Source organism: Amblyraja radiata, chromosome 9, assembly GCF_010909765.2.
Source record: "Amblyraja radiata isolate CabotCenter1 chromosome 9, sAmbRad1.1.pri, whole genome shotgun sequence".
NCBI classification, from domain to species: Eukaryota; Metazoa; Chordata; class Chondrichthyes; order Rajiformes; family Rajidae; genus Amblyraja; species Amblyraja radiata.
In genome coordinates, this window is record NC_045964.1 from 37,732,616 (window position 1) to 37,876,794 (window position 144,179).

General features: G+C 44.0%; 1 long non-coding RNA gene across 1 annotated transcript in view; it reads right to left on the reverse strand.

Moving 5' to 3' along the window:
- LOC116977332 overlaps positions 1-754 on the reverse strand; it is a 9,172-nt gene extending 8,418 nt beyond the window's left edge. Inside the window, exon 1 of the long non-coding RNA XR_004413187.1 lies at positions 742-754. This is a non-coding gene — a long non-coding RNA (uncharacterized LOC116977332). The remainder of the gene's footprint in view (positions 1-741) is intronic.
- Between the last annotated feature and the right edge of the window lie 143,425 nt (positions 755-144,179).

Sequence of the window (144,179 nt, forward strand, 5' to 3'; positions counted from 1 at the left end):
TACATATGGACAAGGGGGGACTGTTGATTGCTGTTGAAAATGTGCTTTTCATTTTCTGAGATTCATTTCTAAAGTCCCTTTTTATCCTTTCTTCACATTGCCATCTGCTGTTTTGTCACTGACCTTTTCCAATCTCGCTCATCCGTTATCTAATGGCGTGAAGAGGCCTTCTTCACACTGTGGAAAGCTTTAGATTTAAGATCCCTCCTTCATTAGAGAGAAGCTGAACAGCCCAAGGTTCTGGGTGTTAATGAATGTAAAGAAAGATCTTTTCATGTGCTTCACACATTATATTCTTGACTCCTCGAGGTGCTGTAATGAATTGCAGTGCTTCATTTACAACTAGCAACAGTACTACAAAATGAGAATCTTGTGGTAAATTACTCTGCAGTTCATGCTAGGTCAGACTGTATGGCTAATGAGAACAGAATTTCAAACCTTGTGCGCTGCGCCATTCTCACATTAACGCTTCCTGGTGTAAATCACAAGTCAAGCAAACGTATATTGTGTAAAATAAGTACAATTCAGGAGTGTGGCAGTCACATGCCTGTTAGAGCATTCAGCGACATGTGTAATTGCGTTGAGAGCACTCTGTATTACAAAGTTGTGGGATCAGGGTGCAGAGATTTGAGAATAAATATTTGGGAGTACAAACTGTCAGCACTAGAGAATGCAGATGCAGGAATCTTGAGCAAAACACAAAGTGCTCGAGGAACTCAGCAGGTCAGGCTGAGAATGCACAGAGGCACAGGGACCCCAACCGCTGAGGAACTGTTGCACTACGGCAAGTGCCTTCCTTAGGCTGGGAAAGAAGAATTACACAGAAAAACCTATTGCACCTTAAAACCTGCTGTTATCCTTTCCTCAGCCTTCTTACCGAAGCCTCTTGAGCAATTGCAAATTTTGGACTCGTAGCTTGCTGCAGCCTTACAAGAAGAACCCTGCGGTTCGTCCTCTTGATGCAGGACAGGCCAGTCAACTGTTGCATGTTTGTTGCCAGTTCACAATCTCCCACTGCCTCAGCCCATTCATGCATGAAGACAATGGGGCAAGTGTTAGATTGAAAGATACAGCATGGAAACAGGCCCTTCGGCCCACTGGGTCCATGCTGTCCATCCCCATTCCCACTAGTTCGATGTTATCTCACTTTCTCATCCACTCCCTACATGTTAGGAACAATTTAAAGAGACCAATTAATCAACAAACCCACAGGTCTCTGGCATATTGGAGGTAACCGGAGCAGCCACACCCTCAACACAGCACTTCACCTCAAAACAGCCTCTCTACCAACACGGTTTGTCTCCATAGGTTAGGAGGATGACCCAAAGTGAAAATCTGCTATTTAATTTTCAAACTGGGATATATTCCTTGTTCGCTTTTCCCCACACTATGTGCTAGGATGTAGATTTGCTGCAGTGACTAAGCTGGTAGAGCTACTGCCTCACAGGGCCAGAGACGCAGGTTCAATCTGTCTTCGGTTGCTGTCTGTGTGGAGGTTGCACGTTCTCCACTTGGATTTCCTCCGGGTGCTCCGGTTTCTTCCCACATCCCAAAGACGTATGGGTTTGTAGGTTAATTGGCTTTCAAGAGAGAGTTAGATAGAGCTCTTAAAGATAGCGGAGTCAGGGAATATGGGGAGAAGGCAGAAACGGGGTACTGCTTGTGGATGATTAGCCATGATCATGTTGAATGGCGGTGCTGGCTCGAAGGGCCGAATGACCTACTCCTGCACCTATTGTCTATTGTCTACTGTCTATTGCCTCTGTAAAATTTCTCCAGTGTGTTGGGAGTGGATATGAAAGGGAGATAACATAGAACTAGCGTGAACGGCTGATCAATGGTCAGCATATACTCGGTGGGCCGAAGGGTCTGTTTCCATGCTGTAACTTTCAATAAATCAATTACCCTGGCAACTGCTGCTGTGACTTTATTCATGTTTGACCTTAGACAGTGGAAAACTGTGAATTGGGACAACCAAGTGGCAAATGACAGGTCTGCTTCAATAGGAATAATTTGTGTTGTTGTTCTTGTAAGGATGCAGCAGGCTATGAGTCCAAAATTTGCAAAATGCCCCAAGCCAATTGCAATATCAGGAAATACAAAGTGCAGGAGTAACTCAGTGGGACAGGCAGCATCTGGACAGGCGACAATTTGGGTCGGTGCCCTTCTTCGCACTGATTCACACTGTAGATGGAAGAAAATGGAGAAGAGAGCTGGGGGCGGCATAAATCCTGGTAGGTGATGTGAATGCAGAGCCCGGGGGGGGGGGGGGGTGATTGCCAAAGGGGTGGAGTAGGTGATAAAGACTAGAATTGAAAAGATGATAAAAGGACATCAGATAAGGAGAGGAGAGGAGATATGCATGTAAAGCCAAAGAGAAGGATAGAGGCGGAAGGGGAGGAGAAAGAATGGAGGCGAGGGATCAAAGTGAAATGAGGGATCAGTAAAGGGAGATGAATGTACAAAGGAGAGGAAAGGAGCTCGGTTGACTGGGATGGGACAGTGAGAGAATTAGGTGTGCATTGTGGTGGGAGGGGCAGAGGAAAAAGAGAGGGGGAGATTTGGGTGGGGGGTTCAATACCTCAGGATTCCAGCATCTGCAGTTTCTTGTGTCTGCAATATCAGGAAAGACAGATGTTGATCCAGCCAGTGGAAGGGAAGAGTGAAAGAAGGAACGTATCATTCCTCTGAAATTTGGAGTAGCTTGGACCATTATACTTTACTGAGCTGAGCATCCAAAGTCCAGGAGGAGTTATTGGCATTGGTTTAGTATTGTCACGTATACTTTGATTTCCATTTTATCTGGGAACACATGATAATAAGAAATCAATACCAATACTGACATCATAGCCTAGCCTTGCTGACCCCTGAAATTCCGATCCAGTGCTGTCGCCAGGACAACGGGCCTTTAAGGTCGAGTTAAGACTCAACATTTATCGAAGGATACAAGATAACACTGAAAACGTGTTGTCGTGTACTGCCGCAGTGTAATCTCCTATTCCTATAATCTTGGACTTCATTATGGTTGTGCTTATGTAGTGTAAGGATTTTACTAAATTGTATGATAGAAAGGAATTTCACTGGACCTGTGACGTGTGACAATAAAGTACTACTGACACCAAGAGCTGCTTTTGGACAACGTGCCGACTCTGGCTGCTCTGCTCGGTAAAATAAAACAGCCAAGAAGATGCTGGGGTGCCGTTCCAAGCCTCTGGTGAATGGTGGATTCAAAGGCACCATTCAGTCTCTTTGTCTCTCAAAATTGAATCACCATTGTGGGTGCCTAGAACACGCTGCCAGGGTTGGTGGTGGAGACGGATACGATAGTAGCATTTAAATAGGCACATGGGTGTGCAGGGACTGGAGGGATATGGTACCTGGAACACGTGCAGGTAGAGGAGCTTTAGTTTAAACTTGCCGTCATGTTCAGTACAGACACTGTGCCTGTTCCTGACATTTTTTCTATGTTCTATGCATAGATCAGTAATATTTTAGCCTGCATCTGGACCTGAGGAAACAAAAGGGCATTTTTTCCTCATATCAGTAGTTTCATGACAGGCTGCTGAAGTGATGAGCCATTCTATTTATAGAAATTGATTCATATTAGGTCAATAGTTATTACAAAGAGGCTCATTTACTCCAAAGAAGAGAGGTAACATGAAGACAGAAACAAATTGATTTTGTAATTCAAACACCGATACATTTTCCAGGACCATATGTAATTACGGTGTATTTTTAATTTGATTTTTCCAGCATTATAATTAAAACAAAAAATGTTGTTTACCTTTGCACAAAGATCTGACAGGATATTCACAGGAAATGTTTATGCTGTCTATCCAGATCAACATAAACCTGAACAATATCCTGAATTATTAAAGGAAAGTGAGTGTTTCTTATGGGTTGTTGTGAGTCGTATATTGTGGTTCTGACGTTACATTGGAGGAAAGACTGGCAAAGCTGTCGGGATTTCTAGAGTCTATAAATAGAGCCAATGCATTATGATTTTGTTGATCTAAATTGCTATATCTTAGGAAGACTAGGAGCATGAACAACATCTTACACTATATCAAAATATATTATCCTAGGTATTGCAGTCAACAGTGAAGCAACACCATGTGGTCTTGATCTCAAAGATTTCTTCCCACATCCAGGCTTTGTGGTGTGGATAGTGAACGCATTAAGTAGCATAGCACTGCAGCAGTTTAGAGATAGAGATACAACATGGAAACAGTCCCTCAGGTCCGCCCATCACCCGTTCACACTAGTTTTGTTATCCACTCTTACTTCCACTCCCTCCCTACACACTAGGGGCAATTTACAGAGGTCAATTAACCTACAAACCACACATCTTTGTAATGAGGGAGGAAACTGGAGCACCCGGAGGAAACCCATGTGGGCACAGGGAGAAGGTGCCAAGTCCACACAGACAGCACTCGAGGATTGAACCTGGGTCTCTGACGCTGTGCAGCAGCAGCTATACCAGCTGCATCACTGTAATGCCATTAGTGCTGTTACCCCACAGGTCCAAGGACATGGGTTGAATCGTAGCCTCAGGTGCTGTTGATGTGCAACTTACACAGTCTACCCATAACTGTCTAGGTTTCCACTGGGTACTCCAGAATCCGCCAATAGCCCAAAGATGTACTGAGGTTAATTAGCTGCTGTAAATTGCTCCTCGGTGCAGTTAAGTGGATTAAAAACAAAGTGTAGTTGCTGGTCATATGAGTGGGAGGAAGTTGCAGGGCTACAGTGAGCAAGCAGATCGAGCGCAGCCTGTGGCAGCTGCATAGAGCGGTGGTAGATGGAGCCGAGGGCTTCATGCTGGGCCTTGCTGACCCCAACTTTGTCAATGCAGTTCCGCCAGGCAACTAGGCCTGTGCAGAACTCATTGATTTAATCTAACCACTAATTTCAACCTTCCCCTCACGTTTACTCGGATTATCTCTGACACTAATTTCCTCATTCTTGATCTCTTTTTCTCCATCACTGTGGATAGACTATTGACTGACGTCTACCATAAACCCACTGACTCTTACACTTAACCACACATCCGCCTACCCTGCCTCTTGCAAAAACACCATCCCTTTTCCCAATTTCTCTGTCTCCGTTGCATTTTCTCCCAAGTTGAGGCTTTCCACTCAAGGACATCCGAGATGTCTTCCACCTCCCCCTACAATTATCACACATCTGATGAAGCATAGGAGTGAAAACAACACATATCAACAGCATTTCAACCTCTCATTTCTGCAAACTAAAGTTACTATCTACTTCAAAAAGCCATTGAGTGTATTAGTGCCCAAGAAGAGCACTTACATTCACTATAATGAAGTGCTTCTCGAGGTTGGTTAAGGCGTTCTCGGTGTTCAACTCCCAGTCAAGCTCCAAATCCTGGAACTCTGTGTCTCCATTTGCAACAGAATCTCTGACTTCCTTATCAACAACCTTAATCAATACAGATGGGTAAAAATATCTCCACCTCATTGAGCACCAATGTAGGTGCACCTCAATGTTATCTGCTCAGCCCCCAGCTCTAATCTCTTTGCATCAATGACAGTGTAGCTGATCACACCTCCAATACCATCCACAAAATTCGCTGACGACACTGTGGTTGGAAGAATACAGGAGAAAGATAGATCGCCTGGTTGAGTGGTGCCACATCAACAACCTCTCGCTCATGTTCAACTAAGCTAACAAAACCAAGGAAGTAATCACAGAAAAGGGAAGATGGGAGACCATGTGCCAGTTTTCATTGTTAGATTGGTGGGAAAGAGTGATAGCAGCTTCAAATTCCTGGGTATTAACATCTCAAATGACCTGCCGTGGGCCCAGCACAAAGAAGGATTTGTATTTACCTGTACCTTATCCAACTTGTGCATGTGGCAATAAACTCGATGACTTAACTATTCACAGTCAATGGCAAACTAATTTGGTACGTTAAGAAATGCTGGTATCTAATCAATTCAAAATACGTAAGAGAAGCTATGGTTTTAATGTATTATGAAAGCAAATAATTTATGTTTTGGATGTGAATAAATGCTTTTTTTAAATTAAAAATGGAGCAAATTTGCAGATGGTACCAAACTGTATAAGGTAATGGAATTGTAAAAGGCAAATGACATATAATGAATATGTAACTCAAAACATTCGAGAGTCAACATAATAGCAGGTCAAATTTAAAATTGATGTTTCATCTGTACACAGGAGAGGAAAGTGACCTATGTTATAGTATATGAATAGTATTGGATTAGCTATGATGAATTTGAAAATAAGATTGTGGAGCCTTGGGGTTTATTGTTTAATATCTCAATCCAGACATGCAGTACATCAGATAACTCAATATAATGTTGATGCACAAATTCAAAATGTGAAATGTGCCATAGTGCGTTGTTGCAGGTCAAATGTGAGGGTAAAATTACACACTAAATAGCAAGACCCTTAATGACATTGATCTAAGAGGATCTTGTGGTCCAGTCCACAGCTCTCTGAGAAAAGGTCAACTATCAACACTACCCCTGCATTTTCATCCAAAGTATCCACAAGAAACTCATTGGTGCCAAGTGAGATTGTCATGAGCATTACTTTCCTCATCATGCAAAAACATCATGGACTCTTTCACCATAGTTAAAACTATTTGATCAGTTGCTTCCACCACTTTCCTCCTTTCTCCTAGCCTAGTTAGGCAAACATTATTAAAGCATTAATGTACACAGGGATCATGGGGTACATGTCCATAGCTCGCTGAAGATGGCAACACAAGTAGATAGAGTGGTTCGAAAGCATATGGTATGCTTGCTTCGTCATTAGGGCATTGGGTATAAGAACCAAGAAGTCATATTGCAGCTTTTTGGGCTTTGATTAGGGCGCATCTGGAATATTGTGTGCAGTTCTGGTGTTCTATTACAGGAAGAATGTGGAGGCTTTAGAAAGGATGCAATAGGTGTTTACCAAAATGCTGTCTGGATTAGAGGGTTTTAGCTAAGAGAGGTTAAACAAATTATGAGAGGGTAGACATTCAGAATCATTTTTGTGCCCCAAACAGTTTGGGTTGTGGGGCAAGTTTTTTTACACAGGGCATGGTGGATTCCTGGAATGCACTGCAGAGGTGGTGGTGGAGGCAGATACGATAGTCGCATTTAAGAGGCACATAGATATGTAGGGAATGGAGGGATATGGATCACGTGCAGGCAGAGAAGATTAGTTGAACTTGGCAAAGACATTGCGGGCCAAAGAGCCTGTTCCTTTGCTGCACTGTTCAGTGTTCTATTCCCCATATATATATATTGGATGTAGCAGTGACTGAAGTATACAGTGCTGTTTCTAGAAAATAATGCTGATTTCCACATCTCAGAGGCACTGGAGAGAAGTCACAAGGGCGATTTGTAATAACAGGAGTCTGATCTATAAAGGCCAGAGGCATTCACGCACTTCAGTCTTCTGAGAAATCTGAGAGGTGATTTTATAGAGGAACATACAATTATAAAGGGAATAAAATAATTTCCCTGCAGAAGCTTCATGATAATGGAATACATTATTAAATTAAGGTATGAGAGTAGGGCAAGGAGGTCTAGATACAATTTCACACATTAATGATTCTATTCTGATTTAATTTGTTCTGAACAACTCTGGAGAAACATTTTATAATGAACACGGTCATGTGTTATGGCCCATTAAATTAGATTAGAGTCTCTGAACTAGAGACACTGAATTTCTTCAGCACGTAATAGCATTACATAGATAATGTATCCAGGCATTTGTGGAAACCACGGAATATTAATGCTGGAAATCAGAGAAATCTCTGTTGACAATGGTCGTTATGTCCAGGCATTTAACAGCTTTTATCTCTGACATTAACTACTGGTTCAGACTATTAATTGAAGTAAATGATCTGAAAGAACCCTTTTCTAAACAAAATTAAAATTTCATTATGAGGCAAATAAAACACAAATATAGTTAAATAGAATTAAAATAATTACAAAATGTAATTCCTGATGTTGGGGGAGTCCAGAACCAGGGGCCACAGTTTAAGAATAAGGGGTAGGGCATTTAGAACAGAGATGAGGAAAAATGTTTTCACCCAAAGAGTTGTGAATCTGTAGAATTCACTGCCTCAGAAGGCAGTGGAGGCCAATTCTCTGGATGCTTTCAAGAGATAGATAGAGCTCTTAAAGAGAGCAGAGTCAGGGATATGGTGAGAAGGCAGGAACGGGGTACTGAATGTGGATGATCAGCCATGGTCATAGCGAATGGCGGTGCTGGCTCGAAGGGCTGAATGGCCTACTCCTGCACCTATTGCCTATTGTTTATTGTCTCCTTGTCTCCTAATCGGCCAACTAGAATCACTGTTGACTTCAGTAAGGTCCCAGGTTCTATGGTAGGTTTCAGTCTGCAGCATCTTACAAAATTCTTAAGGGGTTGGACAGGCTAGATGCAGGAAGATTGTTCCCAATGTTGGGGAAGTCCAGGACAAGGGTCACAGTTTAAGGATAGAGGGGAAATCCTTTAGGACCGAGATGAGAAAACATTTTTCACACAGAGAGTGGTGAATCTCTGGAACTCTCTGCCATGGAAGGTAGTTGAGGCCAGTTCATTAGCTATATTTAAGAGGGAGTTAGATGTGGCCCTTGTGGCTAAAGGGATCAGGGGGTATGGAGAGAAGACAGGTACATGATACTGAGTTGGATGATCAGCCATGATCATATTGAATGGCGGTGCAGGCTCGAAGGGCCGAATGGCCTACTCCTGCACCTATTGTCTATGTTTCTATGTTTCTATCTGAGAGGCGATTACCCAGCAACATTTATTAAACCAACATTATTAAAACCTTCAACAATAGTTGAAATCTGACAGACAGAGACTTCGCCCTTACCAATGTTAATTTTCAGTGGTAGAAAATGTGTTCAATGTTAATTCCTGGAACATAGAAAAACACATGAACATCCGATCGCTAAGATAAACTAATCTCCTCTGCCTGCACATGATCCATATCCCTCCAGTCCCTGCATATCCATGTGTCTATCAAAAGGCCATCTCTACCGCCACCCCAGACGCCCATCACTCTCTGTGTAAATAAAATTGCCCCGCACATCCTTTAAACTTCGCCCCTCTCACCTTAATGCTATGCCCTCTAGTCTGACATTTTCATACTTGGAAAAAAGTACTTTAACCATTTGTGATTTTTTTCTATTACAAATCTCAAATTGTGGAGTACAGAGGCAAATAAATGATGACTCTTTGTCCCAAACATTATAGAGGGCACTGTATCATATCATCCATATCCTTTATAATTATAAAACTCTGATCTTGGATGTGTATTTATTTATTTGTTTGTGTGTGATCACATATTTTCGAAAAAAAGGACGCGGTAATGGTAAATTCTTTACATATTTCGACAGAGATTTAGCCCGTGGAGTCCAAAATTGCCTTATCTGAAAAATGCATGCATTATTTCTCAAGTTATTAATCAAAATGTTAAAAAATCTGAAATAACTTAGAAAATAAACGAGATGATCTCGCTGATGACGTCACAATGGCTCTGCTCCGCGCGGCCTGCTGCGCTGTGTTCCATGTGCTGCGAGTGACATCACCCCCCCCCGACTCGCAATCCTTCGGGCGCCGCCCGCCCGCCGTCCACCCCGCTCGGTCAGCCTTCCGCATCTCCCGCTCAGTGCCCGCCACGCCTGCGGAGTTCAAGTCCCCCTCCTCTCTCCCCCCCTCTCCCCCCTTCTCTCCCCCACTCTCCCTCCCCCCCTCTCTCCCCCTCTCTGAGACTCCCCCCTCTCACGCCCCTCTGCGACTCTCCCCCCTTTCCCCCCCTCTCTCCCCCTCTCTTCCACCCCCTTCTCTTCCACCCCCCACTTCTCCCCTCCCCTCTCCTCCCCTCTCTTCCACCCCCTCTCCCCCTCCCTCTCTACCCCATCTCCCCCCCTCCCTCCCTCTCTCTCCCCCCTCTCTCCCCCCCTCTCTCCCCCTCTCTCTCTGCCCCTCTCTCTCTGTCTCTGCCCCCTCTGTCTGTCTCTGCCCCTCTCTCTCTGTCTCTGCCTCTCTCTCTCTCTCTGTCACTGCCCCCTCTCTCTGCCCTCCCTCTCTACCCCCTCCCTCTCCAGACGCGCCTGTGAGTTGGGGGCTATGCGTGAGTGGATAGGGCAGGGATGGGGTAAAAGGAGCGAATGAATAATGTTAATATAATATCAAGGGGGGTGGTTGGTGATGTGTGTGTGGGCGGTGGTTAATGTGTGTGTGTGTGTGTGTGTGGGGGGGGGGGTGGTAAGTGTGTGTGTGTGATGTCGCAGGCCGCCCCTCCCCCCATTGCCACTGCACATTGGGGGGATGGGACCCAATGGTTCCCACTAGGTCTATCAATAAAATTTTTACATATTCCGGAAGACATTTTTCCCATCAAATCCAAAAAATTGACATCTGAAAATTTCAGGCTTTATTTCTCGACATATTACTGAAAATGTTTTAAAAATACTTTGAATTTTAAATGTTTTTTACAGTTAAAAATCATACCTCACAGCTTCCAACATACTTTGATACAAAGTTGCAAGACAGGAACATTGGCAGCAACACTCTGAACTTTTCAGCTCAATGGCATCTCACAGCAAGTGCATCTGACATTTGCAACAATGTTGCCATCATAGCTCCTGGCAGGACAGGAGGGAGAAGGTCTTGGAATTTGTTTTTCAACTCCAGTGCTGGGGAAGGTTCATGGGCTATGATCTTTGCTGATGAGTGCTCGAATCTTACCTTCGCCAACCGGTTAAGTTGGAGGACCAGGCCTCCTGTGGGGTCTATGGTTAGGGGATGGGTGCATAGAAACATAGAAAATAGGTGCAGGAGGATGCCATTCGGCCCTTTGAGCCAGCACCGCCATTCATTGTGATTATGGCTGATCATCCCCTATCAATAACCCCGTGCTTGCCTTCTCCCCATATCCCTTGACTCCACTAGGCCTTAGAGCTCTATCTAACTCTCTCTTAAATCCATCCAGTGACTTGGCCTCCACTGCCCTCTGTGGCAGGGAATTCCATAGTCTCACCTCAGTCTTAAATGACCTCCCCTTTATTCTAAGACTGTGGCCCCTGGTTCTGGACTCGCCCAACATTGGGAACATTTTTGCGTTGGGGGAGCAGACCCAACGGGTCTGCACTTGGTCTAGTACCTATTAAAAGTCTGATCCTGGATGTGTGTGTATTTGTTTGTTTGGTCGCGTGTGATTACATCTTCTCGAAAAAACGATGCGGTAACGGTAAAATTTTTATATATTCCGGTAGAGATTTCCCCATGGAGTCCAAAAGTGCCTTATCTGAAAATGTCATGCTTTATTTCTCGAGTTATTTATGAAAATCTCCAAAAATCTGAGAAAACTTTGTATTTAAAATGTATTTTCCTGTTAAAATCTTTCCTCCAAATTGTCGCTTACTATTATTTGTATACATGCTTCTAATAAAAACATATTTTTTAAAAACTCTTTCCTCCAACATACTGCAATACAAAGTTGCAAGACAGGAACACTGGCAGGAACATTCTGAACTATTTGCAACAATGTTGCCATCATAGCTCCTGGCATGACAGGAGGGGGAGGATCAATTGGTATTGCAATGAGAAGATGCAATTGCGATTTTTTTTTCACCTCTAGTGCTGGGGGATGCTAACGAGCTATGATCTTTGCTTAGGAGTGCTCGAGTCTTACCTTCGGCAACGGGTTGAGTTTGAGGACCACGCCTCCCGTGGGGGCTACGGGCAGGGGATGGGTGCATTGGGGGAACAGACCTTGGTTTGTTGGTCTAGTAACTTGGTCTAGTAACTATTAAAAGACTGATCTTGGGTGTGTGTGTATTTGTTTGTTCATGTGTGATCACATCTTCTTGAAAAAACGACTTGGTAACGGTAAAATGTTTACATATTCCAGTAGAGCTTTTTCCCATGGAGTCCAAAAGCACCTTATCTGAAAATGTCATGCTTTATTAATGACAATGTTCAAAAATCTGACAAGACTTTGAATTTAAAATGTTTTTTCCTATTAAAATAATTCCTCACAGTTTCCAACACACTTTGATACAAAGTTGCAAGACAGGAACACTGGCAGGAACACTCTGAACTTTTCAGCTCAACAGCATCTCACAGCAAGTGCACATTTGCAACAGCATTGCCATCGTAGCTTCTGGCAGGAGGGTTAATTGGTATTGCAATTGGGAAGATGCTATTGGGATCCTTTTTTCAGCTCCAGTGCTGGGAGAGGCTCACAAGCTATGATCTTTGCTGAGGAGTGCTCGAATCTTACCTTCGGCAACAGGTTGAGTTGGAGGACCACGTCTTCCGTGGGGGACGGGTGCGTTGGGGGAGCAGGTCTGCACTTGGTCTGGTGTTCTATAAAGCTGTGCCTATCCATGTTCTCCAGAGATGTTGCCTGACCCAGAGTTACTTCAGCATTTTTTTTTGTGCAAAATTCGAGCATCTGCAATTCCTTGTGTTTAACGAAACACAGTGTAATTCCTAATTAGTCAGACTTTTCAAGATAAGTGAATAACTATAATCACATATCCCATTGTTTCTCTGGAGATATTTCACTCCACTCTCTAATTATTTTATGGATAAATGGTAACAACCCAAAATGGGCAGCCTGATGCTAAGCATGTGGGGATGAAATATTGAATTTTAAGTATCTTTCTGTCATATATACTGCTGACTGGAGGCCAGGTAACAGGACCAAGCCGTTCTATTCCACTGGTGCTTAATTCAACTATTTTACCGTGATTTAGTGATCAGCATTGCAGTTGAAAGAGGCAAAGAATAGCAGTTAGCACAAAAGAACAACACCTGGGCTATTAAGCACAAAAAATCACAGTCAAACAGTTTAGTTTTGCCAGTACTGTTCTATTCACTCTAAAAAAAAATTGTTCATTTCAACAATGTGTTTTATTTTCCATTGTACAATTTATGCTTCATGAATATTTAAGAAGACAAAGGCTTGCTTGATGTTTGCTCTCAGATCATATTACATTTCTGGTGAGTTTTCAGTATTTGCTTTGTTATCAACCAAATTCCTTACTGAGATATAAACAGATCAAAATAGGCAAGCAAAGTACCAATTAGGGTAATCAGTTGTATTTGAGAGCCGCGCATCATGTGATCCATAGGGCTGTTTTAAACTATGTTTCTGGGTTTAATTACTTGTTTCTGTATATGCATTGTGCTTGATAGAAAATATGTTAGAAATCAACCTAGTTGTAAGAAAAGGGGATATTCTAAATTAACTTGTGATTGGTCCTCTCATCTGCTATCATTAAACTCTTGATTACACTTAATGAATAAATATGCTGTAATTACAAAATTTATTTTACTGTAAATAAGAATTAATTATACAAGGGAAGACTACATTTTCCTGACCACCTGGTGAGACACAACATCATGCATTTTGTATTTAATTTTCCATAGTACAGTATTTGTATTTATTGTTTAGTGTTTCTTTTCTGGTGATTTAACTTTTTTATAATTGATGTTCTGGTACAACTGATTGTATTCATGTATATTTCAATTACTTATCATGTACTTACCATATTTAATTTCATAAAACTAATTATGTGCAAAACCTGCTGTTGAGCTTCCTGTTGTCTTGGTTAACATTCACACTTATATTTCTTGGAGGAACAGTAGTCATATATTTGTGCTGACTGAGAGTAGTGCAAATAAGGTGCCATTCAAAAATCATCACAGGAAATGCCACAAAATAAAACTTGACAACATCATATCTGGTGCATCGAACTGCTTTTCATTTCTTGAAATATATTGTGACAAATCAGTGGATATAAAGTAAAACCCTCTGAATCCTGTTTGGAACAGTTTTAGATGCAATAGAAATGTGAATCACATAGGTCACTGAAAGGAACACAATTTCAATCCTTATCTGACAACTGACTGAATAAACAATTGTTTTGAGAAAGCTAAACCAAACAGAAGTTAGTTTTGTTATGTATTAAGTAAGGGATTCCTATTGGCGGCAACAGTTTGCAAAACTCATTGTTATATCCTTAGAATTTCCTCCCTCATACCTTTCCATATTAATTTGAATGCACAATCTCCATAGTTAGTAAGTAAGTAATTAAGTAAGTAAGTAAGTAATTTTTATTTATATAGTACTTTTAAATCAAATTACGTTGAAGCCAAAGTGCTTTACAGAGAAGAAATTAGATTTCCATACATCCATAAAAAATAAAAAATAAAAAAGACACATTACACTATAGGATTCAACATGAAACGTCCCCCCACAGCAGAATCCACTGTGAGGGAAGGCACCAAGAAGTCCAGTTCTCCTCCTCCTCATAGTCCACCCAAGGGCCTATTTGTGGCCTCCACAGCCAGTCCGATGTTTTCAGGCCCTCTTGCCGGGAAGCTGGAACTCCGCCATCGGGTGAACACTCCTCAGCGGCTTGGAATGTCTGAAGGGGCCGCTCCCTCTGCGGCACCCGAAGTCCTCAGGCCGCGCCGGTTGGAGAACCGACTCTGTCGATCTCGGATCCCAGGCTCCGCGGTGTTTTAAATCCAGTGCCGCCCGCCCGTGGCCGGATGCTCCACAGCCACAGCTCCGCGATGTTGGAGTTGGCGGTCACCGCACTCCGGAGCTCACTGCACGGCGACCCGGTAAGGCATCGCCCACTCCGTGTTGGTGGCCCAGCGCTGTGCCGCCGCCGAAGCTGTGGTCCTGGCAGGAAACGCCGCTCCAGTTCGATGGTAGGCCGAACGGAGAGGACGAAGATGAGATTCGGAGGAAAACCGCATCTCGGATTAATGCAGTTTCCCCCTTCCCCCCCCACCCTCCACATAAAAAGATTACACCTCCAAAATAAAAAGTTTTAGACAGTAAAAAGGGTGAAATGACGGACTGCAGGCAGGCAGCCATACACAATGGCGCCCCACTCCTGCACAGCCGCCATCATAGGATTAAAGTAAAAATATTGATGTTTAGTATTACAGTAAAACTGAAAATTAAAATAGTGTTTACATCTTCTAATATGTGCTATGAAACAAATAATGTTTTATCATTTTACCTATTAGAAATTAACTTTTAACTTTTCTGGATAATCCAACCACTTTTAAGAATCCAAGAATCAAATTTCAGAAATTGTTTTCATAAATCTAACAAGCATCTGATGTGGGGGGAGGGGTTTGTGGGGAAGGGAGGTGCGGGCAGTGAGGGTTGTGGGGGGGTGTGTGGGCGGGGGTAGGTGTGTTTAGACAGGGGAGGTGTGTGGGCGGGGGGAGGGGAGGGGTGTGGGGGGAGGGAGTGTGTGGGGGGAGGGGTGGATGGGCAGGGGGTGTGAGGGGGAGAGGTGTGGGCGTGGGGGATTGTGTGGGGAGGGGGGTGTGTGGGCATAGAGGGTTGTGGGGGGGAGGGGGTGTGTGAGCGGGGATGTGTGGGCGGGGCTGTGGGCAGGGTGTGGGTGGGGGGGATTGTAGGTGGGAGGGGTGTGTGCATGGGGGGTGTTGTGGGGGGAGGGAGGGGTGTGTGGGCAGGGGTGGGTGGGGGGTGTTGTGGGAGGATGGGTATATTGGCGGTTGGGAGGTTGTGGGGGGGGGTTGTGGGGGAGGGGGGTGTGTGGGCAGGGGGGGTTGTGGGGGGGAGAGGGGTGTGAAAGGGGCGTGAAAGGGGCAGGAGGGGAGGGAGGTAGGAGAGAGCTCAGAGAAAAGGCGGGGGAAGAGCCATGGGGGAGCGGGGGATATCACGGGGGAGGGGAGTAAGAGCCAGCGAGGGCGACCAGAGGGGAAGCGGCTGGAGCTGGCGGTGCGATAGGGACTCACAGTGGGCGCTGGTTGCTGTTCGCTGTTCGCTGGCCATTCTCCTGTTGTGCTGGCAGCTCACTCACTCACGGCCGGTGGGCTGGCAGTTGACACACGGCTATTCCTTGAAATTCCATTTCAAGCCGGGTGCAAGGCCACTAAAAACAGTGAGTCGTGACCTCTCCCTCCTCCGTCTTGCAGAGACTGAGCCATGCCCACACTTCTGGGTGTTATAGTCCCTCCCCCCCTCCCACAGAAGTGGTGTGGCCTTCAAGGCATGATTGACAGGAGAGAGAATCTCAACATTTTTTAAACACTAATAACTCTTTTATTTTTCATCGATGGGGAAAATCCTCTTGTCCTGCGCAACGGAGGGGGACTCTGCGTAAGATGGCCAAAAATCACAGCCGTAAGTGGCAGCATTTTTTCTAAAATCAATATACAGAACAGGAAGTGGTCAAGATCAGACTTTTAGTAATATACTAGACTAAGTGGGACCCGTTGGGTCCCAGCATCACAGGGGAGAGCTGGTCACCTGACGCAATATTCCAGCTCTCCACCAATTCCAGTATTGCTCGCCAGTGGGGGGGGGGGGGGGGGGGGTTCTGGTGCGCTAGTATGGGTGTTGTGGGCCAAAGATACTGGTTTCCTGAGGGCTAGTATAGACATTGTGGGCTGAATGGATTATTGGGCTGGCAGCTCAGTCACTGAGGCCTGGCAGTACAGTCACTCGTTCATTTTGTACAAATTCATTTTGTGAACACAGTCACTCGTACAAATTCATTTTGTGAACACGAACTTTTTAAAAGGCGAGGCAAACAATTTGGCAGCAGCCACCCAACAACCAAAATTCATTTTGTGAACACAAACTTTTTAAAAAGGCGAGCCAAGCAATTGGGCAGCAGCCACCTGACAACCAAAATTCAAGGGGACTCACCGTGGAGTAGACGTGCGTTCAGTGTTATTCGCAGCTCAGAGAGCATTGAACCTCTCGCTTCCTGGGTCTGGCAGAGACTGAGTGAGGGACTACACTTCCGGGTTTTATAGTCCCTCCAACCTCCCCCCTGCCGCCAGCGGGGGCAGCAGAGAGAATGGGGATTTTTTAAACACTAATAACTCTTTTATTTTTCATCGATGGGAAAAATCCTCTTGTCCTGCGCAACGGAGGGGTACTCTACGTAAGATGGCCAAAAATCACAGCCGTAAGTGGCAGCATTTTTTCGAAAATCAATATACAGAACAACAGGAAGTGGTCAAGATCAGACTTTTAGTAATATACTAGACTAAGTGGGACCCGTTGGGTCCCAGCATCACAGGGGAGGGCTGGTCACCTGACGCAATATTCCAGCTCTCCACCAATTCCAGTATTGCTCGCCAGTGGGGGGGGGGGGAGTTTCTGGTGCGCTAGTATGGGTGTTGTGGGCCAAAGATACTGGTTTCCTGAGGGCTAGTATAGACATTGTGGGCTGAATGGATTCTTGGGCTGGCAGCTCAGTCACTGAGGCCTGGCAGTACAGTCACTCGTTCATTTTGTACAAATTCATTTTGTGAACACAGTCACTCGTACAAATTCATTTTGTGAACACAAACTTTTTAAAAGGCGAGGCAAACAATTTGGCAGCAGCCACCCAACAACCAAAATTCATTTTGTGAACACAAACTTTTTAAAAAGGCGAGCCAAGCAATTGGGCAGCAGCCACCTGACAACGAAAATTCGAGGGGACTCACCGTGGAGTAGACGTGCGTTCAGTGTTATTCGCAGCTCAGAGAGCATTGACCCTCTCGCTTCCTGGGTCTGGCAGAGACTGAGTGAGGGACTACACTTCCGGGTTTTATAGTCCCTCCAACCTCCCCCCAGCCGCCAGCGGGGGCAGCAGAGAGAATGGGGATTTAAAAAAAACATTAATATCTCTCTTATTTTTCATCGATGGGAAAAATCCTCTGGTCCCGGAAGGCGGAGGGGGGCTCTGAGTGAGGTGGCCAAAAATGACGGCCGTAGGTGGCGGCGTTCTCTCGGAAATCGCAGCACAGTGGGCCAAAAGCGGTCAAGATCAGACTTTTAGTAATATAGAAGATAGATAGATTCTGTTATTTGGGTCGTATGTGACTTAATGATTTGGAGCCACATCTATGGCAGAGTTGATAAACAAGCACACAGGACAACATGGATGCACTTTGTTCAGTAATGCGGAAAATTTTCACAAATATAAATTTTATTTTTCTTCTTGGAAAGTCCTCCAAATAAATACAATCATGTCATAGTAACCCCAAAAATATATATTCATTAGCGAGATGAGTAGCCAGTGAGAATAGATGAAGGTGTTATCTTTTGACAAAAGCCTTGAATCATCAGATTGTTCGAACAGTACTTTGCACAACAGCAGCAGGTTACAACAATGTAGCAGCTGCATATTCAATCCTGCTTCTTGGTATCTAATATGTATATGAGAAGGGAAAGCATACGCACTCAAATATTCAATCACTTCCAACTTTTAAAGTTAATTAAATCTTTTTATGAACATCCAAAAGAAGAAAAGTCAGTTATGTTCATAATTTATAATAAAGGAACTGAGTTATTCTGGTGTAATCTAATATGAAATTCTTTTTAAATAGCAGAACGACATACCTCAAAATTAAAATAAATGAATAAATAAATAGATGGAAATAAAAATAAATTATTTAAAAAACATAAAATTATAAAAGGACTGGACAAGCTAGATGCAGGAAAAATGTTGCCAATGTTGGGCGAGTCCCAGAACCAGGGGCCACAGTCTTAGAATAAAGGGGAGGTCATTTAAGACTGTGGTGAGAAAAAAAATTTCACCCAGAGAGTTGCGAATTTATGGAATTCCCTGCCACAGAGGGCAGTGGAGGCCAAGTCACTGGATGGATTTAAGAGAGAGTTAGATAGAGCTCTAGGGGCTAGTGGGGTCAAGGGATATGGGGAGAAGGCAGGCACGGGTTATTGATAGGGGACGATTAGCCATGATCACAATGAATGGTGGTGCTGGCTCGAAGGGCCGAATGGCCTCCTCCTGCACCTATTTTCTATGTTTCTGTTTCTATGTTTCTAATACAAATGAGCAAAAGATTAAAGTAAAAGTCTGAAGAAGGGTCTTAAACAAAATGTTGTCTGTCCATTCCCTCCACAGATGCAGCCTGAACTGTTGAACCCCTCTTGCCTACTTTCTTCAAGGAATGCCTACTTTGAAGTTCTCCTTCTCTCCCCGACAGGACATCTGTGAGATCCTTTCTCACTACTCCCCCTCTGTAATTCCTGCTGCTCTCCTGCTATTCAACCATATTCTGATTTTTTTTTAGAGTTTGAAAAGGGCCCCGACCAGAAACGCCATCTGCCCATTCCCTCCACACATGCTGCCTGACCTGCTGAGCTTCATGTTTCTGTTTACTCAATATTCCACCATATGCAGTTCCTTCTGTCTCTAAATGAAAACCTTTGTTTAATGTCGAGATACAACATGGAAATAGGCCCTTTGGCCCACCAAGTCCACACCAAACATTGATCACGATTTACAGAGACCAATTAACTGACGAACCTGCAGGTCTATGCTCAAGATTCCAGCTCCGGTGACCAGGGTTCGATTCTGACCTTGGGTACTGTCTGTGTGGAGTTTGCATGTGACCCTGTGACCATGTGGCTTTCCTCTGGTTTCTCCAGCTTCCTCCCACATTGTAAAGACATGCAGGGTTGTAGGTTAATTGGCCTCTGTAAATTGCCCAATGCATGTAGAGAGTGGATGAGAATATGGGTTAACATAGAACTAATCGATGGTCGGCATGGATTCAGTGGGTCGAAGGGTCTGTTTCCATGCTGTATCTCAAAACTGAACTAAAACTTGCCTTCAGCATCTGATCAATAATTCAAGTGAAAAATTCTAAACCAGTTAAAATGTGGGTGAGTTAAAGAATCCCCGCTCTTTCCCAGAATCAGGTGGGTACAGAGCTCAACTAAAATGAAAAGATGAAAATGTTTAAACAGATAATTGCATATTATATTATGTCAAATTAGCAGTAATGAGTGGTGAATTAATAGGATGTAGTTCAAACTTATAACATCTTTAATAATCGACTCCAGCATCTTCCCCATTACCGATATAAGGTTAACTGATCTATAATTCCCCGTTTTCTCTCTCCCTCCTTTCTTAAAAAGTGGAGTTACACCCTCCAGTCCACAGGAACTGATCCAGTGTGGAGAGAACATTGGAAAATGATCTCCAATACATCCACGATTTCTAGGGCCATCTCCTTGAGTACTCTGGGATGCAGGCCATCAGACCCTGGGGATTTATCTGCCTTCAGTCCCAACAGTTTACCTAACACCATTTTCAGACTAATGTGGATTCCCTTCAGTTCCCCCCTCCCACCAGATCCTTGGTCATCCTAGTATTTCCGGGAGATTGTTTATATCTTCTTTCGTGAAGACAGAACCAAAGTACTTGTCTAACTGTTCTGCCATTTCCTTGTTTTCCAATATAAATTCACCTGTCTCTGATTGTAAGGGACTTGCAGTACATTCGTTTTCACTAACCTTTTCCTTTTTACATACCAAAAGAAACTTTTAGTCCGTTTTTATATTCCCCGCAAGCTTTCTTTCATGCTCTTTTCCCCCCCCTTAGTTAACCCCTTTGTCCCCCTCTGTTGAGTTCTAAATTTCTCCCAGTCCTCTGGTTTGCCGCTTCTTCTGGCCAATTTATATGCCTCTTCCTTGGCTTTAACACAATCATTGACTTCCCTCGTCAGCCACGGTTGAGCCGCCTTCCCCGTTTTATTTTTTCGCCAGACAGAGATGAACAATTTCAGGAGTTCAACCATGCGGTTGTTAAATCTTCCCCATTGCATCGCCACTGTCAATCCTTTAAGTATAATTTGCCTGTCCATCCTAGCCAATTCCCATTTCATACCTTCAGAGTCTCCTTTATTCAAGTTCGGGACCCAAGTCTCTAAATTAACTATGTCACTCTCCATCCTAATGCAGACCTTCTTCAGGCACCAAACTTAGCCATGATGCTCTATAGATCCTGCCACAGTTCAGTCATAAAGTCATATTTATCCCTCTAAACCTTTCATATCCATATACCTGTCAGAATCATACAACACAAAACCAGACACATTCGGCCCAACTTGTCAATACAGACCAAGATTCCCCATCTAAGCTAGTCCCATTTGCCTCCATTTGTCCCAAATCCCTCTAAACTTTTCTTATCCATGTACCTGTCCAAATAACTTTTTCATTATTGCATTTGTACCTACCTCTACCACTTCCACTGGCAGCTTGTTCTACATACACACCACCCTCTGTCTGAAAAGGTTGCACATCATATCCCTTAAAAAAAAATTCCATCTCAACTTAAAGCTATCCCCATTGGTTTTAGACTCCCTTACCCTAGGAAGAAGACTGTTATTATTCACCTTTTCTATGCCCCTAGTTTTATATACCTCTATTCGATCACCCCTCTGTCTCCCATGCTATTGAGGAAAAAGTCCTGGTGTATCCTTCCTCTCCATATAACTCTAGCCCTCCAGTCCTGGTAACATTCGTGACAATATTTTTTGCACCCTTTCCAGCATAATGACGTTCTTCCTACCAACAATAACTGCACACAAAACTCCACCGTGGTCTCACCAATGAATTGTACAACTTTAGCATGGCATCCCAACTCCTGTGATCAATACCCTGGGTAATGAAGACCATCATGCCAAATGCCTCTCTTCACCATGCTGTCTACCTGTGTTGTCACTGTCAGAGAATCATGTACCTGTACTCCTAGGTTTCTCTGTTGTACAACACTCCCCAGGGCATCTACCATTTACTATGTCAGTCCTGCCCTGTGTGGCAACATCTTGACTGCAACAAAATAGCTCCAACTGAAGTCACAAATAATGTCCTTTGTGACTGTAAGGAGGTTAATCTCTCCCTCCTCCTCCTCCTCCATCTCAATCTGTTATAAGAGATACATGAACATAAATAGGAGCAGGAGCAGGCCATTCAGCCAATTGAGGTTGCTCCACCACTAATCAAGATCAAGGCTGATATTCCAACTCAATATTATGTTGCTGCACTGTCCCCATATCATTTGATTCCCTTGCATCAATTGCATCAATCTCTGTTTTGAACTCTCAATAATTGAACCTCCACAATGAGCTCAGTGGCAGGAACTCTAAAAGTTTAACATTATCTGAGTAAAGAAATTTGTCCTCATTAAATTTAGAGATACAGTGTTGAAACCGGCCCACCGGCCCACCGTCTCTGCTGACCAAATGATCACCCATACACTAGTTCTATCCTACATGCTATGAACAATTTACAGAAGCCAATTAACCTATAAACCTGCACACCTTTGTAATGTGGAGGAAACTGGAGAAAGCCTACGCAGTCACAGGGAGAACATATAAACTCTGTAAAGACAGCACCTGTAATCAGGATCGAACCTGGGTCTCTCTGATGCTGCAAGCAGCAACTCTACTGCCGCACTACCCGCATCTCTGTCTTAAACCATCTACCTTTTATTGTCAAACTGGACCCTCTTGTCCTGGACTCCTGAACCAGGGGCTAAATCCTCCCTTTGTCTAGGCCACCAAACCTTATTATTATTTTGTACTTTTCGAAAGGATTTCCGCCCACTCTTTTGGAGGGAAGAACGCAGCCATGGTTTGCTCAATATTTCCTCATTTAACAAACCTTTCACAGTTTAGGACACTTCTCTGCACCCCATTGATGACAAGTCTATCCTTTTAGGGTAGAAGCGGTGGCGCAGTGGTAGAGTTGCTGCCTTACAGTGCTTGCAGCGCCAGAAACCCGGGTTTGATCCCGACTATGGGTGCTGTCTGTATGGAGTTTGTCCGTTCTCCCCGTGACCCGCGTGGGTTTTCTCTGAGATCTTTGGTTTCCTCCCACACTCCAAAGGCATACAGGTATGGAAGTAAATTGGCTTGGTATAAATGCAATTTGTTCCTACTGTGCGTAGGATAATGTTAATGTGCAGGGATCGCTGGTCGGCGTGGACCCGGTGGGCCGAAGGGCCTGTTTCCGCGCTATATCTCTTAACTAAACTAAACTAAACTGCAGATAAAGAGACTGAAACTGTACACAATACAGACACAAAAAGCTGGAGTAACTCAGGCAGCATTTCTGGCATTTCAGACTGAAGAAGGATCTCAACCCGAAACTTCACCATTCCTTCTCTCCAGAAATGCTGCCTGTCCCGCTGAGTTACTCCAGCTTTTTGTGTCTATCTTCGTTGTAAACCAGCATCTGCAGTTCCTTCCTACACTGTACACATTATTGCTGGTGCGCTCTCACAATCACTATACACAATTTTAAGAAGACTTTCTCACTCCTCTAATCATTGAGGCTGTGGAATCAGGGTTCAGTAGTGATCACACCAACACTCGCAGTAGGGTGAACTCAGGTGATATATGTTATTTGCAGAGACCAGGACCAGATGGGGTTGCTGTCGCTTGCCATCAGGGCATGTGTGCCATAGTGCTGGCAATCTTAGACTTGGCCTGAAGCTGAATCCTGGTTTCGAAGGAGGAGGCGTGGTGATCTCAGGCTTCTCCCTGTAGTTCACCCTTGACTTGACTGGAGGCACTGGCAGTCTCATGGTTATCCTGGCGGCTCAGTTTTGGGGCTAGAAGAGGCCCTGGTGGAGTTCTCTGGAATATCCTGGCAGTTCAGTCTTTGCCTCTCTGTGTGTGGGCGCAGTCCCTCATTGCCATTGGGCAGGAAATGACATTGGCATCTCAAACTTGCCCCGGCCACTCAGTCTTGGCCTCAGTAGGGAGGTGAATATCTAGGGCTTCTTCCCGGCAGCTCAGTCTTTACCACATGGTAGCACTGGTAGTGGGTTTGTATCAGTGGCTCAGTAGTCATTGCGCCTGCAACAGGGTATCACAGCTAGCAGGGATGTACAATCATTAAATTATGTCACATAATGAACATTCTATAGAGTTTCTAGGTCTTGGCGATTTCAACATTTATATTAATGACACCCAATATTTCCCCAACACAAACTTCACAAATGGCTTCCTATCGCTAAATTCTCGGACTCCTGATCTATTACCAAGCACTGAATGAGCAAACTCTACTCCAATAAATAGTTGGTGCATTGAAGGTACTGCCTTGGATCCCTGATCTCTGATCCCTGATCTTGTCATCTGCCCCAAACAACCTTCAGAGGATGAAACACATTGTTTTTGCAAGTTTGTTGTCATATTGTCTCAGGGGATATATTTCTGATCACATGTTCATTTCAATATCACTTAATGATAACGTAGGAAGAAAATACCTTAACACGTCAAAATTTCAAATTCAATTTGAGGATGAGAAGTATGTGAGAAGGAGACATCATTTGAATTTGACTATAAAAGTTAAGGATGGTACCAATTGAGGAAAAGGTAAACAATATGTCAAAGATTAGTCAGAGGATTAGGACATTTTTAGTAACCAGTAATGTGTGCTGGTGTGCCATAAAGGATGAGATTAAAGTAGTAAATAATATAAAAATATAAAACTGTACAGTCAGGATTAAAAATCGGCATTTTAAACAAAATAATCATTTTAATTAATCTGCATGGTAAAAAACGAGAACTAACAGATGAATCGAGATCAGGGATCAAGAAATATAGGTAAACAAGGCTTTATGGGGAGGGAGGAATTAAAAACAATTTCTATCGCTAGAAAAAAATATTCGGGAAACTGATGGGATAGGGTCTGCTGCACTGCATCTTAAGGGCCTGTCCCACGAGCATGCGACTCCATGCGGCAAGCGCGACCTAAAGGGCCTGTCCAACGAGCATGCGACTGCATGCGGCAAGCGCGACCAAACCAAAAGCGGGGGCCGCGCGGAAGTCAAGTGAGTGACATGAAGTTCGAGCGAAGGCCGCGGGAAGTTCGTGCGTGACGTATGGCGTTGAGGCGGTGGGTACGGCGTCGAAGCGGCTCCAGGCCGGCAGGCCGTTGCCGCACGGTCAGTTTTTCGGAGCCCCGCGCAATGTCGGGACCAGCTCCGCACAACTCCATATGGCTCCGGCGATCAAAGTGGGACCGACCCCGCGAGGCCGTATGGCTCAAGCGACCACGTTACGTCACGCTTGCCGCATGGAGTTGCATGCTCGTTTGACAGGCCCTTTAGGTCGCGCTTGCCGCATGGAGACGCATGCTCGTGGGACAGGCCCTTTACTGTGTTAATGGAAGTGGCTGTAGCGATACTGGTTGCGTTGGTTGTAATCTGCCAAAATTGGAGTTACATTACATTTGTAATTACATTGGAGTTTAATGCTGATAAGTGTGAGGTGCTACATCTTGGCAGGACAAATCAAAATAGGACGTACATGGTAAACGGTAGCGAATTGAGGAATGCAGTTGAACAGAGGGATCTAGGAATAACTGTGCATAGTTCCCTGAAGGTGGAATCTCATGTAGATAGGGTGGTAAAGAAAGCTTTTGGTGTGCTGGCCTTTATAAATCAGAGCATTGAGTATAGAAGTTGGGATGTAATGTTAAAATTGTACAAGGCATTGATGAGGCCAATTCTGGAGTATGGTGTACAATTTTGGTCGCCAAATTATAGGAAAGATGTCAACAAAATAGAGAGAGTACAAAGGAGATTTACTAGAATTTTGCCTTAGTTTCAGCAACTAAGTTACAGAGAAAGGTTGAACAAGTTAGGTCTTTATTCTTTGGAGCGCAGAAGGTTAAGGGGGACTTGATAAAGGTCTTTAAAATGATGAGAGGGATAGACAGAGTTGACTTGGATAAGCTTTTTCCATTGAGAGTAGGGGAAATTCATACAAGAGGACATGATTTGAGAATTAAGGGACAGAAGTTTAGGGGTAACATGAGGGGGAACTTCTTTACTCAGAGAGTGGTAGCTGTGTGGAATGAGCTTCCAGTGGAAGTGGTGGAGGCAGGTTCGATTTTATAATTTAAAAATAAATTGGATAGGTATATGGATGGGAAAGGAATGGAGGGTTATGGTCTGAGTGCGGGTAGATGGGACTAGGTGAGAATAAGTGTTCGGCATGGACTAGAAGGGCCGAGATGGCCTGTTTCCGTGCTGTAATTGTTATATGGTTATATGGTTATAAAATTCCTTGAGATACGGAGGGGACCCAGAGGGTTGGAAATTTTTAAATGTATTTAAGAAAGGAAGGAGACAGTAAGCAGGAAATTACAAGCCAGCTAACCTAACATCTGACAGGATTAAATTCTGGATTCCTTTATAAGGACCTAATATCAAAGCATTTAGAAAATTGAAGACAATCAAGCATGGTCAATATAGGTTAATGAAAGGGAAATTGTGTTTGACAAATTTGCTAGAATTTATTGAGGGTGTTATAAACAGAATGGATAAGGGGTAATCAGTATATATTGCACAATTGATTTCCAGATAAGGTGTATAAAAGATGACTGCACGGGATAAAAGTGCAGAGCTGGCAGTAATATATTGGCATAGATGGAAAAGTGATTTATTAACAGAAAACAGTAAGTCTGGATAAAGATTCTCTTTCAGAGTGACAAAGAGTAACTTGTGAGGTGCTATGGGATCTGTGCTGGGCCTTCAACTATTTAGAATAACCCAGTAGACTCGACTTTTATTTGTTAAAGCTTCTCATTTTTTTCACATTTATTTAAATCACTTGTAAACTTATATCGGAAACAGCATTTCCCCATGTACCTTTATTATTAAATAATATAAAATCTTACTTGTTTATTGTGTCAGAATGTAGCCCAATCAAAGTTATGTAAGCCTTAACCCGCCAGTCTAAAACAATGAGTTCCATTTTTGTGTTTGTTGATAAGCAGAAGAGAAAAATGATTAATTGTTAAACACTGAGCGTCGTTTATTCAGACAGTCAGGTGAAATAATGTACCTCAATCGATTAGCGAATGGTTTCAAATGCCACCTAGCATCTAACTCTCTTGTTTGAACTTAGCAACTTCCACCTCAATTATTTTTGGATTTTCATTCATTTTCTCACAACATAATTATTATTACAGATAGCCACACTCTATGGCCCATTATCAGAAATATGCATGGACATGCCAATAAAAATGGTTGATCAGGAAGCACTTGCTCTAGAATGTCTGGCAGTAGTGTTGTGTCAACATACTACAGTCCATTATTCAGCTCTGCCCTTTGGAGGATTTGGTGCTATATTAGAAAATAAATAGCATCAACTTAGTTTCTTTATATATTGAGTTCTTAAAAAGGTCATTGTCCAGCAACCTTATTCCACAAATATACATTTACTTGGAGTATCTTGATTTTGGATTGGTTAATCATGGGCATTGAAGATGAATTTGACTATTATAAATACTGCACATTATGATCAGAAAAATACTGAAAATTGGAATAGTTTTGTACAGAAATTGTATTTCTTACTTCTTCTACCTGCTGTCATTGAAACTTGTATGACTGCGCCATCTGCTGGCAGTGGTTAAAGCCTCTGGCGATAGTTCCTAAAAAACTGTCCTGTGGGAGAAAAATGAATAATCTTGAAGTCTGGGGTTTCATAAACTCAAATTAGATTTCTGTCTTGTGTTGTCTCTTGTTGCATTTTTTCGTTGTGAAGCTTATGCACTTTTATGAGGAGTATTTTCTCTTTGGACCCTTGTTGCCCATATGGATAAACTCTTCTCCATTCTCTACACATCAACGTGCCCAACATAAAGCCTCCTAAACGCCACAACACCCTTGAAAATCTCCATTCGGCTAATAGAACGGAATTTCTAATCCAGTAATCCATGTTAACTTTATCTATTCCCATTTATATTTTCTAAGTGTCATGTTATCATGGCCATTATGAACAATTCTAGCATTTTCCTTGCTATTGATTCCTCTATATATCTTGTTTCTATCTCCGTCCTTTTTTAAACATGGCACTATACTTTCTAACGATCATCAATAGATGACAAGAGACAGTTGAGAACAATCAACTTTGGATAGTTTTCCTGAATCACTGAGCGAATGTTTTGGGAATATTCTCTCTGTTTCATTCCCAGTCTGGGAAATTTTCTTTTCATTAACTGTATTGATTGAAAGATACAGCATAGAAACAAGCCCTTTGGCCCACTGAGACCACGCTGATGTTCCCGATGTTGGGGGAGTCCAGAACCAGGGGCCACAGTTTATGAATAAGGGGAAAGCCATTTAGAACGGAGACGAGGAAAAACTTTTTCACACAGAGGGTTGTGAATCTGTAGAATTCTCTGCCTCAGAAGGCTGTGGAGGCCAATTCTCTGGATGCTTTCAAGAAAGAGTTAGAGCTCTTAAAGATAACGGAGTCAGGGGATATGGTGAGAAGGCAGGAATGGGGTACTGATTGTGGTTCATCAGCCATGATCATATTGAATGGCGGTGCTGGCTCGAAGGGCCGAATGGCCTACTCCTGCACCTTCCACAGAGACATCACTCAAGATCTGGATCAAACCCAGGTCTCTGGCTCTGTGAGGCAGCAGCTCTACCAGTTGTGCCACTGTGCTACAACAACATTCAAAATGTATTCCCTTCTAATGCTTCATTTAGTTCTCAGATAATTATTGTTCCTGTATTGTACACTTGTTGAAAATTCTAGCTGGCTACAAATAAAATCTGCTATACATTCCTTTACCTCCAAAAAATATTCCCACAACAATGTTTCCGAAGATATAATCTCCAACTGAACTTTTAAGATACAATTTAAAAAGATCTCAAGAAGAATGTTCACGTATTGTTATCACATATTTTATTAAGGCAAATTGCACATGGAATTGTGGGTCTAATAACATCATAGCTGCAAAGTGGTGAGATGGGGAATGTAGTAACAACAAAGTCACTGGTCCATCTTGTATCAGTGCAAACATAGACCTTGTGGTCCTGATAATATCACAGTGGCACCAGTGAGGGGCTCTTTAACTCTTGTAACACCATTACAAGCTCGACTCAACACAAGAGTATTTCATTAAACACAAAAATATGAGAACTACACATAACAGGTTTCTCTTAATGAATTGTGTGAATTATGCCTTTATAATTTATAATGCCGTTATAAGTAATTTTATGCCTTTATAATTTATATGCGTTTACAATAATTTTATTACTTGAGAACTTGGCTTCACTGTGATTTATTTTTCCCTGTGATTTTGCTTTTAATTCTATCTTGCTTACTTTACACAAGTCAAATGTGACCACACATTTACAGACTGTATAGTTTTCTACTTTTCACAACAATGTAATTTGAGTCAACAAATCAAGAAAATTAAAACAAAACATTCAAAAACGTTTTGTTAAATAACTCCTATGAAATAATAGTCTTGAAATGAAAACTGAAAATGTTGGAAGCGCTCAGCAAGTCAGGCAGCGTCTGTGGAAAGAGAAACAGAGTTAATAACCTAAGATGTTAAGTCTGTTCTCTTTCCACGTATGCTTCCTGACCTGCTGAGTCTTTCCAACATTTTCTGTTTTAATTTCAGATTTTCAGAATCTTTAAATGTATTATTATAGTCATAGAGCTGTGCAGCATTTAGTAAATTCTTCAATTTTTAAAATTTATTTTAGAAATACTTTTCCTATTTTGACTTTCTAAAATTTGGATTTAATCTTTCCCTTTAATTGCTGCTCTGCTTGTGAATTAACTTTATTTCAACAACTTCTTTCCACTCTTCTACCCTGCTGTGTGTCCATTTATTTCTCAGTCCTTACATATCATTAATCATGAAAATATTCCTTCCCAGTGCCAAGGTCGAGGATGTCTGGTGAAGTTGTCAAGTGGGAGGGTGAGCAGCCAAAGGTCATTGTGAACATTAGTACCAATGACATAGGTTGGAAAAGGATTAGGTCCTGTGGAGTGAATATCTGGAGTCAGGAAAGTTATAAAGGGAACCAATCCCAGTGTCAGGTGGCAGTGAGGACAGAAATAGGAGGACTGGACGGATAAATGCGTGGCTGAGAAGTTGGTGCAGAGGGCAGGAATTCATGTTCTTGGATCTGGGGCAGAGGTCACTTGTGCAAGAGGGATGGGTACATCTGAACTGGAGGGAGAATCTCCTGGGAGTGAGATTTGTTATTGCTAATAAGAAGGTTTAAACTAGATTAGCACGAGGGTTGGTCCCAGAGCAGAAACAAGGCAGATGAGAACTTGGGGGCAAATACTGGAGTTAAAGAGAGCAAATTTATTAGATAGGAGCACAGAGAGAAAACACCAAGGGTTAAAAACTGCATTTATTTCAATGGAGGCATAACAAAACAAAGCTGATGACCCCATGGCATGGATTGGTTCGAGGACGGGTGAAGGGAAAGGCTGATAGGTTTATGGACAGGTTCATAGAGAGAATCATAGAGTCGTACAATCATAGAACAGTGCAGTGCAGAAACAGGACCTTTGGCCTAACTCATCCGTGCCAACCAATTTGTTCATGCAAGTGTCCCATTTGCCCCTAAATCATTCCTAGCTATGTAACTATTCACATACCTTTTAAACTTTGTAATTGTACCTAACTCTGCCTCTTCCTCTGGCAGCTCGTTCCGTATACCCATTACCCTCTGTGCAAAAAAGTTGTTACTCTGGTCTCATTTAAATCTTTTCCCTCTCACCTTACATCTATCCTCCCTAGCTTTAGACTCACCTACCCTGCGGAAAGACTGTGACCATTTACCTTATCTAATCCCCTCATGATTTTATATGTCCCTATAAGGTCAGCACTGGTCTTCCTATGCAACAGGAATAAAAGGCTCAGCCTTTCCTTAAAACACAATTCCCCCAGTCCTGGTAGCATTCTTGTAAAACATTTTTGCACCCTTTCCAGCTTAATGACTTCCTTCCTATTGCTGGACAACCAGCACTGTGCACAGTACACCTAATGTGGCCTCACTTATGGGCCTGTTCCACTTAGCAATTTTTTAGGCGACTGCCGGCGACTGTCATAGTCTTGTCAGGTCGCCAATAAACCGGTGACTGGACCCTCCCCGCGATAATGTCAACAACAAACTACAACCTAGTCAACGTCAAGCACGGCAAGCTCCCGACAACCGGCGACCCAATGGTCGCGACTTAGGACGTCCACCTACGACCACACCTATGACAACCTACAACGACACCTACGACAACCTACGACCACCCGTGACAAGCTACGACCCTGTCGGCGTCAACTGAAGCCAAATTACGTCATTTTCACCTCGAAAAGAATGGAATCATCCATTTTCCCTGCAAAAGGGTGCAGGGTGGGGTTTCCAATCATTCTGCGTCATGACTACCATGGAGAAACATCAGGGGGTATTGCTCTCACAAGAAGAGGAAGTCCTAATGCTTGCAGCAGCCCTTATGCTGAAAGATCAGCAAGACAGAAGGACAAGAATAATGGGGAAGAAGTAGCCCAAGAAGAGGTCTGTGTGGTTGAAGCCCTTTTCCAGAACAGACCCAGGTTGAGCCACTATGACAACCTGATCAGGGACTTTTCTGATGAGGGAAAGCTGAGGCTGCTTTCAGAAACTTCACTAGGCTTCTCCCCTGAACTGTTTCAGGAGCTGAAGACACGGGTGGGCCCTCTCCTGGAGAAAAAGGAGACCTTCATGACAAAGCCACTGGAACCAGGCCTGCGCCTAGCCATCACCCTCCGCTACCTGGCATCAGGAGACTCGTACAAGAGCCTCTCCTACAACTTTCTTGTGACCCACAACACCATTAGCAAGGTTGTCCGAGAGACCTGTGAGGCCATCATCAATGCTTATGAAGATGAAGTCATGGACTGCCCTAGTACATCAGATGAGTGGAAGAGAATGGTGCAGGGCTTTGATACTAGATGGAACTTCCAGCACACATGTAGGGCAGTGGACGGCAAGCATGTGGCCATCAGGTGTCCACCCAAGAGAGGTTCAATATACTTCAACTACAAGAAGTTCCATTCCATCATATTCATAGCTGTGGTGGATGCAAAGTACAACTTCCTGTTTGTGGATGTGGACACACCTGGCAGTGCCGCAGATGGTAGGATCTGGAGAGAGGACTCCCTTGGGCAAGCACTGGAAGAAGGAACAGCAGGCTTTCCTGATCCAGACCCTCTGCCAGGAGAAGACAACCCTGACATCCACTACACACTGGTTGTTGATGATGCCTTCCCACTCAGGTCATGGATGATGAAACCATACCCTCACAGGCAGATGTCAAGGGAGCAGAGGATCTTCAATTACAGGCTGTCCAGAGCTAAAAAATGTTCCCAATGTTGGGCGAGTCCAGAACCAGGGGCCAAAGTCTTAGAATAAAGGGGAGGCCATTTAAGACTGAGATGAGAAAACACTTTTTCACCCAGAGAGTTGTGAATTTGTGGAATTCCCTGCCACAGAGGGCAGTGGAGGCCAAATCACTGGATGGATTTAAGAGAGAGTTAGATAGAGCTCGAGGGGCTAGTGGAATCAAGGGATATGGGGAGAAGGCAGGCATGGGTTATTGATTGGGGACGATCAGCCATGATCACAATGAATGGCGGTGTTGGCTCGAAGGGCTGAATGGCCTCCTCCTGCACCTAGTTTCTATGTTTCTATGTTTCTATGTTTCTAGGAGGGTCGTGGAAAACGCCTTTGTCATACTCGCCAGCAGATTCAGATGCTTGCTGACTACGATGGAGCAGGTGTCCAATAATATGGAGACCATTATCTACGCAGCATGTGTCCTCCACAACCTGATCTGTACCAGAAGTGCTGCAGCAGCAGCCATGGTGGAGGGTGACAGAGTGGACAACCAGACAGGCAACATCACACCAGGCTCATGGAGAACTGGAGGACATGCTGCACCTATGGTGGCACTGGAGAGATTGCCAGGAAACACCTGCAACAAGAAAGCCAAGGACCATAGAGACCATCTCTGCAATTAGTACAACTCGGAACTAGGCAGTGTACCATGGCAGAACAACATGATCTGAAGCCCAGCAGCAAACAGCCCACACCACAAACAGAAGTCCACCACTCTAGTAAGAGAGCCCACAACAGACCACAAGAAAAGTCCCTTTTCAGTGCAACCAACATCCTCCCAAAATTCTTTAATTTTAAATGCAGTACAATGCTTGTGTTTGTGTTTGTTTTATTGATCAAAATATATGAAAAGATTTTGCTTTTCAATGCAGTGCAATGCTTGTGTTTGTGCTTTGTAGATCAAAATATATGAAATTTAAATATTTGAAAGTGATGCCATGAGACACTAGTTTGAAAAATAATATCTTCAAACATCAATTTGCCGTCAAAATGTCAAGCATTTCCTTTATTGATATTGAAACATACAAAAGTTTTAACAACAAAAAATGTTGATCAGAACATGCAACACTGCATACAAAAATATTATAACCACATAAAAATTGAAATTATCTATAATAAATCTGTAAAAAATCATCACTTTAACAAAAGAAAAGTTTGATTTATTATTAGATTATAAAGAGCATACAACTGTGCTTAAAAAAGTCATAATTGCATAAAATGTGCTGCTCCTTCCTTCTTCTTGGAGCAAGTTTGCACTATCCGATGTCCCCGAAACAAAATGTGCAATGTCCACGCACTATATTCGCCTTACCACGTGGAGCTGGGGACTTGGGTTTTTCCAATACACCAATGAATTTCACTGGTCAGCACCGGCGAGAACCTACGTCACCTGGCGAAAACCTACGTTAACCTGGCGACAACCTACCATAGCACCTACGTCAGGAGAAGTCAAGATACGCTCATATGTGTCAAACCCACTGAGCAGAAAGACGTTACGATTCTTTGCGCGACTGAGGAGACTACTCACAGGCGACACCCCGGTGAACATGTGGCGACAGCCAAGTCGCCTGTAGTCGCCTAAAAAATCGCCTAAGTGGGACAGGCCCATTACGTCTCTTACAGCTGTAACTGGGTATCGGCACCTATACGCCATACTTGACCAATGATGGCAAGCGTGCAAACCGGCTTCTTCACCATCCCTTATATCTGTGTCACCATTGTCATGGAACTGTTGGGGGAAAAAATGCATCACCATCTTTGATGTGTGGTATGGTGCAAGATCTTGCTGGAATATCCCAGATCCATCTGGAAAAGTCTTTGCCATCTCTGGCACCATGCTTCTCTGCAATACATTGATATATTGCAGCAATCTCATCATTCCGTCAACTGCGTGCAGTGGACCGACTCCAGTGTAGCTGAAGCAACTCCAGAACATCTTATCAGGATATTTAATGAACTGGTCAAGGTGGCATTCCCTCTGTTCTGAAATGTTGCTGGACAACTTATTAATTTTTTATACGCTACACTGGAGGCAGATTCACAGAAATCACTGAAAATGAATACCAGGAGAACACAACGGACCAGAATTAATTTTGGGGGTAGATTTATAGGGTTTAGAAACATATAAGAACAAATGGTGGATGTAGAAACTCACCATGTGAAAAAATAGCAAAATCAGCCGATGATTCAATTAATTTGCACACAGATGTATTCTCCCCCATCTTGGAAAAAAACCTCTGGCCCTTCATCGTCCAAATGTGGTGCAGCTGGTTGAACTGCTGCCTCGCAGCATCAGAGACCCGGGTTCAACAGTGATCTCGGGCTCTATCTGTGTAGACTGTACACATTCTCCCTGTGGCTGCTTGGGTTTCCTCCTGGTCCTCCAGGTGCTCCAGTTGCTTCCCACAGTCCGAAGACGTTCGTGTTTGTAGATTAATTAGCCGCTGTGAATTACCGCTAATGTGTAAGGAGTGGATGAGAAAATGGGGTAACATAGAACTACTGTGAACAACTTTTTGATGGTTGGCATAGACTCAGAGAGCCGATGGGCCTGGTACTAAGCTGTTTTTCTAAAAGTAAAATTGAAACTAAAATAAATCCTGGACCACTCTACCCAAAAGCACTGTGGAAGTATATTCATCAGTAAGGTTGCGGCATTCAAAACGTGGCTCACCACATTCTCATCAATGGCAAATGTGGATGGGAAATGCATGCAATGCCCAAAGAATTAATAAATATAAAGAACATGGAAATCCAGGTCAAAGCAACACTCAAAATCGGCTTACAAATATCACTGAAACACCAAATACTTAAATATAACTATCATATCTGTCTCCTCCACCACCCCTGGCAGCACGTTCCATGCACTCACCACTCTTTGTGTAAATTGTGCTCCACACATCTCCTCTTGACCTTCAGAGACTATCCCCAGACTCCTGGCACAATTAAATGATCTTCTGTTACCATTGCATATTTTTCTTGCACCAACCCACAACCGTCCAATTATCTCCCTTCATCCTCCAATGGTTTCCTGTGATGCCTCTACATTGTCCTATGTCCCTTCAGTGCAATCCTCTAATCGGCATCCTCTCACCACATCCAACATTATCCCATAACCTTCCAACCACCCTGCACCATCTCCTAACTCTCCAACGCCATCCTGTGACCCTCCAACGCCATTTTAAGACCTCCAGCAACATCCTGTGACCTTCAGACACCATCTCCTGACCTTCCCAAGGCATACCATGGCATTCTGACTCCACTCCCTCCCTGGTAACAGCATCTCTTGATTCTCCAACAATTTATTTTGTCTCTCCAGCTCCTTCTATTGACCGTCCAACTCCTCCATGACTTCCAATCTCCTTTCCCTTCCATTGCATTCCCTAACCCTCCAGCATCATGCTCTGATATTCTGAAACCATTCCATGAGCTACCAACGCCATCCCATCACCTTCCAATATCACTCTTGGCTCTCAGACACTGGGACACCATTCTTTGACCTTTCATCAATCTAACATGATTACCAAAATCATCTCCTGATGCTCCAACACCATTGTGTATATCTGACACCATCCCATGATGAAAATTCCATCTTTAATTCTTCCACCCCATCCTGTGACATTCAACTGCAACCTTAACATTATTCCACATTTCTTCAGCAGTACAATAGACAATAGACAATAGGTGCAAGAGTAGGTCATTCGGCCCATCGAGCCAGCACTGACATTCAATGTGATCATAGCTGATCATCCACAATCAGTACCCCGTTCCTGCCTTCTCCCCATTTCCCTTGACTCCGTTATCTTTATGACCTCTGTTTAGCTCTCTCTTGAAAGAATCCAGAGAACCAGCCTCCACCTCCCACTGACGCAGAGAACTCTGTGTGAAAAAGTATTTCCACATCTCCGTTCTAAATGGCTTACCCCTTATTCTTAAATTGTGGCCTCTAGTTCTGGACTCCCCCAACATCGGGAACATGATCACCTCTCGTCCTTCTAAATTCCAGAGTATACAAGCTCAGCCGCTCCATTCTATTAACATATGACAGCCCTGCCATCCCGGGAATTAACCTGGTAATTAACCTGCACTCCATCAATAGCATGAATGTCCTTCCTCAAATTAGGGGACCAAAACTGCACACAATACTCCTGGTGTAGTCTCACCTGCGCCCTGTACAATTGCAGTCAGACCTCTTTGCTCCTATATTCAACTCCTCTTGTTATGAAGGCCAACATTTAATTTGCTTTTTTCACTGCCTGCTGAACCTGCAAGCTTACTTTCATTGACTGATGAACAAGGACCCCCAGATCCCGTTGTACTTCCCTTTTTCCCAATTTGACCCCATTTAGATAATAATCTGCCTTCCTGTTTTTGCCACTGAAGTCTAGAACCTTACATTTTTATCCACATTAAACTGCATTTGCCATGCATCTGCCCACTCACCCAACCTGTCCAAGTCACCCTGCATCCTCATAGCATCCTCCTCACACTTCACACTAGCTTTGTGTCATCTGCAAATTTGCTAATGTTACTTTTAATCCCTTCATCCAAATCACTAATCTATATTGTAAATAGCTGCGGTCCCAGCACCTAGCTTTGCATGTACCCCACTAGTCACTGCCTGCCATTCTGAAAGGGATCCGTTAATCCCTACTCTTTGTTTCCTGTCTGCCAACCAATTTTTTGTCCATGTCAGCACCCTACCCCCAATACCATGCACTCTGATTTTGCCCACTAATCTCCTATTTGGGACCTTATCAAATGCTTTCTGAAAGTCCAGGTACACTACATCTACTGGCTCTCCCTTGTCCATTTTCCTAGTTACATCCTCAAAAAATTCCCGAAGATTAGTCAAGCATGATTTCTCCTTCGTAAATCCATGCTGACTCGGACCGATCCTGTTACTGCTATCCAAAAGTGCCACTATTTCATCTTTTATAATTGACTCCAGCATCTTCTCCACTACCGATGTCAGGCTAACTGGTCTATAATTTCCTGTTTTCTCTCTCCCACCTTTCTTAAAAAGTGGGATAACATTAGCTACCCTCCAATCCACAGGAACTGATCCTGAATCTATAGAACATTGGAAAATTATCACCAATGCGTCTACCACTTCCTTAAGTACCCTGGGATGCAGACCATCAGGCCCTGGGGATTTATCTGCCTGCAGTCCCATAATTTACCTAACACTATTTCATGTCCAATGTGAATTTTCTTCAGTTCCTCCATCACCCTTGATCCTCTGGCCACTAGTACATCAGGGAGATTGTTTGTATCCTCCTTAGTGAAGACAGATCCAAAGTACCTGTTCAACTCGTCTGCCCTTGTTCCCCATAATAAATTCACCTTATTCAGTCTTCAAGGGTCCAACTTTGGTCTTAACTAATTTTTTCCTCTTCACATTCCTAAAGAAGCTTTTATATCCTCCTTTATATTCTTGGCCAACTTACCTTCGTACCTCATCTTTTCTCCCCGTATTGCCTTTTAAGTTATCTTCTGTTGCTCTTTAAAAGTTGACCAATCCACTAGCTTCCCTTTGCTATGTTGTACATCTTCTCCTTTATTTTTATACTGTCCCTGACTTCCCTTGTCAGCCACGGTCACCCCTTACACCCCTTGGAATCTTTCTTCCTCTTTGGAATGAACTGATCCTGCACCTTCTGTATTATTCCCAGAAATACCTGCCATTGTTGTTCCACTGTCATCCCTGCTAGGATATCTTTCCAGTCAAATTTGGCCAGCTCCTCTCTCATGGCTCCATAGTTCCCTTTGTTCAATTGTAATACTGCCCCTCCGATTTACCCTTCTCCCTCTCAAATTGTAGATTAAAACTTATCATATTATAGTCACTACCTCCTAATGGCTCCTTTACCTCGAGTTCCCTTATCAAATCCGGTTCATTACACAACATTAAATCCAGAATTGCCTTCTCCCTGGTAGGCTCCAGTACAAGCTGTTCTAAGAATCCATCATGGAGGCAATCCACAAACTTACTTTCTTGGGGTCAAGTACCAACCTGATTTTCCCAGTCTACCTGCATGTTGAAAACTCCCATAACAACCGTAGCATTACCTTTACGACATGCCAATTTTAACTCTTGATTCAACTTGCACCCTATATCCTGGTTACTGTTTGGTGGCCTATAGATAAGTCCCATTAGGGTATTTTTACCTTTACAATTCCTTAGTTCTATCCATACTGACTCCACATCTCCTGTTTCAATGTTACTGAATTTCATTCCTCACCAACAGAGCTACCCCACACCCTCTGCCCACCTGTTTATCTTTTCGATACGACGTATACCCTTGAATATTCAGTTCCCAGCCCTAGTCCTGTTGCAGCCATATCTCTGTAATTCCCACACATCATACTTGCCAATTTCTAACTGAGCCTCAAGGTTGTCCACTTTATTTCTTATACTTCGGGCATTCATATACAGTACTTTGACTTTGGTATTCACTCTAGATGTTGGTGAGGCCGGATTTGGAACAATGTGTGCAATTTTGGTCACCTTGCTATGGGAAGAATGTTATTAAGTCAGAAAGGGTGCAGTGAAGAATTACAAGGATGTCAGCAGGCCTTGAAAGCCTGAGCTGTAGAGAGAGGTTGGGAGGGCTTGGACATTATTCCTTGGAGCATAGGAGGCTGAGGGGTGATCTTACAGAGTTGTACACAATCATAATAATAATAATAATAAATTTTATTTATGGGCGCCTTTCAAAAGTCTCAAGGACACCTTACAGAATTTAACAAGAGTAAAAAACATATAATCGGAGTAAAATAAATAATAAAGACATCACCAATACACAAATTAAAGACAGAATTCGATCCAAAGACAAAAAAATCAAAAACACAATGTGAAGAGAGAGCAGCGGCAGCTAAACCGCGCCAGCGTAAACTCTCCCTTCCGACAGCCATCTTGGACACAAACTAAAATAATCACACACACAAAAATCATCCCCCCACAATGGTTACCACAGTGGGGGAAGGCACAATGTCCAGTCCCCATCCCCAGTTCTCCCAAAGTCAGGCCTATTGAGGCCTCCGCTATTGCCTCTACGGAGGCCCGATGTTCCTGGCCGTTCTCGTCATGAGGGAATACCGAAGGTGAATGCACAGTCCTTTAATTAAGGGGAATTAAGAACCAGAGGACATTGGTTTATGGTGAGAGAGGAAAGATTTAATAGGAACCTGAGGGGGAACTATTTCATAGAGAGGGTGGTGGGTATATGGGAAGAGCAGCCAGAAGAAATAGTTGAGGCAGATCATGGAATAACATATAAAAGACACTTGGATAGGCACATGGATAGGAAAGTTTTAGTAAGATATGGGCCAAATGAGGGAAAATGGGCCTTCCTTAGATGGGGCACCTTGGTCGGCATGGATGAATTCCGCAGAAAGGGCGTGCTTGCGTGCTCATGGCTCTTTAACCTCCTTGGGGGAGGGGGGCGGGGGGGGCGGTTGGTCTCCCTCCCAGACAGTATTTAAAAATTAAAAACAATTCATATGACTAGGCCACAGCATCCACAGCTGGCATAAAGGTGATGGACTGATGCAAAGTGCAGCACATTCCTTGCAAAATCTCCCTGGACAACGGTGAGTCAGGATAGGAGCGAGAGCTTACCATGTCTCCAGCTCCTTCTACCACACTGTACTTCCCTATTTAAAATAACAAAATTTAAAATACACTTGAGCAGGTATATGGATAGAAGAGAGTTGTTTTTAAGATAGAGCATGGAAACAGGCCCTTCGACCCACCAAGTCCATGCTGACCATCGCTCATCGGTTAACACTAGTTCCGTTATCCCAGTTTCTCATCCACCCTCTACACATTTATTTTTATTTTTTACAGTGCTCAATTAACCTACAAACTGGCACATGTATGTGATATGGGAGAAAACCAGAGCATCCAGAGGAAACCCACAGGGTCAGAGGGAGAACGTCCAAATTCCACAGACAGCACCCAAGGTCAGGGTTGAATTATAGGGATCTGGGCCAAATGTGGGCAAATGGGACTAGATTAGATGAGTCATCTTAGTCGGCATGGATGTGTTGGGCTAAAGGGCCTGTTTCCGTGTTGTATGAATCTTTGACTCTATGACTCTAAATGCAGAGATTGTGAATGCATTCATACCAGGAACTATCAGCTAGCCAAATTTAACCTGAAAAGATTCTAATTGTTAAATCAATTGGTCCTAGCGTTGAATAATCCTCATCTTGAACAATTAACAGCAGGTAAATTAAATAGGAGCTTTACTGACATTGCTGACAAGCATTGATGTTGCAAATTTCAATAGAAACATTAAAAACAATGAATTAATTGCATATTTTTCCAATACCTTCTCAGAGAAAGCATTTTAAAATTAATTTAATTGCAAATATAGTCACGTTAATGTTCATTTTGGTCTTAAGCTTTCCATAAAACATGCAATGATATGCTAACATCTTTGATAATCAATCACATTATTTATTGGAGAACTCATGTACCTTTTATTCAGTGAGGAAAGAAACATTGAACGTAGCCTTTTGGGCTCCCTCAGAGAAAAGACAATTAATTCGAGAAGCATTTGCTCTGAGACGGTGAATGGCAACGGCTTTTATACCTTAAAGTTCAAACATGTGCAAGTGTCATAATGGGAGTTCTGAAAAGCACTGTCAACCTAAAAGGAAATGAGTGGAGGAGCTGAATTGGGAAGAAAACCTTTTATGTTTCATTAAGACGATTGATCTGAAGTTTCTGCTCGATAGTGTTGGTTTTTGAGGTATAATTCAACTAGTATCAAAGTAACCTGCCTAAAATGTTGTAGTTTTATACAAAACTTGCATATAACAAGTAAAATGTCCAAATTATTGCATTTTAAATGCATTGTATTTGGAGCAAGCCTGTAATACAAAACTAGGCAACCAATGGGGCAGCAAAACGACGCAGCTGGTAGAGCTGCTGCTGCTACTACACAGTGGCAGTGATCTGGGTTTGATTCTGACCTAACATGCTGTCTGTGTGGAATTTGCACATTGATAACTTTGGTTACTAAAAAAATGAAAATATCAATTTTCAGTTTTAAATCTCCAAGTGACGCTATGTCCCCCTTTACAGCTACTGTATGTTTTAATTAAGTTCAAGACTATGGGGCAGCACATTGGCCATAAAGTTGCTGCCTAAAAGTGCTAGAGACCAAGAATTGATCCTGAATATGGGTGCTGTCTGTATAGAGTTTGTTCCTTTTCCCTTTGATCGCATGGGTTTTCTCCGGGTGCTCTTGTTTCCTTCCACATTCCAAAGGTGTGCAGGAACATATTTCAGACCCAACCCAAAACGTAATATTTTCCTTTTGTCCAGAGATTCTGTCTGACATGTTGAGTTACTCCAGCTTTTTGTGTCTATCTTCAGTTTAAACCAGCATCTGCAGTTCCTTCCTACACACACGATACTATACGATAGAACTTTATTAATCCCAGGAGGGAAATTGTGTGTGTGTGTGTGTGAGTATATATATTATATATACACACACACACACATATATATATTTATATAATTATATATTCATATATAAATATACACCGTTTTGTTTTCTCGTTTATAACATTGTTTACAGATTCTGTTGTGCTGCTGCAAGTAAGGATTTCATTGTTCTAACTGGGACGTGAGAGAATAAAGCACTCTTGACCCTTGACTTACTCCACTAATGTGTGGGATAGAACTAGTGTACGGGTGATCGGTGGTCGGCGTGGATTAGGTGGGCCGAAGGGCCTGAATCCACGCTCTATCTTTAAATTAAACTAAAAACATTAAAAACCAGAGGGAGTCAAAAGAAGGGTCTCTACCCGAAACGTCACCCAATTTCTTCTATCCAGACTTGCTGGCTGCTTCATGGAGTTCCCCCGTACAATTAAAGCATGGAATAGTCTTCACCCTACCATAGTTACCCAACCAGTCGCAACTAAATTTAAGGTACCTCTTTTTTCCCCAAGAACCCTGTTTTGCTTAAGTCCAAGTCAAGAGTAAAGAGAGTTTTATTGTCATGTGTCCCAGATAGGACAATGAAATTCTTGCTTGCTGCAGCACAACAGAATATGTAAACATAATACAGAACAGGAGATAAAAGTTCAGTGTGTTTATATACCATAGACCATATATATACACAATAATTAAACAGATAAAATGCAATAGGCTGTTATTGTTCAGCCCTCCATCACCTCCAGTTTAAATTCCATTTAGAATATTTATGGAGGACCAGGAAACCAGAAGCAAGAGTTACTCCAGGGAGCTACTCCAGATCCAGGGTCAGGGAGTGATTCTGCGTTGGTTTTCAGCGGTCGCGGCGAGGTGGCGACCAGACAGCAATGGCGGCCATACCTTGGAGTGTCCTCACCCTTGTGAGTGTTATGCCTCTGTCCCACTTAGGAAACCTGAACGGAAACCTCTGGTGACCTTGCCCGCGACCCAAGGTTTCCATGAGGTCGCCGGAGGTTTTGGTCACTCTCCCTGATGGTCGAAAGTGGTTTCCGCGTGGTCGAGACTTCTTCTAGGTTGCTTTGATTATTTCAACATAATCAAAACCGGCTTCGACTAAAAATAGGTTGCTGTTTGGTCGAAGCCAGTGGAGTGGGATCGCTATTTACTTACAGGCAGTCGAAGGCCATCTCCTTCACTGACCGGCCATTTTGATTGGCTCATTGGAGTTTCACGACCTAGAAGACCCACCGGAAGGTAAAATGCCCGCTAAACTTTATTAAACTTCTTAAAACTGTCTCCACTCCTTCTCCCCCCACCTTCTCTCCCCTTCTCCCCACTTCTCTCCCCCCTTCTCTCTCCCCTTCTCTCTCCCCTTCTCTCTCCCCTTCTCTCTCCCCTTCTCTCTCCCCTTCTCTCCCATTCTCTCTTGGGAGAGGCACCACAATAGTTCTATTAAGTGTCTGAAGCTCCTATGTTATCAAAAAACAAAGTGCTGGACAAACTCAAATGGTGAGGCAGTATTAGTGGAGGTACCCTTAATCAGTCTGAAGAAGGGTTCTAATCCAAAACATCACCTATTTCCTTCCACAAATGCTGTCCTGCCGTGCTGATTTTTTTGCCAGCACTTTGTTTTTTGCTCAAGATTCCAGCATCTGCAGTAGCTTGCGTCTCCATGAGATTATCATTTGCTTGCTTTGAAATGAAGGATTGACCTGTCTTATGTCTACACTGAATTTCAACAAATGTACTTCCACATCTACAACCTTATTTTCTGTGCCTCACTTCGCTTGTGTTTCTCACATATATCATCTGTTCACTTCTGATTCTGCATGTTGAATGTGAAGAAAAGAGTGAATGGTGGGATGGTGATTTGTCAGCCGTATTGGCTAAGATAGAACCTCTGCAAATCTGGCTCCTTGGTGTGAAAGGCTCTTGCCTATAACTTTGACTCAATGAAAAATCGACATTGGTCAGTTTTGTGCACTGGAACAATACCAACCACCAGAGAGATCATTTGGAGTTTCATGTTAAAGAAAATATATCTCTACTGGAGAGTTGGACTGAACTTTTATAATCTTCTCTTGATATGTCCCTGAATACGTTTATTTCATTTATTGAGAATCATACACAAATAAAAACATGGGAACAATAAAATAAAACATGGACAACTAAAAAAGCTGGTAGGTCTGTGAAGTTGTGTGTCCTGCAATAGTGCTACTTCAGAATGATGAGGATTATGGTTATTGACTGGATAATATTGTTATCAGTGCATAAAATATTAACATGACAGATTAATATTGAGCTTTGAAAGTTTGGGAGCAGGAAATTTACCTTGCATCTTGTTGTCATGAACGTTTAATCTTCTAATTGCACAATTATTAAAGAAAACTAATTGACAATTGTAATTGATACACCCCTTGATCATTTTGTGAGATAATTTTAGCATAAGGTTGAGTATACATCATCACAATGGAATTCTGGATTTAAAAGTCTCCTATGAGTGGGATCAATGGATTTATTTATGACTAAGGGAATCCAAATCTTAAAAATTGAAGGCCATCAGGACGAGATGTGCTTTTCTGAACGTTAACTGTTTTTGTAGATCTTCATAATAGAGACAGAACTTAAGGAGGTGCTGAATGTCAATTCACTTAATGGAAACTGTTGTTTTTACGCATTCCCATCAGGCAGACACAATAATGGATGAACATTAAATCCTTTGCACATTTGAAACTGAATTCTGTAGCTTCAACCCCAGGTACGCTGTGATTAGTCCACGGTTGGATCGATGCTAAGAATAAATAGACAAAGCTAAAGTGTTGATCTTTGACGTTCATTGTAATTAATTTAGTTTAGTTTAAAGACACAACATGGAAACAGGCTCAACCTAACCGAATGGTATAAACAATGAATTCTCCAATTTTAGTTATCTGCATAACTTCCCCCCCCCCCCCCCCCCCCTCCCTCCCTTCCTCCATATGCCCCCTGCCTACCACCTCCCTCTACTGTGCCCCACCTGGACTTGCACCTATTCCCTCATCTTCCACCTACATTCCATCCTCTGGTTTCACAATTTGCAGCTCTTCAATCCTTTTGTCTTACACCTTCTGTCTTTTAATCTCTGGCATTTGTCCACCTATCTGCCTATCAAAAACCTTTCCTCAGCTACATTACCATATTACCTACCAGGCTTTGACCTGCGTCTTTTCTCTCCCAGCTTTCTATCCCCCAATTACAATCAGTCGGAAGAGGGGTCCAGACCCATCTCCTCTAGAGATGCTGCCGGACCCATTGAGTTACTCAGCAGTTTGTGTCTTCTTATTGAAGCAGGACCATTGGCCGACTGAGCCCACATGGCCAACGATCACCTGTTCATTCTAGTTCTACATTATCCTACTTTTGCAGCCACTCCCTACAAATCAGGGGCAATTTACAGCGGCCAATTAACCTAAAAACCGGCACATTTTTGCGAAGTGGGAGGAAACCAGAGCACCCGGGAAAAACCTATGCATTCACAGGGAGAACGTGCAAAGTCCACACAGACAGCTCCCGAGGTCAGGTTCAAAGCTGGATTTCCGGTGCCCTGAGGCAACAGCTTATCCAGCTTTGTCACTGCCTCACATATTTTTAGGTTTAGATATATTATAGAAACATAGAAAATAATTGCAGGAGTAGGCCATTCGGCCCTTCGAGCCTGCACTGCCGTTCAATATGATCATGGCTGATCATCCAACTCAGTATCCTGTACCTGCCTTCTCTCCATAACCCCTGATCCCTTTAGCCACAAGGGCCATATCTAACTCCCTCTTAAATATAGCCAATGAACTGGCCTCAACTACTTTCTATGGCAGAGAATTCCACAGATTCACCACTCTCTGTGTGAAAAAAAAAATTCTCATCTCGGTCCTAAAAAACATCCCCCTTATCCTTAAACTGTGACCCCTTGTTCTGGACTTCCCCAACATCGGGAACAATCTTCTTGCATCTTAAGAATTTTGTAAGTTTCTATAAGATCCCCCCTCAATCTTCTAAATTCCAGCGAGTACAAGTCGTGTCTATCCTGTCTTTCTTCATATGAAAGTCCTGCCATCCCAGGAATCAGTCTGATGAACCTTCTCTGTACTCCCTCTATGGCAAGAATTTCTTTCCTCAGATTGGGAGACCAAAACTGTACGCAATACTCCAGGTGTGGTCTCACCAAGGCCCTGTACAACTGCAGCAGAACCTCCCTGCTCCTATACTCAAATCCTTTTGCTATGAATGCTAACATACCATTCGCTTTCTTCCCTGCCTAATGCACCTGCGTGCCTACTTTCAATGACTGGTGTACCAATGTACACAGGTCTCGTTGCATCTCCCCTTTTCCTAATCGGCCGCCATTCAGATAATAGTCTACTTTCAAGTGCTTGCCACCAAATAACCTCACATTTATCCACATTATACTGCATCTGCCGTGCATTTGCCCACTCACCCAACCTATCCAAGTCACCTTGCAGCCTCCTAGCATCCTCCTCACAGCTAACACTGTCCCCCAGCTTTGTGTCAACCGCAAACTTGGAGATGTTGCATTCAATTTCCTCGTCCAAATCATTAATATATATTGTAAATAGCTGGGGTCCCAGCACTGAGCCTTGCGGTACCCCACTAGTCACTGCCTGCCATTCTGAAAAGGACCCATTTACTCCTACTCTTTGCTTCCTGTCTGCCAGCCAGTTCTCTAGCCACATCAATACTGAACCCCCAATACCGTGTGCTTTAAGTTTGCAAACTAATCTCTTATGTGGGACCTTGTCGAAAGCCTTCTGAAAGTCCAGATATAACACATCCACTGGTTCTCCCTTATCCACTCTACTAGTTACATCCTCGAAAAATTCTATAAGATTCGTCAGACATGATTTACCTTTCATAAATCCATGCTGACTTTGTTCAATGATTTCACCACTTTCCAAATGTGCAGCTATCCCATCTTTAATAACGGACTAGCATTTTCCCCACTACCGATGTTAGACTAACTGGTCTGTAATTCCCCGTTTTCTCTCTCCCTCCCTTTTTAAAAAGTGGGGTTACATTAGCTACCCTCCAATCCTCAGGAACTACTCCAGAATCTAAAGAGTTTTAAATCTAAAGAAAAATTATCACTAATGCATCCACTATTTCTGGGGATACTTCCTTAAGCACTCTGGGATGCAGCCTATCTGGCCCTGGGGATTTATCGGCCTTTAATCCATTCAATTTACCGAACACCACTTCCCGACTAACCTTGATTTCACTCAGTTCCTCCATCTCATTTGACCCCCGGTCCCCTGCTATTTCCGGCAGATTATTTATGTCTTCCTTAGTGAAGACAGAACCAAAGTAGTTATTCAATTGGTCTGCTATGTCCTTGTTCCACATGATCAATTCACCTGTTTCTGACTGCAAGGGACCTACATTTGTTTTAACTAATCTTTTTCTCTTCACATATCTATAAAAGCTTTTGCAGTCCGTTTTTATGTTCTCTGCCAGTTTTCTTTCATATTCTATTTTCCCTTTCCTAATTAAGCCCTTTATCCTCCTCTGCTGGAATCTGAATTTCTCCTAGTCCTCTGGTAGGCTGCTTTTTCTGGCTAATTTGTATGCTTCATCTTTTGTTTTGATACTATCCCTGATTTCCCTTGTTATCCATGGATGCACTACTTTCCCTGATTTATTCTTTTGCCAAACTGGGTTGAACAATTGTTGTAGTTCATCCATGCCTTTAAATGCCTTCCATTGCATATCCACCGTCAAACCTTTAAGAATCAATTGCCAGTCTATCTTGACCAATTCACGTCTCATACCCTCAAAGTTACCTTTCTTTAAGTTCAGAACCCTTGTTTCTGAATTAACTATGTCACTCTCCATCCTAATGAAGAACTCAACCATATTATGGTCACTCTTGCCCAAGGGGCCACGCACAAAAAGACTGCTAGCTAACCCTTCCTCATTACTCAATACCCAGTCGAGAATAGCCTGCTCTCTCATTGGTTCCACTACATGTTGGTTTAGAAAACTATCCCGCATACATTCCAAGAAATCCTCTTCCTCAGCACCCCTGCCAATTTGATTCACCCAATCTATATGTAGATTGAAGTCACCCATTATAACTGTTTTACCTTTGTTGCACGCATTTCTAATTTCCTGTTTGATGCCATCCCCAACTCCGCTACTGCTATTAGGTGGCCTGTACACAACTCCCACTAGTGTTTTCTGCCCCTTAGTGTTTTGCAGCTCTACCCATATCGATTCCACATCCTCCAAGCTAATGTCCTTCCTTTCTATTGAGTTAATCTCCTCACTGACCAGCAACACTGCCCCACCTCCTTTTCCTTTCTGTCTATTCCTCCTGAATATTGAATATCCCTGTATGTTCAGCACCCAGCCTTGGTCACCCTGGAGCCATGTCTCCGTGATCCCAACTATATCATATTCATTAATAACTATCTGCACATTCAACTCATCCACCTTATTACGAATGCTCCTTGCATTGAGACACAAAGCCTTCAGGCTTGTTTTTACAACACTCTTACCCCTTATACAATTATGTTGAAAAGTGGCCATTTTTGATTTTTGCCCTGGATTTGTCTGCCTGCCACGTTTACTTTTCACCTTGCTACCTATTGCTTCTACCCTCATTTTACACCCCTCTGTCTCTCTGCTTATGCTCCCATCCCCCTGCCACATTAGTTTAAATCCTCCCCGACAGCACTAGCAAACACTCCCCCAAGGACTTTGGTTCCATTCCAGCCCAGGTGCAGACTGTCCTATTTGTACTGGCCCACCTCCCCCAGAACTGGTTCCAATGCCCTAGAAATTTGAATCCCTCCTCCTTGCACCATTTTTCAAGCACGTATTCATCTGAAATATCTTCCAATTTCTACTCTGACTAGCCCGTGGCACTGGTAGTAATCCAGAGATTATTACCTTTGAGGTCCTACTTTTAAGTTTATGTCCTAGCTCCCTAAATTCACTTTGTAGGACCTCATCCTGTTTTTTACTTATATCGTTGGTGCCAATGTGCACCACGACAACTGGCTGTTCACCCTCCCCCTCCAGAATGTTCTGCAGCCGCTCAGAGACATCCCTGACCCTTGCACCAGGGAGGCATCATACCATCCTGGAGTATCATTGCGGCCGCAGAAACGCCTATCTATTCCCCTTACAATTGAATCCCCTATTACTATTGCCCTTCCACTCTTTTTCCTCCCCTCCTGTGCTGCAGAGCCACCCATGGTGCCATGAACTTGGCTGCTGCTGCCTTCCCCTGATGAGCCATCTCCCCCAACATTATCCAAAATGGTATATCTGTTTAGGAGGTAGATGACCATAGGGGACTCCTGCATTACCTGCCTACTGCTACGCTGGCTAATGGCCACCCGTTCCCTTACTGTCCGCTTAACTTTTACCTGCGGTGTGGCAACTCACTCTACGTGCTATTCACGACTTTCTCAGCATCGTGGACGCTCCAGTATGAATCCAACCGCAGCTCCAATCGTTCAATGCGTTCTGCCAGGAGCTGCAGCTGGACACACCTCCTGCACACGTAGTCACCAGGGACACGACAATATCCCTGATCTCCCTCATGTTGCAGGATGAGTAATCCACGGGGCCGATCTCAACTGACATGGCTTACCCCCAAATTAAATCAACTCACTCCCATTATAAAAATCTTAATCCTTTAAACTGTACCTTTACTAAAAAGCACTGTACCCTTAACTCACTGTACCCTTAACTCAATGTACCCTTAACTCACTGAATCCTTAACTAAAAAGTATGAACAGAAAGCAAAAATACAAACCTGGGGTTACTCCCAATCAGCTGCTTACTCTAGTCCGCTTCAACCGATCAGTGGCTTCCTCCAGACCATTTCTTTGAAGTGTGATGGCAACGCTGCACCAGCTGCTCCAACTGCTCCTGAGCCATTATTGGTCATATGTACCGAGATATAGAAAATATCTTTGTTTTGCATGCTATCCAATCCAATCAGATAATACCTTCCACAAATACTATCGTCAAACTCAAGTACAATAGGTAGAGCAAAAGGGAAATATACAGAGTGCAGAATATAGTTCTCAGCATTGTGGCTCATCAGTTCCATAGACAATTAAATACATATCGAATTGGCAATCGTGATTTTTTTCTGCAAGTCTAACACTTGGAGAGAAAGCAGCAACGGGGTACTGATTTTGGATGATCAGCCATGATCATATTGAATAGCGTGCTGGCTCAAAGGCATGAATGGCCTATTCCTGCACCTATTTTCTATGTTTCTAACACGTGACTTCAAAACTAGTGACCAGAATTAACTTCTTAGCAATTGCAATTTGACATTGTTTGAAATCTGTTCACAGCCTGTGCATGATTTCAATCTCAATGTTTTTTGCTCTATAATTCTCAAAGAGCGACGGCTTTCCATCTCACATCAGTTGCAATTTGCAGTTGTAGAAGTGGTTGGAGTGCACATCTAACATACAGGTGATAACTCAGCTTCCTCGATTTCCATTTCTAGTGCTCTGACAGGCCATTGTCTCCTAATAATCCTACCAATGTGAAAGGTGTAACACTTTGATTGCCTCATCATTCCAACTTGTCACTCATTCCCAAGGAGCAATATGAATAGAGCTGTGTCTGCTGTATGATGGAAATTGAAACACTAGAAGAAGCACTTAATGCATCGCTTCAAAAGGCTGGGAGCAGCTAATTTACCCTGCAACTTGTTGTCATGAACATGTAATCTTCTAATTGCACAATTATTAAAGAAAACTAATTAGCAATTATAGTTGATATACCTCTTGATCATTTTGTTTGATAATTTTGGCATAAGGTAGAGTATACATCATCACGATGGGATTCATTGGAGGAGGAGCCATCTTGGGCAGCGGCTGCTAACCAGCAGCCGTCCGTTTAATTCGCTTTTTAAAAAAGTTTTTAGTAAGTCCTGTGTTTCGCCCGTTGGAGAAATGGACTTTTTAATGTGGGGGGTAGGGGGCAATTTTACTTCTAGGTCCCTACCTGGTCTGTGAGGCAGCTTTTTCTCCGGGCTGCCCGTCGACCCATCCTCGTGGCCTACCAGCGGGCTTGGAGCGCCGTTTCCTGGCGGGGTCCGCCCAGCACCTCGGCCTCAGTGGCGGCACAGCGCTGGAGCGCTATCGTGGAGCGGAGCGGGCGATGCCTTGCCTGAGTCGCCGCGCTGGATCGACGCGCTGGAGCTCCGGTGAGCTGTGACCGCCGAGTTCAACACCTCCGGGCTGCGGGGCTGCGGAGCGGAGCGGGCGGCGCCGACTTCAACATCGGGAGCCTGGGAGCTCCAACCCGGCGCGGCCTTGTCGGCTTCGGAAGTCGCGGTCTCCAGCTAGGAAGCGGCCGTTCCAGGTGGCCCAGCCGCTGAGAGGACTCACCCGACGCCGGGGCAAGACCACCCGGTGAGAACGGCCAGGAACATCGGGCCTCCGTAGAGGCAATTGCGGTGGCCTCAATAGGGCTGACTTTGGGTGAACTTGGGGTTGGGGACTGGACATTGTGCCTTCCCCCACAGTGGTATCCATTGTGGGGGGATGATTTTTTTTTGTCTGTAAGTAATCCTGTTAGTCTTTGTCCAAGATGGCTGTCGGAAGGGAGAGTGGACCCTGGCGCGCGTTAGCTGCCGCTGCTCTCTCTTCACATTGTGTTTTTGATTTTTTGTTTTTGGACTGAATTCTGTTTTTAATTTGTGTTTCTGTGATGTCTTTATTATTTATTTTATTCTGATTATATGTTTTCTATTCCTGTTAATCTCTGTAAGGTGTCCTTGAGATTTCTGAAAGGCGCCCAAAATTTTCTTTAAATTATTGTTATCATTATTCTGGATTTGAAAGTCTCCTAGGAGCAGAATCAATGGATTTATTTATGACTAAGGGAATCTTAATGTATCCACCTTGCAGTCCAGCCAGGAAAGTAAATGCAGTAAATTCCAGTGGGCTGATGTGATTTCAGAAGTGATCGCCAAAAGTCCAGTTCGCAGCCAATCCCCTATTTCTTTAGGCCGGACAAATCCAGTCGGCCTGATCATTATGGACGTTTTTGCTCTGTTTTCTTTCCTCAACTTTTACATTTTAATTCAACAAACTGCCATTAAGCAAGTTAACAAAACATCCCTGTGATTCACAAAGGCATTTGGGGAATAGAGAATAGAAATTAGTCACACTAACTAGCTACTGGGCACACTAAATGCTACAATGCAGCATATTGTGTATCACAATAAACAATTAATCCCATAGTGATTATCTTTGACATGTTTCACTATAGAAGATTGCCCGAGGCTTCAAATGCTGTAATTTTCCTGTAAATATAATTTGCAGAAATGTAAAGCCAGTTAAATACGTGAAGCTGAAAAATGCAGAGTCTGATAACAAATCAATGGTTTTGCACTGGTAATGATGACAGAATTGTCAATTCCTTTTAATTCCCTATGCAAACGTTCTTTCTTTGTCACAAATAAAGGCACAGAGCCTGTTACTGTTCATCCTCCTTTGTGGAGTAAAGGACATGGTTCCTAGTTATGCCAATGAAATTTCCCTCACATGCAGCAAAAGCAAATTGAATTGCAAGGAATGCCCTTGTATTTTATTAATCCAAGAAAACACTTTAAGCTGTAATGAATTTTACCAAGGCATATTATAAAGAAAATGTATAATGCATCTGTCAAACTGGGGCTGAACATAAGAACAAATACTTCTCCTTCTAAGCACAATTATGGACTGGCACATTCACTTCATCATTGTCAGCAAATTCTCTGTGGTGATTGAACAAAACGTACTTGTCCGTTCTAACAGTTCAGATAACAATTTTGCTTCTATTATCCAACCAATTAACAAAGGGTACAACAGGGGCATAAAAATCTCAAGTTGGCATTCAGTCAAGAGTCCGGACAAAAAAAAGTGAAGATTTGACATGACAAATTCCTTTCAAGGATAGCCCCTCAAAACATATTTGTCGATGTTATTAAAATCAAGAGACTTTCACTGAGCTATTTAGTTTCAATATCTATTCGAAGAAATAGAAGATATGGAAGACAGATTACGCTGATGGCATGTAGGTTGCGACCAGAATTTTAAATCGATTTGATATTTTTTGTCAGGCTTGCTCATTTGGTTATTTGTCAGTCATTTTCATGCTGACAATGTTTCATATAGTAGACCCAAATGTACCATAAAATGAAAGGGCAGCAAAATGGCGCAGCTGGTACAGTGCCAGAGACCTGGATTCAATCCTGACCTCGGGAGCTGACATTGTGGAGTTTGCATGTTCTCCCTGTGACTGCGTGGGTTTCCTCAGGGTGTTCCGGTTTCCTCACGCATCCCAAAGACATGCAGGTTTGTAGGTTAATCTGCCTCTGTAAAATTGCCCCTAATGTGCAGGGAGTGGTTGTAAAAGTAGGATAACATCACTGGTTGAAGGGTGGCTCGGTGGGCCGAAGAGCCTGTTTCCATGCTGTATTTCTAAAAAATAACAAAATGTGGCTTAAAAAGATCAATAACCTGAATCGCATACATAAATTCAAAATGAGCCAATGGACTTGGATGTAGTACTGTGATAGGATGTTTATGGTCGGTTTGGGGAAGTGCTACATGGCACCTTCGGCACATGGAAGCGGTGGAGCAGCTGCAGGTGATGGCGAGGTTGCAGTGGCCACAGGTTGCGTTGTGGGAATGGGAGAAAGAGGCGGCTGCAGCAGCCGGGTGATCAAGCACAGTCTGCAGCAGTTGCACGGAGCTGTGGCCATAACATCATCCATCCAGGATGCCAGGCCTTAAAGTGAGAGAACAAGAAATTGCCTTCACTCCTCAGGCCAGGATCAGACCTTTCAGAGACTGGATATTTGAAAGTTGCAAGATGGGTGCCAGAACATTATGACTCTTACGTGTTGTCCCAGAAGAGGATCTTCTATGATCCACTATAATTGTTCGACTATCATTCTTGTGTATAATTTGACAGAGCATGTAAAGCGAAGCTTTTCACTGTATCTCAGTACCACGTGACAATATAAATTAAACTAAACTAAACCAAACAATGACATCAACAAATAATAAAATAGACACAGAATGAGGGGTTTATTTTAACAACTTCCCAGGTGAGAAATGGGTGAGTCTTGGTCAGTTGCCTATTCTACACCCTCCATCACTTTACTCTCAATAAAATCCACTGGTTGTATTTAACTTTTAGAGATTAAGTCCACACAATACAGAGATAAACAGAGAACAGTATAGCACAGGAATTGGCCCTTCGTCCAAAAATGCTGAACATGATGCCAAGACAAACTCATGCTTGCCTGCATATAATCCATATCAAGAGTCAAGAGCCAAAAGTGTTTTATTTTAGCCCTCCATTCCCTGCATATCCACGTGCATATCCAAAAGCCTTTTAAACAGCACTATTGTATCTGCCTCCACCATTATCCCTGGCAGCCACCATCCTCTGTGTAAAGAACTTGCCCTGCCTATTTCCATTAAACTTTGCCCCACTTAACTTAAATTAGGTATTTGATTTTTCCATTCTTGGGAAAAGGTTCTAACTCTCTACCCGTTCCATGCCTCTCATCTATATAATTAAAAGTCTAAACTTGACCACTTCCTGTTTGCACTGTATATTGATTTTTGAAAAAACACTACCACTTACGGCTGTGATTTTTGGCCATCTTACTCAGGGTCCCCCTCCAGCTGGGCAAGAGGATTTTTCCCATCGATTAAAAATAAAAGAGTTATTAGTGTTTAAAAAATGTTGAGATTCTCTTTCCTGTCAACCACACCATGAAGGCAACGCCCCTTCCGGTGGGAGGGGGAGAGACTATAAAACCCGGAAGTGTGGATGTGCCTCAGTCACTGCAAGATGGGGGAGCGAGAGGTCATGATTCTCAGTCTGAGCTGTGAATCAACTGAACCCTGAACACATGTCTACTAAACTCTGAGTGTGGTTTTACTGACCTGTGAGTGCCCTTAATGTGGTTTGAAAATGAAGTTTGAAAATGAAAATGTGGTTGGTTTGAATTGAAAAGAAACTGTGGTTGGTTTGAATTGAAGAAAAACTGTGGTTGGTTTGAATTAACCAACCACAGTCGAGGCTTCTTCTATGTTCCTGCGATTATTTCAAAAAAAACAAAACTGGCCTTGATTAAAAGTAGGTTGCCGTTTGGTCGAAGCCAGTGGAATGGGGTTGCTATTTACTTACAGGCAGTCGAAGGCAATCTCCTTCGCTGACCGGCCATTTTGATTGGCTCATTGGAGTTTTCAGCAAAGATCCTATCAGATCTTTGGTTTTCAGGACTGAGAAGATCCGCCAGAAGGTAAAATGCCCGCTAACTTTATTAAACTTCTTAAAACTGTCTCCACTCCTTCTCCCCCCTTCTCTCCCCTTCTCTCTCCCCTTCTCTCCCCTTCGCTTCCATTCTCCCCTTCTCTCTCCCCTTCTCTCCCCTTCTCGTCCTCTTCTCTCTCCCCTTCTCTGTCCTTCTCTCCCCTTCATTCCCCTTCTCTCCCTCTCTCCCGCGCTCTCTAAAGGACTTACCGTGCTCTGTGGCAGCCGTTTACCTTCCTCTTCATCGAGCAGACTGCGCTCCACTGCTGTCCCTGTTGTCACTGCGTCAGTGTTGCAGCTCACGCTTCGGTCGAGGCTTTCCAGGCAAGTGACCAAAACCTCTGGTGACTCATGGAAACCTTGGGTGGGGCGCAAGGTCACCAGATGTTTCCGTTCAGGTTTCCTAAGCGGGACAGGGGCTTAACAGGATTCAGTATGCTTACCACGTTCTGAAGTTACTTGCCATTTTAGTATTGGTGCTGTGTGTGAGTGTGTTTATAGGTGTGTGTGTCTGTGTGTGTGTGTCTGTGTGTGTCTGTGTCTCTGTGTGCCTGTGTGTGTGTGTGTGTGTGTGTGTGTGTGTGTGTGTGTGTGTGTGTGTGTGTGTGTGTGTGTGTGTGTGTGTGTGTGTGTGTGTGTGTGTGTGTGTCTGTCTGTGTGTGAGTTTCTTTGTGTGTGTGTGACTTTGTGTATGTCTTTGTGTGTGTGTGTGTGTGTGTGTCTTTGTGTGTGTGTGTGTGTGTCTTTGTGTGTGTGTGTCTTTGTGTGTGTGTGTCTTTGTGTGTGTCTTTGTGTGTGTGTCTATGTGTTTGTGTGTGTGTCTTTGTGTGTGTTTCTGTGGGTTTCTGTGTGTGTGTGTGTGTGTGTGTGTGTGTGTGTGTGTGTGTGTGTGTGTGTGTGTGTGTGTGTGTGTGTGTGTTCCTGTGTGTGTGCCTGTGTGTGTGTCTGTCTATGTGTCTGTGTGTCTGTGTGTGTGTGTCTGTGTGTGTGTGTGTGTGTCTGTGTGTGTGTGTCTGTGTGTGTGTATCTGTGTGCATGTGAATGTGTTTGTGTGTGTGTGTGTCTGTGTGTGTGCGTCTGTGCGTGTGCCTGTGTGTGTGTCTGTCTGTGTGTGTGTCTGTGTGTCTGTGTTTGTGTCTGTTGGAGTGCATGGAGTGCTGTGAGGTTGGACTTGTTGCCTGCACTCTGCTTGGAGAGCTGTGAGTTTGGACTTGCTACCTGCACTCTGCTTGGAGTGCTGTGAGTTTGGACTTACAATGTTTTAAGAGCCATTCACATTTTAAACTTTAATAAATCCTTTTTCCACTTGCCATGTCTGTGTGTTCTTCATCACAATGGGTACCTAATAGGAAGAAATGGCTGCGATGTCAGAGAGCCACTAAGAATGCATGGGGGGGAGGTTGAGGGGAGATGGACTGGAGGTGTGGGGGGGAGGGAAATGGCAAGGAGCAGAGTTGGGGGGTGAAGGGAGGAGGCGTAACTGAGTGAACTGCCACCACACCAGCTGGAAGTGACTGAAGTGCCAGCCCACCAGCCATGACTTAGTGAACTGCCAGCCCACCAGCCATGACACACTGAACTGCAAGTCCAAGAATCCATTCTGTCCACAATGCCCATATTAGCCCTCTGGAAACCAGTCTCTTCAGCCCACAGCACCCATACTAGCACTCCAGAGATCCACGCAAGGATAGACTTTCCTCATTCATTGCTGTGATGTTAAAAAAATGTTTAAAATTGATTGTCCATCCACTCCCCCTTCTCTCTCACAGTCTCACCTGTTTTCAGCAGAATTTCTGGCAGTTTCTGAGCTGCCAGCCCACCAGATCTGAGTTTCTGAGCTGCCAGCCTGCCAGGCCTGAGTGACTGAGCTGCCTCCTCTCAGTGACATAGCTGCCAACCCAAGAATCCATTTGGCCCACAATTTCCATACTAGCCCTCTGGAAACCAGTCCCTTCAGCCCACAAAACCCATGCTAGTGCTCCAGAACCCCCCCCCCCCCCCCCCCCCCCCCACTGGCCAGCAATATTGGAATTGGTGGAGAGGTGGAATATTGCGTTGGGGGTCCAGCCCTCCCGTGTGAAGCTGGGACCCAACGTGTCCCACTTAGTCTAGTAATTTTATATACTTCTGTCAGGTCTCTCCTTAACCTCGGGAATTCCAGAGAAAATAATCCAAGTCTGTCCAACCTCTCTCTGTAGGTAAAGCTCCAAACCAGACATCATTTGGCTGAAGGCTTCTAGAAGGTGTAGCGGCCTACTAGGGAAACTGTCAAGCTGGTGGACCGTGGCAGAACGCAAGACCCGGCGAAACACGGCTGACCCGGTCCATGCTCTGAGGACCCGGCGGATCACGGCCTGGAAATAGAGCCTGCCAATCCTTTGCCGCTTGTCCCCCGAGGACCAAAGACTGGGGGGATGGAGCCGGCGATGACGATTAACACAACAGGAGAGGAGTGGCCGGTAGGAGAGGATACTGGGGACTGTCCTACCGTATCTTCAAGGTCGGCTGCGGGAGGCCAGTCCCAGGGGACAAATGTGGACGGGCGAGGAGAGGTCATCGGTTACAGGTTGACCAAAGAAGGCGACCGCAGTTGCCTGGGGCTTGCCTGAATCAAACACCGCTCAAAACAACTGAAGCGTGGACTGGACTTGGAAAATGGCATCAAAAGATGACGCCTCTTGCATGCGGGATCAGTACACTATCTCTCTCAATTAGTCCTCTATATTCCTTGTCGGGAATATATTCCCTCTTAGGTGTATCAATTGCCTTTATCAAATGCCACATATCTGCAGTAGTTAGTGTTAGCACCGTTCAAACAAAAAGGGGCAGATGTTTATATATGGGATTATGGGTAGATTAAAAATTGGTCAAGTTATACAGCATCTCCATTAGCCCCTGCAGTGTATTTATCTTTTGAAATCACTGAGTGAATCTCCTTCCACCACCATTTTAGGTCATGACCTTAACAACCTGCTGTACTTCCTGTACCTCTTCCTTTAAAAAGACAATATCTAAAAGTTCTGTTATGTTGCAATCTAACACACAATAGCTGGTGCTAATAGCTTTTGATGCAGCTGCGTCTGAAGTTTGTACCCACTTACCATTCCTACATTGTCTTTTGCAGCAGGTGGTGCTGCTTCTGACATTAATACTTGTTTACGGGGTGGCAACCAGCTGAACAGAAGAAGCGCCGTTTGCATCTTGCCCGTGTCTCCTGTCCCACTTAGGAAACCTGAACAGAAACCTCTGGTGACCTTGCCCGAGACCCAAGGTTTCCATGAGGTCGTCGGAGGTTTTGGTCACTGGCCTGGAAAGCCTCGACCTGGATCGACCGAAGCGTGTGCTGCATCTACCGACCAAATATCCTATAGGATCTTTGCTACCGACCGTACACACAAACACATCGCAAAGGTGGGGGAAAGGTCGGACAAAATGTGGTTGTTTTATCTGGAAAGCTGGTTGAGGTGAGACCTGATAGAAGTGTATAAAATGATAAGAGGCATAGAAAGGGTAGATAATCATGATCTTTCTCCCTGGGTGGATATGTCAAGGACTTGAGGGCATAGCTTTAAGGTGAGACGGGAAAAGTTTAAAGGAGAGTGCAGGAACATTTTTTTCACACAGAGGGTGGTGGGTGCTTGGAATGCGATGCCAGGGGTGGTGGTGGAAGCAGACATGACAGTGGCATTTAAGAGGGCTTTATATAGGCACCTGGATATGCAGGAAATGAGGGGTATGGATCACATGAAGGCAGATGAAGCGAGTTTAACTTGGCATCATGTTTGGCATGGACATTGTGGGTTGAAATGCCTGTTCCAGTGCTGTACTCTGCTCTACTCTGTGTGATGGACTGAGCTGCATCTACAACTCTCTCCAATTACTTGTGGTCTTGGACAGAGCTCTTCCCAAACCAGGTTGTGATGGGAACAGAACTGCCCAAGACTGCAAGAAATTGCAGAGAGTTGCAGATGTAGTTCCAGTCCAACACACAGATCAGACGTCTCACCATTGACTAACCATCTAAACTTCACATTGCCTCGGATAATCAAGGACCAGTCCCATCCCAGTCATTCCTTCTTCTCCCTGCTCCCGTCAGGCAGAAGGTACAGAAGCTTGAAAGCACATACCACCAGACACTGAAACAGCTTCTTTCCCTACGTTATCAAGTTAATGAATGGTCTTTCCTCAAGCCAGGGAACTGTTCAATTCACTTCTACCCCTTTGAGGACATTGCACTTTTTCTAAGGAAATGATGCACTACAATGCACGACATTGCTGAGAATTATATTCTGTACTCTTCCCCTTTGCTCTATCTATTGTACTTGAGTTTAAACAGATGCTATCTATGTATGCCTGATCATGGCATATCTGATCTGTTTGAACCTCAGCCAGACGTGACAATAATAAACCTATACCTATGTTCTATGTATCAGAGGCAGGGCCAGCATGTATTGCTCACCCCTACATGGCATTGAGAAATTTGTTATGAGTCACCTTCTTGAATAGCAGTAGCTCCAATCCGAACATCCTCTCTACTGGTGGTGAGGGAGTTCCAGTATGATGGACCAGCCATAGATTTCCAAGGTCAAAATGATGCATAACTTGGTGGCGTTAAAATACATATAGACGTGACAGGTAGGCTGCAGACAAAAAATGTGTGCTGGAGCATGTGATAGATGTGAGACATTGGACTGTTGAGGCAGTGACAATATTGTCTCTTCATGGTCATTAAGAATGTTAAAGCCACACTTGTGCATGCATATAATATTAACTAGACTAAGTGGGACCCGTTGGGTCCCAGCATCACACGGGAGGGCTGGTCACCAACGCAATATTCCACCTCTCCACCAATTCCAATATTGCTCGCTAGTGGGGGGGGGGGGGGAGGCGCTTTCAGTTGCGCTAGTATGGGTGTTGTGGGCCGAAGGTACTGGTTTCCAGAGGGCTAGTATAGACATTGTGGGCCGAATGGATTCTTGGACTGGCTGCCAACTGTTGCAACGATTTTAGAAGCCAAGCCAAGGCAAACAATTTGACTGCAGCCACCCGACAACCAAAATTCATTTTGTGAACACAAACGTTTTAAAAAGGCGAGGCAAACAATTGGGCAGCAGCCACCTGACAACCAAAATTCATTTTGTGAACACAAACTTTTTAAAAAGGCGAGGCAAACAATTGGGCAGCAGAAACCTGACAACCAAAATTAATTTTGTGAACACAAACTTTTTAAAAAGGCGAGGCAAACAATTGGGCAGCAGCCACCTGACAACCAAAATTCATTTTGTGAGCACAAACTTTATAAAAAGGCGAGGCAAACAATTGGGCAGCAGCCACCCGACAACCAAAATTCATTTTGTGAAAACAAACTTTTAAAAAAATGTGAGGCAAACAATTGGGCAGCAGAAACCTGACAACCAAAATTCATTTTGTGAACACAAACTTTTTAAAAAGGCGAGGGAAACAATTGGGCAGCAGAAAAACTGACAACCAAAATTCATTTTGTGAACACAAACATTTTAAAAAGGCGAGGCAAACAATTGGGCAGCAGCCACCTGACAACCAAAATTAATTTTGTGAGCACAAACTTTAAATAAAAAGGCAAATAGTTTGGTAGCAGCCACGTCGGGGGGACTCACTGTGGAGTAGACGTGCGTTCAGTGTTATTTGCAGCTCAGAGAGCCGTGCCCCTCTCGCTTCCTGGGTCTGGCAGAGACTGAGTGAGGCACGACACATCCGGATTTTATAGTCCTTCGCCCCTTCCCCCTGCCGCCAGCGGGGGCAGCAGAGAGAATGGGGAATTTATTTAAAACATCAATATCTCTCTGATTTTTCATCGATGGGAAAAATCCTCTGGTCCCGGAAGGCGGGGGGGGGGGGGGGGGAGTGGGAGTGGGGGGGGGGGGGAGTGGGAGTGGGGGGGGTGGGGGGGGGGGGGGGAGTGGGAGTGGGGGGGGGGGTGGGGGGTGGGTAGATCTGAGCGAGGTGGCCAAAAATGATGGCCGTAGGTGGCGCAGTTCTCTCGGAAATCGCAGCACAGTGGGCCAAAAGCGGTCAAGATTAGACTTTTAGTAATATAGATGGATGTATATATCTTGTCTCCCCAAAGGCACTGTCCAACCCTTAAGCTAGGATCTACCTGTCCTAGGGTCATAAATCACTAATGAGAAATTCAGTAGAATTTTCATATCCCTCAAAGTTCTTAAGTTGCAGAACTTGTCAACATATTTAAAATGAATAGCATAAGTATATTTAATAGGAATATAAATGGAGTCACACAGCACAGAAACAGGCCCTTCGGTTCAATTTGTCCATATCAACCAAGATGTCCCATCAAAACTTCTGCATTATTAGAAATCATCATGCGATTGATATGAAATGAAATGTGCTGGGATGAGGTAACATAAACATCTTTACTCAGAGAGTGGTAGCTGTGTGGAATGAACTTCCAGTGGAAGTGGTGGAGGCAGGTTCTATTTTATCATTTAAAAATAAATTGAATAGGTATATGGACGGGAAAGGAATGGAGGGTTATGGTCTGTGCAGGTAGATGGGACTAGGTGAGAATAAGTGTTCGTTACGGACTAGAAGGGCAGAGATGGCCTGTTTCCGTGATATAATTGTTACTATAAGTGGGACCCGTTGGATCCCGTGTTCACACGGGAGGGTTGGTCCCCCAACGCAATATTCCACCTCTCCACCAATTCCAATATTGGTGGCCAAAAGCGCAGATTATATCAGTTAGTGCGGCTTTCTGGAGTGCTGGTATGGGTTCTAGGGGTGGCAGCTCAGTCCCTCAAGCCTGATCTGCTGGCAGCTAACTCACGGCTGGTGGGCTGGCAGTTGACTCATGACTATTCCTTGAAATTCCATTTCAAGCAGGGTGCAAGGCCACCAAATTCAAATCCATGTTCCCACCATTTCAAGCAGGGTGCAAGGCCACCAAATTCAAGTGCAGTTTCTTACCACTATGAGCAGGGTGCAAGGCCACCGAATTCAAGTGCAGTTTCCAACCACTTCAAGCAGGGTGCAAGGCCACCGAATTCAAGTGCAGTTTCATACCACTTCAAGCTGGATCCATGGCCACCAAATTCAAGTGCAGTTTCATACCACTTTCAGCAGGGTGCAAGGCCACCAAATTCAGTGCAGTTTCATTCCACTTCAAGCAGGATGCAAGGCCGCCAAATTCAAGTGCAGTTTCATTCCACTTCAAGCAGGGTCGAAGGCCACCAAATTCAAATGCAGCTTCATACCATTTCATGCAGGGTGAAACTACCATAAAACCACACAAAACACCAAACTCACAGTTCAGTAGACATTCAGTGTGTTCAGTTGATTCACAGCTCAGGCAGTCATGACCTCTCCCTCCCCCATCATGCAGAGACTGAGCCACACCCACACTTCCGGGTTTTATAACCCCTCCCCCTCCCACCGGAAAAGGTGTGGCTTTCAGGGCGTGATTGACAGGAGAGAGATTCTCAACATTTTTTAAACACTAATAACACTTTTATTTTTAATTGATGGGAAGAATTATCTGCACCTGCTCAGCGGAGGGGGGACTAAGATGGCCAAAAATCACAGCCGTAAGTGGTAGCATTTTATCTTAAATCAATATACAGTGCAAACAGGAAGTAAGTGCATTTGCAGTAGTGCATTTGCAGTAGTGCCTTTTAACTTCAAGCCAAAGCACCCAAGCCGCCATTTGCAGTAAGTAGTGACTTTCAACTTCAAGCCAAAGCACCCAAGTCACCATTTGCAGTAAGTAGTGCATTCAACTTCAAGCCAAAGCACCCAAGCCACCATTTGCAGTAAGTAGTGCCTTTCAACTTCAAGCCAAAGCACCCAAGCCATCATTTGCAGTAAGTAGTGCCTTTCAACTTCAAGCCAAAACACCCGAACCACCATTTGCAGTAAGTAGTGCCTTTCAACTTCAAGCCAAAGCACCCAAGCGATCATTTGCAGTAAGTAGTGCCTTTCAACTTCAAGCCAAAGCTCCCAAGCCACCATTTACAGTAAGAAGTGCCTTTCAACTTCAAGCCAAATCACCCAAGCCATCATTTGCAGTAAGTAGTGCATTTCAACTTCAAGCCAAAGCAGCCAAGCCATCATTTGCAGTAAGTAGTGGATTTTTAATTGATGGGAAGAATTATCTGCACCTGCTCAGCGGAGGGGGGACTAAGATGGCCAAAAATCACAGCCGTAAGTGGTAGCATTTTATCTTAAATCAATATACAGTGCAAACAGGAAGTAAGTGCATTTGCAGTAGTGCATTTGCAGTAGTGCCTTTAAACTTCAAGCCAAAGCACCCAAGCCGCCATTTGCAGTAAGTAGTGACTTTCAACTTCAAGCCAAAGCACCCAAGTCACCATTTGCAGTAAGTAGTGCATTTCAACTTCAAGCCAAAGCACCCAAGCCACAATTTGCAGTAAGTAGTGCCTTTCAACTTCAAGCCAAAGCACCCAAGCCATCATTTGCAGTAAGTAGTGCCTTTCAACTTCAAGCCAAAACACCCAAGCGATCATTTGCAGTAAGTAGTGCCTTTCAACTTCAAGCCAAAGCACCCAAGCCACCATTTGCAGTAAGTAGTACATTTCAACTTCAAGCCAAAGCACCCAAGCCACCATTTGCAGTAAGTAGTGCCTTTCAACTTCAAGCCAAAGCTCCCAAGCCACCATTTACAGTAAGAAGTGCCTTTCAACTTCAAGCCAAATCACCCAAGCCATCATTTGCAGTAAGTAGTGCATTTCAACTTCAAGCCAAAGCAGCCAAGCCATCATTTGCAGTAAGCAGTGCCTTTCAACTTCAAGCCAAAGCACCCGCCACCATTTGCAGTAGTAGTGCCTTTCAACTTTAACCAAAGCTCCCAAGCCACCATTTGCAGTAAGTAGTGCTTTTCAACTTCAAGCCAAAGCACCCAAACAACCATTTGCAGGCAGTGCCTTTTTACTTCAAACAAACCATATTTTCATTTTCAAACCACATTAAGGGTACTCACAGTTGTGTAGACATTTGTTCAGTGTTATTCAGAGCTCAGAGAGACTTGACCCTTGGCTTCATCCATCTTGCAGAGACTGAGGCACACCACCTCCTGGTTTTATTATCCCTCCCCCTCCCTCCAGCAGGTGCCACAGAGAGAATGGTGATTTTTTTTAACTTCAAGCCAAAGCTCCCAAGCCACCATTTGCAGTAAGTAGTGCCTTTCAACTTTAAACCAAAGCTCCCAAGCCACCATTTGCAGTAAGTAGTGCCTTTCAACTTCAAGCCAAAGCACCCAAACAACTATTTGCAGGCAGTGCCTTTTTACTTCAAACAAACCATATTTTCATTTTCAAACCACATTAAGGGTACTCACAGTTGTGTAGACATTTGTTCAGTGTTATTCAGAGCTCAAAGAGACGTGGCCCTTGGCTTCATCCATCTTGCAGAGACTAAGTGAGGCACACCACTTCCTGGTTTTATAGTCCCTCCCCCTCCCTCCAGCAGGGGCAGCAGAGGGAATGGTGATTTTTAAAAAAACATTAATATATCTCTGATTTTTCATCGATGGGAAAAATCCTCCGCACCTATAAGGCGGAGAGGGGCTCTGAGCGAGGTGGCCAAAAATGACAACCGTAGGTGGCGGCGTTCTGTCGGAAATCGCAGCACAGTGGGCCAAAAGCGGTCAAGATCAGAGATTTAGTAATATAGATATAGATATAACCGTTATATGGTTATTATATAGACAAATTGAGCATAGTAGCCTGTTTCAGCCTTATACTTTTCAGGCAATAACTGAAATTTTCTGCGGTCCTCGGAAGAAATTGGTTTTTTTAAAGTGAGAATACAAATGCAAACACAAGAAACTTGGAGGTGAGATTCTGTTGAGAAAATATCCGAGAAGTAAAAATCTCTCAAGCAAAAGATACACTCAGATGCAAGTATTGGAGAATCCTCTGCTCATAGAATATATGGTACTGTCTAGATAAATTAGTTTAGATTATAATCATAGTCATACAGCATGGAAACACATCTTTTGGCCCAACTTGTCCATGCCGACCAGGAAGTCCCATTTAAGCTAGATCCATTAGCCCCTGTTTGGCCCATATTCCTTTAAACCTTTCCTAATCATGTACTTATCCAAGTGTGTTTTTAATGTTTTTATGGTTTATTTTAAGGATATTGCATGGAAGCAGACTCTTCGGCCCACTGAGTCCAGGCTAGTTCTCTGTTTTCTCACATTCTCAGCCACTCCCTACACACACCTGGAACAATTTACAGAGGCCTATTAACCTATCAAACCCAAACATCTTGGGGATGTGGGTGGAAACCACAGCACCTGGAGGAAACCCACATGGTTTCTGTCTTTACTTTGTGTACTAGTCATGTCTCTACTATTTATTTCATTCCCCTTATATGTTTTTCCTCTACCTGCTAAATTTTTGTAAGGTGTTCTTGAGACTCTTGAAAGGCGCCCATAAATAAAATGTATTATTATTATTATTATGGTCACAGGGAGAATATGAAAACTTCACACAGACAGCATCCAATGTCAGGATCAAACCCGGTGAGGCAGCAGCTCTGACAGCTATGCTACTGTGCCACCCTGCATGTAAGGCTGGAGGCAACATGACTGATTTCCACAAACTTTCATTGGTCTTCTTCTGCAGCTCAGTCTTTCAAAGTCCTCATCTGAATCCTTTGGGAATGTATTCTCTCCCGGCAGGACACCGGTACCTGCTCCATCACTGCTGTCTGCTCTGGTGGAATGGTGTAAATGTTGCCCACACCTGATGCTGCCCTCCCAGACACATGCAGCACCAGTATCCACACTGTTGCTCTTCCTCCACTGCCAGGCATCGATGATGTTCTTATCACCAAAGAGTAACGTGTTAGGGGTTAGGGGTTATGGGGACAAGGCAGAAGGATGGGGTTGAGAGGGAAAAATATATTAGCCATGATTAAATGGTGGAGTAGACGTGATGGGTGGAATGGCCTAATTCTGCTCCGAGAACTTATGAACTTAATGTCACATAGTGTTCATGAGCCTACTGATTGTTGGGAAGAATCTATTCTTGAACCTGGTGTTCACTATTTTCCTGTAATGTGAGCCTTTAATGATATTGGCTACCTTTTTGAGGCAGTGCTTCCTATAGATCCATTCAAATGTAAGGAGGTTAGTTCATAAGTTATAAAAGCAGAATTAGGCCATTCGGCACATGAGGTTTAATCTGCCATTCGATCATGGCTGATCTTTCTTTCTTTCTTTCACTCTCAACCCCATTCTCCTGCCTTCTCCCCATAACCCCAGACATCCGTACTGATCAAGAATCTGTCTATCTCCGCCTCGATCCATTGACTTGGCCTCCAAAGCCCACTTTACTCACATTAGTAATCTGACGTTTGGCTGACACAGCTTTCAACTGATTAGCGAGTAATTTACCAGATTTTTCGCCATGTATATAAAATTGACTTTTGGTTTTAACTAGCTGGTTCTCAATCGGTGATACTAATAACAAATCATATCTCAATTGAAGTTCAACTCTATTCTTATAGAGCTCTAAACTAGGAGCTTTTGAATATTTTTTATCAATTACTTTAATCTCATCAGCCAATATACGTATTTCTTTTTGAGTTTGTTGTTTTAATCCCGCGGAGTATGAAATAATTTGTCCACAAATATATGCCTTAAATGCATCCCAGACTACAACATTGGATATTTCTTCAGTAGAGTTTGTCAAGAAGAAGAAAGTAATCTGATCTTTAATAAAATTAGCAACATTTAAATCTTGAAGCAAAGTAGCATTAAACCACCATTGTTTAGCACTAAACTTGGAATCAGGTAGTTTGATTGATAGTTTCAATGGTGCGTGATCAGAAATAGCAATTGCATCATACTCACATGCAGTGACCGATGAAGCTAGCCGATAATCTATTATATAGTCAATCCTAGAATAACTATGATATACATGAGAAAAAAAAGAAAATTCTTTGTCATTTGGGTGTAAGAATCTCCAAACTTCTAACATTCCAGAGTCAAGTAAAAAAGAATTGATAAAACTAGCTGATTTATTTGGAAGCACATGATCAGATGTAGATCTGTCAATCAAGGGGTTCAAACAACAGTTGAAATCTCCACCCATTATTAAAAAGTGTTCATTTAAATTAGGAAAGGATGCAATTAACTGTTTAAAAAACTCAGGGTGATCAATATTTGGTGCATAAACATTCACCATAGCAACCTTTTAGTTATAATGAACACCAGTAATCACCAAAAATCTACCATATGGATCAGAAATTGTTTCAAAATGAACAAACGGAATTGAGGAGTCAATAAAAATAGAGACTCCTTTCACCTTAGCCTGTGAATTTGAATGAAACTGCTGTCCTCTCCAAAACATGAAAAATCATTGATTGTCATCTTGCCTTACATGATTTTCCTGAACAAAAATAATCTGAGCGTTTAGTCTACAAAGAACTTTAAATAAATGTTTCCTCTTAATGGGATGGTTTAAGCCATTCACATTCCATGAAAGGAAGTTAATAACTTTATCCATATTGTTTGTAAAAATCATGTGGGATATAAAGGGTTAATTTCTTAAAGCATAATAGTTCATGATACTGGAAGAAGAAAAATCTAGGGCGGAGCCAGAAGTGACGACATTTCAGACATTTTTGTAGTTCAGATTCTGCACAAATGAAAAACACTAAGCAAGAAACAAAAGAATATTCTACTTCATTTGCAAGAAGTGAAACCGAACAATCAAATGTCTTGGTTTATTGCCAGATTTCTTCCCAATCCTGTGTGTGTTATCCATAAATTGAAGATTTTCATAGTACTCAATGTTGAAAATCTCCTTTATTATTTTAGAAGCATATTTTATAACATTATCTCCTTCTTGACCTTCCGGCAAACCAACAATTCGCAAATTCAGTCGACGCCTTCTATTTTCCAGATCCATATTTTTAATTTTATATTGCGCGAGTGCTCGAGTATTTTCATTCATTCTCCGTTCCAGTTTTTCAATCTTCAAATCTCTCTCTTAATCTCATCAACACTTTATGAAAAGTTATCAACACTTTATGAAAAGTTAGACCGTGCTTAGAAGTCAAGTAATAACAAGTAACATTGAAAGAGTGGTAAATAAAAGCTAAAATTTAAGGGAGCAAACAAATTTGCAACCTTTACAGCATGCTGCCACTAGGAGAGTCCAAAAACTTTTTCACCCAGAGAGTTGTGAATTTGAGGAATTCCCTGCCACAGAGGGCAGTGGAGGCCAAATCATTGGATGGATTTAAGAGAGAATTAGATAGAGCTCTAGGGGCTAGTGGAATCAAGGGATATGGGGAGAAGGCAGGCACGGGTTATTGATTGGGGACGATCAGCCATGATCACAATGAATGGCAGTGCTGGCTCGAAGGGCCGAATGGCCTCCTCCTGCACCTATTTTCTATGTTCTATGTTTCTATGTCTACTCCAAAGACGTACAGGTTTGTAGGTTAATTGGCTTGGTATAAGCATAAATTGTCCCTAGTGTGTGTAGGATAGTTTTAATGTGCGGGGATCGCTAATTCATGCGGACTCGGTGGGCCGAAGGGCCTGTTTCCACGTTGTATCTCTAAATCTAAAAAAACTAAGGAAGTAGAGGTGTTGATGAGCTTTATCAATGTACTGGGCCCAGGAACTTGAAGCTGTTGATTCTCCACTGCCATCCAGTTGATGAAGACAGGTTTGTAGATCCTCGACTTTACCCCTCTCAAGTCAACAATCAGCTCCTGGATCTTGCTGACATTGAAAGCAAGATTGTAGTTCAGGCACAATTCAATCTGATTTTTTATCTCCCTCGTAGACAAAAATGCTGGAGAAACTCAGCGGGTGAGGCAGCATCTAAGGAGCGATGGAATAGGTGACATTCCGGGTCGAGACCTTTCTTCAGACTGATGTGGGGGTGGGGGAGCGGGAAGAAGAAAGGAAGAGACGGAGACAGTGGGCTGTGGGAGAGCTGGGAAGGGGAATGGAAGAAGGGAGAAAGCAAGGACGACCTGAAATTGGAGAAGTCAATGTTCATACCGCTGGGGTGTAAACTGCTCAAGCAAAATATGAGGTGCTCCTCCTCCAATTTGTGGTGGGCCTCACTCTGGCCATGGAGGAGGCCCAGGACAGAAAGGTCGGATTCGGAATGGGAGGGGGAGTTGAAGTGCTGAGCCACCGGCAGATCAGGTTGGTTAATGCAAACTGAGCGGAGGTGTTGGGCGAAGTGATCGCCAACCCTACGCTTGGTCTCACCGATGTAGAGCAGTTGACACCTAAAACAGCGGATGCAATAGATGAGGTTGGAGGAGGTGCAGGTGAACCTCTGCCTCACCTGAAAAGACTCATTGGATGGAGTCGAGGGGGGAGGTAAAGCGACAAGTGTAGCATTTCCTGCGGTTGGAAGAGAAAGTACCAGGGGAGGGGGTGGTTTAGGTGGGAAGGGACAAATTGACGAGGGAGTTACGGAGGGAGCGGTCTTTGTGGAAAACTGAAAGGGGAGGAGATGGGAAGATGTGGCCAGTGGTGGGATCCCGTTGGAGGTGGCGAAAATGTTGGTGGATTATCTATTGTATGTGACGGCTGGTGGGTGGAAGGTGAGGACAAGGGGGACTCTGTCCTTGTTACAAGTGGGGAGATGGGGAGCGAGAGTAGAGCTAAGGGATATAGAGGAGACTCGGGTGAGAGCCTCATCTATAGTTGAAGAGGGGAACCCCCGTTCCCTAAAGAATGAGGACATCTCCAATGACCAGGTTTGGAACACCTCATCCTGGGTGCAGATGCGGCATAGGCGGAGGAATTGGGAGTAGGGGATCGAGTCCTTACAGGAAGTAGGGTGGGAAGAAGTGTAATCCCCATAGCCATGGGAGTCAGTGGGTTTGTAGTAGATGTCGGTCAGTAGTCTGATATCTGCGATGAAGATAGTGAGGTCTAGAAACGGTAGGGAGATGTCGGAAATAGTCCAGGTGAATTTGGGTGCCGGATGGAAGTTAGTGGTGAAATGGATGAAGTCAGTGAGTTCTGCATGGGTGCAGGAGGTATCATCAATGCAGTTGTCAATGTAGTGGAGGTAGAGTTCGGGGATAGGTCCACGGTACGCCTCGAACAAGGATTATTCGATGTTCCCTGCAAAGAGGCAGGCATAGCTGGGACCCGTGTGCGTGCCCATAGCTACGCCTTGGATTTGGAGGAAATGGGAGGAGTCAAAGGAAAAATTGTTGAGGGTAAGGACCAGCTCCGCTAGGTGGAGGAGAGTATTAGTAGACGGGGATTGGTTCTGCAGTCGAGGAAGAAACGGAGGGCTTTAAGACCCTCCTGGTGGGGGATGGAGGTGTAGAGTGACTGGACATCCATGGTGAAGATGAGGGACAGGGGGCCTGGAAAACAGAAGTCATTGAGGAGACGAAGAGCATGTGAGATGTCTTGGACATAGGTAGGGAGGGATTTGACCAGGGGGGATAAGATGGAGTCGAGGTATGTGGAAATACATTTGGTGGGACAAGAACAAGTAGGAACAATAGGTCTGCCAGGACAGTCAGGTTTGTGGATTTTGGGGAGAAGGTAAAATCGGGCCGTGTGGGGCTGGTGATCGATGAGGTTGAAGGCTTGGGAGGGCAGGAAGCCAGAAGTGATGAAGCCAGTGATGGTGTTTGAAATAATGGCCTGGTGCTCATCTGTGGGGTCATGGACCAAGGATAAGTAGGAGGAGGTGTCTGAGAGTTGGCACCTGGCCTTAGACCAGTAGAGGTCAGTGCACCAGACTACCACGGCACCTCCCTTGTCGGCAGGTTTCTCTCCCTCGTATGCTCTGACTCATAATTACCTGTGTAGATGCAAAAAGATATGTGATGATATGTTTTCAAAATAAGTACAATAGGTGTTTTGCGCACAGTACAGCGAATGAAGAGTTAAGGGCCTGTCCCACTTTCACGACCTAATTCGCGACCTCTGACGACCTTAAACGACCTAAAAAAATCAAGGTCGCGGTAACCTACGACCTACTATGACCTTTCACAACTATATGTACGACCTCCTACAACCTTCCACGACTAAGTCTGCGAGAGTACCTACGACTGGAAGAGAGTACCTACGACTGGGCTTTGACAAAAGATGGAACTTTAAGTACACACGTGGGGCAGTGGATGGCAAGCATACCATTCTTATCCCTGTCCCTGTACCCCTCATTTTCCTTATCGTATAGGATGGCATTCTGCTGGAACCATTCCTCAAGGTCCCCCTCCTGCTGCCTGGTGAAGGTGTAGGGCATAACCATCCTCTAGCCCTCCCTCACCACCAATGGGGCATCGGCCTCTGATGCTGTGCCAGACACAGGAGAGAGGGCTGTTTTGCTGCCTTCAAATGAGGCAGTGAAGGATGGGGTGGTGGTGGGGACATATACTACCACCCTGGTCTCCTCCTCCAGGGGTCTCTCATGCAGGGCTACCTCCTCCTGCACTATCACCTCTTGTGGCACCACCTCCTGCCACTCCTCCTCTTGGGTGGGCGACATCTGCATGGCCGTTTTTTTTTAAGGGTTGTGCCCTCCCCCTGCGCCATCTCTAAAACACAAGGCTCCTCTCCAAAAGACTCTCCAGCTATGAATGAACATGCCTTGGAGTAACAGAGGGGACGTTCTGCTGTTTAAATTACCTTTTTTTTCTACTGACCTTTTTTTCACACTGGAGGTATTACCTTCGACTGCCTCCGACCACCTACAACTACCTACGACTAGTATCACAACTTACTACGACCTACCTACGAGTAAAAAGTATTGATTTTTTCCATGCCAACCTTATTTTTACTCGTGGACATTTTTGATCAGGCTAGATAAAACGCCGCAACCTACTTGATGCCACGAGTACCTACGACTAGCATCACGACCTACTACGACCTACCTACGACCTCCTACGACCTCCTCCGTCCTTGTGGTGACCATGCTGTGAGTCATGGGCAAACTCGGCAGAGGTCGTGAATTAGGTCGTGAAAGCGGGACAGGGGCTTTAGGTGGGTTTAAGAACATACTATCAATATATAATTTAAATAAAATTAAAAGAATTTCAAAAGATCTACGAAAGCGCTAGTGGATAAACATATAAGGCAGATATTACTGCCTTTGTCTACATTTTATGAGAATTTGTTGGAATTGTAGCAGTATCATTAGAAAATACAATAAATTCAAACGTTAATCTTCCCTTTAACAAGTTCATAACGCTTAATAAGGCTTTGAATGTTAAATAGATATTCCAATATCGAAACCAGCTCAATGTAAAGTGCTGGGGCTCATTAAAGTGAAGTTTCATATTGAAGGGTAAATTGAGAATAATTTGATCAAATTACTTGTCATTTCATTTTGAAAGTTCAGATACCAAATCCCAGCCCTGGGGCATGGTAAATTGTGCACATCCTAAGATTGCTGGTTCATCAAGAATCTGAAATATTGTCATGCAGCTTGATATTGCATTCTGCATATGAATCACAAATAACATTGTACGAGTATATAAGGTCAGAACTTAGAACATAAAACAGCGCAGCACATGAACAAGCACTTCAGCCCTCATGCCTGTGCCAAAGTGATGCCAAGTTAAACTAATCTCCTCTAACTGCTGATAATCCATATCTCTCTATTCCATGCACATCCATGTCGCTATCCAAAATGCTCTTCTTAATATCTCACCTTAATATTTTGAGAATTGTGCCCATTTATTGTTAGTATGATGGGCAGGTTGGACCAGCCCCGTGCAGGACTCTCCAGAAGTCTCAGTTGTTGCTAGATTGTGGTAGGTTTTGATTACTTTTATGTAGAAGTACTAGACGAAGTGGGACCCATTGGGTCCCAGTCACACGGGAGGCCTGGTCTCGCAACACAATATTCCACCACTCACCTGTTCCCCAATGCAACGGCGGGAGCGTTCTGTAGCCGGATGACGGAGACGGCTGCAGGCGGGGAGTGTCCTGCAGCCAGGGGAGGGAGACGACTTCAGGCAGGGCCTGTTGGGGGGAGGATGTGTGGAGGGAGGAGGTGGTGTGAGTGGGGGGAGAGGGGGGTGGGTGGGAGGAGGGGGGTTGGGTGGGGGGAGGGGGGTGTGTGTGGTAGGGGTGGTTGGGGGAGGGGGATTGTAGTGGAGGGGGGATTGTAGGGGAGGGGGACGTGCGGGGGAGTGTGCGGGGGGTGTAGGGAAGGGAGGGTGTGGGGGTTGTGGGGGTAGGGGAGGGGGTGTATGTGGGAGGGGGTGATGTGGGAGGTGGTGATGTGGGCACCTGCTCATAGAACAGAGAGCACAGTCCCCGCTCGCAGAGCACAGACCCCGCTTGCAGAACACTGACCCCGCTCGCAGAACAGAACACAGACCCCGCTCGCAGAACACAGTCCCCGCTCGCAGAACAGAACGCACTTTGCTCACTACGCTCCTTCAGCTTTATTCTCGCGGCCGGTGATTGGTAGCGGGTGCCGGAAGGGGCGTCGCCATCCTAGCAAATAACAGACCAATAACTTTTCTAATATTTCACCGATCGGAACAAAATGTATTTGTTGTCAATCGGCTGGAGGTTGCCATTGTGAAGGAGTGGCACCGCCGCCCGAGATATTACACCAACGGCAGCGCTGTAACAATCATATTTTGATTACCACAATACATAAATATCTATGGAACCAATTTGAATTATCATTTTGGTAAATCAACCGAAAGTTCCAATCACACTGGATTTTATTTTATATTCAGGAAAGTCCAAAAGCGGCAAAGGAAAATTAAAAATCCCCCCCACCATCCCGTCTCCCCCGGCCAGTGATGTGATGGACGCGGGAGTCTGGACCAATCGCTGACAAGGTATCGGACAAATCCCGTCCCTGTCCGTTCTACGTATTGTCCTTTCGGCGTGGTGTCCGTTCGGGTTCGTATCCTTTAGGCATCGTGCCCTTTCGGTTATTTGGCTTTTAGGCCTCGTGTCCATTTGGTTATTTGGCTTTTCGGCGCTATTTCCGTTCCGTTTGGCTTCCACTTCTTCGCTTCGTCTCCTCATCCTTCAACACCTCGAAAGGAAACAGGCCATTGTTAGCTGTTTGTTGGGTGAAAACGAGAAGCTGGTGTGACTTGGGTGGGGGAAGGAGAGAGAGAGAGAGGGAATGCTGGGGTTACTTGAAGTTAGAGAAATCATTAATTATACCGCTGGGTTATCAGCTGCCCAAGCAAAATATGAAGTGTTGTTCCTCCAATTTGCATTCAGCCTCACTTTGACAATGGAGGAGACCTAGGACAGAAAGGTCAGTATCGGAGTATGTTCAGTGGGGGTAAGATTAGAGTAGGTATGGGGAAATGGAAACGTTGAGACGGTTGATGTCACGCTGGCAGTTAGAAATAAAAAAGTCTAGAGAGGGAAGAAGGAGACACAGAATGCTGGAGTAACTCAACGGGTCAGGCCACATCTTTGGAGAAAGGGAATAGGTGACGTTTTGGGTTGGAACCCATCTTCAGACTGAAAGATAGAGGTGGAAGGGGAGGGGGGGGGGGTGAAGAAAACTGGAGGAGAGAAAAGACCAGAACAATTGACCTCAGGAAGGGTGAAATCCATAACGGCCCATTGTTGACTGGGGAAGATCTGCTAACAAGAAGGATACAACGATCCAACACAGCTCCTCATATTTCACTCAGACAGTTTACAACCTGGTGTTATGAATGTTGATTTGTCTAATTTCAAATAACTCCTGCTTTATCTCCCTCCATCTCTCTTCCCCCTCCCCCATCGTAGTATTCCTACCAGTCCCACTGTTCGCATCTTTATATCCCTCTCAATCACTCCTGCCAAGAGGTAACCAGACAAGATGCAGCACCCCTTTTCCTTCTCCTAATATTCTGACTATTTCAAGTTTTTTTAGATTAGATTAGATCCTTTATTTGTCATTCAGACCTTTTGGTCTGAACGAAATGTCGTTGCCTGCAGCCATACATATAATAATAAACAACAAAACACACAATAAACACAAATTAACATCCACCACAGTGAGTTCACCAGGCACCTCCTCACTGTGATGGAGGCAAAAGTCTTAAGGTTACTGTCTCTTCCCTCCTCATTCTCCCTCTGCGCTGAGGCGATATGTTGTTACCCCACCGGGCGATGGTAAGTCAGTCCCGCGGCTCACTGAGCTCCGCGAACAGGCCGGTTCAAGCTCCGCGGCCCGGGGTGGTCGAAGCTGCCGCCCTCCAGTCCAGCAGATGCAGCTGTTGCCACGGGAGCTCCGGAAAACAGACACCAGCCTGTGACATGCGAGCTCCCGACGATGTCGTCCACTGGCCCGCGGCCGAGCCCAGGATTCAGGTTTCCGCCGCCAGAACGCCGCCTCAGCTACCAGAGCACCATCTCAGCCCCGCGCCGGGCCGCCTCAGCCACCGGAGCACCGCCTCAGCCCCGCGCCGGGCCGCCCTCACCGGAGCGCCGTCCCAGCCCCGAGTCGTGCCGCTGCCACCGGAGCGTCGTCTCAGCCCCGCACCGGGCCGCCCTCACTGGAGCGTCGTCTCAGCCCCGCGCCGGGCCGCCCTCACCGGAGCGCCGTCCCAGCCCCAAGTCATGCCGCTGCCACCAGAGCGTCGTCTCAGCCCCGCACCGGGCCGCCCTCACCGGAGCGCCGTCTGAGCCCCGCGCCAGGCCGCCCTCACCGGAGCGCCGTCTCAGCCCCGAGTCGTGCCGCAGCCACTGGAGCGCCCGAACGCCGCCACAGCTCCGAATTAGGCCAGCCTCGCATTGGTGAGTCCTGGCTGGCTCTGCCTCCGGAGCCTCGAGGTCGGTCGCAGGTTGGAGGCCGCCAGCTCCGCCATTAGGCCTCAGCGCAGACGGAGGCAGAGAAGGGGGGATACGACAGAAGAGTCGCATTCCCCCGAAGGGAGAAACAGAAAACCATGTTTCAGCCCCCCCCCCACACATAACACAACCTAATAAGCAAAAATGTAACTAAAGAAGACAAAAAAACAACAAAAAAAAGTAAAAACAGACGGACTGCAGGCGAACCGCAGCCGTTCAACAGCGCCGCCACTTCCGGAAGTTCAAGTTTGTTTATTTGTCACATGCACCATAAGGTGCAGTGAAATGTAATTTACCATACAGCGTTACAATTAAAAAAGGACATAATACACTACATAATTCAACACAGACATCCACCACAGAATTCTTCACTGTGATGGAAGGCAATACAGTTCAGACAGTCCTCCTCCTCCTCCTTCCTTGTTCACCCGTGGTCGGGACCCTGACCCTCCGTAGTCGCCGCTACAGACGGCCCGATGTTCAAGCCCTCTGATTGGGATGGTCGGAACGCCGACGTTGGGACATGTCGAGCACACCCCGCGGCTCGGAGCTCCCAAATCGGCCACCTCCTTACCGGAGACCGCGGCTTTCAGATGTTGTAGGCCACAGGTCGGTGGTCGGAGCTCATCTCCGGCATCCCCCGGCGAGGGATCGCCCCGCTCCACGATGAAAGTTCCTCTCCATGCCTGCCGCCAGAAGCTCCACAGACCGAGGCTCCAAGATGTTGTAGGCCGCAGGCCAATGGTCGGAGCTCTTCTCCGGCAACCCCCGGCAAGGGGGTCTGCGATGTTAAAGTCCCCACTGCGCCGCTGCTGAAGCTCTGGGTCCGACTCCGGGAAAGTCCGCACCAAACCAGCTGTAAGGCCGTGAGGAGGGGGGCGAAGAAGCGACAAGGAAGAAAGTCGCATCCCTGTCGAGGTCGGTGCCTGAAAACGGTTTCCCATTATCCCCCCCCCCCACCACCCCCCACACAAGACATACAGAGAAACACTAAAACATACTTTTGGACATACTAAAAAAAAAAAAAGTCGAAACAACAAACCCACTGCAGGCGAGGCAGCCAACTCGCAGTGCCACCGGAACCAGAATATATTTATATCTTATCACAGAATGTCATGACCATCAAATGTTAAACAAAGAGGCAAAGTCATTATTAAATGCTCTGTCATTTCACTTCCATTACCTGTTTATATTTTCTTGTGGTCTAAAATATTCCAACATTTCCTCCATTACTTATTGTTTCAATGCCTTCTTTGTTGTATCTTTAAGTATTCCTATTGCGTGTATGATGCTTTTCAGCAGTCAAACCCCTGTAAATTGCAAAGTGCTTCACAGGAAAATAACCAGTCATAAAATATTGATCTGGTGCAAAAGATCTGGCCTTAATCTTAATCCAAGGTAATACCCAGAGGTCTCTTAAAAAATGGAGATGAGACACTAAGGTAGACAGTCAGAAACATTTGCCCAGGGTGGGAATGTGAAAGACTGGATAGCACAGAGTTAAGCTGAAAGGGGCAAAGTTTAAAGGAGATGTGCATGTCAGGTTTTTTTACTCAGAAGGTGGTGGGTGGTGGCAGATACAATTGAGGGGTTTGAGGCTTTTAGATAGGCACATGGATATGTAGGGAATGGAGGAATATGGACCATGTGCAGGCAAAGGAGATTAGATTAACTTGGCACAATGTTTGTCACTGACATTGTGAGCCAAAAGGCCTCTTCCTGTGCTGTACTGTCTATGTTATATGCTCCAAGGACAGGGGTGGAGAGTCTGGGGTAAAGACACAGGCACCAATGGGGTTGGGGCAAGTGAGGATGGTGGTAGTGGGAAAAGAAAGGAAGAATGTGCAAGAAACCAGTATTGGAGGAGCGAAGAAACCTTAGAGGATTGAAGGGTTGATGGAACCTACAGAGATGGAGGGTGGAAAGAAAGGGAGTGATGGCATTTGAAAACAAGTTTGAGAATTGTAAATTTGAAGCACTTCTCTAAGATCACAAAAAGTCAGGGATCTTTCTAATCATCGTTAACAAGCAATTTACAGAACTTATTCTCTATACCTCCTCTCCGCTTAGGTACTGAATATCCACACATGCTAAGTATATGTCCCAATGGGTGAGGATTCTTCTGGATTTCCTTGCAGTGAATCTGACACCATACCCATATATTCTAAATAACTAGTTTTCCCACTACTATCTACAATAATATCGAAACATTAGTTGTAAATCATTTGGTTCCGATGACAGGCCAATGACAATATGACACATTGGAGCAGCACAGTGCGCAGCTGGAAGAGTTGATCCTGATCTCGGCTGCTGTCTGTGTGGAGTTTACACATTCTCCCTGTGGGTTTCCTCTGGGGACTCTGATTTCCTCCCACATCCTAAAGAAAATGGGATGACATAGATTTAGTGTGAACAGTTCCAGAAGTGGCGGCACTGTTAACAGCTGTGGCTCGCCTGCAGTCCGTCTGTTTTTACTTTTTTTTGTTGTCTTTTCTGTCTTGTTTTAGCAAAATTTTAGTTTATTAGGTTGTGTTATGGGGGGGGGTGAAACATGTTTTTTTGTCTCTCCTTTCGGGGAAATGCGACTTTTTCGTGTCGTATCCCCCTTCTCTGCCTCCGTCTGCGCTGAGGCCTAATGGCGGAGCTGGCGGTCTCCAACCTGCGACCGACCTCGAGGCTCTGGTGGCAGAGCCAGCCAGCACTTACAACGCGAGGCTGGCCGACTTTGGGGCCGAGGCAGCGGTGGCCCGACTCGCTGATGCGGCGTTCCAGCGGCCCGGAGCTGAGACTGCGGGACTCGGAGCTGAGGCAGCGGGACTTGGAGCTGATGCAGCGGTGGCCCGACTTGCTGAGGCAGCGGGACTCGGAGCTGAGGCTGCGGGACTCGGAGCTGAGGCAGCGGGACTCGGAGCTGAGACTGTGGGACTCGGAGCTGAGGCTGCGGGACTCGGAGCTGGGGCAGCGGGACTCGGAGCTGAGGCAGCGGGACTCGGAGCTGAGGCAGCGGGACTCGGAGCTGAGGCTGCGGGACTCGGAGCTGAGGCAGCGGTGGCCCGACTCACTGAGGCGGCGTTCCAGCTTTCGGCAGCGGCCCGACTCGGAGCTGAGGCTGTGGCGGGCCGACTCGGACCGGAGACGGCGTTCCGGCTTTCGGCAGCGGCGACATCACCACGGAGGTCCGCTGGACTGGAGAGCGGCATCTTCGGCCTGGATCGATCGCCTCAGCGCAGAGGGAGAACAAGGAGGGAAGAGACAGAGACTAAGACTTTTGCCTCCATCACAGTGAGGAGGTGCTTGGTGAACTCACTGTGGTGGATGTTAATTTGTGTTTATTGTATGTTTTGTTATTTATTATTATTGTGTATGACTGCAGGCAACGAAATTTCGTTCAGACCGAAAGGTCTGAATGACAATAAAGGAATCAAATTCAAATTCAAATTCAAACAGGTATTCGATGGGCAACGTGGACTCGATGGGCTGAAAGGCCTGTTTCCATGCTGTATCTCTAAATAATCTAAGCTGCATTACCCACAACAGTATTAGGCGGTGTTACTGAATTTTAAGGCTACTTTTATGACTTAAAATTGCTTTCATTTTGAACACACGCTGTTAGATAAAATAGAATCACAGAAAATAGAATTGTGAGTGATCTGTGTTAAGGAGTCACATCAGCACTTTAAATAGCTGAAGCACTAGCAAGCAGTGAGTCAGAGGAAGGTCTTGATTGTGAAGGGCATTCATTAAAAGATGTAAGTAGTTGAGATTGGAGCTATTTTATTCTGCCTTCTTTATCCCAACCAAAATAGCTTATCCAGCTCGTATATCCCCGATGTCAGGAAAAGGCTGCAGACATTTTCAATCCACATTTGTTGTAATTATGTTTAGGCCTTTTTCTGTGTTCAAATCCAGCTGAGCAAGATGCATTACATTCTATACGGCTGAAATAAAGTCACACTGTGTTCCACCTCCCTTTGAGAATGAAAACACAACATCTCAGACAAACATTTGGCAGGCAGGACAAAAACTGTCATAATCGTCTTTAGTAGTTTGGTAGTTTAATTCTTTAAACGGCATTTTTATTTTCATTTCAATTTTGCCTTACTTTATTTTAGGTCAACAAGAAGGTAATTGACATCCCAATTAAAAAAAAACTATATATTTTTTCAATTGTATTCATTTTCTTCCCACGGGTCTTAATTCTTCCAGTCTCTATGCAAGAGTAAACAACTGTAGTTTAAAATAAATTGGGTTCTGAATTGTTTTAAAATTGGATCATTGAGGATTTATATAGAGACACAAGGAACTGCAGATGCAAAAATCTCCAGCAAAACACAAAACTCAGCAGATCAGGTAACATCTGAGGAGGGCCCCTTCTTCAGACTGAGTGTAGTAGGGGGAGGAACCTGGAAAAGAGATGTGGGGATAGGAAAAAGCCTGCCGAGTGATAGGTGGATATAGATAAGGCAGATGGTTGGAGTAAGTGACAAAGGCTAGAGGTGAAAGCGAGACCAAAGGTTGTCAGATAAGAAGAGGTGTGAAATGTGAAGCCAAATGGAGATATATAGGTGGAAGGGGACAAAAAGGTATCAGAAAAGGAGAGGAGGGGAGGAATGAAATATAAAGCCAGAGGGAGGGATTTGGGTGTGATGGGGCAGTGGGATGTGGAAAGAGCAGTTAAAAGGAAAATGTGGGCCATGAGGATGAATGATAAAGGAGGGGAAAAGAAGCAAGGTGACTGGAAGTTCACTACATATTCAGGTCTGAAGCATTTTCAAGACATGACTGTAGCTCTTAATGTTGATAATGATAATGATATGGAAATATTAAAATAAGTGGAATGGGTGCACTTGGGCTTTTTGAGCAGACTTTTTCCTGCTCGAAGTCCCAATCCCTGCCTCTTGATCCAAGAAGTTTGGGTTAAGCTTGGACTTCAACATTGGATGGATCTAACAATTATCTGTTTCCCATTTCAAGTCTGAAAACTGTGTATGTTGGGGAAAGCAGACACGCTGAAAGCAAGGTTTATTTAGCATGTGGCTGGGCCTGGAAGAGAAACTCCATCTCCATCTGAACGATCAGCAACTTTGGAAAGGAGCCTCCATCCTGACATTAGCTCTTCCCCGCCTCTTTCTGCTACTGAACATTCCACAGCCCAGAAAAACAAGTGGACATGAATTAAACCAGAGGGATATTAAAATGAACATGGCAAGACAAGACATGTTATAATTATAAAATAACCAATTCAAACCACTTCTGCCATATGTTCTGGTTCCGTCCATATCCCATAGGCTAGTGGTTGATGGACACAGGAACTGCAGATGTTGGTTTACAAAAAAGACACAAGGTGCTGGAGTAACTCAGCGGGTCAGGCAGCATCTCTGGGCGATGTGGGGGCAGGACAAAGCCTGGCAAGTGATAGGTGGGTACAGGTGAGGGGGTTGATTGGCAGATGGGTGGACAGAGGCCTGAGATGGAAATAAAACAGAAGGCTATGAGAAAAAGAGAGATGAAGCATGAAACAGCATTTAAAAACACCTGCACCGTACGTGGATCAGAAAGGTGAAGAAGGATATGGGCCAAATGTAGGCATCTGGGACTACCTTAGTTAGACTATCTTGGTCGGCATGGATGAGTTGGGCTGAAAGGCCTTTTTCTGTGTTGTATGACTATGGCTCTAATTATATGATTCAGTATTTTTTCCAAAATTATTAATTAATGATATCTATGCCCATATAAAACATGTGTGGCAGCAGAGGTGAAAAGAGACGCATTCTGCTCTGTGGCTATATTATGTTGCTCTATAATTCTCTGAGCTTCTTTTATCTGGCATTTCGTACTGATAATTGTAAGCATGAAGGACATCAGGTAGAATTCAATATCCTACCTCTGCAGTTTGGATACATATTGGGAGTTTTGAATTTTCTTAACTAGCATCTGGCGAACTATCATGTACAGCAGAGATGCTGTAGGGTTACACAAACATATCTAATTTTAATATGCATATATTAAATTAGGAAACAAGGGGAAAGGCATGGTGGTGCAGTGGTAGAGTTGCTGCCTTATTCTGGGCCTGTCCCACTTTGACGATTTTTCAGGCGACTGCCGGCAGTCACCTGAAAAATCGGCGACTGGAACGGCGACTGTCAGAGTGGAACACACACACACGCATCGCTTCCTTCACCAGCCCGTTATGCAGGCGGGGGACAAGACAAGCGGGGGGAGTGCTGTCTGAGTGAAATTCACACGGTGCAAAGCCAATGTGATACAGACACACACCGCGATGAACAGGAAGGTTGGCGCTGTAATTAAAATGGTGAAAGTGTACGAGAAGGGTCACGTGTCCTTTAAAAGAGGGGGGAGAAGGAGTGGAGACAACTTTTAAGAAGCCAGAGATACACGACTGTGAAGCTCGGCAGACAATAACATTACCGGTCTGTTATCCTTGGTTCTGAAAACTACTGCTTATGTTTTTTTTCCCAGTGAGCCAATGAAATTCACAGGTCAGCACCGGCCACAACCTACGACAACCTACAACAACCTTTGACAACCTTCGACCACCTGGCAACCCACTACCACTGCACCTACGGCACGGGAATACTCGTGACTCTCCATGGTGGCTTCATTCTGGTCGCCGTTAATTTTTCAACATGTTGAATAATTTGAAACGACCATTATGAGGCCGCGACTAGTTCCCAGAATGCGGGAACTCCTCACAACCATGAAGGCGACTGCCCAGCAACCACCCACGAACATGTGGTGACCATGTGGTGACCACATAGTCTCCTACCGTCAACTAAATAGTCACCTAAGTGGGACAGGCCCATTACAGCGTTTGCAGTGCTGGAGACCCAGGTTCGATCCCAACTATATGTGCTGTCTGTACGGAGTTTGTATGTGCTCCCTGTGACTGCGTAGGTTTTCTCTGAGATCTTTGGTTTCCTCCCACACTCCAAAAACATACAGGTTGTAGGTTAATTGGCTTGGTATAAGTGTAAATTGTCCCTGTGTGTGTGCAGGATAGTGTTAGTATGCAGGGATCGCTGATCGGTGCAAACTAAGTAGGCTGAAGGGCATGTTTCTGCGCTGTATCTCTAAACTAAACAAACCTAAAATATTATGCTAAAATATTGGACTGCTTTACTGCATGCTTTGAGCTAAGTGAAGGAAAAAAGAACAGAAAAGTTTACATTTATGAAGTACTTTATCGCCAATGAAGTTCTTTTTTGACACAGCTACAATACATAGAACAGTACAGCACAGGAACAGCCCCTTCGGCCCACAGTGCCTGTGCTGAACACTGCATATCTCTAGTTCCTGCATATCCAAAAGCCTCTAAATGTCATAATCGTATCTGATTCCACCACTATCCTTGGCACACGTTCCAGGCACTTCCCATCCTCTGTGTAGAAAACTTCCCCATACATCTCATTTAAACTTTGCCCCTCTCACCTTAAAGGAATGCACCCTGGTGTCTGATATTTCCATCATTCTGACCATATACCTGTCTATGTCTCTCATCATTTCATATACTGGCAACAACATTGCCCCGGTTCTCAACAAAGGAAAGGGCAGGAACAGAAAGTAACAGGTTGTTTTCATATTAAATATTTAAAGTGCCAAAAGGCTCACAGCAAACCTCACAGGAGCATTATCAACCAAACCTAAAACTAAACAATGCAAGGATAAAATAAGCAGATGACCAAAGCATCGTCAATTAGCAATGTTCAAAGAACATCTTAGAAAATGTAGCAATAGAGAAAGTTTTAGGCAAGGAATTCCAGAATTAATGGCCCAGAAAGCTGAAGGCAAGGTAGGCCAAAGTAAAGCAATTAAATTCCACAATGATCAAAAGGACTGAATTTCAGAGACCTGTCTTGGAAGGTTGTAAGTGGAGAAGTCTACAGAAATTGAAATGAATGAGACCTGGGAAGGATTTGAAAATAAGGGTGCTGGATATACCTTTCATATACCTGGATGTGTTGCTGATTCCCACAAAGACTCCCACAGGTCAGAAAGATGGAAATGAACAGATGTGTGGGTTGACATTTAAAATGGTGCAAATATTTATTTATACCAAAATACATGAATTAAAAGAAAGAGTCTTTCGGCAGCAGTGCTGTGTGCAAGTAGGACACGTGGCCAGAGAACAAAGAAATATCTTCCAACCTCAAACGTCCTTTTTCTCCAGAGATCCTGCCGGACCCACTGAATTCCTCCAGCACATCGTATCTATCTTTGGCATAAACCAGCATCACAATTCCTCGTTTCTAACCAGGGAATATCATCAGGGTTATCATGCCAAGGCTGCTCACACATACCTCCTGGTGGACAATTCAAAGAAGCACACCTGCAAACCATATCATAGATTTGAAGGAGAAAAGAAATAGCAAAATATGTCAGAAACTTTGCAAAAAGAAAAAAGAAAAAAAAATAGCAGAAACTATTGAATAGTTCTGCAAAGGTAAAGCTCTCACAAGCAAAGCCCAAGGAATAACAGCTACTGGATTACCTGTTCATGTATTAATTTGCTAAATTCATAGCACATTTTAATTTGAAATTCATGCACGTTTTTTTAGATGTTTTACTCCAGTAGAAAAATTAACTGAGAACTACTGAAATCAGAATTAAATATTTTTTAATATTAAAATCTTGACGTTGAATCAGATCTGAGCACACTGTGAAAGCCCATTGCAAAATGTTGCTTTTCATTCTGGGCACGTGCATTAAAATCATGACTGATCCTTTGGAAAGGCAGTTTGCCAAGACATCTTATTTTGCCACAGTTATAATTGTTTTCCATTGGTAAAAATTCAATTATTGAATTCCTCAATAATAGAATGAGATAGAATGCTATTAAACGGTACAATATAATTCATACTGCCTGACAGTTTGTATTTCAGTGATAGGACACATTAATTTTAGTGTTATGCAGGCTTTGAAACAAAAACAAAATACTGAATGCAGTTGGTGATTTTCCTGCTCTTGAGTAAAGAATTGTTCCTTTGATTAATATTCTATTAGTATTTTAGCATGAGAGGTTTAATAATTATTTTGATTTTAGCATTTCGTCTTGAGGATATCAGCATCATGCATTTTGGTAACAGGAAAAAAGGCGTAAACTATTTTCTAAATTGGGAGAGAATCTAGGAATTGGAGGTGCAAAGGGACTTTGGAGTGCTGGTGCAGGATTCCCAAAACGTTTAAGATGTGAAGCCAAGGTGTGTCAGGCACTTATTGAAATGTCACCCTTGTAATGTCAAATGCAACACAGGGGTTTTCACAAATATAATAATTGCTAAATAAAATGCTCTAGTTATGTTGCTAAGGCTAAGCATTGGCCAAGACTCTTGGGAAGACAACTGCCCTCCCCCCTCCCCACTCTCCCATCCCCAAGCACCTGTTTGAATTACGGTCCATTCAATCTTCTGCATCAACCTGAGCAGGTGGAGCTGGCCTTGGATAAATATTCAAGAGATAGCACCTCCGAGAACATAACAGTCTGTCAGTAACACATTAGATCATCAGTCAAGGCCTTACACACTGGACTTTGGTTTAGTCTAGAGATACAGCATGGAATCAGGCCGTTCAGCAGACCGAGACCACGCCAATCATCGATCATTCATTCACACAAGTTCTACGTTATCGCACTTTCTCATCCACTCCCTACACACTAGGGGCATTTTTTGGTGACCAATTAACCTACAAACCTGCATGTCTTTGGGATGTGGAAGGAAACTTGAGTATCTAAAGTAAGCCAAGGTGAGCATGTAAACTCCACGCAGACAGTGCCTGAGGCCAGGATCAAACCCGGGACTATGGCGCTGTGAGGCAGTGGCTCTACCACCTGCACTATTGTGCGGGCCTCTAACACATAAACTTCTAATATAACTTCCAATGATGCCGGGACTCATTGTAGATACACCCAGGACGAGGAATGACCAAAATGCTGGATGTGAATCAAAAGAAAATGCATCAACTTCAGATCCTGTTGACTTTCCTTTTAATTGAATTACATTTTATTGACATGCCATGTAGTTTAACAAGCAGGGGTGATTTTCAAACATTTCCACTTACCAGATGAATTGTATAATTTTACAAGTAAAATATAGGTGACCTCAGCTATCCTCAACAAATTACAGCACACAAAACATGTCAGGAGATTTTTTTCTGTCCTGAAGCCTCTTCACTGTCACAAAGTGGACATAAGTGTTTTTTGAAGCAGCTGAGTATTGTGCAGAAATCAAGCTTTGCCTACCTTTTTGAAGATCATTTATACAAACGGAGCACAGCGTGTGTCGGCAACACATAACCCACCACTGCACAGCACCGTGAGCTCTGGAATTGAGTCATTAAATCTGAGACTGGGGTAGAAATCACCATGCCATATCCATGGAGGAGGAGCCATCTTGGGGAACGGCTGCTAACCAGCAGCCGTCCGTTTAATTCATTTTTGTTTCAGTTTTTAGTTAGTTTTGTTTGTCGTTTTTTTTGAGAAATGGACTTCTTATTGTGGGGGGAATGAGGTAATCTTACTTCTAGGTCCCTACCTGGTCGGTGAGGCAGCTTTTTCTCTGGGCTGCCCGTCGACCCGTCCTCGTGGCCTACCAGCGGGCTTGGAGCGCCGTTTCCTGGTGGGGACCGCCCAGCACCTCGGCTTCGGTGGCGGCACAACGTTGGAGCGCCATCGCGGAGCGGAGCGGGCGATGCCTTGCCTGGGTCGCTGCGCTGGATTGACGCGCTGGAGCTCCGGTGAGCTGGACCGCCGAGAGCAACAACTCCGGGCTGCAGGTCTGCGGAGCGGAGTGGGCGGCGCCGACATGAACATCGGGAGCCTGGGAGCTCCAACTCGGTGCCGACAATCCCCTGCTAGGAAGCGGCCGTTCCAGGTGGCCCAGCCGCTGTGAGGACTCTCCCGATGCCGGGGCAAGACTACCCGGCTAGAACGGCCAGGAACATCGGGCCTCCATTGAGGCAACAGCGGTGGCCTTAATAGGCCTGACTTTTTGGAGAACTGGGGTTGGGGACTGGGCTTTGTGCCTTCCCCACAGTGGTAACCACTGTGGGGGGATGATTTTTCTGTGTGTAAGGTACTTTGTTAGTCTGTGTCCAAGATGGCTGTCGGAAGAGAGAGTGGACGCTGGCGCGCTTTAGCTGCCGCTGCTCTCTCTTCACATTCTGTTTTTTTTATTTTTTTTATTTTGTGTCTTTGGAGCGATTTCTATCTTTAATTTGCGTATTGATGATGTCCTTATTATTTATTTTTCTCCGACTATATGTTTTTTTTCTCTTCTGTTTAATCTTTGTAAGGTGACCTTGAGATTTGAAAGGAGCCCGAAAATAAAATTTATTATTATTATTATTATTATTATATCAGATTGTCTGCTAAAAACATTAAGACAAAGTCAAATTGATGGCATCTGTGTATATGAATTGTAATTAATGGCTGTGTGCCAGCATAATTGTTTTTCTGAATGATGTTTGATTGTTGGAGGAGAAGTATTATCAATCAATGGCGATTTTCCTTTCCGGGTTTAATGAATCTCTTGTGAATTCCGGCTGCATGATGAAGGTCACTACCAACTATGAACTTTTAAAGGCCATTCAAAACAACATGTTCTCAGTCAAAAACCCTGTGGATCTGAGATTATGATATGATTATTCAGCTAGGAAACTTTACTTTAACAAAGTCACTGGAAATAATGAGGGAAAAATTGACACTAATCAGTTGTATATCACATAACCTAAACGTATGGAACATGCTAGTCAAATTCAAAACCAATTCCAATTTCATTTTCATTTGGCAGCTTCTATGATCTAATTCACTCAATTCAATAGGCACATTTGACATGACTGCAATTGTATATCACAAAGAAATGAAGGTTATTGTAAATGGCCTTGATAAAATATTGAACACAATTTAGGTTAAGAAAGACTTGAATACTAAAAGGTGAAATATCTCAAGCATTGTAGTGGAAGCCTCTTTCTGGTCTGCAAAGACTGCCAAGCAAGTTGTCATGATGGGTAGACAATTGTTTTTTTCAAGATAGACAAAAGGTGCTGGCCCCAACCTGCTTTGTTCTGGCCTTTTCTTACTTCCAGTTCCCTCACCTGTACCTTCAGTCTGAAGAAGGGCTCTGACCCAAAACGTCACCCATCCTTATTCTCCAGAGATGCTGCCTGACCCGCTGAGTTACTCCAGCACTTTTTAATCTATCTTTGCTATATCCCAGCATCTGTAGTTCCTTTATACACCATTGTTCTTTCAAATCTGTTTTGCAAAGTTCTGCTCTTATAGCTCTCATACCAAAAGACTCAAATGAAAAGACTTTGCTCTATTAAAAGACTATTTGAATATACCAGTCTGCACCCTAATAATAATCTAAGTCTCTGCTGTCTTCCTCAGTTAATACAATTTTAAAATAAAATTCAGATGTTAGTCGGCAAGTTTAGTTTAGTTTAAAGGTACACCAGGGAAACGGCCCCTTCAGCCCACTGAGTTCATGCCAACCAGCGATCCCCACACACTTATGCTATCCTACACACACTAGGGACAATTTACAATTACCCAATTACAAGCCAATAAACCTCCAAACCTATATGTCTTTGTAGTGTGGGAGGAAACCAGAGATCCCAGAGAAAACCCACGTAGGTCACAGGGAGAACATACCAACTCCGTACAGACATGCACCCATAGTCTGGATCGAACCTGGACCTCTGGAGCCATAATGCATCACTCTACTGCTATGCCTCCGTGCAGTCAACTGAATTATTTTTCACTGTAGATTCAACTTCAGCCATGGTCTGGTTTCTATCCTAAAACAAAGAATATTTGCATGTACATTACCGTGATCTCTAGTCTTTGCCATCATGTTCTGAAACTTGTTCTGCACCCCCACATGTCTTCAACTCCATGAATCTACCTGTGTATGAGCTCTATTGCATTCCACACTTCTGGCTGCCAGTCCTTTCCACTCCAGCCTCTGAAATTTGAGAACAATTCTTTGGTGGTCAGTGAGGAACTCACATTGAATATATCTACATTATAAGGCATACTAGACCAAGTGGGACCCATCAGTTCCCAACCCCCAACACAGGGGGGTGGGGGGTGGGGGAGTGGGGTGCACGGGAGGGCCGGTCCCCTAACGCAATATTCCACCACTCACCCATAGCTCCCAACTGCGCAGGCGCGGCTGACGGGTTCCCGTTGTGACATAGAAGATGGAGGCATTACTGTGCAGGCTAAGTGCAGACCCGTTGAGTCTGCTCCCCCAACACAAGATTCCATCGCTCACTCATTCTCCCAATGCAAGCTGTTCCCCAACACAATTTTGCACCACTCGCACATAGCCCCCAACTGCGCAGGCGCAGCTCATTTCTCCTCATCCCCCAGCACTCCCTCCTCCTTCTCTTCATCCTCCCTCCTCAATCTCTAGAGAGGGAAGGAGGTAGAGAGGGATGTGTGGTAGAGAGGGAGGGGTGGTAGAGAGAGGGGGGGGGGGGTAGAGAGGGAGGGGAGTAGAGAGGGAGGGGGTAGAGAGGGGGGTGGGGGCAGAGAGTGAGTGGAGATCGAGAGGGAGGGGGAGGGGGTGTGGGTAGAGAGGGAGAGGGAGGGGTAGAGAGGGAGCGGGAGGGGGTAGAGAGGGAGAGGGGCAGAGAGGGAGGGGGTTAGGGAGAGAAAGGGAGCAGCTAGAGGGAGAGGGGGGTAGAGTGGGGTGGAGGGAGGGAGGGTAGAGAGGGAGAGGGCGAGGGAGGGAGACGGAGGGGGGTAGAGAGGGTGGGAGTGAGGGTAGATAGGGAGGGGGCATCTCCTTCCTCCACCCATCCCGGTCTCCCTCCTCCACACAGTAGATCAAACAGTATTGCTGATTTAATCCATGTCTGGTTTTGCTGCTGATGACCAGATCCTTGATCCATGTCAGGTTCCCACACTACCACCTGGTGGCATGTGGGCAGCCATGATGCTTTTTAGTTTTTAACTCACGATTGGGAGCCAACAGTACTCATTTCGATGGTCTCTGTATGTATACAAATTAAAGTACTTGTTATGATGTATAATGACTCTGTATCATAAGTACTTTGCACATGGTATCTGAAGTGGGATCACAGACAAGCTTTCTTCTCAGCTTGTCATTAAAAAAACCACATACCAACCGGTCTCTAATAAATTCATCTTTGAGATCACCAAATCTGCAATGTTCCTGCAGCCTTCTTTATAACACAAACAAACGATTCAATAGTTTCGTCCTCATTCTGGTATGTTGAGAAAAATTTCACAAGTTCGATGAGTGGATTAGCTTGAGGGTCATACAACTGTCAAAACTTTCTCTTGAGACATTCTGTGTCGTCTGGCAACTCAGCCGGGGTCACGATCAGCGCCCCACCATCGGCAGTTTGATGAGTTATTGCCTCAGCAAACACAAACTGTTGTGCTCGTTCATAAGCTTCAGCTCCTGCGAGTAGAAGGAGCATGCTAGTGCGGATCATTGCCGACTTGTCATGAGAAGTTGCAGCAATGAACATATCATACTGTCGCTCAAAGGTACGCCACCGCTGTCCGATTCTGCTATAGGAAGCGAGTGGGTCAGTTTTTCTGAAACCTTCAGCCATGTCTAAGACTGTGAAAAGCCTTGTAAATAACAGCCAAAGTCAAACCGAAATCCCACCTCCGACACCATGTGCAAAGTACTGGGATTTTAGGCACATCACCAGCAGTCCGGAGTACCCCAGTTTAACGGGCTGGCTGAGCGAACTGTCCGCAGCGCAAAGGAGCTCATGGAGAAGTCCAGCAGGGCCGGGTCTGATGTGCTTTTGGATCTTCTCAATCTCTGCAACATTCCACGTGATCCCACACTCGGTTCGCCGGCTCCGCGACTCATGTCCAGACAGACCAGGGCGACTCTTCCAGTCTCGAAGCAGCTGCTCCAGCCACAGGTCTGCGAGCCCGAGGTGGTTCAGGCGCATCCGCAGCGTAAAAAAACTGACGCAGGAGGCGTACTTCGACCGTTCTATTTGTCCTTTCCAACCATTGTCGGAGGACCAGGTGGCCCGTCTCCAAACCCAGAAGGGGCATGACCGTATGGGCACGGTCAAGGAGGTGTGTCCGGAACCAAGGTCTTATTTGATTCAATCTGGCGGAGGTCTATACAGACATAACCGACAACATATTCTGCCAGTAAATGAGCCGGTGCCATTGAGGCAGGTTCAGTATGATTATTCAGATGCCCCAGATGATGTTTGACCCAGTCGATGGAAAAGATTATCTGAATGAAGGACATGTGACAGCAGACGGTGAGCAGTTCTGGGACTATTGAATTGTTTCCATCCTCTGTCCATAACACATCATCTGGGTCATCTGCATAATCATACCGAACCTGCCTCAATGGCACCAGCTCATTTACTGGCAGAACATGTAATCGGTTACATCTGTATAGACCTCCGCCAGATTGAATCAAATAAGACCTTGTTTCCGGACACACCTCTTTGATCGTGCCCATACAGTCACACACCCCCCCCCCCCCCCCCCCCCCATCTCCCTCTACCACCCCACTCCCCACCCCCATCTCCCTCATCCTCATTTCCCTCATCCTCCTCCCCTCACTCCCATACCCTGCCCCAGGACCTACCCAGGTCATAGAGCAGCGACAAGGCCTGGAACTCGGCCTGGTTCTCGTACTCGGCCCGGCCCTGGCTGCAGACTCCAGCCGTCAGCTTGGCTGCCGCCTGAGCTCCAGTGAAGGCCCCGACTTCATCTCCGGGCTCACCCCTGACCCCGGACCAAGGCTTTCATTGGTTCCAGCGGCGGCTTCTTTTTCGGCCCCTGTCATGGCCCCATCCCAAGCCCCGGGCTCAGCCCTCACTCCAGCACCACCCTCCCCACTGGGCATCGGACTTCGGGCTTTGGGCCTGGGGCGCCGGCGCTGGAGTCCCCCTCCGTCCCGGAGTGTCCCGCCCTGCCTTGCGAGTTCATTGTGACGTCACTCTGCCGGAGTGGCCCATCCTGCCTTGCGAGTGCATTGTGACGTCACTCTGCCGGAGTGGCCCATCCTGCTTTGCAAACTGTCGTTGGGGCGCTGGAGTGCCCCTCCCTCCTGGACTTTTTTGAAAATCTGGAAAGTGCCGTTGGAGTGCTGGAGAGCGCTGGAGAGCGCTGGAGAGCGCTGGAGAGTTCATTATGATGTCACTCGGTCTGAAAATGGGTGAGATATCAAAACTTAAACAATTAAAACTTTAAAAACTTCGGAAATATAGGTTGGAATGCGATGGGAAGATGTTTATCGTATCGAGGGAAAAAATGTGATTAGGATGTGTGAAAATGGGAAGGCTGTGGCCTAGCGTTTGGAAGAAAATAGGAAAACGAACCAGATTCTCACACACACACACACACACACACACACACACACACACACACACACACACACACACGCACACGCACATGCACACGCACACACACACACACACACGCACACACACAGCCACAGAGAGTTTGATAGATAGATAGATAGATAGATAGATAGATAGATAGATAGATAGATAGATAGATAGATAGATAGATAGATAGATAGATAGATAGCTTGCTTGCATTCACTGGTCGGGGCATTGAGTATAAGAGTTTAATGCAGCTTCATAGAACATTGGTTAGGCTGCATTTGGAGCGTTGTGTGCAGTTTTAGTCGCACCTTCACAGGAAGGATGTGGAGGCTTTGGAAAAGGTACAGAGGAGGTTTACCAGAATGATGCCTGGATTACGGAGTATTAGTTACAGGTAAATGTTGGACAGACTTGTCAAGAAGCCATATTGGAGTTTTATGGTGCTTTGGCTTGGCTACATTTGGAGAATTGTGTGCAATTCTGGTCACCCTTTTACAGGAAGGATGTGGAGGCTTTGAAGAGGGTGCAAAAGAGATTTACCAGAACATTAACTTGATTGAGAATATTAGCTACGTGGAGGGACAAACTTGGATTATTTTCTCTGGAATGTTGGAGGTTGAGGGGAGACCTAATAGAAGTATATAAACAGATCAAAGGCATAGATAGGGTAGACAGTCAGAACCTTTTCCCCCAAAGGTGGAAATGTGAAAAACTAGAGAGCATAGACTTAAGGTGAGAGGGGAAAAGTTAAAAGGAGATGTGCAGGGCATGTTTTTTACGCAGAGGCTGCTGGGTGTCTGGAATGTGATGCTAGGGATTGTGGTGGAAGCTTTCAGTTAGTCACATGGATATTCAGGGAATGGAGGGATAGGGATCACATGCAGGCAGAGGAGTTTAGTTAGTTTAATTTATTGTCACGTGTACCAAGGTACTGTGAAAAGCTTTTGTTACGTGCTAACCAGTCAGCAGAAAGGCAATACATGATTACAATCGATCCATTTGCAGTGTATAGATACATGATAAGCAAATAACGTTTAGTGCAAGGTAAAACCAGCACAGTCCGATCAAGGATAGTCCCAGGGTCACCAAAGAGGTAGATAGTAGTCTACCAAGTAGTTTAACTTGGTATCTTGTTTGGCACAGACATTGTGGGCTGAAGGGCCTGTGTCTGTGCCCTACTGTTCTATATGCTAGCTGAACAACTCCCACTTCACTTTTAGCCATGACATCACATCATTCTTTAGTTTATTTTAATGCTCATTTCCAACTCATCTCCACGCACTTTGCCCCATCAATCCTTTTCCCATCAAGCTATCGACTTCTGCTCTTCCTAACCCCTGGCCTTCCCACATCAGCTGATATTGCTGACGTTCCCACTCCTCAGGTGCTTGACATCTATCCTTCAAACCTGGCGTCAGCCCCCTTCTCCTCCAAAACCTGCTTATTTCAATCCAGTGAACCGAACCAAATTGTAAGGAATCCCACATTTGCATTTTCGTTCTTTAGATTTCATCATGCCTTTGTTTTCATGCTTTAATTTTTGGATAGCTTATTTTAAGCAAGTCTCATTAATTTGCAATTTTAAGGGCATTTAAAATTAAGTGTTTTGTGACAATGATCAACATCTCATTCAGATGGCCTGCTGTTTTGAATTTCCAAATGATTTAAGTGTTTGCGAGGGTTATGTTTACATTTGCATCATTTGAGCTTTCCACTGCCAGCATAAAATTGCAAGAGGCCGCTTATCAAAAAGTAAGGAGGGAACAAAATCATTCCGGCACAAATCTTCTTCAGATGTCCCATTGCTGAGACTGAGATTTTGTACTAACATATGGAAAGACCGAAAAAAACACGATATCCCAGCTAATGCTTTGTAATGGAGGTGAAAAGGCCACTGCGATTGTGATTCCACTAATTTGCTCTTTCGACAGCTACAGCAGGGAGCCCACAGTGATAAGAGCCCAGAAATAGGTTTCACAAAATGCAATAGGCAGCCTTTAAATTACAAATACTCTTGGAGAATGAGAAAAATGTTAGACCTACGACTGATTTAATAGTATACAGAAATAGAAGTTTCCCACTAAATATCGATCATAGGGACACAAATAAATAAAATACTCTTCCTGTCAGGCAGTAAGATTGACCACAGATAGTGGATTTGTTTTGTTGCAACTGAAGTCCTTTGAGCTGTGATTGAATGATGGTTACCATGTACTGGTTGTACTTCTGGATGGTAGATAATTGCAGCAAACAGTAATTTTAGACCCTTTTGTTTCCAATGGCAGTCTCTGCTGGATGCAGAACATCCCCAATTAGGAGAATTCACCACATTGATTGACTATTGTGGGGGGTCAGTGAGTTAACAGTATCAACACAGCTGATTACTATTCACCGACTGCCTGATTTTTTGATTGTTGGAAGAAATCTGTCCGATGCTAGTCTGTAGATGGCAAGCATCGCGGCATTGTCCTGCGCTGTTAATGGGATTAATGAGATGACTGTTTATGTTCTACATAGCTGCAGCTTTACTGAAAAGAGGAAGCTGCTGCACAATGATGACCTTTGACACAAGGGGCATTTAGAGACCAGCCCAGATTGCGGGCCACCAATTGAAACTGTTTACCCAGATTATACAAAGTTCCAGAAAGCGGACAAAAAGCAAAAAATTCTTTAAGAAGTATGGGACTTCTAACATTGCATCATGAAAAGAGTAACTTTCTCTTGTCATCAAGGACTGGAGGCCCTGCAGCAGCCCGGTGATCACGTGGATCAGGCACCACGGGAGGCCCTGCAGAGGCTGAGCTTGCAGATCGAACATAGCTGCGATGGCATGGAGGTGCACTGACAGCATCACCTGGCCAGGCCGACCCCTGCAACACAATATGCTGCCACCAGGACAATTTAAGGCCAAGATAAGACTCTATACTTTAAAAAACCTATAACTTGAAGGGCATAGGATGGCACCACAAATGTATGACTCTTTAAACTGCCTCAGTGAAGTCTACTATTCTTACTCTACAATCATTGCACTGTTGTAATTATTTATGATTTTGCTTATAAATAGCATGATTTTACTGAATTGTATGCAAAACAAAGCACTTCACTATATATATGTACATGTGACAATAAAATACCATTGAACCATTGAGTTATTTGCAAATAGAATGTCCAATCTTTGTTCTCATTCCACCTCACACAAATAGTTTTCTGCTAAATGCTGCAAGTTCATCGGTTGTATATAATCGGGTGTAAATAATCATGAAGGGAATTGGTGGGGTGACTGCACAGAGTCTTTTACCCAGGAGGTAGTGGAATCAAGAAACAAATGACATAGGTTTAAAGTGACAAAGGAAAGATATAATGAGAAACTGAGGGGCAACTATTTTTCTCAGCGGGTGCTGGATATATGGAACAAGCTACAGAGGGATATGGGCCAAATGCAAGAAAAATGTACTGAAAGACGTGTTTCTGTGCTGTATGACACAATAACTCTCTACATCTCTATAACTGCATATCAGATATCAGATCCCCAATCACTTTTTCCTGGTTTAGTGCCATCTGAAGCTACTTAAACAAGGTAGACAAAAGTGCTGGAGAAACTCAGCGGGTGCAGCAGCATCTATGGAGCAAAGGAAATAGACAACGTTTCGGACCGAAACCCTTCAACAAGGTTGCATCTCTATTATTTGTCACCTCAGAGGTGCTGGCCACAGAGCTGCTGCAGTTGCAGAACAAGGAAGATTAGGTATAATTTCAAATGCAAATGTCCACACAACAATTGGCCTGTACGTGGAACACATAGCTGGAACATTTCTGCTGTCTCTACATATGTCCAAGTACTAAGCTAATTATCGCCAGACATGCGAGAAAGAACATACATCAGAGCAACAAATTTTATGAGGCATAGATAGGGTGGACAGCCGAAAGCATGTTTCCCTGGGTGGAAATGTCAAAGACTAGAGAGCACAGCTTGAAGGTGAGAGGGGCAAAGTTTAAAGTAGATGTTTGAGGCAAGATTTTTACCTAGAGAGTAGTGGATACCTTGAATGCACTGCCAGGAGTGGTGGTGGAGGCAGAGGCGATATTGGCATTTCAGATGCTTTTAGATAGGCACATGGATATTCAGCGAATGGAGAGATATGGATCACATGCAGGCAGAGGTGATTAGTTTAACTGCATCATGTTCGGCATGGACATCATAGCCTGAAGCGGCTGTTCCTGTGCTTACTGTTCATTGTTACATTTATTTTCCTTTTAATGGAAAGCACCGGAGTCAGACCTCGCCCTTGAAATATGGAGCATGAGTGAAATCTATGCCCCTGTGAGACAAGGAAAGGACCCAGCATATCCCTCCCATGCAGAGTCACTTTGGCATTTCAGGGCAGAATAAATTCTGGGCCCAATCTATCCGGCACATCTGTTCCATTGTCCTTTTTTATTCAGTGGTCACTTCTAATCCATTCTAATTGCAGGTTGATGCTAAACAGTCATGGTAATATTAAGACATCACCATGAAATCTATCCCTTTAACTTGTTACAGTACTTTTAAAATGATACCAATACGTCACAGAAACAGCCATTTCTATCTTTCTCCTTTTCTGGTGGAGGGATGGAAAATGCCATGACTTCACACAAACAGCAAAATAAGTTATCAATTGTACTGTGTTATCCAAATATTATTCCATGGCATAGAGACATCAGTGGCAATACCAGCATTTATTGTCCAACACTAATCGCCCCTGAACTGGGGAGATAGTTATGAAAGGCGCTTGTGAATTTCATGGGTTTTTACATTTCACTGTTATCATTTAGGCTTTTCAAACACTATAGAGGTGTATTTAATAACTTGAATTTAAATTCATCAGCTGCCCGTGTGCTGCAGCATACAAGCTCACATCTGTGGCACAATGGCGCAATGGTAGAGTTGCTGCCTCACAGCACCAGAGACCTGGGTTCGATCCTGACTACGGGTGCTGTCTGTATAGAGTTTGTAGTTCTCCCAGTGACCACGTGGGCTTTCTCCAGATGCTGCAATTACCTCCCACATTCCAAAGCCATGTGGGTTTGTAGATGAATTGGCTTCTGTAAATCCCTAGTATGTGGGATGCAAAACTGGGATAACATAGAAGAAGTGTACAGGTCATCGTTGATCAGCGCAGGCACGGTGGGCTGAAAAGCTTATTTCCATGTATCACTAAACTAAATCTAGTTGTTAGTCTGGTAACATAGCCTCTGTGTACCCCAAGGAAGTGTTGACATGTTAATTAATGAACTCCTTTGGATAACATTAACCACAGAACAGTACATCACAGGAATCGGCCCTTTGGCTCACAATGTCTGTGTTGAACATGACGCCAAGATAAACTAATGTCATTTGTTTGCACATGATCCATATCCCTCCATTCCTTGCGTATCCATGTGCCTTTCTAAAACCCTCTTAAACTCCACTATCGTAGGATTTTCTCCGCACATTTCCTTTAAACTTTCATCTTAAAGCTAAGCCTTCTAGACTGACATTTCCAACTTGTGAATAAAGATACTGACATTCTACCCATCTATGCCTCTATTTTATTTTCACTAAATTTGGGGGGGAAACCCTTCTAGCAGTCTGGTAATACAATACAAATTTGAATTCAAATACAAATTTGAATTGTTGCCATAATCCATGACTCACTTGCTTTGTTTCAGATGGTTGTAAAATGGCCACAGGTATCTGCAGAAATCCCAGAAAAGACAATGGTTTCTTGTTATTGTGGGGGATCTAGATCAGTTTCTAGTCATTGGAAACCGATGAATCTGAGCAGTGTGAATGCCTGAGTGTGAGTTAGATGGCCAACATTTTGACTATCTCTTGATCATTTATCAAATACATGGACACGTGTTGGTTGTTGTAGTGTAAAACAGGTGTGGCATTGAATTGAAGTGCTGAACCAGCTTTAATCAACCTAATCGAGCATGTCAACTAGATCCAATTAACAGAATGAATTAATATTACACTTTGAATATTTAATAAGTGGTTTTGTGAAACTAGTATGGTTTTATTACATTATATTCCCAATCTCTGATTTGCTAATGAAAGAATCATGACATTGCCTTTCAAAATCAGTGTTAAATATGGTAGTTATTTGCTTAATTAAGGCAAAACTGCTTCATGTTAATGCCCAGTGATCTGTGAAGCTCCTCTATATTCTTTATGTGGATACAATAACGATTTAATGCATGTGGCATGATCCTTATGACATTTTTGATTCGGGTGCAAATGGCTGTCAATGAAGGAATTCATTTCTATAACTTGCCACAGGTGAGTTCATGCCTTTGGACAGAGTAACTCGAGGAAGTGTGTTTCTCTATGAAGAGGAAGAATTGCAACCAAAAGGCAAATCCTCTACATCCTGTGTTGCGATGTATGGGCTGGGAGTTCTTGGAAATTCACCTTGGAGAACCAAAGTTTACAGAAAGTTTATGTGAAAAATGTTTTTGGAGACATTTTTGAGGACTTTGTAGCTTATTAAACATAGAAAGTATTGAACATTTTTTGTACATTTTAACACCAAGTGAGAATTTGGTCAGGCTTCTTCACACTTGCAATTCACACTTGAAATTTGCAGCATTTGGGGGTAAACTCCTGAATTCTGCAAGGGCAGAAACCAGTTCAGCAATCTATAGTGAATTGCTGCACAGTCTGTGAATTTTGCTGTTTTAATCTCATTTAATTGGTAATGCCATCACACTATAATAATCATTTGTTATTAGATATGGAAGGGAACTGATCATGTCAACCTTTAGCTGAATGTTTGACGCTCCTTGGAAATGTAGCAGGGAAAAAAAATTAAGAGCCACCAATGAAAGGTCCTTCACCTTCTACTGTTGTTGTGTTTTACCAAAGTGAAAGAGAAGGATGGAAGGCCAGAAATGGGATCCAGTAGCACCTGTTTTCTAGGCGCAAATAACATCTAAGGACTTGAAATGTTGCCCATTATACATTTCCTCCATTCCCAAAATAAACTGAAACCTTTGGATGAAATCTGCCCCCTTTGTCAAACGTTCTTGGAATTACTAGGAGTGCAAAGCATTGAAATAGTCAATGAAAGATCACTTAGACACAAAGTGCTGGAGTAACACAGCAGCTCAGGCAGCATCTATGGAATGACCTGCCAACCCATCCCTAGCTCCCACCATTACCCCGGACGATTAGAGCCCCGGCTTCCGACCGCACCCGATTCACCAGGTGCACCAGCGAGCCCCCTCACCTGCTGCTTTTCTTGCTGTCACTCCCGCTCAACCAACCGCCGCCTACTTCTCCCATCGCTCCATTCAGTTGGCCTTTTCCCCGCTCCTGTTCCCTTCCCTCCTCCCCCCTCACGTTCCCTCCTGTCCCCTCCCCTCTCCTAGTCTCCACTCCCTTCCCCATCAAACCTCCCTCTGGAGTCGTCGACATACTCCACCTTGGCAGTGACAGTGGGTGAGTGAGTGGGGAGGGAGTCCCACAGGAACCACACCTAGTTTTAAAGTGAAACAATACAAAGTGCTGGAGTAACTCAGCCAACTGAAATCAGTCTGAGGAAGGGTCCCAATGTCACCTATCCATGTTCTCCAGAGATCCTGACCCGCTGAATTACTCCAGCACTTTGTGCCCTGTTGTCTATTAACTATCATCTGCAGTCAATGGCAATAACAGACACCACTCCCTCCGCCATGGTCCGTTTACAGTAAACCCTCGATATAACGGATCATAGCGGAGGGAGTGTTGTCCCTTATTGCCGATTGTTCACTATAACCGAGAAGGTACTATCATCGTATGTATTTGAAACAAAAACTGCAGACGATGGTTTAAAAGACAAAATAACTCAGTGCTGGAGTAATTAATGTGTTCAGGAGAACATACTTAAATATTGCACAGAGGTCAGGACACCCTAAGATGCACCATAGAACAAATAGAAAGGCGCAGCACAGGAACTGACCCTTCCGCCCACAATGTCTGTGCCGACCATGATGCCAAGTAAACTAATCTCCTCTGCCTGCACGTGATCCATATCCCTCCATACCCTGTATATCCATAAAAGCCTCCATATGTGCCACTGTTATGTCTGCCTCCACCACCACACCTGATAGCATGTGCCAGGCACCCACCACTCTCTATGTAAATAACTTGTCCAGGACTTTGCTCTTCTCACCTTAAAGCTGTGCATTCTGGTCAGGTGATTCCGGTGTAAACATTTAGATATGAAATTATTTGTGTAGGTAAACGTGGTGAGCGAATGAGACACAGCACATCAACATCTCAAAATAAGATGAAAGACCTGCTTATGTTTTTTGGTGTTTATGGTTGAAGGACTATAGCTGAGCAAACTGAGCATCACATTTATAAAGCTATAAGAGCTTGGGGATATGGCCTCAATTTAATGCCTCATCTGCAGAATAATTTTTGAATGCTCATTGAATTTTATCATACATGTCTCTCTCTTGAACTCCCCTTTTTCTGATTTAAATTAACAACTGCGAAAATAATCCTATGATAAACTAAGTATACAAAGAATATCTTGCTATGTGAATCAAATTGAAGATTAAAAGGCACGATGGTAGTCAAATCCCTCAATTGTAATCTGCAGGATTTAATTTCTTTGCACACATATGTCTGATTAGTCCTTGTAAATGCAAACAGAGTCCAGTTTGCAGCATTCCCAAAGAAAGGTTATTTCTTTGGTGATTGTTAATGCTACGACAACCTATTTTGTTAAACTGGCAAACTGCCTAGGATTACATGGATACTTTAGGCGTGGAGCAGCTGCTATGATGTGATCTTCGATGTTGTTTATCATGCTGCATGTGATCAATGGGGTTTAACAGTTCTCCTGCATATGCCCCTGTTTCTATGTGGTTACCTTTCGCTGGAGAACAGTTCTTTTATTTTATTTTCTAAGCCGCAGTTACAATACTGTACAGCAGTCATTGAGACTGTATCATTTATTCATGTTCTCAAGCAGACTGCAGCGGGGCCAGCAGATAATAGCAACCTCATTTATTCCAGGCTTTTGAATGATCATATTTAATTCCCAGTGACAGCTGTCTCTGCAATATTAGCATTGCAAATCAGCATTTGTAATAGCTTAACTCTGAACATGACTCAATTATGCTCAATCCCATGTGAGACAGCCATGATAGGCTCTGCCTAATATCTACAGAGAGCTTGCTGTAAACTGTAATCCTTTAAAATAATCAAAATTAAATCATCCGTCTTTATTCTGGCACTTTCCCTGAAATGAACTAAAACCTTTATACAAATAACCCCAGATTACAGTAATATGCATTAACGTCAACCTTTTGAACTTTGTGTCAGTGTTCATATTAAAGAAGATGATATATTTATTGTGTTAAGGCTTAGAACACCAACTATATTTGGCAGTTTACAGAATTTTGTGCTTTTACTGAAGAAAATCAATTAATGGTGTTTGGGAAGAAAACAAACGTTCCTCTTTTTTCACATACTTGAGTTTTATCATTACAATCTTCATTTTTAAAGCCGTTCTTAATACAGCAATTTCAATAATGTTCTTGACTCAGAACATGGACAACCAAAAAGGGCACTGATTTACTGTGTATTAATGAAACTGGCCTCGTGTTGACATATAGATTATTGAAAAATAAATGTTGCCCATTTTTATTCAGCACCATGAATGTTCCTCAGGCCAACAATTCTCTTGTTTGTTAAAATGTTAATTTTGTTTTATAGCTATTGATTCATCTCGGCATCAAAACTACTTTCATTACTGGAGCTATCAGTCTGAATTGAATGAGAATTTTCCACCGGTTAAAAATCATAGAAAATCACGAAATTATGCTAATTATAAAATTAGTGTACCTGAGATTAGTAATTATGGGGATGGATGCATTTAAATTCATATTGAAATACCATTTCTGGAACACAGAAGATATAAATCACTTAAAGTAACATTGTATTTTTGCAATATACTTTCATATTGTTGAGTGATTATTTTGTATTAAGATATTTAACTAGAGAATCACCAATGAAACTTGTATCTTATTTACTTTGGGGGCCCTGGAGGAAGTCATTACTATGACTATAAGAGCTTTCTTTCAGGGAGTATTGACTAAGACTCGAGGAATAGCCTTTCTTTCCATGATTAGTTTCTTTTCAAATCACAGGGAGAAGCAGATGGTTTAGTGTGTCTCTTTTGAGCCAAATCACAGGAAGTACATATGAATTCTTCTGAATGAATTGGCCTCTATCAGTGTACAGAAGCACTTAAGTTCCCTGCATTCTTCTTGCAGTGCAGCTGAGTTCAGGGGTTGGCACACTGGAAATTTTATTTTATAAGAATCGACCCACTGCTTCCCTCCCACCATCCACCCTGTTCTAACCCGACTATCCCACCCCATGGAAGACTACTCGACATGCCAACATAACATTCCACACCACCACCTACATCTTCACAACATTGCATTATGTGGCATTTGATTATTCTTTATTAGAATCTTAAAGATTACTCCTGGAAAATATCTTTGAAATAAATTAATCTGATGCATAAAATGAAACTTTGAAGTAAACTAAATCTGAAATGATTTCAAAAAGACTATTTCATCACATTTAGATTTCTCTTTATTTGTTCTTATTTATAATTCATTCCCACTTAAACAAAACCAGAATTTTATCCTAGTAATTGAATGTTTCATCAGACTGAGCATAACTGGACCATTGCCAAGCAATTGCCAAGCAAGTTCTCCAAACCCCTACACGAGCAAGGTATTACTAAGGAGCGTATAAATAATGTAACATCCAGCATCAATTTCATATCATCTGTTCTCTTGAAATTTTTCATTATTGAGCTAGTAGTTCTCACATGCTAAAGGCTACAACATTGTAGACACTTCAACCACATCCCAGGTTTCTCTAAGGCAAAAGGAGGTTATAGGGAAGGTATGGTGGTTGAATATGGCATCCAACGGAGTCACTGGGAGAACGCAAAAACTCCACACAGATAGCAACCGTAGTCAGGATTGAACCCAGGATTCTGGCACCTTGAGGCAGCAGCTCTCATGTGCTACTGTGCTGCCCTTGTGGATCATAATGGTTTTCAACAATTCCCACATGCTACATCCACACCGCATCATTAGTCTATATATATATATATTGGAGATTAATTTGTGAGGTGTTGCATTTTGGGAAGTGATATCAGGGCAGGACCTCCAAATTATGACATTGTTGCCAGTGTTTGAGGGCCTGAGCTATAGCTATTGGGCAGGCTAGGACTTTATCCGGTAGGCGGCGCGGCTCTCGCCAGCAGCGGCCTCTGCAGTCCGTCTGCGTTTTTATTATTTTATGTCTATGTTTTAATGTAGTTTTTGTTATTTTTGTTGGGGTATGTGTGTGGGGGGGTGGGGGTGGTGTGGGGGGGAGGGGGAAACTTTTAAATCTCTCCCTGCACGGGAGACCCGACCTTTTCTTTGTCGGGTCTCCGTTGTCGTTGGGGCTGCAACGAGGAGCGGCCTCCAACAGGAAAACCGGGGGCTCCAGTGCCGACACTCACCTCACCGTCGCGGAGCTGGCCGAGTCCAGAGCGGGTGGAGCTGTGGTGGACGCTGCTGCGGCCCGACCCTCGGAGATTCGGTGGCTGCAACTGCGGGTTTGGCGGACAGTGACACCGGGAGCCCGCGGGTCCCTGGAGGGAGACCGCTTTTCGGGGCTTCCGCAACGGCGACTTCTCCCGCCCGAGTTGCGGGGTTGAAGAGCTCCTGGAGCGGGGCTTTACAGCACCGCCCCGCGCGGCTTGGAATGGCGGCGGGCTGCGAGCGCGCGCCGGGGGCTCTAACACCAAGACCCGGTGCGCGAACTTGCATTACCCGGCGTGGTTTAATGGCCACGGGACAATTCGCCATCGCCCGCCGGGGGCTTTGACTTTGACTCTGACATGGGGGGGGGGAGAGTGCAGTGGAGAGATAAGTTTTTTTGACCTTCCATCACAGCAATGTGATGGATGTTTATGTAAAATATGTTGTGTCTTGGGTCTATTTGTTGTAATGTATGGCTGCAGAAACGGCATTTCGTTTGGACCTCACGGGGTCCAAATGACAATAAATTGAATTGTATTGTATTGTATGTATTGTATTCCTTGGAGTGCAGGAGGCCGAGGGGTGATCTGACCGAAGTGTATAAAATCATGAGGGAAATTGATAGGGTGGATGCATAGAATCTTTTACCCAGTGTTGGGGAATCAAGAACCAGAGGACATAGGTTTAAGGTGAGAGGGGAAAGATTTGATAGGAACCCGAGGGACAACATTTTCACTCAGAGGGTAGTGGGTGTATGGGATGAGCTGCCAGAAGACACTATAAGTGAAATAGTTTAAATTATTTATTTTCCTTTATATTATTCCACGTGATTTTGTTGCACATGATTCCAAAATTCCAATTCCAATATTCTGCCCAGAATAGACACAAAAAGCTGGAGTAACTCAGCAGGACACGGAGCATCTCTGGGGAGAAGGAGTGGGCGACTTTTCGGGACGAGACCCTTCTTCAGACTCCAGAGTAAGCTAATTGTTTGTACTGTAATAAGGTGCTGCCTCTACTTCCTCATCTGCAGACACTGTTGCCTTGTATCTTGGATATAATTTCTGCATGCACGCCACCCACTGGCAAAGGAGAGTTGCAGAATGAGCGTTTATACTTTGAAGCATTATAATGTGCAAGATCATTTATTATGAGAAGAACAAATTAGGACACATTTTATGGCACCTGACAGATGACATGCTTCCATAATAAGTCCAAACTAAGTCACCCGGGAATTATCATAAACTGGCCTTGGGCACATTTATTAGGATTGCATGAATACTATGGACACACTCGAAGGTAGACAACAAAAATGTCCAAAAATTGCCCTGAGGGGGTTTGCAGTTGCCTGGAACAGAAATTAGTTGGGTAAGAGAAATCTCACTGCTAAATTAGTTTTTAATTTGGATTCGAGATACAGCTTGGAAACAGGCCCTTTGACCGACCAAGTCTACACCGACCATCGATCACCTATTCACATTTGTTCTATGTTATCTCACTTTCTCATCCATTCACTATACACAAGGGGCAATTAACAGGGGGCAATTTATCTACAAACCCACACGTATTGGGATGTGGGAAGAATGCTGACCACACAGATGAAACTTATGCGGTCACAGGGAGAACGTGCAAACTCCACACAAACAGCACCCAAGGTCAGGATCAACTGAAGCTGTGAAGCGGCAGTTCTACCAGCTGTGTGACTGTGCTGGCCTGTATATGCCATCATAGGATTTCTACCACAAGGACAAACTAACATTATAAATTACAGGAGTTGCGTATATATTCCGCTGATGTGAGGGGTGAAAGGAAATGTTTGGGGAGTTTCATCTTACCCACATCTGTTAAAGAAGGCACTAAGTTAAATCTAATAGTATCAACTGCCAACCCTTTTGTATCCTTCAGCTGATATCATGATCATTTTAGAATTTTTAACAGATATTTATCTGCATTGCAGCAGCTGAGGCTCTGAAATCCTATCCTAGGATCTGTCCATTTCACACACAGTCAGACTGGCAGAGGTACTTTCAGGCGAAATGTTCTGTGATTGTCTCAGGAATCAGAACAAGGCGACCTTGGCGCACGGAAGCAGAAGGATGGCTGCCGGTGGCGACGGATAGTATTTTTGCAGCCGGGTAAGCGAGCAGATCACAGGCAGACTGTGGCAGCTGCACACAATGGCAGTGGAAGGATCCGATGGCATTGCCTGACCGATGGGTCAGGCCAACCCCTACACCATCGATCCGGTACCTCCAGGAAATCGGACCTTAAAGTGAGAATATAAGAACTGTAAAGGGCCTGTCCCACATAGGCAATTTTTTAGGTGACTGTCATAGTCGTAGCAATGTCTACAACAAGCTACAACAACCTACCACCTAGTCAACGTCAAGCTACGGCAAGCTACCGACAGCCGGCAACCCATTAGGCCGTCCACCTACAACCATACCTACGACATCCTATGGCCACAGAGGCGACAACCTACGACAACCGAATCAACCTACGTCCACCCGCGACAAGCTACAACAAACAACGACCCTGTCGGCGACAACTGAAGACAATTTCAGTCACCGGTACCTGTCGCCGGTTGACGTAGGTGGTCGCCAATGGAATTCACCAAATTCAGCGCCGGCGACAACCTACGTCACCTGGCGACAACCTACGTCATCCTGGCGACAACCTACGACAGCACCTACGTCAGGAGAAGACAAGCAGATGGCACAATGGGCTAAGTGTTCGGCTGGCAACCTGAAGGTGGCCGGCTCGAATCCTGCTTGGAGTGTGCACTGTCGTTGTGTCCTTGGGCAAGACACTTCACCTACCTTTGCCTGGGACTAGAGACGGAAATTAGCTACTGATTGGCTACAATCTCGCATATTTACATGCAAATGTTCATTAATATGCACTGTCCTATAAACAAATTTAAAAAAAAAAAAAAAAAAAAAAAAGCAACGACAAGCCCACGGTCGCCGACTGTCACCGAAAAGTTTTTAACATTTCAAAATCCAGCGGCAACCAGAAAAACGCTACGACTCTTTGGGCGACAGAGGAGACTAGTCTCGACCATACAGGCGACACCCCAGCGACCGTGTGTCGACTGCCTTGTCGCCAGCAGTCGCTTAAAAAATTGCCTTAAGCATCCTTAGGCCAAGGCTGGATATGTCAGAGACTTGGAAATTGCAAGATGGCACTGGAACATGGCATCCCTCCGTGCCATTCCAGAAGAGGATCTATTGTACCCGTACAGTATGTTTTGATTGGATAGCATGCGGAGCAAGCTTTTCACTGTATCTCGGTTTGTCTACACTATTAACTGGATGTATGGTTCCTCTGGTAGTAGTTCAAAGATCCCAGATACTCTGGCCAATATTTATTGTTTGATCAATGTCTTGGATACAGATTTTTTGTTATTATATTTCTGGGTAGTGGATGTGTGATAATTTGCTTTTGTTTTTTGTCTAGAGTATAACAATGACTATAGCTCAGAAATAACTATACCTGACGCCAGCTGAATGGAATGATAAAGGAGCTTTATAAATGCAGATCTCTCATTATTTTCCAATTTAAAAAAATGCCCATTAAACCTGCCTCTTTGATCAATGCTTCAGTCATTTTGATATCATAATTTTGGTTCCTTAGGCCTTTGTAAAGTTCTCTGGGACGTTTTGGGCTAACAAGAGCATAAAATATTGCATGTTGTTATATTAATCAATTAACTCATGTATCAAAAAAAAATGGATTTCAACTCAATAAAAGGTCCATAGACATATGGAGCCATTTCAAAATTTCATTTCAAAATTAATTGAAAAACATTCAGCCCATTATTCCTTCCACTAACCAAGTAGAAATCACTCTGCCATTCATTCTGTCCAAACCACTTAACAAGTATTTCTCCCTGCTGAGTATTCACATTGCATCCCCAAAAGCAAGCATCTATAACTATTGAACAGTCCATAATCTCGTCTGTAATTAACTACAGTAAATCAACCTAAACTAATCATAAATCAGAACTGTGTTTCTGTGCAAAGCGATGCCAGTTAAACAGGTTGGTCCATTTATTGTGCAAGACATGTTTCATTATTATGGGGAAATGGTCATGCCTAACCAAAGAAAGACAGTTCAATGCCAGGAGAGACCTTAATTGTAACAGAAAAGTTAGCGCATTAAAATATATAATCTCCTCATAGAAAGACTCAGTGGTTTCCCTTTGACAGAATAATTAGTGCTTGGATATATGTACTGCTCTCCACATTGGCTTATATTGCCAAGGCTTTTACTGTGAGCATACAGGGGACAAGGGATTACTTGTAAGATCAACAAAATATGATGAGCCATGAATGTTGCATCTATTTAAAGTTTATATGGAGATTTGCACTTATATTGCTTTGCCTAAGTGGTATTATTATGAGGTTACTCAGCTGTCACCAATAATGAGCAACGGAGAGAAATTAACTCTGAATAAATCATCACTTCAAACAGGACTGATCTGAAAGTGGTATGTTAATGAAACAGAACTATCATGTACTAGCACAATAAACTACACGGAATAATGTTTGGAGTGTTTGTAAACACTGACTTTGAGCTCTAAATTATATTATAGACATGGGGCATCATAACTCAACCCCTTGGAGAACTTCTGGACCATATCAAAAACTGAATGGAGTGAACATGTCATTTCAATTTAATCTTAAGCGTTTTGATAATTTGAAAATATTTTGGAATAATTTAATGAATATATAACATAAAATAGCAAATGTTAGTTTTTGCTATCACAGTGTCCTCACAAAGTGCTGTTCTGTCTGAGTTATTCACAGTTCTTCTGTTGTGTTCGCATCAGTATGCTGTAAAATTGCACACTTAAGCTATTTATTGTTTAATAGAAAATTGATCGGATATGCATATTAATTTATGTTAATAGCTCATACATTTATAATGTAAAATCTCTATTTCTGAAGGGAAAGATTGTGTTCAAAAGGACAGTTCTGGAAATTAGACCTTCAGGGAGCCCTCCAATTACTTTGGAAAATAAAAGCAATCCTAGAAGGACATTTGGCACTCGGAGATCTTAACCATCTCTTTTCATTGGTCTCTGTTCTTAAACCTTGAAAAATACAAGTATTCCAAATGAATATGAGATTTTGTGATCTCAAAAATCTACTGGCTGCACGATCATACAGAAGGTGGATCAATGGACATCTATCTTGGGAGTGATCAAATCTCTCACAGACTATTTGTTTCAAAATTTTACAAGAAATCCATACCAGAAGATTCAACTGATTGAAGTAAACACAAGCATAATTCCCTCAAAATTGGTTAACTAATCATAAAATACCAGTGGGAACAATTGTAGATCAACTAAGGAAAGTGGGAGGTGACAGTGGTTATATAATCAGGGAAATTGGTAGATTATGTATATAATACGGTAAATAAAAACATTACTTACATTGGCATTGTAAATTGCTCGTTTCTAACCTTCCCCCCAGTCTAGTTTCAGTAAAAACACTGAATCAAGCACTTGAAACAACTAATCTTTATTTTAACAAAATTACAGTTCAACTCCTGTACCTATCCCACCACGGGTTCCATCATCATATCTGCCTGATCAAGCCCTCTAGGCCTCGCTCAAACAGAGTCACATAGTCTCAAGCGCTCTCGCAGACGATCGACGCTGGACCTCATGGTAGCGGACTTTTATATGTCCCGGGACCTCGAGGGGCTGAACCACACGGGGGTGGTCTCTTAATAATCCATTTACAGATATTGATGAACCCCATACATAATATACATTTCCCTAACCCAATAATACAGCAGCTCAATTCATTGTATTCAAACCAGACTTCTCAAGTTAGAAACATTTACCCTGATCTGCAAGAAACCCAGACAAGGCTCAATACCTCATCCAATCAACACTCGGCAAAGTAGGACTCTGCAACATTATTTACAATTATTTACAAGGTGTAAGTCTGGTTTGCAGCCATCCAACCTATTCTATGCATTTTGCACCTAATTGACAGGGTCTGCAGATGTTCTGATTCTTTTCTTGCAAATTGTATCTAGGCTCTAGACACACTGGCAGCACTCCACAGCTTGTCCCAGCTCTGCAGAGAGCAATTCCAAATTGACCAAATCTCCCAGCAGCCCTGAAGCTTTTACCCCATTTTAAAGTCCCAGCCTCTCCAATCTGGCCAGGATTAACATTCCTTCCTTTTTATCATATATGATAACCCATCATTTATGATAACCAAATAGTTGAATAATCAGCTAACCAGATATACATAAGTGGGTTCTTTACATTTTCCATCTATCAGCAACACAAGATGAAGATGTTTCTTCCCAGAATCTTTTCAAGCGTCCCGAGTTTTCATGGGCATAACTTCACAATTTCCATCTGATGGGTCTTCACCTCCCGAGTTTTCATGGGCATGAATTCCCTCCATCCGTGTTGCTGCCCATTCTTCTAACATTTTACACAGTCGAACCTAAAACCTAAAAATCCCTGAAAAACTTGGGACAAAGCAAGTTACCATCATGCACTCATGCTTTCCCATACATTCTCTATAGTTCTGCAATACTATTCCTATTCGAACCTATTATATTACCCTATTACTGTATCCCTATTCCTATTCTGTTCCCTAATATACTCCTTATTATTCTAGAATCAACACTAATTAGCCTTCTTCATACACACATGATGTTCTAATATGTATATCTGATGACGGGTAATCATATAAATTTCAGCTGGTTTCAGTCCAGATTTCCCTACAGGCGTGACAAACCATGAAAAATGTTTCAATTGAACCAAATTCAGTCTCAGCCTTCAATTTACTATTTCAAATTTCAGTGTCCATCTCATTCTTTTCATTCCACAGCATTGTAGCCGATAATATAATTTCCTTCCAATTCCTGTGGAATTACCAGCTGTTCAAATTTAAACAATCAATTTCCATTTCACTCCTACCGAATTTAACAGATTTAGGTTTTGTCGGCACCTCCCCTTTAAGAGCCGTCTCAGTAGTTTCCCTTTCAAAAGATGACACTCTCATGCTCCTGCTCCTGCTGTTGGCTTACTAGTTCTCCCTGTCCCTGCTCTGGAATGCCCCGAGAAGGATCAGTTCTATCGTGTTCTCCTCCTATTCCCAATTTACAAGCTGCCATCCACCGGCCAAACTTTGTCGTTCAAAATTGCATTTAATTCCTCAGATAATCCTCTTTGTCTATCCGCTTCACGTGGAAGCTCCTCGCAAATTATCCTTATCGGGCTTTATAATCTGTTTGATCGGTCCTTCTCAGAGACATTCCGCATTCTCGGAACAATGTTCACAAGACAAATTGCAAAATAAAGGTTCCAGACACTAACACCTCTTCCAATCACTCCTTCCTCTCAGACTCCAAGGTCAATGGAATCTCTCCCACACAATGGTCAACGGTCTTTCCGATTCACACTTACTCTAGCAATCGCTTCCTTTTAACTGTTACCTAGTCACTCCTATTCAATCACTCCGATTCAATTATTCAAACTACTCGCTCGTATTCAGTCTCTCTCCCAACTCTTATCAGTTAAATCACAATCACTGCATTCAATTCCAAACTTTCAAACAAAGGGTCTCGATCTAAGCCTAACTCTCAATCAGAGTCTCTCATGCAGCAATCTTTCTCTCACTCAATCCACTTTAAGTTTGCACAGACAGACAAATCCAAACCAAGCTAACAAAACTATAATTAAGAACGAAAATATTCCCCCGATTATCAATAACCCAAGACACACCCCAATATAAACTATAAGCATCCAGTTAACCCTACTTTAATTAATCTTCCTCGTGGCGCAAACAATCAGTGGGATGACTCCTCCCCCGATGCAGCGATCGAAGGAGTACAACCGCTGATCGAACCACCCCAATTCAGATTCTTACAACACCACGCTCTAAAATAATTACAAATATTTAACTCAAACACACTCTTACTTCGAGTTTCTAAATCTAAATTCATAACCACTCGCAGAAGCAGTAACACAAATGACGGTCCGTGGACGTAACACGATCTAAATCTTAACTTTTAATTCTTAATACACTCTAAGTTTATTTACATACACAGAATATTTACAAAATCCGGATCCTATGACAATACGCAAAGCTGGATTTTTACAATTTACAAAATGATTTTAAAGCACTAGCGTACAGTTCATGAACACTCGATCTCGATGCCGCGTCACACTGTTATCACGCAGTGAACCTCTCCCTCTGATACCAAAGATTTTCCCCTTCCTAGTTTACTCTTTGCTTAGGGGTACTACTCCTTAAATGATTACTTTTCCTCCCGAATGTTACTATCCCTCTGCTAAGACTGGACCTCTATAGGAACCACCAGGGGCGCCGGGGACATGGCCAGCCCAGCCGGCAGTCTGTTCGTTTTTTCAACTTTTTGTTATTTTTACCCTGTTTAAAGTTTGTTTTTATGTTCTTCAGTTTGTTTAATGTGGGGGGTAGGGGGAGGGGATCGGGGGAAACGTTTTTTCAAGTCCTTACCTTCCCGGAGATGTGATCATTTTTCGGATCACATTCTCCGGGCTCTGCGGCCTACCAATGCTGGAGTTGGGAGCCTCCTCGGACTGTGAGCCCCATTGCGGGGCGCGGACTTACCATCGGAGCAGATCCTTTGCCTGGGATCTCTCCCACCGCGACCACCGTGGACTTACCAACGAGGGTTCGAAGTCTCAGGAGAGGCAAGTCGGGAGCTCCAACGCCGCAGAAGGTTCGACCAGCCCCGACGCGAGGCCCGATCGCCCGGAGCGGGGGAGCTGACATCCCCCCATTGTAGGAGCTGAACGTCTCGACGCAGTGGGCCTGAACGCCTCCGGTTACGGGAGTTAAGACCATCCCGTCAATAGAGGGCTCGAGGCCACCAACCAAGGAAGAATAAAGGAAGAGACTTGACCTTTATTTCGCCTTCCATCACAGTGAGAAATGTGTAGGAGTCACTGTGGTGGATGTTCATGTTAAATATGTTTTTGAATCTGTTGCTTTTAATTGTATGACTGACCTGGCCATTGAAATTCCTCGTATGTTGCAAAACATACTTGGCGAATAAAATCTGATTCTGATTCTATAGGGGGACCTCTATCCCTCCTCTCTAAGTTCGACATAATTAGGGGTACCCTTCGCTATTCGGATTACTTTTCATCAAGTAAATAGGTTCCCGTCTCTCAGGTACTCTTCGCTATCAGATACTAGTCAACAATTGACCAGGGGGTTATTATTCACTGTTGATCAGCTATAAATCGATCGCGGACATGCACCAACTACGAAGTTCTATATACAGGAATTCAAATTCCACCTTACTAGCAGGACATCAATATGAAATTCAGTATTTGGAAATTTGGCTTTGCCTAATTTTAGTGCGTATCTCTCCTACTACGCGGGCTCTTGAATCAAATGAAAATTGCCCAGTTGAATTCTTGAACGGACTGGAGTATTCGGGCATATCTATCCGTCCAAGCCTAGTACCTTTTCGAGGTTCTTCATCCGTCACTTCAGGGAGAGACTCAGATACCTTCATGCAGACACTCCTCTCTGTTGGCCACCGAGGATTCAGCGCCTAGCCGCTTCGCGCTGTGAGTTATCAATGCCGATTTTCAGAGCGCACCTTTAAAATTTGCGCTCCCAGCAAAGATCCGATCGAAGGTCAGACCTGTATTTTAATAGCCCATCAAATGGATACCAAGTCTAACCCTGGGCCACTCCTCGCCCGATGAAGCGCGTTTGGCTCTCGTTAAAGCAGCTACAGTCTGCCAACTACGACCAAAGTTTTGGGCCTCTAACCCAGGAAAGGGACTGTAACCCAACCCCAGCAGGACCTCTAACCCCACCCTGGTTTTATGGGCCCCTAACCCAAAGGAGTGCTGATCATCCCCCCCGTGCTTGCTAGAATCTGTTCTAATGATCTCGATTAGACCCTTTCCCAAGCCCGTGAATGATCGATCCGCTCCGACTAATGAAGTGCCGAAAAACAATGCGAAAACCGCACTGTGGGCCCGATTTCTGCACTCGTGATCGAAACAGCTCAACACACTTGATTGCAAACTTGTGTTTGGGGGTCTTTTGAGATCCTGGATGAGCCCCCTATGTAAATTGCTTGTTTCCAAGCTTCCCCTCAGTCTAGTTTCAGTAAAAACACTGAATCAAGCACTTGAACAACTAATCTTTATTTTAACAAAACGCAATTATAGTTCAACTATTGTACCTATCTCACCGCGGGTTCGATCCTCATATCTGCCTGTTCAAGCCCTCTAGGCCTCGCTCAAACAGAGACACTCCAGAAAGTCACTCACTCCCAAGTGTTCTCCCAGAAGATCGACGCTGGACCTCATGGTAGCGGACTTTTATATGTCCCGGGACCTCGAGGGGCCGAACCACACAGGGGTGGTCTCTTAATAATCCAATTACAGATATCGATTAACCCCATACATAACAGACATTTCCCAAGCCCAATAATACAGCATTGTATTCAAATCAGACTTCTCAAGGAAGCCAACTTAGAAACATTTACCCTGATCTGCAAGAAACCCAGACAAGGCTCAATACCTCATCCAATCAACACTCGGCAAAGTAGGACTCTGCAAGATTATTTACAATTATTTACAATGTGTAATCTGGTTTGCAGCCATCCAATCCATTCTATGCATTTTGCACCTAACTGACATGGTCTGCAGATGTTCTTATTCTTTTCTTGCAAATTGTATCTAGGCTGCAGACACACTGGCACCACTCCACAGCTTGTCTCAGCTCTACAGAGAGCAATTCCAAATTGACCAAATCTCCCAGCAGCCCTGAATCTTTTACCCCATTTTAAAGTCCTAGCCTCTCCAATCTGGCCAGGATTAACAGCATCACTTTACCAATATCAATATCTGGATATAATACTAATGTTTTTACTTACAGTATTACAACGGCATTGCTTCTCATTTGAATGCACTAATGACAGGCAAGTATGTTTGTGCTGATGAGGATTGGACAACTGTGTTGTGGAAAAAAAAACGTTCCCCTGGAAAGTTGACAGAGGAAGGTGCACTATAAGTGACGTTATGGAGAAGGATGATTTATACAAGGAGGAGACTGGGGAACATTGGAAGGTGAGGAGAAGGGGAATACTATCTGGTGGGATGGGAAGAGGTGGAAGCAGCAACGTGGGAAATGATAATGATCAGGTAGATCCTCAGCAAGCAGAAAGCTCCAAATTCACGGTGGAGTTGGGCTGTGTGCCCAAGTGAGAAAGGAAAACACCAAACACAACCGCAGTCTTCCAGTTGCCTATCACTTACTCAATTCTATTCGGACTCCGCTTATCTCTACTGTGCATATTGCTGAGTATTTCTAGCATTTTTTCTAAACATAGAGTCGTACAGCATGGAAACAGTCCATTCGGCCTACCACATTCATGCTGAGCAGTGTGTACCCATCCGTATTAATCACAATTCCCAACATTTAAGCCAGAGCCTACTATGCCTAGGCAATCCAAGTGCTAGTCAAGACACTTCATGAATGCTGCCAGTGACTCTGCTTCCATCCCTCCCTCAGGCTGTACATTCCAAGTACTTACCATTCTCCGACTGAAAAAGGTCCCCCTCAAACACTTCTAAATCTCTTACCCTTTATCCCAAATCTATATCCTCTAGCTTTGTTCACCTCTGGTAATAGAAATAGATTCCTGCACTCTGCCCAAATCTATATACTTTTACATACCTCAAACATGTCCCCTTTTAACCTCCTCCATCCCATAGAAAATAGACCTAGCTTCTCCAGTCTTTCCTCATAACTAAATGGGCCTGTCCCACTTTGGCGATTTTTTAGTCAACTACAGGCAACTAGTTTGTCGCCACATGTTCGCCCGTGGTCGCCGGAAGTCTCCTTAGTTGCGCAAAAAGTTGTAGCGTCTTTCTGGTCGGCGCTAAATTTTCAACATGTTGAAAAATATTCGGCGACAGTGGGTTTGGAGCCAATGAGCGTAGTTTGACCTCCTGATGTAGGTGCTGTCATAGGTTGTCGTCAGGATGACGTAGGTTGTCGCCGATTGTTCGGCGACCGGGTACGACTATGACAGTCGCCGGCAGTTGCCTAAAAAATCGCCAAGTGGGACAGGCCCATAAGACATCATCTGACTAGCCAGCCTGAAGAGTGGAGAATGAATGCAAATAAAGTCTAGAATTTAAGTATACTGCTGTTTCTAGAACACAATAAACTAGAAGCAGGTGTAGGCCACTTTGCACCTATAGCCTGAATCACCATTCAAGTACTCCAGCACTTTGCGTTTTTTTGGTAAACCAGCAATGCAGTTCCTTGATTCCACCATCAATGATTTCAGTTCCACAAGCCTCCAGGGCAGAGAATTCCAGAGATTCAAGTCAAGAGTCAAGAGTGTTTTATTGTCATATGTCAAAGATAGAACAATGAAATTCAGCACCATCTGTGGTCATTCTCTGGTTAAATTATTGAAAAGATCATCAGAAATCATGAGATTATATGAAGGGAGCAGGGAAATAGCATTAATAGGATATGACTATCAAAGAGTTGGCACACACATGATCGACTGAGTGGCCATCTTTTCTTCTGCATGTCTCTTTGATTTTGTAGTTGTATGATTTACCATTGCAACTATGCATGCTTCCAGCAAATCCTTTCAAGTTCACCAGATACAGTCACCAGATACAGTTCAGATATCAAAGCCACATTTATCATTACAACATGAATCTTACAGCAATTATATTGTAAGACAAAGGGTAGGTATTTCTCTTCTAAAGAAATACGTAGCATCTTTTCAAATGTCTCCAGCCCATTAGGTCACTAATTAGCCAATGCTACGTGCATTCAGACTGTCTCCTAGCTTTACAAACAAATATGTTTTCAGCATGACTTGTTCCCGGATTCCTGGCTAATAGCTATGGTCTTATCAAGGTTTAAACATAAACTACAAAGCACAGGAAATTAGTGGAGCGTTCCTTTTTTTCAATGGTCTCGGAAAAAGCCTGAATCTGGGATCTTAAGAAGCAACGTTTGTTTAGTACAGTGAATTCTTTCAAGTGCGCAATCTATTTACTTAAATTATAAACAATGGCTGAAACATATGATTATTGTAATCATGTGTTGTTATAATTATTCATGGGCAGATTCTTTCTTCCTAAAAGAAAAAGTTTGCTAAAAGGAGCATTGATTTTTTTTCATACAGCCTTACATTTTACAAAAATATAAAAATGCTTGAAAATCATAAAGATTTGATGCTGTAATAATCAGCTGACAGGTGTTCATTGCTGGTGATTACAATTTAAGCATTAAATAATTCATAAATAATTCATAATCATAATAACTCAGCTTTTACATGAAGTCTTATGAAGAAATAAGATGTTATTGGTTTTTCAAAGATGTGTGCATAGAATTGCACATAAATCATATTTTAAATCAAAATATATTAAACGATTTGCTCCTCATATCCACATTAGTTCACGAATCCTAATGCTATTTATTAATCTGCGATTCCTTGATGGTTTTAATTTAAATGAATTGGAGGTGCTATAAAGTCCCATATCATGTTATATGTAAATTAAGTACAATATGCACTGTATCAATTTTAGACCAATTTTTACTTTGCAATCAATCTTTAGTTACCAGATTAAACCCAATTAAACAATTATTGACTATTTAATTAATGAAAATCAACACTAAAATGATAGCAATAACTTGCATCTAAATGGCTGTTTAATATTGAGCATTGGTCCAGGCTCACTTATGAGCACTATGAATGCCAAGTCATAAAAGAAAGGATTAAGAAGCAGTGAACAAAAGCTTGGTTAAAAAAAACGGTTTTAAAGAAGGGAGATGTGAAACATTTAGGGATAGTTTGAATGATAACGAGTGAGGTGAAGGTGTTTCTGCAGATGCAGCCATATAAAAAAGATACAAAGTACTGAAGTAACTCAATGGATCAGGCAGACAGACCCTCGTCACAAACTGCTGGAATAACTCAGTGCGTCAGGCAGCATCTGAAGTGTCTGAAGAAGGGTCCCAACCAAAAGGTCGCCCATCCATGTTCTCCAGAGGTGTTGCCTGGCCAATTGAGTTACATAAAGTGGTATTCACGTATATTAGATGGATGGAGAATATAGTACAGGTGCACAACCTTTTATCCGAAGATCCAAATAACGAAAACCTCCGAATAGCGGACATTTTTTCGGTCCTTGAAGAAAGGTCCTTGAAAACGTTCACCGAGGGCGGCCCGCAGAGGTGACAGCGGAACCTCCGGTCGGTCCTCGAAGAGAGGGGAACTAAATCCCCATTCATAAAAGGGAAGGTGAGGGTATATTGCGCGGGAGGGTTAATAATTGACAATATGCTGCTGCCTGCCCGCTGAGTTAAAACGTTCCCACGGTAGACTCAAGATACTTGCGTGGGAACTTTTTAACTCAGCGGGCAGGCAGCAGCAGATTGTCGCTCCCTTCAGTTTCACCCCACCTACACCCCTCTGCTTCCTGGCCATGTGTGTGACCCCTTCCCTCCCCTCTCCAGCTCCCCGCCCATTACACCGGCGCGGGGGCTTTGCACTGTCTTCACGTCGGCGATGCCAGCAGGTCAGTGCCAGTCACCGGAGACATCAGGACCAACGGGACACCGACCCCCAGGCCCACTGCAAGCACGGAGATCCCAGAGACCCACAGCCAGCAGCAGCCCAGCCCCTTTCCAACTCCAGAGGAAAACTGCAAACTGGCCGGAGACGTCAGGACCACCAGAAGCCGCTCCCCGATGGGCCGCTACGGCGACAAGTGGCAGTTCGCCCACAGCCCGAGCTGTGCCCCCTCATCGGGACACCGACCCCAAGGCCCACTGCAAGCACGGAGATCCCAGATCAGCAACTCCAGCCCAGCCCCGCTCCAGCTCCAGAGGAACATGTATGGGCAGAAGCTGATGGTGTGCATGGTACGTCTTGTTCTTGGGGTCGCGCAGCTCGGGCTGTGGGCGAACTGCCACTTGTCGCCGTAGCGGCCCATCGGGGAGCGGATTCCTCTGGAGTTGGAGGGGGGGTATTGTACTGTTTGATCGCCCCCTCCTATCCCAGGGACAGGGAGACAGGACGTTCACCGAGGGTGGCCCGCAGAGGTGAGAGCGGAACCTCCGGTCGGTCCTGGAAGAAAGGGGAACTAAATCCCCTTCATAAAAGAGGAGGGTATATTGCCCGGGAGGGTATATCGCCTACCTGGAAGAAACCGGACATTTTTTCCAGGATGTCGTCTGCACACCAAAGCTCACCAAAGCTCACGTTTGCCGCCAAACGCACATCGCCTCTGCTGCACATGGATATAAGAGTGTGAAAATGTCGCCTTAGGGCGTGTAGCCCCGCTAGGGTGACATGAGTGCGAGAGGTGATTCAATGCTGCGGTCACATTTACAAATTCAGGAATTCATTCAACACACTGCATTTCATACAGACATTTATTCTGCAAGAAAAAACTACATTGAAGACTCAAACTCGCGACCGAGGAACTGCCGGGATCAAGGCGCAAACTCGCGACCTTGCGGATATGAGCCGAGCACTCTACCACTGAGCCAGCCATTAAAATCTACGCTAAAAAAAATCCATTCCGAAGGCCGACAAATTCCGAATTACGAAAAGTGTCTGGTCCCAAGGCTTTCGGATAAAAGGTTGTGCACCTGTAGTGGAAGGGAAATTGTGGGGGAGGTGGATGTTGCCTACAGGAGGGATCACAGCTGTCGCTGAGAATGGAGTCATACAGCATAGAAACAGGCCCCTCGGCCCAGCTTACCCATGCTGACCTAGATGCCCCATCTACACTGGTCCACCTGCCCATTTTTCACCCATATCCCTCTACATTTGTCCTATCAACATATTTGTCAAAATGTCTTTTAAACGTTGTTAATGTTGTTAAAAGTAAAACAAAACATTTATTTAAAAATCATGGAAATTAATTAAACACTATTAAGATTGGGTAAACTAAAGAATGAAAAGCACCAGTTATCTACACTTATAATCCAGATTAGCAACTCTATTCAAATGAATGGGACTGTGAGTTTGTAGAATTTAAAGAGGAGGCAATAGCTAGAAATCTTTGCAATCAACATGAATGAGGAGTTCAGAAGCGATGGAGCTGAGGCAGTCACATTCAGAGATGAAAAGGCTGCACTTGTGAAGTAAAATGTGGAGCTCAGGTCCAAACAGAAACCCAAAACTCACAAAGGAAAAGGGTGTAATCAAAGCAAGAGGTCCATAAATAAAAACAGAAAACTCAGAAAGCTAGAAAGCATCAATGGAGCAGGAACATGACTTGGGTCAGAGATCTTTCATAAGACCTCTCACCAAGAGCTCAAAGTTTGTGGAATGGCAGAAGAGGTTGGGCCAGATCACAGTAGCTGGCTATTCGAGTATGCCAGTTTCAGCTCATTTCTGACTTCCATGCATTGCAGCATGGAAATTAGGAGTTAACCAGAGGGCAGATGCCACCAAATCTAACACCTCACACCAGTGCTGAACTCAGCACTGAATCCAGGGGCAGAGCTCAGGTACAATGAACACTTCACACCTGGCCCTTCAGTTTAATGCCAGGCACATAAACACAACCACATTGATTTACTGTAAATAGAGTCACTAACCTGGATTGTAAATGTAGATGACCGGTGCTTTTCTTTATTTTACCCAGTCTTAATAGTGTTTAATTAATTTCTATGACTTTAAAAAAAAAATTCTAATATATTTTGGTTACCCAAATCCATTTCACCTTTTCTCACGGACTCCAATTTTCAGAAATATTGCACAACATAATAAGGACTTTTACGGGTCAGGCAGCATCTCTGGAGGACGTCGATAGGTGATTTTTTGAGTCGGGACATACATAAGAATGACCAACTTTATTTTCTTGTAAGAAAATGAAATCTTGAGTGGAATGACATGAGATGAATGTTGGTCAGCCTGCCATATAAAAAATGACCTAATTTTAAACAATCACAGAATAGAGATGAATTACAGTATATCCTGTAGACCACAATCTTTTTCATGGATTTACTTGCACTACTTTACCCATAAATTCTTAGAATTTCAGAATTAGATAAATTAGTACAGTAATTGCTACTTGATTAAGTATGTGCTTGTGTTTTATTTGTTATCTATATTACTAAAAGTCTGTTCTTGACCGGTTTTGGCCATCTGTGCTGCGATCTCCGAGAGAACGCCGCCACCTATGGCCGTCATTTTTGGCCACCTTGCTCAGAGCCCCCCTCCGCCGCATGTGTGCCGAAGATTTTTCCCGTCGATTAAAAATGACAGAGATATTAATGTTTTTACAAAATTCCCCATTCTCTCTACTGCCCCTGCTGGCGGCAGGGACTATAAAACCAGGAAGTGGTGTGCCACACAGTCTCTTCAATATGGAGGAAGGCAGAGGGTCACGTTTCTCTGAGCTGTGAATAACACTGAACACATGTCGACTCAAATGTAAGTGCCCTTAGTGGTTCTAAAATGCTTGCAGAATGTGTCTATTGGTTCTAAAGCTTGCAAAAAAAATGTCCATTGGTTCTAAAGCTTGCAAAAAAATGTCTATTGGTTCTAAATCTTGCAAAAAAATGTCTATTGGCTCTTTTTTAAAATTTTTTTAAATTTTTTTTTCTTTTTTAATTTATTTATTAGAAGTAGACATATTATAAAATGTAGTTACATATTATAGTAAAAAAACTTTTCATATACATCAGTCATACATTATTAAAATTTTCCATTATTAATTACTTCTGCTTCTAGTATTTTTATTTTTTATAGAAAGAGGGAGAAAGAGAGGGTAGAAAGTTACAAATAAAAAAGAAAAAAAAAACACAATAGAAAAACAAGGGAGGCGGAATGGGTTACCTGTAATACGTCAATGGAGATAGGTTCGTAGGTTATAAAGTATAGGTCTATTAGTTCTAAAGCTTGCAAAAACATGTCTATTGGTTCTAAAGCTTGCAAAAAAATGTCTATTGGTTCTAAAGCTTGCAAAAAATGTCAATTGGTTCTAAAGCTTGCAAAATGTGTCTCTATTGGTTCTAAAGCTTGCAAAAAAATGTCTATTGGTTCTAAAGCTTGCAAAAAAATGTATATTGGTACTAAAGCTTGCAAAAAAAATGTCTATTGGTTCTAAAGCTTGCAAAAAAATGTCTATTGGTTCTAAAGCTTGCAAAAAATGTCTATTGGTTCTAAAGCTTGCAAAAAAATGTCTATTGGTTCTAAAGCTTGCAAAAAAATGTCTATTGGTTCTAAAGCTTGCAAAAAAATGTCTATTGGTTCTAAAGCTTGCAAAAAATGTCAATTGGTTCTAAAGCTTGCGAAATGTGTCTCTATTGGTTCTAAAGCTTGCAAAAAAATGTATATTGGTACTAAAGCTTGCAAAAAAAATGTCTATTGGTTCTAAAGCTTGCAAAAAAATGTCTATTGGTTCTAAAGCTTGCAAAAAATGTCTATTGGTTCTAAAGCTTGCAAAAAAATGTGTATTGGTTCTAAAGCTTGCAAAAAAATGTCTATTGGTTCTAAAGCTTGCAAAAAAAAGTCTATTGGTTCTAAAGCTTGCAAAAAAATGTCTATTGGTTCTAAAGCTTGCAAAAAAATGTCTATTGGTTCTAAAGCTTGCAAAAAATGTCTATTGGTTCTAAAGCTTGCAAAAAATGTCTATTGGTTCTAAAGCTTGCAAAAAAATGTCTATTGGTTCTAAAGCTTGCAAAAAATGTCTATTGGTTCTAAAGCTAGCAAAAAGTGTCTATTGGTTCTAAAGCTTGCAAAACGTGTCTCTATTGGTTCTAAAGCTTGCAAAAAATGTCTCTATTGGTTCTAAAGCTTGCAAAAAGTGTCTCTATTGGTTCTAAAGCTTGCAAAAAGTGTCTCTATTGGTTCTAAAGCTTGCAAAAAATGTCTATTGGTTCTAAAATGCTTGCAAAAATGTCTATTGGTTGTAAAGCTTGCAAAAAATGTCTATTGGTTCTAAAATGCTTGCAAAAAAATGTCTATTGGTACTAAAGCTTGCAAAAAAAGTATATTGGTTCTAAAATGGTTCATACTAGCGCTCCAGAAAGCCTCCCCCACCCACCCCACTGGTTGGCTTGGCTTGGGTGTGTCTTGAAATTGAAAGGCACTACTTACTGCAAATGGTGGCATGAAGTTGAAAGGCACTACTTACTGCAAATGGTGGCTTGGGAGCTTTGGCTTGAAGTTGAAAGGCACTACTTGCTGCAAATGGTGACTTGGGAGATTTGGTTTGAAGTTGAAAGGCACTATTTACTGCAAATGGTGGCTTGGGAGCATTGGCTTGAAGTTGAAAGGCACTACTTACTGCAAATGGTGGCTTGGTTGCTTTGGCTTGAAGTTGAAAGGCACTACTTACTGCAAATGGTGGTTTGGGAGCTTTGGCTTGAAGTAGAAAAGGCACTACTTACTGCAAATGGTGGCTTGGGTGCTTTGGCTTGAAGTTGAAAGGCACTACTTACTGCAAATGGTGGCTTGGTTGCTTTGGCTTGAAGTTGAAAGGCACTACTTACTGCAAATGGTGGCTTGGGTGTGGCTTGGGTGTGGCTTGAAGTTGAAAGACACCACTTACTGCAAATGGTGGCATGAGGTTGAAAGGCACTACTTACTGCAAATGGTGGCTTGGTTGCTTTGGCTTGAAGTTGAAAGGCACTAACTGCAAGTGGTGGCTTGGGAGCTTTGGTTTGAAGTTGAAAGGCGCTACTTACTGCAAAAGGTGGCTTGGTTGCTTTGGCTTGAAGTTGAAAGGCACTACTTACTGCAAATGGTGGCTTGGGAGCTTTGGCTTGAAATTGAAAGGCACTACTTACTGCAAATGATAGCTTGGGTGTGGCTTGAATTTGAAAGACACCACTTACTGCAAATGGTGGCATGAAGTTGAAAGGCACTACTTACTGCAAATGGTGGCTTGGTTGCTTTGGCTTGAAGTTGAAAGGCACTACTTACTGCAAATGGTGGCTTGGGAGCATTGGCTTGAAGTTGAAAGGCGCTACTTACTGCAAATGGTGGCTTGGTTGCTTTGGCTTGAAGTTGAAAGGCACTAACTGCAAATGGTGGCTTGGGAGCTTTGGCTTAAAATAGAAAAGGCACTACTTACTGCAAATGGTGGCTTGGGTGCTTTGGCTTGAAGTTGAAAGGCACTACTTACTGCAAATGGTGGCATGAGGTTGACAGGCACTACTTACTGCAAATGGTGGCTTGGGTGCATTGGCTTGAAGTTGAAAGGCACTATTTACTGCTAATGGTAGCATGAAGTTGAAAGGCACGATTACTGCAAATGGTGGCTTGGTTGCTTTGGCTTGAAGTTGAAAGGCACTACTTACTGCAAATGGTGACTTGGGAGCTTTGACTTGAAGTTGAAAGGCACCTCTTGCTGCTAATGGTGGCTTGGGTGTGGCTTGGGTGTGGTTTGAAGTTGAAAGGCACTACTTACTGCAAATGGTGGCTTGGATGCAATGGCTTGAAGTTAAAAGGCATTACTTACTGCAAATGGTGGCTTGGGTGCATTGACTTGAAGTTGAAAGGCACCACACTGCAAATGGTGGCATGAAGTTGAAATGCACTACTTACTGCAAATGGTGGCTTGGGTGCTTTGGCTTGAAGTTAAAAGGCACTACTGTAAATGCACTTACTTCCTGTTTGCACTGTATATTGATTTTAGATAAAACGCTACCACTTACGGCTGTGATTTTTGGCCATCTTACTCAGTCCCCCTCTGCTGAGCAGGTGCAGAGAATTCTTCCCATCAATGAAAAATAAAAGTGTTATTAGTTTTTTTTTTAAATGTTGAGAATCTCTCTCCTGTCAATCACTCCATGAAAGCCACACCTTTTCCGGTGGGGGGGGAGGGGTTATAAAACCCTGAAATGTGGGTGTGGCTCAGTCTCTGCAAGATGGAGGAGGGAGAGGTCACGACTCGCTGTCTTTAGTGGCTTTGCACCCTACTTCAAATGGTATGAAACTGCACTTGAATTTGGTGGCCTTGCACCCTGCTAGAAGTGGTAAGAAACTGCACTTGAATTTGGTGGCCTTATACCCTGCTTGAAATAGAATTTCAAGGATTAGCCGTGAGTCAACTACCAGCCCACCAGCCGTGAGTGAGTGAGTTGCCAGCACAACAGGCTTGATTGACTGAGACGCCAGCCCAAGAATCCATTTGGCGCACAATTTGCATACTAGCCCTCTGGAAACCAGTCCCTTCAGCCCACAACACCCATACTAGTGCTCCAGAAAGCCCCCCCCCCCAACTGGCCACCAATATTAGAATTGGTGGAGAGGTGGAATATTGCATTGGATGACCAGCCCTCCTGTGTGATGCTGGGACCCAACGGGTCCCACTTAGTCTAGTAAGATATATAGTTTAATTCTGCTTTATTTTTGCTTGCCTGTCACTTGGCAAATCTTTAAGATAGTTAAATATATTCGTTCAAATGGGTTGTTTCAACAGCTAGCCTTGTTACAACTATGTTTTTGTGTTAATCTTCTCTTTTAAGGACTAGCTTCAAATTGTGCTGGACACAAGGAACTGCAGATGCTGGAATCTTGTGCAGAACTCAAAGTGCTGGAGTAACTCAGCAGGCCCCTAACCTGAAACATCACCTATCTATGTTCTCCAGAGATGCTGCCTGACCCACTGAGTTCCTCCAGCACTTTGTGTTCTACACAATTCATTTTGTGCTATTTTGATATTCCGTATCTCTGCAATTATTTAAAATGTTCTATCACTGACTATCGAGGCACTTCGTAAGCTCAAGGATTGAAGGTCACCTCTATGATTCAATGAAAATAATATAATTATAATAATCACATAATTTCAACCCTTCATTGCTGGAACCATCCCAATGATTGTGCCTTTTTTTAACATTTGTTCTTAACCTTACTAAAATCGTACACTCGACACTCTCTGTTTTGTGATAGTTACTTTTGATATCATCTAAATAATATAATCTAACCATCTGAAGTAGTGGCCTTAGCTCTGTTCCCATTCATTGTGTGTCACAATGGAACACTCTCATGGCATATGATAATCAAAATCTTCTTTGCAAAATAGCAACACTCAGTGGCTATGTTATTGCATTTATTTTAATTGGAAATATAGTTTGGTTCTGTGATCATTTCTTAAAAAAGGTTTGCTTCAGATGTAGCATTGTGAATCACACTAATTGGCTGCTAATCATCATTAATTTGACATCTGCTTAACTGTAAAGTAGCCTGAGAACACTGCTAAGTACCATTACTAAATTCTCAGCAGCACCTTCCACAGAAAATAGTAACTTTGGATGGATAGCAGAGAATTGCCTGGGTCAAGGGATATTGGGGAATGGAGTTGTCTCTTCAAGGCCTGCATGGTGTTCACTTCTACCAGTATTGTCAAGTACGTTTCTATCTGTAGCAGGTAAAGTGCTGAGGATGAGGGCTGGTACGCTTCTCCCTTCTGTTTGTTTCCTCCCTAAGTGCAGCAGACCCAGAATTGTATCCATGCTCTTCAGGCCTTGGATGGCCTGGTCAGTGGTGGTGCTACCTACCAACTCTTGTTTGGTGATGGACATTGACATCCCCTACCCAGAATAATTCTGTGCTTCTGCCCAGTGTAGGACCACTGATCCATGAGTTGAGGGGGGATGGAAGGTGGCATTCCTCAGGATGAGGTTTTCTTTCCAATGTTTGACCTGATGCCAAGAGATTTTATTAGGTCTGTAGTCAATAGTGGTGACTCCCCAGGCTCTACCTTCCTCTTGACCAGAGGACATAGGTCGCCCATTCCTTCTCTCCAGAGATGCTGCCAATTACTCCAGCATTTTAAGAAACAGTTAAACAGGTACATGGATAGGACAGGTTTGGGGTGATAAGGAACAAACACAGGCAGGTAAGACAAGTGTAGCTGGGACATGTTGGCTGGTGTGAGCAAGTTGGGCTGAAGGGCCTGTTTCCACACTGTATCACTATGACTCGTGAATACCACTATGCTTCTTCATTGTTCAGAAACACTAAGGCCTGTATTCTACTAATTGCAAAGTTAGACTTTCCTTAAACTCACTTTAAACCTGCCGCTCGGTCTAACTAAACCCAACGCTCGGTTTAAGAAAAATTTGGTATTCTGGTAGCGAGGTTTAGTCAGACTAAAGTCTAAGGCGAGTCTAACTTTAGACTTTGGTTTTAGCTGAGTCTAAAGTTAGACTGCATTTTAGTTGCCATGGTGATGATGTCTGCTTGCACTGCACATGTGCAATGCAATAGCAGAAGCACGAGCAGACGACAACTTCAACATGGCTGACAAAAAGAAACAGCGAAAGGAAACTGGGACGCCAGCGAGAAAGAATTTCTCCTGACTTACTAGCCGATAAAATTACAATTATCGAGGAAAAAAAGGTGCTATGACATTTATTTTGTTTTGGACATGTACATTTTCTCATGTAAAACCATGAATTCAGAAATCTTCGAAAACATTTCATTCAATGTTTCTCAGAAATAAAATGATTTTAACATTTACATTTACCTGTACATTCACAGAATATCTGCCCTTCCGATTGACAAACATCTGAGCGAGGTCCCCACCTGGACTTCTGATTGGGACATGTGTGCAATCAATTGCCCCTATCATGCCAGGAATTCGGCAATACTGGTAGAAAGCATTTTGTGTGTCATGAACTTGCTGGGGAGTTGATGGGAAGGAGATATAGGTTATTTTCCATTGGGCTATGTGGGATGACACCTCCTGGACTGTACGTGACATAGATGGCTGTGATAAACCTGCATCATCACCATGCATTAGTTGGAAAGTTCCTACATAGACAATTAAATAATTTCTCTTTTACAAATTTCCTATCCCTCCTTCTGTTTAACTGACATTACAAGTATTTTTTTCTGAGAAAATGTTGATTACCATATATCAATATAAAATAAAAAAATAAAAAAAGACACAACACACTATAGAATTCAACATGAACGGTCATTTTTTCTCTCCGTAGCGAGCTTAAACCTTCCTTAAACCTGCCCCCTGCTGAGTCTAAATTTTGCGGCGTTAGACTATAGTCTAAGGTCAGTCTAAGCTTTGGCGATTAGTAGAAAGACAACTTAGACCTTAGTCTAAATATCAGGAATTTAAACCTGCCGTCGAGTCTAAATTGCAGTGTTAAACCTGCTGTTGGGTTTTTAAAAATTAGTAGAATACGGGCCTAAAGGTTTAGTATATAATGCCACTGGCTGCTGATTACAGTGTTTTCCTTGATACAGTAGAGCCTCAGATGGGCCTGTTACCAACGTGCTCTGAAGCTCACCTGGATGTAGAACATATAGCACAGAAACGGGATATTCGGCCCACGATGTCTGTGCTGAACATAAAGTTAAACGAATCTCCTCTGCCTGCAAGGGATCCATTTCCAACCATTCCCTGCAGATCTTGGGTTTATATGTAGGGCTAGGTTTATTATTGTCACATGTACTGAGGTACAGTGAAAAGTTTTATTTTGCATACTCCTCAAATAGATCAGAATATACCATACATGGGTACAATAAGTTTAAACTCAAATACAATAGATAGAACAAAGAGGAAGATACAGAGTGCAGAATATAATTCTCAGGATTGTAGCGCGTTGCAGTGCATCAGTTCCTTAGACAAAGTTTAATGCCCTGAATGTGGTAGAGGTGAATCGTACAGTACACTAGATTATGGAAGGACCGCCCGGAAGGGGAAGAAACTGTTCCTCATTCTGGTGGTGGACGCTTTCAAGTTTCTGTACCTTCTGTTGGAAGGGAGTAGGGAAAAGAAGCAATGACTGGGCTAAGTCAACTCACTGATTATGTTGGCTGCTTTTCTGAGGAATCGTGAAGTTGAGGTCTTCTTCATGCGTTTGAGTTAGCAGAAGTCTGCAGCAGGATGATGCCATCCGGTTCGACATCCGTAGGTGCCCGCCCTAAAAAGGGCGCATGCTCCGGGTGGCTGCTGCTATCTCTGTTTGTTGTCGTTCACCTGACTGAGGTTGGTTGACAGGGCTCACCTCGGTCGGGGAGGTCGAGGTGGAATAACAGTTGGAAATCTGGTCTGTGTGATTGATTCTTTCCAATTTCTTGTGGTCTTGGGCACAGCTGGTCCCAAACCAAGCTGTGATGCAACCTGACAGTATGCTTTCTATGGCAAATCTGTAGAACTTTGCAAGAGTCACTGGAGAATGCCATATTTCTTCAGTCTCCTCAGGAAGTAGAGGCATTGGTGTGGCTTCAATGGTGTATCACATCAATGTGGTTGGTCTAGGACAGATCATTGGTAATATTAATGCAAAGTAACTTGAAGCTCTCAACCATTTCCACATCTGTACCATTGATGCTGATTGGGGTACACCATACTTCCTAAATAGAATAACTAATTCCTTTGTCTTGTTGACATTGAGGGAGGGGCTATTGTCCTGACACCATGTCACTTTGTTCTCATTCTCCTTCTTGCATTCAGTCTCTCCATTAGTCATGGTTCGGCCCACCACAGTGGTGTCATCAGCAAACTTGTAGATGGAATTAGAGCTGATTTTGGTCGTACAGTGGTGAGTGTAAAGGGAGTATAGTAGTGGACTGAGAACGCAACCTTGCATTGCACTGGTGTGGAGGGGGTGTTATAACCGATCCTCACTGATAGAAGTCTGTGGGCCAGAAACCTGAGGATCCAGTGGCAGAGGGGAACTGAATCATAGGTCCTGGAGTTTGGAGATGAGTTTGGATGGGATTACGGTGTTGAAGGCAGATCTATAGTCGATAAATCGGAGTCTAATGTAGTAGTCCTTGCTGTCTAGGTGTTCCAGAGATGAGTTTAGGATCAGGGAGATAACATCTGCTGTGGACCAGTTGTGATGGTAAGCAAACTGCAGTGGATCAAGGCTGGAGTTAATGTGCGCCAACACCAGCCTCTTGAAGCACTTCATGATGGTGGATGTGAGAGGCATTGGATGGTAGTCATTAAGGCACGCTATTTTACAGTGCAATCAGAAAGTATTCAGACCCCTTCACTTTTTCCACATTTTGTTACATTGTAGCCTTATTCTAAAATTGACTAAATTATTTTTTTTTAATCATCAATCTACACACAATACCCCATAATAAAAAAGCGCAAACAGGTGTTTAGAAATGTTTGTAAAGTAATTTAAAAGAAATAACTGAAATATCACATTTACGTAAGTATTCAGACCCTTTACTTTGTTGAGGCACCTTTGGCAGCGATTACAGCCTCAAGTCTTCTTGGGTATGATGCTACATGCTTGGCACACCTGTATTTGGGTAATTTCTCCCATTCTTCTCTGCAGATTCTCTCAAGCTCTGTCAGGTTTGGTGGGGAGCGTCGATGCACAGTTATTTTCAGGTCCCTCCAGGGATGTTCGATCGGGTTCAAGTCACTCAAGGAAGTTCACAGACTTGTCACAAAGCCACTCCTGCATTGTCTTGGCTGTGTGCTTATGGTCGTTGTCCTGTTGGAAGGTGAACCTTCGCCCCAGTCTGAGGTCCAGAACGCTCTGGAGCAGGTTTGCATCAAGGATCTCTCTGTACTTTGCTCCGTTCATCTTTCCCTCGATCCTGACTAGTCTCCCAGTTCCAGCTGCTGAAAAATATTCCTACAGCATGATGCAGCCACCACCATGCTTCACCGTAGGTATGGTATTGGCCAGGTGATGAGCGGTGCCTGGTTTCCTCCAGACGTAACGCTTGGCATTCAGGCCGAAGAGTTCAATCTTGGTTTCATCAGACTAGAGAATCTTGTTTCTCATGCCTTTTGGCAAATTCCAAGCAGGCTGTCATGTGCCTTTTACTGAGGAGTGGCCTACCATAAAGGCCTGATTGGTGGGGTGCTGCAGATATAGTTGTCTCCTGGAAGTTTCTCCCATCTCCACAGAGGAACTCTGGAGCTCTGTCAGTGACCATCGAGTTCTTGGTCACCTCCCTTACCTAGGCCCTTCTTCCCCAATTGCTCAGTTTGGCCGGGCGACCAGCTCTATGAAGAGTCCTGGTGGTTACAAAGTTCTTCCATTTAAGAATGACGGAGGCTACTGTGCACTTCGGGACCTGCAATGCTGCAGAAATTGTTTTATACCCTTCCCCAGATCTGTGTCTCGACACAATCCTGTCTCGGAGATCTACGGACAATTCCTGCGTCTTCATGGCTTGGTTTTTGCTCTGAAATGCACTGTCAACTGTGGAACAGGTGTGTGCCCTTCCAAATCATGTCCAATCAATTTAATTTACCACAATTTTGAGTGTTATAGCAAAGGGGCTGAATACTTATGTAAATGTGATATTTCAGTTATTTCTTTTTAATTACTTTGTAAACATTTCTAAACATCTGTTTTCGCTTCTTCTTCCTGGGGTATTTTGTGTAGATTGATGATAAAAAAAAGAATTTAATCCATTTTAAAATAAGGCTGTAATGTAACAAAATGTGGAAAAAGTAAAGGGGTTTGCATCCTTTCTGAAGTATTCCACTGGCTTCTTCCACGGGACAAACTCCGTCTAGCTCGGGAGGAGTTCCGCCTTATGGAGTCACTGGGTATCGTGCGCCGCTCAGACAGCCCGTGGGCGTCCCTGCTCCACCATCGCTGACAGGTATCCGGTCCCCCACATTCAGGATTTCAATGGGCACCTGGTCGGGGCTGCAGTGTTCTCCAAGGTCGACATGGTGCGTGGCTACAATCAAATTCCCGTCCAAGAGCATTGTACCCATCTCCGCCAACTATGCCAGCGTCTCAGTGATCATGGGCTGGCCATCAATATAGCCAAATGCCGTTCCAGGGTGACGTCCATTGATTTCCTGGGCCACCACGTAACTCCGCAGGGTGCGGTGCCGCTCCTGGCCAAGGTAGACGCTGTGCGCCAGTTTCCACAACTGGCCACCATGAGGGGCCTCCAGGAATTCGGCGGGATGGTGGCCTTCTACCATCGTTTTGTACCGTCCGCGGCCAGGATCATGCACCCGCTCATGGCGGGCAAACGAAAGGAGGTCGAATGGACTGACGAAGCAGTGGCGGCGCTCCACCAGGTCAAGGAGACCCTGGCTAGGGCCACGATGCACCAATCAGGCTGACAGTCCACACTTCTGAGGTAGCGGTTAGAGCGGTGCTAGAGCAGCTGATCGACGGGCGTTGGCGGCCTCTGGTCTTCTTCAGCAGGCACCTCAGCGGCGCACAGCGGCACTACAGTGCCTTTGACCGCGAGCTCCTCGCCCTCTACCTCAGCGTGCGCCACTTCCGTTATTTTTTGGAGAGGCGGACATTTACGGCTTACACGGACCTCAAGCCCCTCACCTTTGCGTTCGCCAAGTTTTCTGACCCGTGGTCTGCTCGCCAGCAGGGGCAGTTGGCGTTCGTCTCTCAATACACTACCTCCATTCATTTCATCGAGGGCAAAGACAACAGAGAAGCCGACGCCTTGTCTCGTCCTGCGGTCAACGCTGTTTTGCAGGTGTCCGATGGCATTGGCTACCCAACCCTGGCTGCTGCCCAGCTGACGGATGAAGAGATGTCCGCCTATCGTACCGCAGTTTCGGGTCTGCAGTTGAAGGACGTTCCATGTGGCCCCTGAGGTGCGAGGCTGCTGTGCGACATCTCGACTGATCAGCCCCAGCCCTTCGTCCCCGTCGCCTGGCGGCGCAGAGTGTTCGAGGTGCTTCACGGGCTGGCCCACCCTTCCATTCGGGCGACGACTGCCCTCATGGCTTCCCGTTTCATGTTGCGCAAACAGGTCGGGCATTGGGCGTGCACCTGCATCCCATGCCAAACTGCCAAGGTACAGAGGCATATGTGGGCACAGCTCCGGGAGTTCTGCGTCCCTCGGCAGCGGTTTGACCATATCCACGTGGACATCGTGGGGCCGCTGCCGCTGTCTCGGAGCTTCACCCACCTCATGACCGTGGTCGGCCGTTTCACGTGGTGGCTGGAAGCGGTTCCATTGGCAGACACCTCTGCGAGCACGTGTGCCCGTGCTTTGGCGGCACGCTGGATTGCCCGATTCGGAGTGCCGCTGGACATTACGTCCGACCGGGGGCCTCAGTTCACATCTGAACTGCGGTCGGCCATGGCCCGCCTTCTCAGGGTTAACCTGCACCGCACCACGGCGTATCATCCGCAGGCGAACGGCCTGGTGGAGCATTTCCACCGCCAGCTCAAGGATGCCCTGAAGGCTCTGCTCACGGACCGGGAATGGGTCGACGCATTGGCGTGGGTTTTGCTGGGTGTCCGCACCGCACCCAAAGAGGACTTGGCCACCTCCTCGGCTGAGTTGGTGTATGGGGCCCCGCTGACAGTGGCCGGTGAGTTTATTCCATCAGCACAAGGTCATGCGGAGCAGCCATCAGCCGCCCTACAATGTCTTTTGGACACGGTGGGCAAGCTGGCACCGGTGCCGACTTCTCACCACGGTTCGTTCAGGCCGCACATTCCTTCCGCTCTCCAGGACTGCCCATTTGTTTTCTTGCGTTGGGACGCGCACCAGATGCCCTTTCAGCGGATGTACGAAGGACCATATAAGGTCCTCGAGTATGGCCCTTCCACTTTCGTTTTGGACATGGGGGGTCATCGTGAGACGGTTTCCGTTGTGCGGCTGAAGCCGGCGCACGTGGACATCAGCCAGCCGGTGCTGCTTGCGCGGCCTCGCCCTCAGGGTCGCCCTCCATTCCGGCCCTTTCCCCAAGTGCCCGCACCGCCACCTTTGCCTGGCAGTGTGTCTCCGGTTCCTGCGCATGCCGTGGTGCGCACACGGGCTGGTCGTCCTATACGTCCCCCTGTCCGTTTCGTGCCTCCGGTTCTTGGGGAGGGGGTGGGGGTCCTGTGGAGTAGGCTACTCCCTGGTTCATCCTCCTCGGCACTTGATGGACTGGTCCTGGGGAGGCTCCCAGCTACGAAGATAAGAGCAGGGAATTTTGGCGCGAGACCAGTCTTCAGTCTCTCACTGAAGTGGAGAGTAGTGTGCTGTGCTCATTAAAGCCTCTACAGAATTTGCCTGGCTCCTCGCCTTCATTCCGGGCTCTCTCACGCAGCCACTACAGCACTGTATTTCCTTCCACACTGGGATGATCGTGGTCTTTTTGAAGCAGGTTAGGATCTCAGAATGGAGTTGAGAGGTTAATGATGTCCTTGAATTCCACTGCCAACTGATTTCCACAGGTTCTGAGGAAACGGCCAGGGACCCCATCCGGACGAATTGCTTTCCACGGATTCACTCTCAGGAAGGCCGATCTTATGTCTGCCTCAGTAACCGTTGGTACAGGCACATCCAAACTGGTGGAGCAAGTAGCATTCCAACACCGACTTTCTGTTCAAAGTGATTGTAGAATGCATTGAGTTCATCAGAGAGGGACCCATTGTTGCCGGCGATACTGCCCACCTTCACTTTGTAACCATTTATAGTATGCAAGCCTTTGTAGCCCTTTATAGCATGCAACCTGTCACAATCTACAGGTATTTGTGTCATTGTTTCAAGACTCTAGCTTAGTCCGGAGTTCCCTCTTGTCTCTTCACATGTCACTTGTACCACTTGGGATCATTTGACTTGAATGTGTTAAGCGAGGTATACTTGTAACTTCCCCTTACATTTGACTTCCTAAAGTGCAATATTTCACACTTGCTCACATTAAACTCCATCTACAATTTCTCCAGCTAATTCTGTATACAGCTAATTCGTCTAAACAGAATCATTGAGTTAAACAGCATGGAAGAAAGCTCTTCATCCAGCATGGAAGAAAGCCCTTTACTAGCCCTAACTGCCTGTGTTTGGCCCATATCCCTCGAAACCGTTCTTATCCACGTACCTGTTCAAGGTACTTTAAATGCTGTTATACTACCTGCCTCAACTACCTCCTCTGCCGTTCATTCCATATACCCACCGTATACTGTGTGAAAAAGTTGCTCCTCGGGATCCTATTACATTTTCTCTTTCTCACATTAAACCTTTCTCCTTTGGTTCTTGATTCCCCTACTCTGGGTAAAAGACTCTGTGCTTTCACCCTATTGTTGTTGGCATTGTTATTAATATTATTTATTATTATTATCGCCACCATTGCATATGAATGTAAACAGGTTTTGCAACAGCCGCAATGTAAATCTGTTTTGCAAGCTTGGTTGAGGGATGAATATCATCTGAGGCTTTGAAAAGACTCGACAGTCCCTCAGCTAGTGCCATAAGATTTTTACATTGAGCTCACAGGCAGACTGTTCCTTAGTGACACAATCAAGTGCAGATTATTTATTTTTATTTAACAATAGGCTTGAATTCCAGATATGTGCATGCTGCACTTTGAATTCTAAAATCACAACCCTTTTTATCAGATGGAATATTTACATGGGCTGGTATATTTTTCTTTTGATATAGCGTTGGGTGGAAATCTGGTTCAATTGACCATAATAGTCTGGTTTGGTTGGCAGAAAAAGGGAATATAATTTAGACTTCAACATCCATTTAAAGCAAGAGGAGTTGGAAAGAGAATTTTACTTCGGAGTCACGTGAGTGACTACGTGAAGAACCCCGCTAGGACGCATGCGTGTCATATCGCTACACGCATTGCAACGAGTCACAGCAGGGGGAAGGACGTTCCCCTTTAGCGGCAGAATTTAAAGGTCGGGAACAGCAGGTAAGGAGACTCTGCGTTTTCCCACTTACCTTGCAGGTGGAAAGATGGACAGATCCACGAGAAGGAAGGCTGCGAAAAAGCTGGTGGGGGAGAACCGCTGAGTTGCGGACAGCCAGCAGCAACAGCAGCAGCCGACGGCACGCCAATCTCCCGAAATGGGAACAGCTGTGCCCGACTTCGTTCCCGCACCGGCGAAGCTGGGCGGGAAAGCGAAGCGAAAAACGGACCGAATGCCAGACTCCGATGAGTCTGACTTTGAGCAGCCGCGAGCGGCCAGTGCCCGTGAGCACCGGGACCGGTTGGAGTGGCTGCAGGATGACGAGCAGCCGCGAGCGGCCAGTGTCCGTGAGCATTGGAGCCGGTTGGAGCGGCTGCAGGATGACGAGCAGCCGCGAGCGGCCAGTGCCAGTGAGCACCGGGGCCGGTTGGAGCGGCTGCAGGATGGGGAGCAGCCGCGAGCGGCCAGTGCCCGTGAGCATTGGAGCCGGTTGGAGCGGCTGCAGGATCAGGAGCAGCCGCGAGTGGCCTATGCCCGAGAGCATAAGAGCCAGTTGGAGCGGCTGCTGAAGGAAATACTCCAAAGTGGCAGGCTCCGGGAGATGGAGGCTAGCCACAGTGGGCAATTAGTAAGCCCCACAGCAGTACCCCTTGTGGGGCTGCACAGTGTCTCTCCCTCATCAGAGGAGAGCACGGAGGGTCAATTCTGGGCTGACCCTGAAGAGGGCAGTGAACGACATACCCCCAGTATGCCTGGGGTGACAGAAAACATGCTGGACATGGTGTCCCAGTTTATCCAACCAGACCAAACTGGCCAAGACCTGGAGCCGAAAATAGCGGCAAGCATTGACTATATGTCATTTAACCAACTACAGGCACAGGCACTATCAGACACCATGGCACGACATTTACCTCCAGTGAACTGCAAGTCGCTAAATGTTCCCAGTGTAAACCAGTGCATCTGGAAACATGTGGGGACATCAATAAGAACCAGGAACTTGAAAATTCAGAAAGTCCTAAAAGTCCTAACGGCAGGAATTACAGCTTTTGCCCACACATTGAAGGAGCAAAACATGACCCAAGACCACCAAGATGCACTGGCTTTACTCTGCAACTCACAATATGAGTTGAACAACATCAGGAAAAGTGCTATCCAACCAGCTTTAGACCCCAAATTTGCCGGCCTCTGTAAACCTGGAACCTCCAAACCGCCAATACTACTATTTGGAGGGGATTTACCAAAACAAGTCAAAGAACTTGAGGAAGAGGCAAAAACACTGGGGCTCATAAAAGCAGCAACCAAAAGCCACTACGGCCAAAAATATCACCCCTACGGACCCCCCAGTCGGCCAATACTAACCGGAGCAAGCGCAAAAACCAGGAACACCCAACATCGGTCTTTTTTAGGCCATGGCCCTGACCGACCGTCCTGGAAAATGCGCAAGCCTTCAACTCAAACCCAACAACAGACCCAGACAACGGCGCCTCAACGTCAACGGAGGATGCCGAAGAAATAACACACCTACCACTGGTAACCATGGAGGTAGGTGGGTCTGCTTCCTTAAGAATTAAAGGGAGCATGAAAGTTGGTGTGAGATTACGATATTATTTGGATGCATGGAATAAGATAACTACCGACACTTACATTCTAAGCAGTATCCAGGGTTATACTATAGAATTTATACAAAAACATAACCCTCCAGTACAGCATGTACCGAACCGAATGTTCGTGCTCACAGGCATAGAAAAATCTAAAGCACATGCTGAACTACAGCGGCTATATAAAAAAGGAATAATTGAACACACCCAACACGAATCACAGGAATTCGTGTCCAATATCTTTATAAAGAACAAGGAAGATGGTGGTTGCCGCATCATCATCGATTTGACTACTTTAAATACCTTTGTATAATATATTCATTTCAAGATGGAAACCTTTGTTACTGCTAAGCAATTGATTTCCGAAGGCTACTACATGGCAAGCATTGATTTAAAAGATGCTTACTATACAGTACCCATAAGAGGTGACCACAGACGTTATTTAAAATTCAACTGGATGGGTCAGCACTGGCAATACAGGGCACTACCTAATGGGCTGACATCAGCCCCCAGGTTATTCACAAAAATTTTGAAACCAGCCCTAGCGTTACTGCGAAAACAAAAACACATGGTAATGGCATATCTAGATGACATATTTATTGTTGGCAAAACTTTGGAATTGACCAAACAAGCAGTAACAGCCACAAAACAATTGTTTGAAGAACTGGGATTTATCATCCATCCAGTTAAGTCTAAATTAACGCCTTCAACAAAAATGGATTATCTGGGGTTCACCATTAACTCAGTTCTCATGTCAGTGACTTTGCCGAAAGAAAAAGTTACAGCCTTGAAAGAGGCTTGCAGCGAAATCATTGACATCACCAAACCATCCATTAGACTGGTAGCTAGAATAATTGGGAAAATAGTGGCTGCATTTCCAGCCACACAATTTGGACCTTTACACTATCGAAATTTACAGAGAGCAAAAATAAGAGCACTCAAAATTAATGGTGGCCATTTTGACAGACCAATGAAGCTACCAACAGATGCCATAATGGAACTAAAATGGTGGGAACACAACATCAAGTATTGTTCCAATCCACTAATTATCAGCAACCCGTCTATGGTACTACAAACTGATGCCAGTGCACTTGGTTGGGGAGCTACCAATTCCATCTCCAGCTGTGGAGGGAGATGGAATGCACAGGAGACATCATTATTAAAAACACTGGGCATAAACTACCTGGAAATGTTAAGTGCATTCCATGGCCTTAAGTCATATTGTTCTGGGTTAAATCACCAGCATGTTAGACTACAAATTGACAACACCACCGTGGTGGCATATATCAACCATATGGGTGGAAATAAATCGACATCATATGACAATCTGGCCAACACAATTTGGCAATGGTGTATCCAGAGAAATATTTGGATATCAGCTATATTGATGGCACTATATCAGATATAGTGCCATCAACTGCGCCAGAAGTGCTCTGTCAAACTACCTGTGGCAAGGAACAGAGCGGCATTCTGTAGGGACACACCCCCTGGTAACCAAACTCATGAGGGGCATTTTCAATACTAATCCCCCAAGAACCAGGTACACCCAAATTTGGGATGTGAGCATTGTATTGACTATGTTGAGAAACTGGTCTCCACCTACAGCTCTGTCCCTACAGACACTAATGATGAAAACGGTCATGCTGATGGCTTTGGTCACGGCACAAAGGGTCCAGTCACTACAAAAACTAAGGCTGGACTACTTGACTATTTCAACTGGGAATTTGACTTTTCATACCATGAATTAATTAAACAGAACAGACAGGGATCAGCAGGGCAAAAAATAGAGTTCCGGGCCTACCCAACGGTTGATCGTCTCTGTATAGTAACTCACTTACTATTATATATGGAACATACAAGAACATCAGAGGCAAAGAAATGGCACTGTTAATCTGCCACAAACAGCCACACAAAAAAGTGACAGTCCAGACCATCTCAAGATGGCTAAAACAGGTCCTAATAAAGGCGGGAGTAGATACTAACATTTTTAAATCTCACTCCACCAGGGCTGCAGCTACATCAGCAGCAATACAGTTGGATGTTCCAATGGACCAAATCCTCAAGACTGCAGGATGGTCAACGGAAAGAACGTTCCAACGATTTTATAATAAACCAGTCATTGAACCTGGAACATTTGCAGAAACACTTTTAAGTTCTGTAATATGATTTTACCCCATAAATAGGGGCTATGATTTGGTGTTAATAAAATTTTCGTTGTTTCAATATCATATTGATATCTAATGATGTTAACACTATTCTTCCCATAATCAAGGCAGATGTGATGCATGGACTCGTTCCACGGCATGAAATCACAGAGCTTTAAAGTCTTCACGTAGTCACTCACGTGACTCCGAAGTAAAATAGTAAGATTAAACGAGCTTACCAGTTTGAAGTTTGATCTTTATTTTATGAGGAGGAACGTTGAGGGAATACGTGCCCTCCGCTCCCACCCTTGATCATATACTCAACTGGTATCTCTTCTCTAATCTTACTATGTTTAGTCATTACAGTTATCTGTGATTTCACACCGCTGCTTTGAAGAATGACACGCATGCATCCTAGCGGGGTTCTTCACGTATTCCCTCAACGTTCCTCCTCATAAAATAAAGATCAAACTTCAAACTGGTAAGTTCTCGTTTAATCTTACTATTAATGTCTCCAATTAAAACACCCTCTTTCTGTATCTATATAACTTTTCTAGCGTCAAGAGCTTGCATCTCCATATTGAATGGTGTGCCTCACATGAACCAAGTATACAGTGATTTACACCTGGAATGCATTGTCTTAGCATTGATACACTGACCTAGTAAGCCAACTGCTTGGAGTTGTTTAATTTAATACTACATGATTGAAAATTAATTTCCTTCCATGGTGAAACACTACAATGGCCCTGGAAAGTATTAAAAAAATTGCAGATGCTGGAAATTTGAAAATTAAAAAGCAAAAGTACTGGAAATACTCTCAGGTTAGTTAGGCAGCGTCTATGGAAAGAAAAACAAAGTTTAGAGTCAAACATAGACATAGAAACATATAAATTAGGTGCAGGAGTAGGCCATTCGGCCCTTCGAGCCTGCACCGCCATTCAATATGATCATGGCTGATCATCCAACTCAGTATCCCGTACCTGCCTTCTCTCCATACCCTCTGATCCCCTTAGCCACAAGGGCCACATCTAACTCCCTCTTAAATATAGCCAATGAACTGGCCTCGACTACCCTCTGTGGCAGGGAGTTCCAGAGATTCACCACTCTCTGTGTGAAAAAAGTTCTTCTCATCTCGGTTTTAAAGGATTTCCCCCTTATCCTTAAGCTGTGACCCCTTGTCCTGGACTTCCCCAACATCGGGAGCAATCTTCCTGCATCTAGCCTGTCCAACCCCTTAAGAATTTTGTAAGTTTCTATAAGATCCCCTCTCAATCTCCTAAATTCTAGAGAGTATAAACCAAGTCTATCCAGTCTTTCTTCATAAGACAGTCCTGACATCCCAGGAATCAGTCTGGTGAACCTTCTCTGCACTCCCTCTATGGCAATAATGTCCTTCCTCAGATTTGGAGACCAAAACTGTACGCAATACTCCAGGTGTGGTCTCACCAAGACCCTGTACAACTGCAGTAGAACCTCCTTGCTCCTATACTCAAATCCTTTTGCTATGAAAGCTAACATACCATTCGCTTTCTTCACTGCCTGCTGCACCTGCATGCCCACTTTCAATGACTGGTGTACCATGACACCCAGGTCTCGCTGCATCTCCCCTTTTCCTAGTCGGCCACCATTTAGATAATAGTCTGCTTTCCTGTTTTTGCCACCAAAATGGATAACCTCACATTTATCCACATTATACTGCATCTGCCATGCATTTGCCCACTCACCCAACCTAGCCAAGTCACCTTGCAGCCTCCTAGCATCCTCCTCACAGCTAACACTGCCCCCCAGCTTCGTGTCATCCGCAAACTTGGAGATATTGCCTTCAATTCCCTCATCCAGATCATTAATATATATTGTAAATAGCTGGGGTCCCAGCACTGAGCCTTGCGGTACCCCACTAGTCACTGCCTGCCATTGTGAAAAGGACCCGTTTACTCCTACTCTTTGCTTCCTGTTTGCCAGCCAGTTCTCTATCCACATCAATACTGAACCCCCAATGCCGTGTGCTTTAAGTTTGTAAACTAATCTCTTATGTGGGACCTTGTCGAAAGCCTTCTGGAAGTCCAGATACACCACATCCACTGGTTCTCCCCTATCCACGCTACTAGTTACATCCTCGAAAAATTCTATAAGATTCGTCAGACATGATTTACCTTTTGTAAATCCATGCTGACTTTGTCCAATGATTTCACCACTTTCCAAATGTGCAGCTATCCCATCTTTAATAACTGATTCTAGCAGTTTCCCCACTACCGATGTTAGACTAACTGGTCTGTAATTCCCCGTTTTCTCTCTCCCTCCCTTCTTAAAAAGTGGGGTTACGTTTGCTACCCGCCAATCCTCAGGAACTACTCCAGAATCTAAAGAGTTTTGAAAGATTATTACTAATGCATCCACTATTTCTGGAGCTACTTCCTTAAGTACTCTGGGATGCAGCCTATCTGGCCCTGGGGATTTATCGGCCTTTAATCCATTTAAATTACCCAACACCACTTCCCGGCTAACCTGGATTTCACTCAATTCCTCCAACTCCTTTGAGTTGAGTTGAGTTAATTATATGTACCAACAATAGAATAATAAAAATCTTACGCAACAGTAAACAGACCTGTAAACACAATACACATTGACAATATATAATAAACAAAATATCATATATTAACGAACCCAATGCTAATGCAAAAAAAAATTATTCATTCATAGTTGAGGTTAGTGTTATGTGATGTTCAAGAACCCAGTGGTTGTTGGGAAGAAGCTTTTCTTGAACGTGGCACAGTTTTTAGACTCCTACGCCTTCTTTCCAATGGTAGGAATGAAATACGAGCATGGCCAGAATGGTGTGGGTATCTTCATGATAATGGCTGTCTTTCTGAGGTAGCAACTTCTATAGATCCCTTTGAAAGCGGTGAGATCAGTACCTAAGACAGACCAGCTGTGTCCAACACTTTCTGTATTGGCTTTCATTGCTGGGCATTCAAGTTATCGAATCAGGCCATGATGCAACCAGTCAATATGCTCTCAACTGTACACCTGTAAAGGTTCAAGAGTTCAACAGCAGGAAACACATTCAAGAAGAGTCACGTCAAAATCAAATTGAAAAAGACCAAAAAATCTCAACGTCCAATTTGGGTTTAGATGTGGGTGGCACAGTGGCGACTGGGTGTTGCAGAGAGAGATTTTCTGCCTTACAGCAAAACAGACCCTGGTTCAATCCTAACTATGGATGCTGTCTGTACAAAGTTTGTACGTTCTCCCTGTGACCGCGTGGGTTTTCTCCGGGTGCTCCAGTTTCCTTCCACATTCCAAAGACGTACAGATTTGGTTAATTGGCTTATGTAAATTGACCCCAGTGTGTAGGATGTTAAACTAGGATAACATAGAACTAGTGCATGGGTAAATGTTGGTCGGCGCAAACATAGTGGGCCAAAGGGACTGTTTCCACTCAGCATCTCTAAACTTAATTATTTGATTATGTTTAAGTGTAGGTTTATTATTGTCACATGTACCAAGGTACAGTGGGATGAATTGTTTTGCATGCTATCTCAACAGTTCAGTTAAATGCTTTAGATAGATAAATTCCTATGTGTAAATCTAAACATAAATGCAATCGAGTCAAACTCAGGTACAATAGATAGAGCAAAGGGAAAAATTCTGAGTGCAGAATATAGTTCTCAGTATTGTAGCATATCGGTTCCACAGACAAAGTCCAATGTCTGTAGTCTGCTTATACTAGACCAAGTGCAGACCCGCTGGGTCTGTTCCCCCAACACGCAGATTGGACATCTGTGAGATGGCACTGTGACTCATGCAGCAGCTTGATTTTTTTGATTTTTTATATTTCTTACTAAATAAGCAGGGAAATTAATAACCTAATTTTCAAAAGAAAATGTGGAGGAGGAAAAACTCTACAGGAATATGTAAGAATTTATCCGTTACGGCAAAGGGTGGAGGAGTAAATCCACAAACGGCTTAAACGAATTTTCTGATTCTGAGACAGATAATGGGTGAATAACTTTTGTAAGGTTTTTAATGAAACCTATTGTCAAATTAGCATCAGTGAAGGTTCAGATTAAACGAATCAAGTCAATACAAAAAATTGATTTCCTTTTTTCCCCCACAGGGAATGGAGAGATATGGATCATGTGCAGGCAGATGAGATTAGTTTACATTGGCATCATGTTCGGCACAGGCACTGTGGGCGAAAAGGGCCTGTTCGTGTGCCGCCCTTATCTATGTTCTATGTTTATCAATTTACTTTTTTGGTATCTAAAATTTCTTGGTGTACTTTTAATTTAAAATGCTTGCTTCTGTCACATATATATTTAGCTTTGACGCTAATATGCCAGCGCTCACTTTGTACAAGATTGACCTCGATTAAACCACTAGAAGCTCTTTGTTTCCCTTTTCTTTGGTCACTGAGTTCATGTACTGCAATCATTCTAACTCCGCAGTCCATTAACAAGACCTCTCAGCCAGACAAAAGGCCACCCAGGAGTTCCTGTGCATGTATGCAATGAAAGGCTTCTGTGGTGGCCTATTCAAATCCACTAACATGGTCAGCACAGCACAGTGAATGAGGGTTCCAATGTATAACACTGCAGGAGAAAAGTAACTGCAACCTTGAACAAAAACTCCCCTGATGTGATGTTAAACTGAGATTGTGCCCAGGACATAACAGGAAATAATACACTGATCATGTCAGCTATAGGTGGCCTTGATGCTCCCTTGCAGAGAAATATCACAGTGAAAACTTACTGTTTATTCTCTTTTCTATAATTGTGACCATTTATTGGTTGCATCGAGTTATTATTCCTTTTGTTTTTCATTAATCATTATCACAACAATATAGGACATGATTAACGACCATTTGTAACCCTTTAGAGAAGCGTTGACATTAATGTCATACTGAGATTTTGCCAAGAAATCTCTTGTTTACACCAGATTTTCTATGTATTCCAGCCCAATTAATATACAAATCAAATGCAGGATATTTCCTTTTAAGCTATGTAGTCAGTTTATGACAAAAACGGATTGACAAACTGAGCAATAAGGATAACTGGCAACAATTTTGCATGTTAATTTGGATTACAGATGTAAGTATATCTATGTGAGAAATTCTGAGCAAAAAAACCTGGAAGCAATTTTCTACAATGGGCTTCCTTTAGAACTGGCTTTGAATCAGGTATGAATTATAAAGAAAACACAATCCATTGTACAAGTTCTCCATGCTGCAGGGTATTTTTGGCTGCAGTACCCT